This window comes from Leucopleurus acutus, assembly GCF_964270905.1.
Source record: "Leucopleurus acutus genome assembly, chromosome: 19".
Classification (NCBI taxonomy): Eukaryota; Metazoa; Chordata; class Mammalia; order Artiodactyla; family Delphinidae; genus Leucopleurus; species Leucopleurus acutus.
The window spans coordinates 8,163,043-8,305,580 of NC_139161.1; the positions used below are offsets into that span (position 1 = coordinate 8,163,043).

A 142,538-nucleotide genomic window follows, 5' to 3' on the forward strand; every position below is an offset into this window, starting at 1 on the left:
ACCCTGGGGAAAGGACCCCGCTGGCCCGGACCCACCGAAGAAGAGCTCAGGCCCGACCTTGGAGGTGGGCCAGCGCCAGTGAAACCTGTACCGAGAAGAAGAAGCAAGACGGCAAAGTGCCGCTCAGCACACCATCCAGGGAGTCAGCCCAGAGGTGGGACAGGGTGCCCCCGCCCCTTGCTGACTCCCGGCCTGCGCTCTGTCCTCTGGGCTCCACGTCTCAGGGACACCCTGGAGAAGGTGCAGCCAGGCAGCTCCGTGAGTGGCCGCCGATCATTACCAGTGGTGCCCAGGCCTGAAGGCCCCATCCCTCCTCCTTAATGAGGACATGGACCTGAGCATCCTTCCCGCCTCCTGGTATCACCCTTGAGCTTGTTGCCAAATCTGGCTCCCTGTGCGCCTATGCCGAATAACAATACGGAGACAGAGAACTGGAAGATAAGAAACAGAGAGGCTTTTTATTTTCTTTGCCAGGCAAAGGGAAGACACAGTAGGCTAACACCTCAAGAACTGTGCCCCATCCTTGGGGAACTGGGGAAGATTTTATATGTGGGGCTCGCAGTCCGGGGCATGTGATAAAGGATCAAAAGTAGTGAAGGTCTTGCATTTCTTTTCTTCTGTAAATTCATGGCCAAAGCTGGCATCAGGTGGCTCGTCAGCCGGGTCTGGTGTTCCTGAAGTTATCGGCCTGTGACCTTTCTGAAACGATGAGTGCCACAAGGGAGTGTAGGGGGAGAGAGGTGCCAGGTGCAAAGGGTAATTTGTATGGAGTCAGAGAGCAATCAGCTTTGTGAAGGACAAGTCTAGCCACAAGTGTTTCTTAGTAGTAACAACTAAAGAATAACCAAGATTGCTTAACTCTTTCAGGCCTGTTTATGCTGTTTCCTCAGCCTATTCATTGTTTCCTTATTTTTCCTGGTTATCAGGAGAGGAAAAAACCTCATTTCTTTTTTTTTTTTTTTGCGTTGGGTTTTTGTTGCTGCGTGCAGCCTATCTCTAGTTGCGGTGAGCAGGGTCTACTTTTTGTTGCGGTGCGCGGGCTTCTCATTGCGGTGGCTTCTCGTTGTGGAGCACGGGCTCTAGGCATGCGGGTTTCAGTAGCTGTGGCACATGGGCTTAGTTGCTCCGCAGCATGTGGGATTTTCCTGGACCAGGGCTTGAACCCATGTCCCCTGCATTGGCAGGGGGATTCTTAACCACTGCGCCACCAGGGAAGTCCCCATATAGTTTTTCTTTATCCTTCATCTGTCGATAGACACTTAGGTTGTTTCCATACCTTGGCTATTGCAAATAAGGCTGCAAGGGACATGGAAGTACAGATAATTCCTCAAGACAGTGACTTCGTTTCCTTCATGTATATACCCAAAAGTGGGATTGCTGGATCATATGGTAATCACATGGAAATTTTTAGTTTTTTAAGGAACCTCCATACTGTTTCCCATAGTGACTGCACCTGCTTACATTCCCACCAACAGTGCACAAAAACTCTCTTTCTCCACATCCTCACCAACACTATCTCTTGCCTTTTTTTTTTTTTTGTGGTACGCAGGCCTCTCACTGTTGTGGCCTCTCCCGTTGCGGAGCACAGGCTCCGGACGCGCAGGCTCAGCAGCCATGGCTCACGGGCCTAGCCGCTCCGCGGCACGTGGGATCTTCCCGGACCGGGGCACGAACCCATGTCCCCTGCATCGGCAGGCGGACTCTCAACCACTGCGCCACCAGGGAAGCCCTCTCTTGCCTTTGTGATGCTAGACATTCTAACAGGTGTGAGATGATATCTCATTGTGGTTTTGTTTTTCATTTCCCTGATGATTAGTGATGTTGAGCTTCTTTTCATGTACCTCTTGGCCATTTGTATGTCTTCTTTGGGAAAATGTCTATTTAGGTCCTTTGCCCATTTTTAAATTGGGTTATTTGGGGTTGCTTTTTTTTTTGCTATTTTTAAAAATATTTATTTATTTATTTAGGCTGTGCCGGGTCTTAGCTGCAGCACACAGCATCTTAGTTGCAGCATGTTGGATCTAGTTCCCTGACAAGGGACCGAACCCTGGCCCCCTGCATTGCGAGTGCAGAGTTTTAGCCACTGGACCACCAGGGAAGTCCCTTTTTTAGCTATTAAGTTGTATGCATTTCTTGGTTTTTTTTTGGTTATTAACTCCTTATTGGATACAGGGTTTGTAAATATGTTCTCCCAACTCATAGGTTGCCTTTTCATGCTATTTTTAAAAATATTTATTGATTTATTTGATGGTTGATGGTTTCCTTTGCTGCGTAGAAGCTTTCCTTTTTCTTTACGTAGAAGCTTTTTAGATTAATGTCACCCCACTGTTCACTTTCTCTTCCATCCCTTTTGCAGCATGCCATTTCTACAAGGTTGTCAGAGTATCAATCAGTGTCCGGTCAGGGCAGGAGCAGCCAAGCTTGGCTCCTGTTTCCTTGAATGTGGCTGTCCTGAGTCATCTGTTCTGTGATGAGAGAAACAGGAGGAGCGCTGGTGTGGAGCTGATGGATGGCTTCCAACACCCTCAGGCCAAGGCGCTTGCTGGGACTCTGAGTCATACTGTTGCCACTGCTCCGCTCCCTGTGTCCCAGTCATGCCTGCCGGCCACTCTCATTGTTGGAGACCTTCTGAAGGTCACTGCCAAATCCTGATGCCCTAACTGCATTGTGGGTCAAGGTGAGAAGCGAGGTGAGTCTTCCCCTTGGACAGTGCACGGCCCAGTAGACCCCCTCAGGAGGAATCATGGGTGCCTAAATGTATTACGGGGAGGAAGGATGGGGGATGGATGTGGAGACAAGTCACCAGGAAGACCTCCCTTGGGACAGATTGGAATCTACAGCCCTGGAAAAGGGTGTGACATGAGCTGGGAAAGCCTGGAGAGGGTGGGTGTGGTCAGGGCCCGAGGGCCTGGAGCTGCCCAGTTTACTACAGGCAAGGAGCAGGATTTCTGCCCTGGGGTCCCCCCATCCTAACCATTCTGGGTGGCCCATCACCAGCAGACTGTAGGCCGTGCCTGTCTCCTGGGATGTTGGGCAGTTCTCTGAGTGTTTGACTCCCTGCAACGCCTCTCCGGGATCCCATTCAGCACTGCAACCCTCACCCAGGCCAGCCCCTTCCTGTCTTCCATGACTGTTATGCTGAAGGGGTTCTAAGTTTTCAGATTACTTGTAGCCAAGGTAACCCATCAATATAGCACAAACTGATTCCTGTTTTGAATGGAGACAGTTTTTATTGGATTTCCACTTAGTCCCCATCTTTCTCTTTGGTTCCCCTGTGTCTGGGGTTTCCGAGGCTGCCGCCACATTTGGTGATTCACTAGAACTCACAGGTCTCAGCATAGAGTTGTACCTACGACTAAGGTATATTACAGCGAAAGGACACACAGTAGGATCACCAAGGGAAAAAGATGCAGGCGGAGTCAGGAGAAATCTGTCTAGGACAAAACTGAAAAATGTCACCATCTGAGTTCGTTGAGCTCCCCCCCTTTCCACCTGAGGACAAGTCTAAGATTGGGCGGGCCACACCTGTGGGACAGGTGCCGACAGGTGGGACTGAGTACAGCTCAGGAGCAGGGCAGGATACTCTTGAGACATCTGAGACATCTCAACGTGTTCCTGGAAAGTCACACAAAATACCTCTGACTTCCATGAAGTGAGAGAGTGGGACCAGGAGGGGGCGCACTTCTAGCCCCCCATCTCCCCACACCCCTCCACCCTCACCCTCTACACCCCACCCCACCCCGGCCCCCCAGCCGCCCTGGGCAGAAGCAAGAAGGAAGAGGCTGAGGGGATGGGGCCCCGTGGAGAGGTGGAGGCCTGGTCTCACAGGGGGTGGGAGGAAGTATGTGCCCTCTGGGGTCCTGTGAGAGATTTCATGCAGGGGTGACAAGTCCCTTTTTCCCCAGTGTCACCTCACTGGGCCACAGCTTTCTCGGATATTCCAAAGAAGACTTAATTCATTATCATCTTAAAAATGGATTTATTAAAAAAAGAAAGCCCTCAGAGAACTGCTGGGATTTGGGATGACTGATGGCTTTATTAGCTTGCCTCAATTTTATATTTATGGAATTAAACCAGCAGCCAAGGGGCACGTAATTAAGATTCTTTCTCATCAGTTGGAGAAGACAAGATGGCGGGGAGACAGGGCTTGTGACCCATATTCTAGGAGGAAAGTTTTAAGTACTTGCAATAACACGCTGGAGACCCTCGGTGGGGGGGCTTGGTGGGTCACAGGCCGGGAACAAGGGCTGTCTTCACGCTGGGAACCCAGGGGCCTGGTCCTGGTCCTTCACTTCTTAAGCATTTGCCAGTCAGAGCAGCATTTATTTGGTGTCTGATCCACAGCGCCCTCTGTGCTGTGTCTGCAGATATACAAGAGCACAGAGCAACCAGGGAGCTCGGGCTTGGAGACAGAATCTGGGTTCAAATCTCGGTTCTCCCCCTTACTAACTGTGTACTTGTGGGCAAGTTATTTCATTTATTAAAAATCGAGATATAATTCACATAAAATTCACCCCTTTTGAGTGTACAATTCAGTGGTTTAGTATATTCATAAGACTGTGCAAATATCACCACTATCCAGTCTTACATATTTTCATCACCCCAGAAAGAAACCCCCTACCCATAAGCAGCCACTCCCATTCCCCTCCCCCAAGCCCATAGTAATCATTAATCTACTTTCCATCTCTATAGATTTGCCTGTTCTGTACTTTTCTGATAAATGGGATAATACAATATGTGACTGGCTTGTTTTACTTAGCATAATGTTCTCAAGGTCCATCCATGTTGTAGTGTGTCAGAACTTCCTTCCTTTTCAAGGCTGAATAACGTTCCATTGTATGGATGGACCACATTTTATTTTTTCCTTCTTCTGTTAGTGGACACGTGGGATGCTTCCACCTCTTGGCAGTTGTGAATAACACTGCTCTTGAGACCCTGCTTTCAATTCTTTGGGGTATATACCCAGAGGTGGAATTGCCGGATCATATGGTGATTCTATTTTAATTTTTTGAGGATTATTCCTTCTTAAGGCTGAATAGATAGCATTCCATCATACAGACACACCCCAGTTTATGCATTCATCCATCAGTGAGCAGCCTGGGTTTTTTACACTCCTTGGCTATTCTGAATCATGCTGCTGTGGACGTTTGTGTACTGGCTTGTGTGTGGCTGTGTGCTCTCATTTCTCTTGGGAACTGACCTAGGAATGAAATTACTCCATCCTTTGAGTCTCAGTGTTTGTTCGTGAAATAGTAGCTGCGACCTTGCGGGCTTAGTGTAAATTGATGAGACGCGTACCTGGTGCAAGGTGGGTGCTCAAGAAATGGAAGCTAATAACAATGATTTTATCTTTCTCTGTGCCTGAATCTAGTCCTTGAGGAGCTTATAATTTAGTAGGAAAATAAGACAGACAAAAATCAGCACTTACTAGGTATCAGGCCCCGTGAGAAGTCCTTAGGTGCAATCCTCACTCTTTATTTATTTATTTAACCATTTAAAAAATTGAAGTATAGATAACTTACACTGTTGTGTTAATTTCAAGGTTATAGCAAAGATTCAGTTATACATACACACATACTGGGTTGGCCAAAAGTTCATTCGGGTTTTCAGTAGGATCATATATATATATTCTTTTTCAGATTCTTTTCTGTTATAGGTTATTACAAGATATTCGGTATATTTCCCTGTGCTATACAGTAGGTGCAATCCTTACTTTAGAGATGAGGAAACTGAGGCTCTGCGAGTAATTTGCCCAATTAAGGCAGGGATGCGGTGGCAGGATTGGAGCACAGGCCCCTGTAACTCCAGACTCCTGCAGTGAGTGAGGCAGTGGCTTGTAGGATCTTAGTTCCCCAGCCAGGGATTGAACCCGGGCCACTGAAGGGAAAGAGCTGAGTCCTAACCACTGGACCACCAGGGAATTCCCAGAATGAGGCAGCTTCCATCTGGGGCTGAGAAGACCACCCCACCCCCCATCCTGCAGACACTGCTGCCCTTCAGGTGCACAGGTGAGCATGCAGGGCAGGGGCCAGGCCATGCCCTGGGGGCTATGTGTATATACACCCTAAAAAGCCAGGAATAGCACAGGGAGGCTGACCTTGGGGGTGATACTCAGAGTAAATGGGGATTTGCACAAAGGAAACAGATTTGGTGACAGTGGAAAGTAGGGAAGGTTTGGGGCAGGAACTCTTTGGACGGCGTGGGAGTGAATACTTCATGAGGGGAGGGGGTTTGCGAAGTAGAAGTGGGGTGCAGAAGGGAAAGTGAGAAATGGCCCCCGCTGACGACAGGTCAGGCTGGGCTTAGAAACTGGGCTGCTTAGAACCAGCCCTTCGACTTTTCCCTGCCCAAACTTCTCTACTGGATGTAGCTTGTGTCAGATACTGTCCAGGGCATTTGGGGCACATTGGTAAACAAGAGATAAAAATCCTTCTCCTAGCTGGGGGAGCGCATCTTCACCCTCCCTCATCTGCCTCCTCCTCAAACCTCTCAAGGGACCTAGAAGGGATCACGGCTCTCCCACAACAAGCTGGGGCGTGGGAAGCAGAGGCAGAGTGGGATTGATGAAGGGGGAAGGGACGGCTTTCCACACCTGCCGGGTGTTAGGAGGTCCTTGCCTCTCAGTAGGGGACGGTCCCACATGGGGTTGGATGCCAGGAGATCTTGCTAAAAAGGGACAGATTCCAAGGTGATCTGAGACACAGCCCAGCGAAACTTGAAATCCTGCATCACCCTTGCCTGAATGGACACCAGAGAGGGGAGCCTTTGGGCAGTTGCTCTTTTGAGATGACCCAGGGGTATTCGGGGAGAAGAAGGGGGAAACCGAGGCAGCTGGGTGGCTTCCCATGTCCACCAGCAGCTCTTGGAGGGAGGGAGCTTTCCTCCTGGGGACTGAACTCTTTGGAGGATGCCTGCTCATGCCTGCCCCCCAGGACCCCTGGACCAGAGTTTTGAACACAATGAGTGACATAGGTTCTGAGGTCTGCTGGGCTTGAGATTGGAGGCTGGATCTGCAGTGACCCCTTGAGCAAGATACTTCACCTCTCTGAACCTCTGTTTCCTCATCTGTGAAGTGGAGATATGAGCTTGTGTGCGGGGAGCATCAGCCTTTGCAGTGCCTGGCAGTGGCGGCTCTAAAAGACGGTATGTCAGCTTTCTGTTACTGCTGTAACAAGTAACCACACACGTGGTGACTTAAAACCACACAAATGTACCAATCATTTTGCTGTTCTGGAGATCAGGAGTCCAAAATGCATCTCATGGGGCTAAAGTCAAGGCGACAGCAGGGCTGTTTTCTTCCTGGAGGCTCTGGGGAGAATCAGCTTCCGGAGCCCACATGCATTCCTTGGCTTGTGGCCTCTTTCTCCATCTTCAAAGTCAGAGGTGGCCGGTCGAGTCTTTTTCACGCTGCTTCCCTCTTCCATATTTAAGGACTTTTGTGATTACATTAGGCCAACCCAGATAATCCAGGATGATCTCCCTATTTTTTTTTTTTTTTTTGCGGTACGCGGGCCTCTCACTGTTGTGGCCTCTCCCGCTGTGGAGCACAGGCTCCAGACGCGCAGGCTCAGCGGCCATGGCTCACGGGCCCAGCCGCTCCGCGGCATGTGGGATCTTCCCGGACCGGGGCACGAACCCGTGACCCCTGCATCGGCAGGCGGACTCTCAACCACTGCGCCACCAGGGAAGCCCTGGTCTCCCTATTTTAAGGTCAGCAGATTTACAACCTTAATTCCAGTTGCAGCCTTACTCTCCTTTTGCAACGTTACATAACATATTCACAGATTATGGGGATTGGGACATGGTCATCTTTGGGAGACCACGATTCTGCTCACCCCAGATGGCTGCTCCCGTACTCCTGCAGTGACCTGTGATGCAACTGGGGAAACTGTCCAGAAAGAAAGGGGTCTTTTAAAAAAATTTTGGTTATTATAATTTTTTGGCCGTGCCACGTGGCGTGCAGGATCTTAGTTCCCCGACCAGGGATCGAACCCGTGCCCCCTGCCTTGGGAGCACGGAGTCTTAATCACTGGACCACCAGGGGAGTCCTGGGGGTCATGTTTTTCAAGTTGCCCTGCTAAAGAAAATTTAAATAAAATAGCCATATAGCTGTGGTGACATATTTAGAATCCCTGAGTCATTTCTGGGCACCTGGTAGGTGCTCAATAACATGTTAAATGAAGAGCTTGCCCTTGTCTCCAGCGCTGGGATGGGGTCCACTTGGGAGGGTCCCCTGTCTAGTCTGTCCTGGGCTTCCCTGCCCGTCCACACACACGCACAGACACAGACACAGACACAGCCGCTAACTTCCCTGTTGAACAGGGAAGTACGATGGCTGTGTTCCCTGCTCTCACAAGCTGTGCGGCAGAATGGCCTTCTGTCATAAATAAAAATAAACCCCAGACACTGCTTTTCAATCGGAAGATTAGGCTAAATGTGAAACAGAAAGCATGAAAGATGAATTGGAGCAGTAGCTCTCCCGCTTCTCAGCTGCCGTGCCCGGCGCTAGGCTGCGTGCGGCTCTTGTTCCCGCCCAGAGAGGCGGCTGATGATTTGTGCACAGTGTCAGCAAACGCTGTTATGACATTATTAATGCTCTGCTCTCTGGCAAAGGACAATGGCCTGTTGCCTCTTAATGTGCTGTCTACTGCGGCGGTCGGAGCACATTAAATGGGGATTTCAAACACCGTAAACCACATGTTTCTTTCTCTCCTCTTCCCACCCCAGGCCACTGTGAGCTCCAGAAGCAACCTTGAAGCCTTGGGCAGGTGGGTGTGTAGTCAAAGCCGTGATGCCCCAGGAGACTCCAGGGGGGCCCTCAAGGGGGCAGGGAGGTCCCCAGGGAGCCCCTAGAACCACTAGGAGTCTTGACCTTCCTGGGGGCAGCACTGTGTCTTTGCTGCGGGGAGGGGGACCTGGCCTCAGGGAAGCTGGACTTGCTGGGTGGGCAGGGCTGGTGGGCTCCCTGCTCTGCCCTTGGGTGACATCTGCAGGAGGACCCAGATGGCAGACCTCCAACGGATTTTATCGGTCTTGCACAATGTTCTAAAAATATTGAGTCTGCGTTTTAAAATTGTGTGGCCACACGTGAGAAGCCCAGGTTTCTGACTCCCTTAAAATAACTGGGTCCGGAGTCACACAAAGCAATGGCGGCACGTCCCCTCAGGGACCTCCAGTCTTTGGCGTTTTCTGATCACTCCAGCCCCTTTCTACCAGGTCCCTGAAGTAGGTTGAACAGTGCCCGCCCCCCCCCCCAGCCCATTCATGTCCATCTGGAACCTGAAAACATAACCTTATTTGGAAACAAAGTCTTTGCGGATGTAATTAGTTAAGATGAGGTCATTCGGGATTAGTGTGAACCCGAATCCAATGACTGGGGTCCTTATAAGAAGAGGAGAGGACACAGAGAGACACACACAGAGAAGCTCACACGGAGACAGGGGCAGAGACCGGAGAGATGCAGTTATAGGCCGAGGGTGCCAAGGAGTGCTGGGCCCCGCCTGAAGCCAGCAGAGGAGCACGTGACAGTCTCCCTCAGGGCTTCTAGAAGGAACTGACTCTACCAGCACCTTGATTTAGGACTTCTGGCTTCCAGAACTGTGAGAGAATAAATTTCTTTTTCTTTTTTTGCCATACTGCACAGCATACCAGATCTTAGCTCCCTAACCAGTGATCGATCCCAGGCCCCCTGCAGTGGAAGCACCAAGTCCTAACCACTGGACCGCCGGGAAGTCCCGATAATACATTTCTATGGTTTGAAGCCCCCCAGTCTGTGGCCGCTTGTTACAGCATACCTAGGAGACTAATATAACTCCCCTCCCTTCTTTTTTTTTTTTTTTTTGCGGTACGCGGGCCTCTCACTGTTGTGGCCTCTCCCGTTGCGGAGCACAGGCTCTGGACGCGCAGGCTCAGCGGCCATGGCTCACGGGCCCAGCCGCTCCGCGGCATGTAGGATCTTCCCGGACCGGGGCACGAACCCGTGTCCCCTGCGTCGGCAGGCGGACTCTCAACCACTGCGCCACCAGGGAAGCCCACCCCTCCCTTCTTTGCATGGCCCACCATCTAGGTATTTTGAGTACGACACCCCCGAACAGTAGTACATCACCCACTTTCCCCAAATTCCTTCCCTGGAGTCCTGCTCCCCTTTCGGACAGAGACCCTCCCCTGCCTGGCCAGGGCCTCTTGCTGGTGCTGAGCTCCTCCTGACCCCTCTAGCCAGACCATCGGGTCATGCAGAGGGCAGCGGGAGAGAGCCAGGAAGTGCCACGGTTAGAGCACCCGGGCCGATGCAGGGTCTGCACCTGACCCCCCACGTTGGGCTAGCTTGTGGTTCTGTTCATAGCCTCAAAAGAGTAAAACAGTAGAAAGGGGAGGGTTTTGGAATCTGGTGTGAGCCGGCATCCTGGGTCCTTGGATGTGCCCCCCAGCAGAAGTGTCCCCTACTCTCCTCCCATTTGTTTAGGGTCACTCTGATGCTTAGCTGAAGGCTGTGGGTATGTATCTAGAACGTGGGTGTTTCTCCAATGGTTCTCCACCCTGGCCAGCTATGTGGGCATAACCTGTGGCATTAAAAAACAAATGTGACATTGTAAAGCAATTATACTCCAATAAAGATGTTAAAAAACAAAACGAAACAACCCCCCCAAAAGAAACCCCCAAATATGCCGGGAATTCCCTGGCGGTCCAGTGGTTAGGACTCTGTGCTTTCACTGCCGAGGGCCCGGGTTCAATCCCTGGTCGGGGAACTAAGATTCTATAAGCCGTACAACATGGCCAAAAAAAAATGCCCAGGGCCCATCTTAGGTACCAAATCAAAATAAGGACTGCATTCTGCAGGTGATTCTGCTGTGAGTCAGAGCTGAGAACCACTGGCCTATAAGCCAGGGTCTTAGTTTGGGTTCCCCAGAAATAGATTCTGAGACAAGCGTTCAAGTGCCAGTAGTTTATTTGGGAGGTGGCCTCAGGAACATGGATGGAGGAGTGGGGGATGAGGCAGGGAAGGAAGGAAGCCAACATGGGGTACATGACCGAGCCGGTTACCACTGTGGGCAGAGGGAGCTCAGGGAACTCTGGGAACCGAGCAGCCCACCTGAGGGAGAGGGAGCCCTTGAGGGCTGCTTCCAGGGCATGAATTCCCTGATACTTCTATCTTGCCCCTGCATGTTCGAGCATATTCTCACAGCCAGGAAAAAAGCCTCAGGCAGCGTTGCATGTATCCTCCGTGGTCTGTCTTCTGGCATGTAGAGCTGGATGCCCGGTGGGTAGGACGAGGCGCCGGCAGCAGCTGCTACAGGTAGACAATAACAAGAAAAGTATAACCACCTGCTGGGAGGGCTCCGAGGTGCCCGGCAATTCACGACTGGCAATTCACAAGTTTTCCCCTAATGTCTGCAGCACAGCGGAGAGCAAGCAGGGCCACGTACACTGAATTTCGCCACAGACAAGAGGCCAACAAAGGGGAAATGGGCTCCGAAAGGAAGAAGCAGCAGGGTGGTCTGGTTCAGCATCTTTCGCTGTCTGCCCCAAGCCTCCCTGCCTGGCTCGAGCCTGCAATGGGGTACCCTCTCCCACCTCCTGAAATCTGGCTTCCGGCCAAGAGGAGAACACTTCCCCAGATGAGCCACACCAGACATGACTGTGCCTTGGGGGAGACCCCCATCTTCTCCCCTCCCTTTTGGCCTAAATGCCAACCAGGAGCAAATGTGACCCCCTGAACTTACGGGAGAGGTGCACACAATGGGAAGGGGCATTTCATGCCGAGTGTAGATGTGGCTTTTGCCCTGACATCCAAGGCTTCAGTCATTGCCTGAGTGTGTAGCAGATGTAGGTGCCCAGGGACAAGTGGGACCCCAGGAGAGACCACCCCCCCCCACCCTCAGAGATCTCCTTGGCCAGCCTGCCGTGATGCCCAAATTTCCCATCACCATTTGTCACTCTTCGGCACGAAGGCCTGGTCAGCGTGTCCTTGTTCAATGTAAACTGGCTACCTAGCAGGAGTTAACATATTAATCTGCCAACACCCATTCATCATTGGTTTTCATAGCAGCGGAGAGCAAGGCGATGAGGTAATGGAACGTGGGACAGGTGAATTTTGATGAGGAACGAGCAGGAAAAACTGAACAAGAGTCACAGCTGGTGAGAAATGGCTCAGAAGGGGCTGGGAGTTGGGCTAGGCGGGCAGCAAAGGGGCTGGGGGCCGGGGGCCTTGTTGGACCAGGCAGGGACTGGATGGACCAGAATAAAGGTTTTGTCTTGTGGAAAGACCCTCAGGGTCATCCATGTCATTTTACACGTGGCCTGACGCCTTGGGCTCTTCCCAGCCTGGGTCTTCCTTCTGTGCCTGGCCAAGCTGGCCTGGCAAGTGCCCTTCCTGACTGAGCAGCATCTTCAGATCCAGGCCTGGCTCTGGGAGCTGCCGTGCCTCGGGTGCTCACAGGGGCTGCTGACCCCTCTCTGCGGTGGCAAACACCTCTCCAGACTCAAGGAGTGGAGGGAGGGTGGGGTGGGGGTGAAGGGGGGCTGTGCACGCTTTACAGAGTTGGAAGGTGCATTAGTGAACCTCGGGTCACTCTCATTTCATAGCAGAGAGACCGAGGCCCGGGAGTCCCCCTGACTCTCAGGCATCACCCACTGGTCAATGGAGGGTCTGAAACTAGAACCCAGACCCACAGGGCGCGCCATTGCTTCTGGGATCAGTGGAAGAGCCTCAGTGTCACAGGCCGAGTTTGAAATCAGAAAGCAAAGGGGAGCTGCTGCAGTTTCTGTTCAGAGAGGGCCAGAGGATGGGCGAAGGTTGCAAAGCGAAATCACTGTGGGTGTGAAGGGGCCATTGCAGAAGCCCACTGTGGCGGCAGAGGCAGCGGCGGCGACCGGAGGGAGGGCCCTGGCACCGCGCGGAAGCGGGGATCGCCTCCCAGCGCCGACCTCCTCTGTGCTCTGCAGGAGCCGAAGCAGGCCTCGGCCCTCAGAGCTGGTGGCACCCGGGATGCTTCCGAAATCCAGCCCGCCGCCCGCCCCCCGCGCCCCGCCCCGGGCCGGGAGAACGCACTGCTGGGCCGCAGCCACGAGGTGGCGCCAGCGCGTCGAGGAAGCGCGGCGGCCGCTCCTGGGCCGCCCCAGCCGCTGCTTGGCCGCCTCCTCCAGGGAAACAATGCGGCGCCTCCGGGCGTAACGCAGCGCGGGGCCGGACGCCGGACACCCGAGCGCGGGCAGACGAACGAGCGGGAGGCAGGGCGGGCGCCGGGCGCCCTTGCCCGGAGCCATGGGCGCAGCGCGGCGCGGGGCCCGGGAGCGGCGCGGCCCGGAGGCGCGAGGGGCCGGGGCGCGGGCCCGGGGCCGCCTCTAGCCGGCACCGAGGGCGCGGGCCCGGGGATGAGGGCGACCGCGGCGGGGAGCCTGTCTGCGCGCCGCGGCGCCGTCCCGCCCAGAGAGCGAGCCCGAGCAGGCAGACGCGTGGCCGGCGGTCTGGGGGCGCGCCGCCTCCCGGCCCCCAGAATGTGAAGCGGGGAGGGCAGAGACGCAGAGACGGCCCGGCCGGGCGCCCTCGCCGCCCTCCGGCAGCCGCGCCGCGCTCCCCTTCCCCTGCCCGCCGAGGCTGCGCCGACTCCGCGGGCCACGGCCCGGGCAGCGAAGCCGCTGAGCCCCCGCGTCGCTCGGACCCGGCTTCGGCCCGCAGCGGGTTCGTGGCCCGGACGTGGTAGGAGCAGGGCCCGGGACGGTGCGTCCGGCTTCGCCCGCGGCTCCTCGCCCAGACAAGTTTGAACAATGATCACAGTCAACCCTGATGGGAAGATAATGGTCAGAAGATGCCTGGTCACCCTGAGACCCTTTCGGTAAAGTTGTTTCCCGGTTGGCGTGGGGAGGTGTTTTTCTCCAAGGGGGTGTGGGTTGGGGTGGGCGAGGTCAGCCCCTGCGAGTGTCTGTCCCAAGGCTGCCTGTCCCGTTAGCAGAGGGGGCGGTTTGCGCTTCGGCCCTCGGTGGTGGCTAGTGGGGCTGGGAAAGGGATGGAGCTGGGGTTCCGGTTCGGGTAGGGAGGATGTGTAACTCTGGGACGGGTACCGAGTTTGGTCTAGGTTGGAGAGGATTCGGGGTGTGAAGGTGGGAATGGGGGCATAAGTCACCGATGTTGTGGTCCTGGACCCTGGAAGTCGCCCCAGCCAGGGTGCCCCTTCCCTGCCCCTCCGGTCCTTCCCCACCTCGCGGACGGCCCAACCCCGCGGCAAAGTTAGCGCTCTGGGCGGGGCGGTACCCCCACCTGGCGGGCCAGTGGAGCCCTGAGTCGGCCCGCTCACCCCCTCTGCCTGTCCCACCCCCTCTGACCCCGCCTTCTGCGCGCACTCCTCTCCGCGGGGTGCGGGCCTCTGTCCGACGGGAGGGTCCCCGAGATTGCGGCAAGGACCCCCTCTGATGAGAATTCGATCCCCGATCGCGGACCTTGGAGAGGCTGGGGCAGGGGCGGCGCTGTGGGGCGGAAGGGCGACGAGAGCGTGGAGGCGGGATGGAAGCGGAGACCGACCCCCCCCCACCCCAACCTCGGCGGTCAAGGCCAGGCAGGGCTACGGCCGTCTGGGTCTGCCTGGGTTCTGCTAGTCCCACCCCAGGGGCCCCCAGAGCCCAGCGGTTCCGGGGCAGCTCTCGCTCCTCCCAAGCGCCATCGGAGCCGGGCCTGCAGCCGGGGCTGGGGAGGGGCGCTAAGCGATGGGTGCCCAGCGGAGTCAGGATGCCACCTCGCCCAGGGGCTGAGCCGCGGAGGGCGCCGAGGGGGCGGCGGGGCCCGGGGCGGGGGGCGGGGGTGGGCCGCACTCGGGATGCGGCCACAGGTGGGGTCCGGGCGCGGGAGGGAGCCCGCGAAGGCAGGAGCTGTACGGGCTCTGCCCGAAGTTTGGGGGGCGGGAGGGGCCAGATCTGAGGCCCTCCCCTCCAGACCTGAGGCGGAGACCCGGCCCCTCTCATGCCCCCCGCTGGTTTTCCTTCTAATGGAAAGACCGTGGTTCACGTGGCTCCCGCCCCGCCATTGCCTCCAGCTATTGGATCCTCCGGCGTAGGGTGCAGAGTTGAGGAGACAACCTTTAGGACAGCAGGGGTCAAGCTGGACCACCAATGTCCAGAGGATTCGGGACGACCGTAGAGCTGGGGGTCCCCAGAATAGAGCCTTGGGCAGGTGATTGGGGGTGTCAGGAGCCCCCACGCCCTAAAGTTCCCATGGGAAGCAGGTGGGAAGCTAGCATCTCTGGAAAGGGCCTTGTTCCTCCGGGGAAATCCTCAAATCCCTAGCCAACCCAGACCCTCCTCAGCCCTGTCTCTCCCACCCCCTCCCTCCAGGCCGTGGGAAGCCCAGCCTCTGACCCCAGCTTGGCTGGACATTTCCCGGCACAATAGGAGGTAGCGGCTGGCGCCAGCACCACGGACAGCGCCAGCTCCCTAGCGCTCCTTCCCTTTGGGTCCTGCCCCTGTGGCTCTTTCAGGCTCTTTTCTGAAAGCAGGATGCAGAGGTGGGGTTGCATAGGTTCCCCTCCCCACCCCCAGGTTATGTAACTTCCTCTCAGGGTATCCCTAGGCTTCCCACAGAGACCCACAGCCACCAGTGAAGCCTTCAAGTCCCCTTCAGATGCGGGGTGTGTGTGGGGGGGTTTACGACCTCCAACGTATCAGTCCTACTTGTTAATCCTCAAGGGCAGCTGGGAGCCCTATTCCCGATGGTTTTCGCAGAGCCTCCAGCAGGGTCCTTATTCTATAATTGCTTCTGGAATGTTGCTTGAATGGATACATGGGTGGACAAAACCATTTTAACTTGAATCTACTATAGCCCCAGGATTGGGTCTGGCAGAGAGAGATGCAGATGCGGTGTTTTGGGGCTTCAGGTTCTGGGCTAAAGGCCTAGATACCTTTCTTACAGCAGGTTTTTGGACGCTGGCAGCTCAGGTCCCCAGCTCTAAGTACAAGTACCCCATAGCTGGGGAAGGGGAGAGGGAGTGGGGGGCGAGAAACTTGGAGAGACCCATCCTCGTCCTCAGGCTGGGGGGACAAACCGCTGATTTCCCCCAGGATCTTCCTGAATGTGTGACCACCCTCCCCCTACACGGTCCTTCTGGCTGCTACCCTGAGACCAGCCTGACTTCATCTTGGGGATCCCAGGGCTAGAGTCCCACCCCCAGGCTTGGTAGAATTCAGTGAGGGGTCCCTGGGAGGTGAGGGAGCAGTGTTCCTTGTGCCATCTGCTGGGGGAAGCTCCCAGTGCCATATCTGCTTTTGGGTTCTGCGCCCCCCCCCCCCCCGCCACCGCTCTGACTTAATCTCTAACAGCTTCCTTTAAGTATGGGTTGGGAATTTTGTTGTGCTTTTATTTTCTGCTACAATTATGTGTTTTCTTTAATGAATCAAATTTTAATTAAATACTGCTCTGCCAGTTTCAAATAATGAAGATTAAAATGCATAAACAAGTCTTGCATAGAGATACAAACAAATGTGGGGTGTGAGGATGGAGGTGGAGGTGGGAAGGCTGGAGGTCTCCGGCATGATTTAGGGGGCCCCCCATGGTGAGCCTGGCTCCACCAGAGATGGGGTTCCTCACCCTGACCTGGGGGGGCTCCCCTTTCAGCTCTGCCAGTTGATCAAGTCCTCGGGTAGATTCAAAATCCCAGAACAGCCTCCACCTCTGCTTCCCTAAGGTTGTGCTGGCCCAGAATCTAGTATGGAAGCAGCAGGAGCCTGGGGCCAGACTTGAGGGTGGGTTCCCTGCTGTCCCCCTGGGGATACCTTAGTTCTTGGCACTTGGGATGTAATCAAAAACTATGTGTTGAAGTATAGACAGTCGTGTTTTGGCCAACTCCCCTGACCACTGGGACGGCACACACTTGTATGACACCCTGTGCACAGGTGTTGGCTTACTCTGAGCTGTGGTGTAATCTGCCGTGTGCCTGCCTGGTGAAGATGTGGATAGGGGGAGTCTGGACACAGAAGGCAGCCACAGGACCCTGCCCTTCTAGATCTTACCATCTGGTAGTGATGGGAGCCCTTCCCCACCCCCTGCCCTGAACATGACAAGGATGTGTTCAAGCTGGTTGCTGCAGCAGGCCTGTGTACACAAGTGCTGATCAGGGCCCAGGTGATTGATGGGCTCCAGGTGGGTTTTGTCTGGACCAATTACTTGCCCTCTGGCTGGCGTCAGGTCCTGCTGTTTCCATCTATACCAGTTGTTCTCAAACATGAGCGTGTATCAGGGTTACCTGGAGAGCTTGTTAGAATGCATTGCTTATCCCACCCCTAGAGTGTGTGATTCCGTAAGCCTGGGACTAGGGCCCAAGAATGAGCATTTCTGATATGTCCAAGGTGATGCTGATGCAGCTGGTCTGGGGACCACACGTTGAGGACCTCTGCTGTCAATGAGCCAGCTTCCGTCTGGAGACCAGAACCTGCCCAACCTTATACCTTAAGGATGCCTCCCTGTCCTGCATGGTTTTGCATGTGGCCACTTCCTTGTAGTCCAGCTCTCTTTATCCTGTGTGATGGGAGACCTACTGGTCTGGGAGCTCAACCCCCTGGTCTTTTATTCCTCCATCCATCCATCACTCATTCATGCGTAGGGAGCCCTTACAGGGTAGGGGTGCATGTGCTGACCTAACCCCGACCTGCCCTATTGTCTCCGCAGGCTTTTTGTCCTGGGTATTGGCTTCTTCTCACTCTGCTTCCTGATGACGTCTCTGGGAGGCCAGTTCTCAGCCCGGCGCCCGGGGGACTCCCCCTTCACTGTCCGCACAGAAGGTATGTTGGTGGGGAAAGGGGTGCAGGGGTTGGGGGGTCAGAGGAGAGGGAAGCCTTTGAGCCTAACGCTGCAAGAGGCTTTCTGGGGCTCTGTCTTGGGCGTCTGGCCGCCTCGTTGGTGGCTGTGTGAATGGTGGGGGCCTTGCACCCTGCTTTGGCTCTTGTCCTGACTGTGGTAATCAGGCTTCTGCTGGTCTAGCCTCTCAGGCCAGGAGGGGCCTTTGAGCCAGGGTCTCCCAGGCATCAGAAGAGGCTGCCTGTGTTGCTTCTCTAGTGGGGTGGTTTGAGGTTTCTGGATATGACACCTGTCTCTCTGAGATACACATATTCTGTACCTTCGGCCCAGGCACAGGGGAGAGGGCAGGACTGCCGTGGGCTCACGTGTCTTATCTCCAAGCTCTCTGGTCCTTCATTCTTGCCCACGTGATGCTTACAAGGCAGTGGAATGGAGGTTCAGAGCATGGGCTGTGGGGACCAGATGGACCTTGTTTGTACCCTGGTTCCTCATTTACTAGCTGTGTGCCATTGGCCACATCACTTAACTCACCTTCAGAGAAGGAAAGCAGTGACCGTTTTCAGGGGTTGGATTACATGGGCTCACGTGGCATGGGGGTGTGATGGACTGGTGGCCTGGGAGACCTCCTCCTGAAGGTGGGTCCCGCTCCCCCCTCATCCTGCTCAAGGAAGAATGGAGAACAGTTCAGAGCTGCTCAGTGTGTCATGGGGGCTCTCCCAGTAACCGTGGGGAAACTGGGGCAAAGGGGGTTTCTGGAACTGTTCAGGGGGCTGCTTTGTGGGCTCTCCTCTGCCCCTCTGGGAAAGTCCCCCCAGGCCTCATCCGACTCCCCTCTTCCCGGCAACGGATAAACCCTCCAGTAGGACGGGTTGTGATCTAGGGTCGGTGCCCCGAGGGGCACTTACTCTGCCATCTGGCGTCTCCTTAGATTCATGCCTTCGGTTTAACACGCACTTCTTTAACTCTGCAACAGCTCCCAGCAGGAATTTCACATTTATTAGACATTCTAGCCTGAATGTAAACGAATCTATCCCCTCTCTGACCCACAGAGATCCCTCGGTCTCTCGGAGCCTCCGTTTTCTCCTCTGGTAAACGGGGCTAACATACCCTCTTCCCCGGGATTGTCATGAGGGGGTGTGAAGATTACATATGTGAAGGGTCTCGAGCAGCTTCTGGCAAATACTGTGAGCTCTGTAAACATTTACTGGATGTGGTGAGTCTGAGACGGGGGCATTGCCGGAAAGAATGTTTAGGGAAAAGAGGACCAAGGAGATACTGAGGTCTCTACGTGGGAGACTCCTGAAGATGTGGCGGGGGGGCTGTGAAGGTGCACTTGAGGGGTAGCTTGGGGAGGTGGAGAGTAGGGGAAGGGGTATAGGGAGCGATGCTCAGGCTACCTGGGTGCCGTCCCTAGCAAGGGGGTGTGTCTGTCTGGGTGGGCTGCTGCAGGGGGCTTGGGCAAGCTGACCTTCAGCAAGGTCAGGGCCCCAGCAGGTGGGAGTCAGGGACTGGGGGAGGAGGGGTGTATGGCTGGGCTCTGGTTCTTCTGTTCATCTGCCTGGGGTGGGGGATGGGGGTCCCATCCTGGCAGGGGGTGGGCCCAGTGCCCAGAGGACTGGGGGCTTGTGGGCGTCCTGCCGTGCTCTGCACTGTGCAGTTTTGCCTGGCAGAGGGAGAAAGGGTCCAACTCCAATCTAGGTGTTGTGTCTAAGGGGTGGGCAGAGCCATAGAGGGCAGAGGACTTGCCCAGGGTCATGCAGTTAGACTAGAGGTGTGTGTGTGTGTGTGTGTGTGTGTGTGTGTGTGTGTGTGTGTGTGTGTGTGTGTGTGTGCATGCGCACGCATACACGTGGTTAAGCTTCCTATCGGAGTATAGTATCCAGAAACGGAACCCATGCATGCACCAGCAACCTGGATCAAGAAACGGAGTGTGATCCAACCCCAGAAATGCCCTCAGGCCTCCTTCCACTCACTCCTTCCCCAAGGACTCCAGGACCCTACTTCTCATAGCACAGAGGAGTGTCGCCTGGTTCTCTGCCTTTATGAGAATGGAACCATATGGCAGGTGTTCCATCGCGTGCCCCCCGTCTCTCGATAGCACATTTGTGAGATTCGTCCGTCTCGTGTGCGGTTGCAGACGTTTGTTTTCACTGCTGCACAGCATCCGTTGTGTGGATACATCACAATATATTTATCCACTCTACCCCGGGGCGGACGTTGGGCTGTTTCCAATTTGGGGCGTTTGTGCTGCTGTGAACATTCCAGCACATGTCTGCGGTGGACACATATGGCCATTTCTGTTGGGTGCACCTGGGGGTGGAGTTGCCGGGTCTCCTGTGTGTTGTGACATTAGTTCTCAGACCAAGTGTTTTCAAGTCTTTTCACACCTCCCAGGCCCCTGTGCTGGAAGCTTCGTGCCTGGAATATGGAAGTAAAGGCTGTGAGAAGGAACTAGACAGGGAGGGAGCCCTCTGAGAACCCCTGGGAACTGACCCCAATTCGGTTCACATCCCAGGTCCCATTGTCCCCTCAATTTTTTTCATGCCCTTGGATTAAGTGGATTTGCTTGGACAGACCCAAAGCAGAGACTTGGAAAAGCCCTAAGCTGACTTTGTGGGCTTAGAGTCCTGGTCCTGTAAGAGATGACCCCCCAAATGAGAACCCCACCCCGGACCTGGGGTGGCCCTGCAGACAACCTAGGAGTGCCAGCACTTCTACCCAGGAGCCGCCCAGGGAAGGATGGGGTTGGAAGTGGGGGGCGGTTGGGAAGGGGTCTGGGGAGCGATACTGGAGGTCACAGTGGGGGTTGGACGTTGGATAATGTTTGTTCCGGGGGTCTGTGAAGCCCCAAGGCAGAAGCAGAAGGAAACCCACTAAGGGTTAGAAAAACGATTTAGAAAGAAAAATCCTCCATTGGTCAATAAAACAGTCTGAGCACAAATAGGGAGATAACCTCTCCTCTCCTTGCCTGTCAAGCCTGTGAAGATGTGGACATGGCTGGGGGGGGAGGGGCAGGGTGAAGGGTTTTCTCTAAAAAGCGGAGCGCCTGCCACAGCCTCTTGCGGACTGTGGTCTCCCTGGGGAGGCTCTGGTTTCCCCTGTGGGCCAGTTCCTATTTCGTGATAAAGTTCTCTAGTTTGGGGATAAAAATGTGACAGACATCTCATTCTGTATTCTGCACACTCATCTTAAGATTCAGGGGAGCAGTAGCCCGAGCAGAGAATCGTAACTGGAAGGAGGGCTAAGCCTAATTCCCTCGTGCCGCAGTTGGGCCCAGCTTGGGCCTGGGGGAGGATTTTTTTTTATATGCTCCCTCTGCAGTCCTCCCTCCCCACCCCAGTCCCTCCTCCTTGCCTCCTGCCTCTGCTTTCCTGCTCTTGTCCTAAGAGGAACTTGCTTCGCTCCTAATGAGAGGGGACTTGAACTTATGTCTGACGCCTCCCTCCTGGGGTCGCCGCAGATCCCGCAGAGCCTGTGTGGCGGTTCCTGGCTCTCTGTCCTGTCTTGAAGTAGAGGTCAGAGGCCGTCTCCGGGGAGAGGGCTGCAGGCCACAGGTCCTTGCTTCAGCTGCTTGTGTCCGCCCTGAGGTTCCCCCGTGGACTGGCCCTGCCAGGCGTCCCGGACCCTGGCCAGCCTTGGAACCTGGGGAATATCAGAGACGTAGTTCCTTGCTCTGGCTCTGGCCCTGGATCTCGGTGCTAATGGGGCTTCTATTCTCAGAGGCTGGCAGTGGCGGGGTGAGCCAGGGCCCGCCCTCGTCTCCCATGCTGCCCAGAGGTCCCGTGGCCTCAGCTGGTTTCCGCGTTGGCCGTGTGCAGAGACAAGTGTGCACACTCCTTCAGCTGTGCAAACACCAACTCACAGCCCCCTCTCAAGTGCCTGGGAGGTCTCTTCTGTCTGGCAAGGTGGGGGATCCTTCAGTTTTCAGGAACCAGTGGGAACGGGTGGCGGGTGGGGACAAGAAAGGGGAAAGGGCAGAGAGGAGAGAGGAACAGAGAGCTTGTCTGGGGAGGGGATGGGGCCTCGGCGGGTGATAAAGCACCCCTGTCGATATATGTGAGGACCATTTGTCTCTCTCAGCATCCCAGCTTTCCTTATTTATATGGAAATATGGAGGGAACCTGTGTGACTCCTGAGATGTGTCACTGGGGCCTCACATTAAATACGTTTCAGTTTAGCCGCTGCTGAGAGCGGTGAGGTGACTCAGGGCAGGCACGTCAGGAACCCGCTCTGCTGATAGCCCTGGCTGGCGGTGGCATCCAGGGGGCACGTCATGTGGCCGAGCGGCTGGACTGGCTGTGTGTGGCCTGCTTCCCTCCCGGGACCCACCCCCTGCCTCGTCCAGGGCAGAAAATGTGCCTAGTGTCCTGGAGCTCCTCAGGAAGTGACGGGGGTGGGGGGTTGGTGGGGGGCTGTCTCCTGAGGTCTCAGGAGCTCCTGGAGTCCTGTACCATCTGCAGACAATGGGAGTGGCCCCCGAACCCCAGGGGCTGGGAGGGTGTCTTCGTCCAGTCTGATGGAGGTGGTCTTACAGACCCATGTGAGATCTGTCTCCTTAGCCCCGGCCTATAAGCCCTCTGGTCTTCTGGGGTCCCTCTTTCTGTTGACTTTTTTTTTTCTTTTTGGCCGCACCATGTGGCATGCGGGATCTTAATTCCACGACCAGAGATCAAACCCACGCCCCCTGCAGTGGAAGCTCAGAGTCCTAAACACTGGACCGCCAGGGAATTCCCTCTGTTGACACTCTTAAAGAATTGGCTTCGTCCCTTGTATGAAGGGCACTCCAGAACTCCCAGATACCTCCAAATACTCTAGGGGGCTTATGTTTCCCTGGTCACCTCTTGCTCTGATTCCCTGCTTCTACTGAATTATCCTACTGGATGTCTCCCCTCCTGCCTCCTCTGTGTCCCCTACACTGACCTAGTGGGAAGGACACACCTTCCTCCCTAAACCCTCCACAGGGGTGGGGGGATTTGGGGTGGGGTTCGGACCACTGCTCAGCACAGCAAACAGATGACAATTCTCTTTTATCCCTGCCTTTTGCAGCCCCCCCCCCCCCCCCCCCCCCCCCCCCCGCCCACGCTTCCCCACGGGTCATCCCTAAGGCAGCGGAGCTTCCCCCATCCTGTTAGCCCCTCTGGGTCGTTGTCCTGCCCCCTGCCCGTGTCCTCAGGCCTTGTCCTCTCTCCTAGTCTCCTAGGCTGGGCTGGGCAACTCCAGTCTTCCTGGCTGAATACGCAGGTCATTTAGGTTTCTCTCTGTCTCATTGCTCCTGGCATCTAGATGAAGCTCTGGCCCGCCCAGGGCTTTAGCAAAACAAAACAGAGCTCTCTCGCTAAGGAGATTCTGATGGCTTTTATAGGAACTCTTCTTTCCTTTTCTATTACCCTGATCTCTGGGGGCAATTAGGGGAAGAGCAGAAACAAGGGTCCCAGGCTGTAGACCATGGTGGGTGGGGGGCAGGGACAGACGCTGAGGCCCAGAGAAGGACAGTGACATGCTCCTTCCCCCATCTAGTTGGGGCAGAGCAGGTCTGGAGTCAAGGCTTCTTGGGCCACAGTGCTGCCCCCAGGCTCTGTCTGGCTCTTGGGGCCGCTGTAGCTCTAGGCCAGCTCTTGCAGTCATTGGCTCCATCAGCTATTTTGAAGTTTTTGAAATGGGATGGGGTTGGGAGTGGGGGTGGGGTATGGTTGTCAGTGAGATCTTGGGAGGGGCACAGACAGTGAGCTCAGAGGGGAAAAGGAAGCTTGGGATGAGCCCGGAGAGAGGGCAGCCGTGTGACAGGGCAGGTGCCAGGCCTGAGGCATTGTGGGAACTCAGCGCCACCCCAGGAGCAGTGGTGCCTCAGCACTGCTGGAGTGCTGTTTCAGGTTCCAGCTGCCGCCCAGGCTCTGTGGTCCAGTTGGGCCTGAGTGCATGGCTGGGGGGCCTCTCAGGCTCTGGCCTGAGAATGTTCCCAGCCATGGCCTCGCTCTCGTTTTTCATCCCACTCCTTTGGGCAAGGGGCCACCCCAGCCTGAGCTATGAGCGATCAGGGCAGCCCGGTGAGGCCGGCCAGGCTGTGCACTGCACAACTCCAGGACGTCCATCAGGTGGCCCACAACATGAGCGGCTCCCCTGGGGCTGTGCAAAGTGCTGTCAGGACAAATCATCTGCTGGGCTCGGATATCTCTAGCTGAAATGAAGGGAACTCCCTTCTTGTTTCACTCTGTGCTCCAAGCACTGGTGGAAAGCAAGGTATTGCGTTTGAATGATGGGCTTTGGGGGTTGTCCTCAAGATGAGAGTGATTTGAAAGAGTCATCTGTTGTCCCCAGCTCTGTGGAATTGAAAGAGAGAAGGAGCTATTTATATCTTGCTTTTTGAATGACTAACCGATTGAGGCCAAGTGAGTCGGGAGGGGCCGAGTGGGGGGAGAGACCTCAGTTTTGCTTCATTTAACACTATGGTGAAATTTCCTGATCCCAACTGAAAACCCATCCAGTTTTCTGAGGGGAAAGTCGGAAGACCATTAGCTCTTTCAGCTACTCGGGTGGGAGGGGTTGGAGACAGTTTCTTTCCTTCCTTCCTTCTGAAGCCCAGTTTCTCCAGTACCCAGTCCCACCCTGTGTCTGTCCTCCGCTTCCTCTGCTCTCCCCACCCTTGGCCCCCAGCCCCCCATTCATGCCCATCCTTTTCTTCAGAGCCAGGGATCCAGGCTCTCTGAGGAACCTGCAACTCCTCCCTGCTCTGGATTTGATGCTTGGCTGGGTCCCCCCGCTGAGCTCCCCATGGCCTCCCATCTGACCTCAGGTGGGCTCAGCTGGCAGGGGAACCCAGCCAGGAGGTGACTTGGTGTGAGAAAGCGGTGGCAGTCACTGGAACGGGCCTGGTGCCAGGGGATATGGGGACAAGCAAAGCAGAAATGTCACAAGCAGCCCTGGTGACGTGCAGCCTCTCTAGGCCCCCCTCCTTGGCTCAGTCCCAAGCATGGAGCGGAGGAGACCGGCCCCCTCCTGCCCCCCTCCCCACGTCTCCCCCGTCTCTGCCTCTGGTCCTCAGTGGCCAGCCGTGGTCTCTCCTGCCCCGCTCCTGGCACCTTGACATTGGGTTGCAGACCGGGCCTGGTGTTACTGCCTTGGGTTTGGGACACTGAGGCTTAGAGCAGTATGACAACTCCCTTGGTCATATGGCCATGCAGGGCGTGCCGGCAGAGGCAGGTGAGAGGCCAGGTGTCCACCGTAGCCCCTCTGAGTCCGCTGGGCCCTGACCCTTTCCTTTCCTGAGAAGCAGATGCTGTTGGTGCCCACGTCCTCAGCCCTCACGATTCCTGTCACACGCTGGAGACGGCTCTGCCACCCCACGGCAGGTGGAAAGTACCAGAACATGGCCGTCCTTGGGAGCAGCCCTTAAGCGGTGACTGGCGGGAGGTGGTGTGCACATGCCTGGCCCCCTCGCCCCCCGGGGGAGAACTCTGAGGCCGGTTCTACACCTGCTGGTTTCCCCAGGTTGATGACATGCCCTCTCTGGGCTGCCTCCTCGTCCCTGGGTCACTTCCCCACTTCCCTTCACCTCCCAAATAACGACTTGCCCTCAAACCCTTGTCTCAGGGTCTGATTCTGGGGGGCCCCACCCAAGGCAGCCCCTGACACCCCCGCCCCTCCAGCAGCCTGGGGAGTCCCTGGGAGCATCTGCGTCCCCATGGATTCAGCTCATTAATTAAGAGCGACTCAGAGCTTGGCCCCTGGGGTTTGCAGGCAGCCCGGTTGGGGATTGCAGCGTCTGGAACCGAGCACCTACGGATGGTTTGGAGGGGCTGCTTAAAACCTTCACAAAATTTAATTAAAAAGGAAGGCAAGGGCTGCTCTCCCACACTGGGCGATGCTAGTGATCGGGAGTGATTAGTAAGGAAATTGTGGAAAGTCTCGGGCCGGTTAATGGAATCTTGGTTGAAGCACCTCGTTTTCATTTAATTTTATTCTTCACAAGGTCTCCCGGCCCCTCAACCCTGGAATTGATCTCTGGGAACCCAAAGACCGGGTTGAGAGTCAGGACAAATTCACAGTGGTTTTTCTAGGGTGGTGTCTGGGGGAGTGGGTGGGGACGGGAGGTGGCTGGGGCCCCGAACCCCTTGAACACGGGCTCACAGCCTGTGCATCCGAGCCACGTGAAGAGCAAGCAGAATGCAGGGTCCTGGGCCCCATGCCCTAGAGATCTGCATTGGCAGATCTAGACAGCGAGGGCCCAGGAATCTGGACTTTAGCAGCCTGGCCGGGAGATTCAGGTGCGGGTGGATGGCTGACCACACTTTTAGAAATCCTGGTTTACAGGTTCTGTCTGGAACCTGCTGTTAGGGGGTTTTGGGGTTCCTGTCCCACTACTGGGCCTTCCCTGTCTTCTCACAGACCTGAGATTATGTCTAAAGCCAGATTTTGCTGGTGGCAAAAACTGAGGCCCAGAGAGGTTAATAGGTCATCCCAATGTCACACAGCTGGTAGGGAGCAGGGTGGGCCCAGGCCTCTCTGGATTCCTGTCCTGCAGGGGTAGGGGGTGGGGCAGGCTCACTCTCCTGACCCCTCCCCTTCCCGAGAAGATGGGGGTGGGGCTGGGGTCTGAGCCACCCCGCCAGACACCAGGTGGTCTCCGGTGGCCTCCGGGCTGCTTGGGCTGTGCCTGACTGCACCCACACTCTTCCTGCAGTGATGGGTGGGCCGGAGTCCCGCGGTGTCCTCCGCAAGATGAGTGACCTGCTGGAGCTGATGCTGAGGCGCATGGACACGCTGGCCAGGCTGGAGAACAGCAGTGAGCTACACCGGGCTGCCGGCGACAGGCGCTTCCCTGTGGACAGGTGAGGGGCCCGGGAGGGAGAGAGGCACCCCACTGTGTGCTGGGCTGGGGATTCGGCCTCGAAATGCATTTCATACACACACACACACACACACACACACACACACATACACACACACACACACACACAATGCATAGTGTGTGGTTTTTATAAATCTTCCCTAAGTGGCTTCCCATTGTACATATGTTGCCCCTGCTTTTCTCACTCACGGTGGTGATTTTGAGCTCTGTCCATGTCGATGGGCATGTGTGGATATGCACTTGGCTGTGATGGCCATAGTGATCACCTGTCCTCCTCCCATGGACATGGGCCGTCTTTTAATTTATTTATTAATTTTTGGCTGCATTGGGTCTTTGTTGCCGCGCGCAGGCTTTTTCTCTAGTTGCAGCGAGCAGGGGCTACTCTTTGTCGTGGTGCGCGGGCTTCTCATTGCAGTGGCTTCTCTTGTCGTGGAGCATGGGCTCTAGGCGCGTGGGCTTAGTAGTTGTGGCACATGGGCTTAGTTGCTCCGCAGCATGTGAGATCTTCCCAGGCCAGGGCTCGAACCCATGTCCCCTGCGTTGGCAGGCAGATTCTTAATCACTGCACCACCAGGGAAGCCCCGACATGGGGCCATCTTTGCAAGCAGGATTTCCTGGTTTATTCATTCTGAATATTACCCCCACTGAGGCCAGAATGTGCAAAGTTCCCCAAGGTTTTGTGCTGCAGCCCCACGTGCCTCTGTGTAGCCCCAGGAACCCAGGTGGTGCATTTAAGTGTCGGGTTCTCCTGAATCCCAGAGAATGAGGGGACGTGAGGTCAGGGCCGACCCAGCTGGGAGTCCTGGGCCCCAGACTTGGATGTGGAGGGAGGAGGCTTGGACCCCACCCATCCCAGGGAGGCACTCTGCACCTGACCTTTTAGATGTTGAGGTTCTTGATGAGATGGAATTGCTCAGTGTGTTCTAACTGCTGAAAAATTCGTTTGAAACCCACACTTTTACACAATTTGGGAAAAGCTATACCTCGGCCGGTGTGATTTGCTAAAAGTGTTCTACTGCTGAAAAATATGTTTGAAATCCACACTTTTAGACAATTTGTGGGAAAGCTATGCCTCAGCCAATGCGTGTGATGTAAAAGCCAAAGTTCCAGACATTTCTGAAGTTCGGTGTTGGGCAAAATCAAAGCAAGTGATGGTGGTGAGTCCTGGTCATTGAGGGGCCCTGGCTGGGCGGAGCCTGAAGCACAGCCCACCTCTTTGGTCTAGTGGGGGGATCCTTCGCCCCATAGGCTGCCTGGGCTGGACTACTGGCCGTGGGTCCCGACCCCAACAGGCCTTGCTGGTTGAATGTTCTGGGTGCCCAGTCAGGTCAGCCGATGTCAGCATCCCCGTCCTCATAAGGGGCGCCATGTACTGAAAGCTCGCTTTATTGAGTTACCGCCATGATCCTGCCAATCCCACAGCCACCTATGGGGGGCTTCAACCCCCGTTGCATAGAGGAGGCATCTGAGGCACAGAGATGTTCATGAGCCTGCTCAAAGTTGCACAGCTGCTGAGGCGCTGGGGCCCCGGTCAGATGGCCCCAGGGCCCCACCTTTCTAACCGGTGTGCTCTGGGTGGCCGTTCGCTACGTAGGGGTTCGTTTCTATCCCTTTGCAAGACTTTTCATATCAATTAATTCACAGCTCAGGGCAAACAAATCCTTTGTTAGACCTTTGCTCTGATTTTTTTGTTTTGGAAAATGTAGGCACTAAAATTACAGTCCTGGAGCCTGGGATGAAATGCAGTTGTGGGTGTGAGGAGCCCACCTCAGCGCCTGGCTCCGGGTGGGAGCTCTCCACCCGCGGGAAGTCGGGGCCCCTGGGTGGGCTATGCGGCTGTGTGCTGGGTCCCCGGTTAAATGCTCTCACCCTCCAGGGACTGAAGAAACTAAAGGGATCTGTCTGCTCATGAAATACGTCCTGGCACTTACTAAGCTCCAGGCACTGCTCCCGGTGCTGGGGACACAGTGATGGGCCTTGTGCTCATTCCTGCGGGGAAGACAGACAGTAACCGAGAAAAAGAAAGAAATGAGATAAAGTCAGATACTGATGAGGCAGTGGGTGACTGGGAAAGGGGCTATTCAAACAGGGCGGTCTGGCAAGGCCCTTGGGAATCGATGATATTTGAGCTCAATCCTGCATGATGGGAAGGAGCCAGCCACGTGAGGAGCTGGGGGGCAGAGAATTTGAGGTAGAGAGAGCAGCAAGTGCAAAGGCCCTGGGGTAGGAGCAAGCTTGGTGTGTTGGAGGAAAGGAACCAGTGTGAAGGTCACCCTGGCGGAGCGTGGTGGGGTCTGGGAGGGGTCAGCTGTGGTAAGTAGCATTGGGACTCTATTCTTAGAGCTGTGGGTTAGCGGGGTGGGAAGAGGGGAAGCAGAGGGGCCAGTGGCAGAGACAGGAGACGGAGGCAAAGCTGCTGGGCTCCCATGGACCCCCCCGGAGGCGTGAGACTGCTTCTTCTCCACGTGCACAGGGCGATTCTCTCCCATGCTGCTGTGTCCCCTCTGATTCAGCCCCTCGCCCCCCTCTCATCCTTTCCACTTTCCCGGCTGCCCCCAGCTGTGCTCCCACCTGTCTGGGCTGCGGATCCAGCCTCTGTCCACAGGTCTGTTCATCAGGGTGAGGGCAGCGGGTCCAGGTCTCCTCCTTGGCAGGCCTGACTCCTGAATGTGCTCCTGCCAGCACATTCAGTGTCTCTGGTTTCTTCCAGCCCTGGCCTTGCCTCCCTCCCATGCTCTGCCCTTCATCTCCACCCCCTCCAGCTCCATCCCCAGGAAATAGCAACAATCTACCATGACCAGCAGAGCCCATCAAACCCCAAGGGCAGAGCCGTAAATTTCAGGGACACTGTTGCTTCTGGTTTCCGGGCGAGAAGCAGTGGGTGTGTCCAGGGCACGCTGGGGCTGCTCGCCTCCACTCCCCCTGTGCACAAACACCGCAGCCCCCTCCGCACCTTATCCCCCTCGGGCTGTCAACATGGAGCTGGCGGGCGAGAACCCTGCAGACGCGAACCCTGCTGTGTTTCTAGCAAACTCTTCAGTGACCTGCACTTGGATTTCTCACTTTACAATTATCTGTGGCTTAAAAAAGAACAACCTCCACTGCCCTCCTTCTGCCCTTTGGAAGCTTCTGGGCTGTGCCTCCCGCTTATGGCTGGTTTATCCTCAGGGAAGACACATTTGCCTTTTTTAGCCTAGGAAAACAAAATTTGGGATTATTTGCAGACTTGTTGCAAATGGCATCATATTATGTATCCTAAAACCAAATAGTAGTGATCTCTGAATTTTCCATAAGGCTTCTCTGCAGTGGCAAATAAGGCCAGGGTTTGAGGCTGTCTGCGTTCATGCCGGTCCGTATTTGTTGAGTGCCTACTGTGTGCGGGGTCTGGGCTGGAGCGTCAGGGATGAGTGGAGAAGACCCAGGAGACAGAAGTCAGAGAGCTCTGTCCTCAAAGAGTGTCCGAGCCTCTTAGGGAGAGGGAGCCAGCACCCTGTCCCTGTGCAGAGGAGACGGCAGGAAGGAAGATACATCAAAATTCTTGTCTGTGGGTAAGGAGTTGAGGTTTTTTTCCCAATTTTTTTAAAGCTTTATTTAAAAACTCAAAAATGCTTCTAGACATTCCTGGCCATCTCTGTACTGGCAGGGCCAGGTGCCGGGGAACGTAGCTTCCCTGGGGTTCTATGTGTGAGGGTGGGGAGATGCTACCGGTTAAGATGACCTCAGCCTCAATTTTAAAAGATATGCCTCACTTTTCTCAGGCCCTGTGCTGGGCCCAGCCCCTGGATTTGCCCCTTCCTAACAGGACAGATCTGGGAGCGTGTCTGGCTCCTGGGCTGGGGCGAGGCCAGACTGGTGGATGTCAGGGGTAGTTGGCGGGTGGGTGAGAAGGTCACTCCAGGGCAGACACCTATCAAATGTGCCAGAAGTGTGAAGGGTTAAACATCCCTAATAAAGACAGAGGTTCTCAACATCCAATTATATGCCATTTGTAAGACAGGCGTAAAAACAAATGACTCAGAAATTAAGAATAAAAAGAAATGTATCCAGGACACACAGAGGGAAAGAAAGTTTAGAGAGCAGTGTTTATAGCAAAGAAAGCAGAATTTGAGGCAAAAAAACATTCAACAGGACAAAGACTTCAGCTTCGCTAATAATAAAAATCCCACCCTTAAGAAATGGTTTAATTATCAAACTGACAAGTATGTTTTAATTATAAGACTTTTATCCTTGAGGGTACAGCCAAATAGACACATGTACTTTGAAGATACTTAAAAGCACTACTATTAAGAAGACCCTAGGAAAAGGGCCAGTACAGTAGGGATATCTGTGATGGAATAAAATGTAACCACTAAAAAATATGTTTTAAAAGAGATTTACTGACTGGCAATGTATTTATTCATACAGTCTAAGTAAAAGAGGCAAGATACAAGGCGTATGTAGCAGGATCTCAATGTGTCTTAAATAGAATAAACATATGAGATGTTAAAAAGGAAAATACTCCAGGGGAAGTCTGGGCCCTGGGTTGTGAGTGGGGCCTCTATCCCCCGTAGTCTGGCTTTGCCCCGCCCATGGGGTACCACTCCCTTCCCCAAGTGATGAAACCACACGCACGCGGTCCAGCTCCAGCTCTCTTCCTATCAATAGTGAGAAGACATCTATCTATCCATCTAACAGAAATATATATGTGTACACGTACGTGTATATATATTTCTTGGCGCAGGAGAGAAGGAGGGTCTTACTTGGGGAGGGGCAGGCAGGTCCTTAGTCATCGCTTGGGGGGCACTCACAGCATCAGGACCTCTGATGGGAATGAGGCAGGGGCTGAAGCAGAGGAGGAGAGCAGTAAAAATGCAGGGAAGGCTGGACACCAGGCTGGGGGTTTCCTGTGTCCCGTGTGGTGTGCGTGAGAGGTAGACAGATAGACAGACAGACAGACAAACCCAGAAAGTACACACCTCCTGTCTGTGGTGCTTGTGTTTCTGGCTGTAGTGTTTGTCTACAGCACGTCTTGGTACGTGTGTCTGCGGGCCCCTGTGAGCTCGAGTCTGTGTTTTAAAAGGAAAGCGATCAGTTTCATAGTGAAATAACTCGCAGCAAGCATGCTGGCTGGGTGCGCAGAAATCAATATCTCATTAATTGAATGCAACCCTCATAAATCATGGGAGGAACTCGAGATTAACCCTCCTTCCCGTGGCTTCCTGGAGAGTTGGCGCTCAGGGCCAGGGGACTGAGGGCTGGAATCAGCAATGGCCTCGTGGGGCTGGGAGGAGGGGGCTGAGCCTCAAGGGGGCCTGGCCTGTTGGGAGGTGATGCCTGGAGCTGGTGTCCTGGGGGGAGCCAGAGTTCCCAGCTTGGCTCTGACCCCTGGCACCTGGCCCCGGGTGGTGGAGGGAGCAGGGTGTCCTGAGGCCAGTGGGTGGCCTGTGGTGTTGGTTGCTTCTTCAGGGGACCCTGGGCCGGTGCTCAGAGGCTGGCTGCACCTTGGAGGCTGGCTGGCTCTAGGAAGCCACTTACGCCTGAGCAGGAGGGGCTGGTGGCCCATCTGTCATTGCGAGTGAAGAACGCTCAGATAGGTGTTTGAGGATTTAGAGAACCATGAACGCTTCGAATACCCCAGGGAGGCTCCCTGGGGCTGAGGAGTGGGGTGGGCGGGTGACCAGGGGCCTGTCTTGGCCTTCTTTTACTTTCCAAGTAAGAATCGATCATTTTGGTGGAACGCCTGGAACTTAGTATGTGTGCGCAGAGGCCCGGGGCTCACAGTCCGAGCATGTTTAGTTATTTTGCAAATACAGTGGGAGGGAACAGGGCTGGTCCAGAGCACCAGTGTCTGAGTCTCGCCTGCAGTGCAACGTTGGGAAATCATTTTACCTTCTCTGGGCCAGTTTCAGAGCTAACTGAAGCAGCAGTAATAATGATTAATGATGAGAATAGTAAAAGCGGCTGCCCCCTACTGGGTACCTATTATGAACTTTGACCTTGGCCAGCGGCCCAATGAGAAAGATCCTATTCAGGTCTACATTTGACAGATCTGAGGGAACTGGGCTCAGACAGGAAAAGGACTGGCCCGGGTCTTAGGGATGGAGGGGGCCGAGCCTGCCTGCCCTGTCTGCACTGCCCCTTGGTGCTGAGAGCCGGGCAACCACGTGACTATCACATTGGTGGGGGAGGGGTGCGAGGTGGAATCTTCGCCAGGCTGAGAGGATGGCTGGACCCTTAGGGCTGGCGTGATAATGCAGAATGTCCCCAGCTTTTCTGCCCCGGCCTGGCACCTACAGATTATAGGTTGGGGCCAGAGAACCTCACTCCTCTTGCTGGGGTGCTTGTGGGGCCCCTCCCACACTGGTTCAGGAAGAACCTTTTGCTACTGGAGGAAGTGCAAGGCCTGGGCCAAACCTGCCTCAGCCTGGAGCCCAGGCACCTACAGAGTCCCGGGCCTGGAGGGGGACAGCGCAAGGCTGATGCCCTGGGCAAACTTGGGTGGGACCGGGGGGGACACAGTTTAACCGATAGCAAAATAATATTTTATGACTGCATTGGCAGAAAGATGAATATAGTGACATTACATATTAAAACCTTTTCTTTGACCTGCAATTGTTTCCCGATGTTTAAAGAAATGGAAACACTTTCGTGGACCCCTAAAAGCACTATGGGCCCTGGTACTGAACTGCCTGGGCCTGATGGGGAAGCCGGCCCCGCCACCACCCTGACCCCATGGTGACAACACTGTTAGCTGCAGGCAGCTGCACACCGTCTCCCCAATCCATCCCCCCTTTTTCTTTTCCACGGAAGCATTTCCCAAGTCATAGATGTGCTGCGGGACATCTTCTTTGATTGTCATTTTAAAAAAACCTTCCCAGGGAGAGAAGCCTAATCCTATATTATTTGAAAACAGAAAGTGCTGTGCAAATGCTAAGTCCAGTATAATAATAGTGACGCCAAGTAATTCTGTTTCGAGCAAGTTGAACTTGTTAAATCAGACAGATGCCGTCTGCACTGTTTTAAAGCCAGGGCTGGTGATACGTTTTATGCAAAAAATGCTTATCAGATGAAAATTGCTGAACCTCCCCAAAAGTAAATTGCTTTGCTCCGTAGTTAGACTTATGAGACTTCCTCTCAGGGGTGGGGTGACCACTATAGGTAGGGAGTAAAAGAAAAGCATCTCAAGCATTTTTGAGCATTTACTGTATGCTGAGCACCTGACAGTCAGCCTCATGTTTAATCCTTGCCGTTAATCACTCTGTGAGGTAGTTGAGATTATTCGGATTTTATATGAGCTAACCCTCATATAAAGGGTTATAAATCAAAGGGGTTCAGAGAGGTTAGATAACTTGCCCAAGGTCACACAGCTCTCCAGTGGAACCAGGACTTGAATCCAAGACCTCAGACTCTGGGGCCCTTTCTTTGTCCAATAAGTCTCCGAATAATGTGGAGAGTCATGGACCTAGAAGTGTGAGGAGTCAAGGGCTCCCCCGCCCCCTGTGGCTCTTCATCTCCCATGAAAGGAGCAGCAGGATGGAGGCTGGACTTCTGCAAGAGGAGGATGGGTGGGAGATAAGACGTTCCCGACAGCAGGGTGGCAGGAAAACCTGGGCTCTTTTTCTGTAGTGGATTAAAAGCCGTTTTCCCTCAATTCTGCAGATGGTGATTGTGTTTCGTTTCCTAGGGCTGCCGTAAAAACTGACCACAAACCAGGCGTCTTAAAACAACAGAGACTTATTTTCTCTCCATTCTGGAGGCTGGAAGTCCGCAATCTAGGTATCAGTAGGGCCTCACTCCTTCTGAAGTCTCCAGGGGAGGATCCTTCCTTGCCTCTTCCAGCTTCTGGTGGCTTCACGTGTCCCTGGCTTGTAGACACATCAGTCCAGTCTCTTGCTTCCATCGTCACATGGCTTCCTTCTCCCTGGGTGTCTCCACACGGCCTTCTTATAAGGGCACCAGTAACTGAACTTAGGGCCACCCTCCTCCAGTGTGACCTCATCTTAACTAATTACCTCTGCAGTGACCCTATTTCCAAATAAGGTCACATCCTGAGGTTCCAGGTAGATGTGAATTTTGGGGGGACACTATTCAACCCAGCACAGTGATGGAGCTCTGGGCATGTGGCCCGCGTGGGGCAGTACCAGGCTCCACTTATGAAAGCAAATCCCTGTTCTTGAAGGCGCAGGACTCCTTTGGGGGTTTTAAACCAGCCACTCATAGCCACCCCCAGGCATGGTGGTGCCCAGAGAGGTGGATGGAGCAGAGCCTGGACGGAGAGGTGACTTCAGGAAGGCTTGAAGTGAGGTGGGATCCCTTCCAAAGTTTCCAGGGACCTGGCAGGACCCCCACTGGTCCCACACAGGGGTAACTTGTGCCCTAAGGTCTCTGGTTAGAAGCTGGAGGGCACCCAGTCCTTCTCCACCTGGGAGCCCCTCCTGTTGGGCTTCAGCCGCCCGTGCTCTGGGCCAGCCCTGACCCAGCAGCTGTCAGGTCTGGCCTTCTACCCTGTGGCCGCCTCCCTCCATCACCAAAATGCTCCTTCCAGGCAGTGCACTGTCCATCCTGTCCCTGGAGGTCAGTGGGGAAAGCATTCCACAACCCTCATTCAGAATTTATTTCAGAGCCCAGTGGACACCAAGGTCATCACAGTCATCACGTTCCTTCTCTGCTGTAGCCCAGGCATTGTCAATGGGTGCGTATCACCCCCTAAAGGGTGAAAATTGGCTCTTGTAATTTTCGCTACTACAATGGTTTGTGGCCCTCCACAGGCTACAGTGTCTAAACAGATCTGCAGAATATCCCTGGAGTTGACATTTCAAGGGGGGAGGGTGAGAAGGGGAAACAATGTCTAAAAAGGCTCCTTAAGGGGGTGATAATGGGAAAAGGTTGAGAAACAATGGTCCAGCCCAAATCCCTTCTGCTGCAGCTCCAACCCCACCTGCACAATAATGATCACTAACACAGACAGGGCTGCTTTCACGCAGGCATTGCTGTCCCGTGTGCCTTACTCCTTTCCTCACTGAGTCCCCCCAGTGCTATGAGGGAGGTGCCACTATCTCCTCCATTTTATTTGATTTTTTATTTATTTTAAAATTTTTATTTATTTTTAATTTTGGCCGTGTACACAGCTTGCAGGATCTTAGTTCCCTGACCAGAGATCGAAGCCGGGCCCCCTGCAGTGAAAGTGCAGAGTCCTAACCACTGGACCACCAGGGAAGTGCCTTTCTCCTCCATTTTAAAAGATGAGAGCCGGAGGCACAGAGAGGCTAAGTGACTTGCCCAGGGTCACACAGCACATAAGAGGCAGAGCTTCAGCTCATCTCCTTGTGTGTCACTGTAAATTGGAGATGAACTGACTGTTCTCTTCCCTATAGCATTCCTTGACAATCTGAAGACCAAGGAGAAATATTGCTACTTCCTGCCTGAGGACTTTCTTGTGCAAAAGAAACATATCTTATATGTCTTTCCTCATTCTTATTTGTAATTTCATAGAAGGTTGTTGAAGGTTGAACTGTGTCTTCCAAAGGGCTATGTTGACCTTCTAACCCCCGGTACCTATGAATATGATCTTATTTTGAAATGGGGTCTTGGCAGATGTAATCAAATTAAGAGGAGGTCATACTGGATCAGGGTAGGCCCTGATCCAATGACTGGTGTCCCTATAAGAAGAGGAAATTCGGATACACACGGAAGAAGGCCAAGTGAAGACAGTGAAAACAGAGGCGGAGGAGACTGGAGTAATGCGTCTACTAGCCCAGGAACGTGGAGGACCGCTGGTCCCAGCCAGAAGCTGGGACAGATGCTCCCTCAGAGCCTCCGGGAGGAACCAACCCTGTCGACAGCTTGATTTCAGACTTCTGGCCTCCAGAAGTGTGAGAGAAGACGTTTGTGTTACTTTAAGCCCCCCCAGTACATGGTCATTTGTTACAGCAGGAAGTGAATAAAAGGCAATGCCATTTTCTATTAGAGTTTGGAGAGGGTGGACTGGACTGTGTGTGCACATGTGTGTATGTGTGTGTGTACATGTGTATATGTGTGTGGAGGGCTCGTCTGTCACCCCCTTCCTGTCACCTCTGCCTCTGTCCCCACCCCCACCTCCGTGTCTCCCATACCAGTTGCCTTTCTCTGTGGATGGGGCCATGCCCTTCCTCTCCTTACAGAAGGTAGAGGTAGGGGGGGCGGGGGGCGGCCCAAGGGGCCAGGTGGCCAAGGAGGGGCACCACTCTGCCTCCTCTGGTGAGAGGTGGGGTTTACAGACCCCAGAGGAGCCCAGGTTGGAAAAATCCTCCTTCGTATAATTCTCATTATGTGCGGCAATAAAGACCTTACAATAAAGTCCTTGTAAAGCGATAAATGGAGCTTAAACGGGGCCTGCGGAGCCAGAGGAGGTGGGGAAAATCAAAGGAATTGGAATTATCGTCTTCAGAAAAAGTGAGCAGCTTCTTAGAGAAGGGCCTCCAGAGCCTTCCTTGCTCCGAGACCCACGTGCCAGCCAAGTGGGATCTGTCTCAATAGAAGTTTCGGCAATGAGATAAATACTGCATCTGATGTCTAATAAACTTCTCTGAGAGGGGAGTAGTAATCAACACCAGGAAATAAATTCTCCAAAAATAAAGGCGGCACGAGTATTGATGAGGTGGAGGGCTGTGATGTTTATGGCAGTAAACTCATTTAAGATCCTGGGAAGAATTCATTCTTGGGAACCCAACAGTAATTTACTAGAGGTTTAATAGTTGGCAAGTCCCCAGGCTGCCCCAGGTGGAATTTACTTTGGCAAGATACAATTCCTCTGGGAGAAAATAGAGAAAACAGACTCAGGGCAGCCGGCTGTGCTCAGGAAAAGGGCCTCCACCACCTGGAGAACCCTAGACAGATCTCGTCCAGGCTCTTGAATGGAATTCCTCTGCCCATGTCAGCCTCAGGCACTGCCCTTCACACGTGTGCAGACACGCCTGGCACCGGCAGATGTGGGCTTTCCCAGATGCATGCCACGTGGGTCCGTTGATGGTTAGCAAGCCCCTCCAGCCCGGGCTGGGGCAGCAGCGGCTCCATTTCCTGGCCTGACTTTACCCATCGCTACCTTTCCGTTTGGGGCAGGGCGGTGTCTGGGTGCCGGGGGCCCTGCAGTCCTGCTGCCTTTGCTGGCAGGCTGAGGCCTGCCCTGCCCGGGAAGGAGACCGCGACAGGCTCACCCTGGCTTCTCCCACTTAGGCTACCCCCCGGGGCCGGCCTCATGGAGCGGATCCAGGCCATAGCCCAGAACGTCTCGGACATCGCCGTGAAGGTGGACCAGATCCTGCGCCACAGCCTGCTCCTGCACGGCAAGGGTGGGGGCCGGGGCACCCCTCTACTCCCAGGAGGCCAGAGTACAGGGTGGGACGTCCGGGGTGGGGCCCTGATTTCTCCCCACAGCAGCTGCCCAGGCTCCCGGGGGCCCTGTGTCTGGCTCTCAGCGGGGTGCCTCAGGGTTCACCCCACCGTCCCTGGGCGCCCCTTCCATTCCTCTTGATGTGGGGGCATCAGGCTGGGAGGCCCTACCTCTGCCCCCGTCAAAAAGTCAGGAGTACATTTGGGTGGATGCCCGAGGTCTGCCCGTCCAGAAAGCTGGCTCATAGCCATTCAGACCAGCTCCGCACTGGTTCTGAACCCCCTCAGGAGGGTGGGAGTGTTGGAAGAGGGGGAACCCCAGGCACAGGGACCCCCTGGCGGTGGCCTTTCAGGGGAGAAAACTCAGGCCAAGGGCAGAGTGGCCTCCTGCACTGCCCCACCCCAGACCAGCCCACCTGCCTCACGCTTTCGCTACCGCGCTCCTCCTTGGACCCAGGTCCTCAGCAAGGTGACCTTCTCTCCCTGCAGTGTCTGAAGGCCGGCGGGACCAGTGTGAGGCACCCAGCGACCCCAAGTTCCCTGACTGCTCAGGGAAGGTAGAGGTGAGGCCTGGGCCTGAGGCTGGGGATGACCGGGGGCGCCTCCTCCACGGGGGCCATACCCCAGATTAGCTCTGCGGTTCTGCTCCTGGCAGGGATATCCCCCATCAAGGGCCTCTCTGCCTGACCTCTGGACTCAGAACCTGGCACTAGCTGGCAGAGGCCCGCCTCGGGGAAACCACTTCTCTGCTTGGGCCATCTGCCTGGGGCACCAACCCAAATGTGCCAGGATGGCTCACGTTGCAGGGTTTTCAGTACTTTCTTACAGCAGGCGAACTATTGAGTATACATATGGTACCACCAGCAGCCCGATTCCCAACAAATTCAGACACGATGTGGACCTCATTCTCTCTCCCCCTCCCTCCCGGCCCAGCTGACCAGCTGGAGGGAGAGACCCCCTCCCTGTCCCCGCCTCCAGGGTCCCACCTCTGGCTGCATGAAGTCTGTCCATCCGGGGAGCCAGTCCACAGGCATAAAAGCCAGCCTCCTCACTGGTGCTGAAATCCCTAAGAGCGTGGGGTGTTGGCACTGCACACCCCTTCCTTGGGGACCAGGTGGGGGTCACTGTGGATGAGTCCTGCCCTGGCCGCAGCCCTGGCCCCCCTCAGAGGCTGCTCCCTGACCTTGGCTTCAGCTGAACCCTGCTCTTAGTTACGGGCGGAGGACAAAGGAAGAGGGACCAGCCAGGCCCTGAGCTGCTGCACCTCCACTGTTGCCCCTGGAACCTTGGCCGCATGTGTCCTGGACTGGCCTCATTCCCCCAGGGTCCTTCTCTTTCTGGGCCTGGGCGATGGTGGTTCTGTCTGGCCTTCCCTGAGGCTCTCAGCAGCCAGGACCCAGGGCTGGGTCCTAGGGCCCCGGTCTAGTCTCTCTTCTCTGCTTCTAGCCTTGCTGCGTCTTTAGGGTGGGCCCCGGAGACCCTGTCCTGGGGGACCTCGGGGTCCCCAGGGACGTGCATGCAGGGGCTCACCGAGGGTGCGCACGGGGCTGGCGCTGGCTCCTTGGCCCAGGCTGGCCCTCTCCACAGTGGATGCGTGCCCGCTGGACCTCTGACCCCTGCTATGCCTTCTTCGGGGTGGACGGCACCGAGTGCTCCTTCCTCGTCTACCTCAGTGAGGTCGAGTGGTTCTGTCCCCCGCTGCCCTGGAGGAACCGGACGGCCACCCAGAGAGCCCACAAGCCCCTCCCCAAAGTCCAGGTAGGTGTGGGAGGTGAGTGGGCCGGCATGGGGCTGCCAGCCAGCTCTGCCAGGTGGGTGGGCTGCTCCCAGCCGCCAGCCTGCGGGTGCCCGTCCCGACTTCTGCAGGATGCTGCAAGCTGAGGCTGCTTAAGGGGCCGGCTGGGGCCCTGGAGGTGCCCCCTTAATGGACTGGAATAATGGTAATAATAGCTGTCACTCATCGAGGACTTCCTGTGTGCCACTTTATTTGTCCTTATGCAATCGCATTTAATAGACGGATCTGAGGTCTGGAGAGCTGAGTTAACTTCTTCAAGGCATATAGTTACTCTGGCTCCACTGAAAGGCAGCCTGGCTTCCCTGCCCTTGGAGCCCCGGCTCCGACCACTACCTACTGCTTCCTTGTCGCGGCTGGGATCCTGGGAACTGTCATAGCCGACCCGCTCACGAAGGGCTCGGGACGGGTGGCTGATTGGAGCTGGGCTGGGACAGACCAGTGTGGCTGGGGAGTGAGTGTTGCGGGGAGGAGAGCTGGGCTCCCTGACTGTGGGGACTGGTGGGCCTCTCAGAAAAAGTGGGAGGGACTTCCCTGGCGGTCCAGTGGTTAAGACTCCGCGCTTCCAATGCAGGGGGTGCGGGTTTGATCCCTGGTCAGGGAACTAAGATCCCACAGGCCGGGTGGTCGCAGCCAAAAAATAAAAACAAAAAACAAGAAAACAGAAAAAGTTGGAGAAACTAGAAAAGGCCCAGCCTCACGGGGAAGGTGCCAGCCCCTGTGCCCAGGGCAGTGGGTAATGGCAGTGTCGTGGCTGCTGGGTGGAGGATTAGAGAACTGAGGTCTGGACCCTCCTCCAGGCAGTTTTCCGGAGCAATCTATCGCACCTCCTGGAGCTGATGGGCAGCGGGAAGGAGTCTCTGATCTTCATGAAGAAACGTACCAAGCGGCTCACGGCCCAGTGGGCACTGGCTGCCCAGCGCCTGGCGCAGAAGCTGGGGGGCGCCCGGCGGGACCAGAAGCAGGTACCTTATCCTCTATGTGCATTGAAGGAGCTGAGCTCAGAGAGCTTAGGAAGGGAGCTCAGGGCCTCAGGCTGCCAAGTAGACACGGGGTCTACCCTTACAAAAGTTTTATTGCATTTGTTGGAATTTGAGCCGCGGGCAGGGGGAGGCAGAGTCTGGATAGATGCATGCGGTAGCCCTGGCCCTTTTCATGTTTGGGGCGGAGTGACACCCCCTCCGCCTTAGGAGTCCTGCAGTCTGTAGACATCTTGTTCTTGTCAGGCAGAAGAGTCATGGCATTTGCCTGGAATGTTGGGAATAATGTAGCCTGTTTGGGGGAAGTTCCTTCATTCATTGGTTCGTCCATCTGTCTGTCCATCCATCCATCCATGCAATAAATATTTACCTGACTCTCTCATCACCCTGTTTATTTCTTTCAGAGTCCTTATCATTTCATGAAATTATCTCTTGTCTGTGTTTACTGTTGTCTACCTCTTCCATCTGGAATGTAAGCGCCTAGAGGGCAGGATGTGACTGTCTTATTCACCTGCGTCTCCAGCGAGGTCACTCTGCCCCTTGGCCCCTCCGCTGTGCTCTGGTGCCAGAAAGCGCCCTTCCAGGCACAGCCTGGACACAGTGTCTTCCGCTGGCCAGGTCCCCCTGGGGCGGCAGGGCTGAGGGCTGCTGCTTCTCTGTGCTGATCCTTTGTGCCCCCCTCCCCACAACCAGGTCCTTGTCCACATTGGCTTCCTGACGGAGGAGTCTGGGGACGTGTTCAGCCCGCGGGTGCTGAAGGGCGGGCCTCTGGGGGAGATGGTGCAGTGGGCAGACATCCTGGCTGCTCTCTACGTCCTGGGCCATGGCCTCCGGGTCACGGTGTCCCTGAAGGAGCTGCAGAGGTGAGTGCTGGGGGAGCGGAGGGGAGGAAGGGGAGGCCGTTGTCGCCCGGGAGCTCGTCAGATGGAGACATTCCTAATTCCCTCCTCCGGCTGCTCAGTTTGCCTCCTGCCCTTCCGTCCTCATCGCTGATGCCTAGTCATTTTGGGGATTGCACCAAGGGAGTGTATTTGCGTAGTGCTGTTCAAACAGGGTCCTGGTCTCCATCTCGGGGCTACTGTTTGTGCTCAGGGACTGACCAATACTGGCTTGTGGAGTTGAGCCACGTCACACAGATGTGGTCCCCTCTGCCTGCTGTCCTGGTGGACTTGGTGCAGCCTCAGGGGTCCTCTTCTGGAACGGGGCTCCTTCCTGGGCCTGTTCTGGGGGTTGGGGGCCAGGAAGACCTGGAGGGTGGTGAGGTGGGCCGGCGATGCCTACCCCTTCCAGTGCTTGCCTTTCCAGGGTCCCTCTGGTATTGTTGGAGGTGGGAGACTAGTGGTTAGAGTGGGTAGGATTGTGTGTGTGTGTGTGTGTGTGTGTGTGTGTGTGTGTGTGTGTGATGAGGTTTATTTTAACCACTGTATCTGTGGGATGTAGAAATATGTAAGATTTTTCTTCTTTTATTTAATAGTATTTATTATATGATATTTGATACATACAAAAATATATGTACCGTATGTCATGAAGTACAAGAATGGAGTGATCGCCCGTGGTCCTGCCATCCACCTTTAGAATGAGAATGTTACCAGGGCTCTCCTGTTCGCCTGGGACTCCTCTTGCCCATCCCTCTGTCCTGCCCGCCACCCCCCACCCCCACCCCCGCCCCGGCCCTGGAGGAAACCTGGAACTTGGATTTTGTGTTTATCATTCTTTTGCTTTTTATTATTTATTTATTTATTTATTTAGGCTGGCCGTGCGGCATGTGGGATCTTAGTTCCCTGACCAGGGATCAAACCCCTGCCCCTTGCAGTGGCAGCTCAGAGTCCTAACCACTGGACTGCCAGGGAAGTCCCTCTTTTGCTTTTTTAAAAAAAAATTAGTTGTTTTTTTTACAAATTCATGTATCAATAAATAATATATTGTTTAGTTTTCTTTTCTTTTTTCTTTTTTTGTGGTACACGGGCCTTTCACTGTTGTGACCTCTCGCACTGCGGAGCACAGCCTCCGGACGCGCAGGCTCAGCGGCCATGGCTCACGGGCCCAGCCGCTCCGCGGCATGTGGGATCTTCCCGGACCGGGGCACGAACCCGCGTCCCCTGCATCGGCAGTCGGACTCTCAACCACTGCGCCACCAGGGAAGCCCTTATTTTTGTTTGGTTTGAGCTCTGTAAAAATGACATCTGCTGTCTGTAGCCTCCAAGACTTTTTTTCTCCACCCATTATTAGGTTTTAAAGATTTCTCCACATTGCTGCCTGTAGCCCTATTTCATTCATGTTCAGTGCTGTATGATATTCCATTGTGCGAATGTACTATAATTATTTATCACTTTTTCCTGTCTGTGGACATTTTCCCCTGTTTTTACGAGTTATTATTTTTTTAATTTTATTTATTTTTTTGGCTGCATTGGGTCTTTCGTTGTGTGGTCTTTCTCTAGTTGTGGCGAGCGGGGGCTACTCTTCATTGTGGTGTGCGGGCTTCTCACTATGGTGGCTTCTCTTGTTGCGGAGCACAGGCTCTAGGCATGTGCGCTTCAGTAGCTGCAGCACGTGGGCTTCAGTAGCTGCAGCCCACAGGCTCAGTAGTTGCTCAGTAATTGTGGCATGCCGGCTCTAGAGCGCAGGCTCAGTAGTTGTGGCGCACGGGCTTAGTTGCTCCGCTTCATGTGGGATCTTCCCAGACCAGGGATCGAACCCGTGTCCTCTGCATTGGCAGGCAGATTCTTAACCACTGCGCCCCCAGGGGAGTTCTTAAAAAGTTATTTTGAATGATGCTGTGGTGGACATTTTGTACGTGTCACCTGGTGTCCCTGGGTCAGAGTTTCTCTTGGGTATAGACTGAGTTTTTTCTTTGGTATAGACTTTGGTGCACAGTTGCTGGGACTTAGGGTGTCTGAAAATTCAGCTTGACAAGAAAATGCCAACTGTTCTCCTAAGTGACTATACCAGTCCAGTCCTAGCGTGTGTAGGTTCCCAGTGGGATACGTTCTTACCCGCATTTAGTGTTATGGGACTTTCTCGTTAGGGGTGTGGAGTGGTGTTGTAGTATCTTGTTATGGTCTTAACTTGTATCCCTGACAGCTGATGAGGCTGAGCAGTGTGTTATATTTTTGGCCCTCCTTGTTTCCTCTTGATGAAATGCCACTTCACGTCATTTGCTCACTTTTCTGCCGTGTTTCTCTTTTCCATATTGAGTTGGAGGAGTTCTTTATATATTATGGGTATAAATCCTGTGCATAGGACATGTGTTTTAAAATCCTCGAAGGCTAATTTGTGGCTTGTCTTTGTAATTGCTTTATGGTCTTTTTGTTTTGTTTTAAGGAACAGAAGGTCTTAATTTTAATGTAATCAAAGTGATCAAATATTTTCTTTACGGCTTGGGATTTTGTGCTTGGTGAATTTCTGTTCCTTTCACTGGCCTTGGGATAAGATTGTCTTCACTTTGTGCCAGGGCATAACTAAGGAAGGCCTCTGAGTTGTTCGCCTGCAAATGAACTTTTCTCCATCAGCGCATCAACTTACTCTCAGGTGGTTTTCAAGCTAGAATGTGATTCCTCTCCAGAGCCCTCCCACCAGCCGGATGGTCTGTTGGTTCTAGAAGTCTTTCTCTTTTTCTGATTGGCATTTTGTCCCGACCACGAGTGCTGGTGCTGTGTAGCGTGGAAGTGTTGGAGAGAGGAGGATGCTGATGGGGACAGAGCCATCGACACTCCTAGGTCGACAGGGCCCAGGGGGCGCTGGTCTTGGGCAGCTAATCAGCCTCTGCAGTTCTCCCCTGAGGCTTAAAGTCTGCCAGTGACTCAGGTAGAACTTCTTGTGACCTCAGTCGGAGAGAGCGTAGGGGGAGAGGGAGGCTGAGACTGGGGTGTGCTTTGAAGGTTTACATCCCCATGGCTTGAAATTCACCCCTCTGGAGTCATCCTTTTAAGTTGATGCGCTTGTCTCCAGTAGGCCTAGTAAAGATGGAAAGTGTCTTCGGGGGGAACGGAACATGTAAGTGTGCATGTGGAAGAGGGTCCGCTTTGAAGGGGGCGAAGGCGTCAGGGACCGACGAAGGGGCTGCATGGTTGTGGCAGCGTTGCGAAGCCCATCCCAGGTCGGCGGGGGCGGGGGGGCAGCAGGTTCTGGGGAAGGAGGTGCTGCCTTGAAACGGCACCTCTGCCCCATCTGTTTGAATGTCACCGGAGTGGGAAGGAACTAGGCTGGGAGCTGTCCCCGTATGCCAGTGCTGAACCGTCAAACTAGCTACCCGGTGCCGGGAGAGGGAACCGGCACATCCCTGTGGCATTTCGTCGTCAGACAAGCTGTTGCCATCGTGCGGGCCATTTCAGAGCGGTGTGCCCTCTCGCTGCCCACCAGAGCGCACTGCTGCTCGCTGAGCTGTGCCCGGCCCTGCTCCCCCTGACCCGAGGGCTCAGGAGATGTGTCTACACTGTGTGTGGAGCAGAGCACTGCAGAGGCAGCTAACATTTGCAAATAATGAAAAGAGGCATCTCTCCCTGGCCTCAAAGCTTCCTACCGGGAAACTCAGATGGGGTGGGGTGGGGGGGAGGAGGAGGGAGGAGAAAAGGGACCCGAGGTGTGAGACACCAAAGAGGTCTTAGGCCACTGAGGATGGCACTGCTAGTGCCGTGGGAAGCCAGACCTGCCTCAGGCAGAACAGCAGGCAAGGGTCGGAGGACCCTTGTCCCCTGGGTCACCAGAGACCCCAAGATGCAGTGGGAAGAATTCTGGGGGTGGGGACTGTTCAGAGCCCTCATCCCAGACTCTGCCACATACAAGTCCTCTGTCAGTGTGAAGCATCCTTCTGTCAACACCACGGACCCAGCTCCACCTCAAGGGTTAGATGAATTCACGTTTATCAAACAGCGCTGAGCTGGATTCCTCCCTTCTGACCGTGCATCTTCTGGGGCCAGAGAGGTGAGAACTTCCTTCCTTTACTGCTCCCTCAGGGAATAGGAAGGCTCCCGTGCATTTGTGACAGCCCAACATCACACTTAGAGAACCGTCCTTCTGTCCTTCCGTGAGAGAGAGCAGGTTATGGCAAGACTCCCTAAGAGGCAGGAATTTAACTCAGCTGTTCTGCTTCTCAGCCCATGCTGGGGTGTCTCCTCTTGCAACCTGGACCCTGAGTCTTTACCTACCCAGAGCACTTCCTCTTCCTCTGGCCACCCTGGCCCGGCTGGAGCTGAGCCTGTGGTCAGTGGGGTTGCTTTTGCTCATCACAGGGTCCGAGCGGTGAAGATGGGGGTCACTGCACTTGGGAGGCCCTGAAAGTGAGGCCCTGGTGAAAAGTGCCAGAATCTGAAATATGCCCCTGCTGCCATTTCTTTCACTCCACACATGCACCCACGTGCATGCATGCACGCCCCTGTACACAACCACACATGCACACCCTGTATGTGCACACCCCACGCATGCACACCCCTGCACACCCCTGCACATGGGCGCATGCCTCCACACACACGCAAACACACACCCTTGCACATGGACACGCACATACCCCGTGCATGACATGCAGCCCATGGCACAGTCTTGCACACACGCACACAACACACCCACAGAGAATCCATATCTTTCCACCAGTGTGTCACTTCCCGCCAAGCCTGTACGGATCTGAAATTCCCAGAAGCAGGGGCTCTAGGGAGAGGTCGCCCCACCTCCGCTTGGCAGTGTGTTAAAGGGGCAGAGGCCCAAGGCTGTGCCCAGACAGCTCTGCCCTTGGCTCCCTGCGGGGTGTAGGTACAAGCAAAGACTCTTGCCCAAACAGGGCAGAACTGTGTAAACAGCTCAGTCACCTCAGGAAACAGTCTCAGGAAGACTCTTTCTAAATCTGTTAGCAGGTACAATTTAAAACAACTAAAGGAATAAAAATTAAAAAAAAGAAAACCACCTTCCCCAGGAGACAGCATGCTTGTATCTATAAAATTAGCCGCACCCGCTGTGCTGGAATTCGTTTCAGGTGCGATTCTTAACCCTGGCTGTAGCCAAGCTGCCTTAGAAATATACCGACCTTTGGGCCCACTCTTGGCGTCTCTGATTTAATTGATCTGGGCTGGCGCCGGGTATCAAGTCTTCAAAGCTCCCCTAGGCAATCTGCGATCTAATGAGCAGTGACGGTTGGGAATTAGGAAAGTTGAGGCTGTGGCTTTTCAATGCCCCCCCGCCCCCGCGCCCCAAGTCTGGGTAGCAGGATAGCTGTGGGGTTAGGACATTGCAGAATGTGTGCACGGTCCCGAGAAGCAGGATTAGGGCCTGGGGTAAGGGCTCAGCGCCTTAAAGATGTGTGGATTCCTCCCGAGCCTGCATCTGCACACTCAAAAGCACCAGTGTTGCCCTTGGTTGCAGGGTCGGGGTCAAGTGGAGGGGCAGGCCAGGCAGGTACTCCTTGCAGGTGGCCCAGGTAGCGGGGCCTCTCGCAGCCCACCCAGGACATCCGTGCGAACCTCTGCCCTGGAGTGTACTTCATGCCACGCCCTTTCCTGGTGACAGCTGTCAGCTGGGGCTATGAGCTCCTCAAACTGATTCTTTGCTGGGACCACCCGGACGCTGCGTACATGCAGGCCTTTCCTCGAGTGGAGATTAAAATACAGATGTGATTTAGTTTGCTAAAGTTGCCATAACAGAGTACCACAGACTGGGGGGGTTTAAACAACAGAAGTGTATTGTCTCCTAGTTCTGGAGGCCGGAAGTCCGAGATCAAGGTGTTGGCAGGGTTGCTTGGTTCTGAGGGTGTGAAGGAGGACCTGTCCCAGGCCTCTCCCATAGCTTCTGGCGGTTGTTGGTGATCTTTGGCGTTGGTTGGCCTGTGGAAACATCACCTCCATCTTCGCCTTTATCTGCACATGGCATTCTCTCTGTGTATGTGTCTGGGTCCAATTTTCCCCTTCTTATAAGGACACCAGTCATATCAGATCAGGACCTACACTAATGACCTTATTTCAACTTGGTCACCTCTGTAAAGGCTCTACCTCCAAATAAGGTCACATTCTGGGGTTTTGGGGGTTTGGCGAGGGGTGCACAGTGCAACCCATAACAGGACGGTGACCATTTGAACCTAGAAAGGGTTTGTGGGCAGAGATACCAATGAATACAGGCATGGCACTGCCATGGGTTCTGCGGGAGGCGGGATCATCTGGGGACCCCATCTCCCAGCCTTGTGGAGCTGTTGCATGCGGGTGGCACCAGGGTAACGTGAAAACAGGTCAACGGGATGTGAAGGTAATCCGAATTCTGAGAGTCGCAGCTTGGGTCCTGCCACAGAGCGTCTCCCTGGGCTGGCCAAATGCCCCTCGTGGGGAAGACCGCAGGACCCAGATGCCGCCTGTACATTAGTTGCAGTTTATTCGCAGATGTTCATGGCAGATGTCTTGGCCACTGACTCAACAACGAGGCCGGACGGAGGAGCCGCTTTTCTCTGCTCCTCGTGTTTTGGTGTTTTAATTAACCGACTCACTGGAGTGATGTTTGGGGCAATGCACAGAACCTACATCTGGCTTTGCTGCTGCTAGTTGTTTCCGGGGTGAGAGCGGTGGCGTGCAGGGACAATGGGCCCTGATCAGACTGCAGCTTGGGCATGTCAGACAGTCCCGCCCGTGCCTTGCGTGTGAGACGGGAGGAGAGATGAAGCCAGAGCTCCCGTCAGCTGCATCTGAGACATCCTCATGGATGCCCGGATCCGCAGTGGGCATTTTAACGTGAAGCCTTTCCCTTCCTGCCTGCCCAGAATCGGCTGTGCTCACCCATTTTATCTGCATAATTTCAAGCATCATTAATAGTACATTGGCATGAGGAAAAATTACCAAGCTCTTCCTCCCTCCATGAGTGAAATTGGGTTTAGTAGAAAATTAGTTGACTTAACTGGAAAATAATGAAAGTTTGAGAGGAGAATGTTTAAATAAGGAGGACGAGGACGGGAAGCTCGGCTGTGTAGCCCCGGCCCCTGTGGAAATCGGTCTCCTGGCATTTTTGTTTGTTCAATGTTTGTTCAAGGGAAATACTGGGGAGGGTCCCCGGAGAATGACAGAGGCAGGGACCACATCCTGTCCCTCGTGCTCAGCCCAGCTTGACCAAGCTGCAGCCAGTAAACCCTCTGAGGAGCCAGTCCAGGCAGGCCTCAGGGTTTGAACCCATTCAGATCTGTCTGTGACTGGCTCAAACTGGCCTGAACTAGCCAGCTTAAGGCAGCCACTGGGGGGATGGTGCTACCATTCTCTGGAGTGGGGGGAGGGGAGAGAAGAGAAGAGCACTGATTTTGGGGGGCACATGGGGAAGACCTTGAATCTGGGTTTAGACACGTCGAATTAGAGGTGCCCACGTGGAGGCAGCTGAGTGATGGGCCGCGGGGGCTCCGAATGGAGACCGCATCTCGGAAGCCGCTGGTAACTGAACACACGCGTGAATAAAATTGCCAAGTGATAGGGGAAGAGGCCTGAGAGCAAAGCCTTAAGAAACAGCAACACTGAAAGGCTTCTTGGGGAGAGAGGTGCTGGCAGAGGGACTGAGAAGGAGTGGGCACCCATGGAGAAGATGCTTCTAGAAGGAGGGTGTGGCCAATGATGTCACATGCTCACAAAAACTAAGAAGGAGACTGAAAAATGTCCCCGGCATTTGGTCACATGGGCGTCATTGTCGACCCTACAAAGAGCCATTTTGGTTGAGTTGTGGGGACAGAAGCCAGAAATTTGTGGGTTGTGGATCGAGGGGGCTGTTGAGGAAACCAGCAGCGAGTTAGCTTCTTCTCCAAGGAGTTGAGCTGTGAGCGGGAGGAGAGAGAAAGAGAAGTGGGGGGACAGTGGAGTCGTAGATGGTGTGTGAGTTTCTTGGGGCTGCTGAAACAAAGTACCACAAACTGGGGGATTATTGTCTTCCAGTTTTGGAGGCCAGAAGTCCGAAATCAAGGTGTCAGCAGGGTTGGTTCCTCCTGAGGCTGGTGGAAGACTGTTCCATGCCTCTTCTAGATGCTGGGAGCCTCAGGCTTTCCTCGGCTTCTAGATGTCTGTCTTCTCCCAGTGTCTTCACACCATCTTCCTTCTATCGTGTCTGTCTCTGTGTCCAATTTCCCCTTCTTGTGAGGGCACTAATGACCTCACCTTAACTTGACCATCTGCAAAGACCATTTCCAAATGAGTCACATCCCAGATACTGGGGTTAGGACTTCAACATCTTTTGGGGAGACTACAATTCAACCCATAACAGAGTTTTGCATGTTTATTTTTCAAGATGGGAGAGTTGTAAGCATGTTTAAATGCCGGTGTGAAGGAGGAGGAGAAGGAGGAGTTGAAGCCACAGGAGGGAAGATAGTATCATGCATGGTGGCCCAAGACGATGGCCCCCAGGAGGAAGAAGAGGCAGGATGTGGTGGGGGCACCGAGATGGGGCTACAGGGATGGAGGCAGGGGTTGCAGCGTGCCCACTGATGCTTTTTATTTTATCTTTGATGTAGGAGGGATGAACATCTGCTGGGAGTGAGGTGGAGGGGGCGGGAGGTGTGAGGAGAGTGGACGAGACCAGAACACCCTGAAGGCTGCCCCGGATTTGTGCTGTGTTAGCCCTTAACAAAGAGATTTCAACCAAATATGGCAAAATCTTATGACTTGACAAGGCTGGGAAGTGGGAGCACAGATACTCATTATTTTCTATAACTTTCTGGATGCTCAAAATATTTTGTTGTTCAATCCGAACAGGGGGGGAAGAGCTGCATCCAGCATCTGCTTGGCGCTTAGCAGACCCTGGACACACTGCTTCTTTCTCCCCCACCTATTCCCAGAGGAGGCATGAGAGGCAAATGACTAATTTACGCTAAAACACTGCATCCCCTCTCCCTTCTGGTTTGTTTGTTTATTTGTTTTTTTGGCTGTGCCACGTGGCTTCCAGGATCTTAGTTCCCCGGCCAGGGATCGAACCCGTGCCTCCTGCAATGGAAGCTTGAAGTCCTAACCACTGGACCGCCAGGGAAGTCCCGCCTCTCCCTTCTTTTGCCTTCTTCCTCCTTGGGTTCCAAGGAGGCATTTAAATCTGCGTAGCGGGATCATGTTCGGTGTAGCTGAACGCCGAGGAAGATGAGGGCCTCTGCTGCTGGGGGCCCAGAGCCTCGCTGGTCCCTGCCTTTCATCCTTCCCCGGGATCCAGGAGAGAAGATGATTCCCTGCACCTCCCCCTCCACGCTGCTCTGAGCCACAAAGAGTGGGAGTCTGTCTCTTGCAAATCAAGGCCCCTAAGCCTTGACCTTGGCCCGTAAGTGTGACCTCACGGATGTAGTGGCCGAGGCGCCTTTTCCAGCTCCGGCCTGGTCCACACTGGGGCTGGGAGGTTGTAAAGGAAGAGTGATTTAAAAGAAATCACAGGCCCTCAGGAAAGGTCCACGCAACCCAAGTGGGGTGGGGAGAACTTGGGGGGAGTCAGAGAAGAAATGAAGAGGAGGGGTGGCTTCTGAAGGCTTTTGAAGGAAGTTGCTAAGGAGGTGGGATTCCTTCCGGGGGGCGGCGGGAGGGAGGCATCAGTACATCTTCAAATCTGAAGAGCCATGGGTTCTTGTAAACAGAGGTGGGGTCCTGAGCAAGGGAAGGTCTTGTCCCATGGCGGCTGGAGAGGTGGAAGGCGGACAGTGGGATGAACTTCCTGGAGACTGAAGTACCCCCCACAGGAGGGATAAAACGCCACTGCTCTGCGCTCAGAGCAGGGGCAGGGCCGGCCTGGGACTCTTTTCATTCCTAATGAAGCTGGCAGAAGCACAGGATGGTACAAATAACCGCTAGCACTCCTTCTGACTTCCCCGAAATCATAAAAGGGCCCCTGGGCAAGAGAGGATTTATCTTGGGAGCCAGACTGTTCTGGAACGGACCCAGATTACCCTACGGTTCGTGGCGGCACTCCAGGGCTGTGTCTTTTCTTTAACCCGAGTCCCCCACAGGGCTTGTTCCAGTGGGACTGCGAGCAGAGTCTCACCCATCTTTGTTTCCTCCATGGGTTGGTTCCTCACAAAGGTGTGTGGAACTGGATAGAACAGCGAGGGCCCCTAGGACCTGAGAATCCCCGGAAGAACTGAAAACCAACATCCCAGTGGCAGGCCCCACCCCAGAGCGAAGAGGTGGCCCCTCTGGGACCGACCTGGCCATCAAGAGCCAACACGGGCTTCAGTGACCCTCACCTGCACCCGGGCCTGAGAGCCGCCTTCACTGAAATCCTGGCTTGGACGAGAGAAGCCTTGATTCACGCGCAGCGTTCACGTGCATTGTTACATAAATGGGGGGAGGAGGCAGGGGACAGCCAGAGGGACGTGTTCCCTGCCCGGCGGCCCCCAGCGAGCTGGAAGGATGAGTCTGTCATTTCACCCAGCTCTCCTGGGAGCAGCAGCCATGTTTTTAGCCCTGAGTTTGCTTACGAGGAGGGAACGCTGGGGAAGAAAGTGTCGGCTTTGGACCACAGGCCCAATGCGGGCCGCCCAGTGCCGGCTGCCCAGTTCCATTTCCGAATCCTCCTGCCTGTGTTTCCTCTGGGCTTTGGCTAAGGAGTGGCTTTTCCTTTGAACTCCCTTTTCCTCTGAGCCCTGACTCCACTGGGGACCTGACCGTTCTCTTTAGCTCTGATCCCTGACCCTCCGAGGGCACTGGGACACCTGCCTTTTCAGGAGACGGAAGCTGCGGGTGAGCCCATCGTGAGGGCTTCGCAAGGCTGCTTTCGTTGGCTCAGGAAGGTCAGCTCAGGCTGGGCAAGAGAAGAAAACCCTGCAGGAGAATTTAATTCCTTCCTTGTTAGTGATCCTACCTGCTAAAGCAGCTTGTTAGAAGGCCAGTTAACTTTCTGGGTTTGTTTCTCTGTGGTCCTCACGCCCTGGGGAAGGGGCGGCAGCCGCTCTAACAATGGCCGTGAGAGAGAGACGGGGTCAATGTCTTAGTGCTCAGGGGGTGGGCACCGGACGGGGTGAGAGGGCTAGCAGGCCCCAGAGGAGACAAAGGTCCTGGGCTGCCCAGGCGGGGTGCTCCCAGTAATGCGATGGACCCAGGGAAGCTGAAGTTCCCCATGGGCACTTAGCGCCTGGAGGCAAAGATCTTTGAGGCTTTGTAGGATTCTTTTTAATTAGGTCCATCCCACACAGAGAAGACAGAGAGGGAGAGAGAATAGTTTGTTCCAGAACTTGAGCACTGCCTGGAGAGATGATTTCTAGCCACAGACCAAAGGCACAGGGAGAAATAAAGCCGGAGAATTTTTAGCCTAGAAGGAGCCGTGGAGGTTTGTCCATGTGTCATGGAATGGGAGCGGAGGTGGACACCAGAGCGATTCTGTGTCTGCGCGAGGTCACCCAGCGAGCTCGTGCTGCAGCTTTACGCCCAGGGCTGCTCTTCACCGTGTGGAACTCAGCATTTTGATTCCTAGCTGAGGTTTGTTTTTTTTTTTCTTTTGGGCGTAGATTATATTTTTTTCTCTGCCTTGTCCCATTTACTCGTTCACCTTTTGATCTTTTAGCAAAGAGTAACAGTCACCCTGCTTCGGCTCTTTGCTGAGCCCCTACCTCGTGGGGGGCCCTGGAGAAATGGGGACACGGGTGCCTTTGGGAGACAGAGTGCTGGGCGTGCACTTGTGCGTCTGGGCACGGAACCGTGAGTGTGGACAGTTTGGTTCTGGCTCTTAAAAAAAAATTGTAGTAAAGTACGTACAACGTAAAATTTACCATCTTAACCGTGTGCGGTTCAGTGACGTTAGGTTCGTTCACGTGGTTGTACAGCCATCCCCACCATCCATCTCGAGCCTTTTCCCCTCCCCAGACTGAAACGGTCCCCCTTAAACCCTAAGTCCCCACCCCCCACTGCCCCTGACAGGTTGGCTTTCAAGGGTGGATTAATCTGGGTTGGGCACCGGGACCAGACGACCAGGTGACCTGCAGAAAGGCTCTTTTTCCCTAGATCACTCCTTCCCCCAGCCCCTTCATCTGTATTTAGACTCCCACTCAGGTGGCCTGGGGACCTTTGGAAATTCATTCCAACCACCCAATTTGGCAATTCCACGGAAACTTCCCAAGCATTGTGGGCGGTAGTGGGCGGGCAGGGGAGGCTAAGTGGGTGCATCTGAAGCCCCTTCGTGCTGCTTGACCCCCTCTCACCAGGGCCATGGGGGTGGGGAGGCTCTGTGAGCCCCTCCCGACACAGCCCTGGGCTAAGAGTCGGAAGAGAAGTGAACTTGACGTTGGAATTAGGAAAATGTCTGGACAGGGGCCTTTTGAGGAGTCAGCACGGAAGGTGGAATTGTACAGCTGAGCCTCCCTGGGCACCTTTGTCTGAAGGTTGTCAAGAGACAGCGTTTTTCAATTCATGTCACTGCTCCAACCAACCACTTAGAGTAAAATTGCCCATAAAAGTGAACTTAAATTACAAGTGATAAAACCACAGCCCCCTCTCCCCTCGGCTGACCCTCTGTGCTGTCCTCGGGACGAGCTCAGATTCCTTGTGACAAGAGTAATGAGGAAGCTTCAGACACATTTCCAGTGAAGTCACCGTGAATTGAAAATCTTTGTTTTCTAGGGCTGGGGGGACTGTGGGTCTCTTCGTTAACTCCTCCTGGGAAGAGGACCTGCTGTCTCTGGACCAATTTGTCTCTCCTCCTCTTCTTCCTGCTGTGATGTCCTTTTGGGACCCGTGGGGCCACTTGTGTCCAGTCCAGGCCAGGAGGCTACTCAGCTAATAACCCTCGGCAACGCCCATCAGCCCTGGGCCCCTCTCACTCACCCACCCCCTCTCTCCTAACATGCTTTTCTTGACCATATTTTCAGCCTTTAAACCAGTTCTTCCAGGTGTGGGGGGATGGCGGGTTCCCATGGTTCATTACCTTGTGAATTCGTTCACGAACACAACAGTACTTATTGGGTCAGATCCTGTCCCAGCTCTGGGCTTTCAAAGATAACCTGGCCCTGCCCTGGAGGGGCCCCGGTTGTGAGGAGGTGACTCAGGGCAGTGCAGAGGGATGGTGGGGAGGGGAGTGGGATGCTGGGGCAGGGGGATCGAGGGAGAAGGGCGTCTCACTCTGACCAGAGGTCGCAGGAGGGCTTCCTGGAGGAGGAGGCAAGGTTTGAGTCCAGGAACAGGAGGTGAGAAGTCTCTGGAAAGGATCAGATGGAGCTAGGGATGACTGACCAGGTTGACATCATGGAAAGATCTCTCTAGAAAAGAGTCAGGCAAGACAGGAGGGACGCAGAATGGAGAGGAAATTGTCTCAAGATTCCAGCTGAAAAATGACCGTGACCTTAAGTGAGGGGTGTGTGTGTTGGGCGTGGGGATGGGGTAAGGAGTTGCCAGATTTGGAAATTCAGAAGGTGAACCTGATGACTAAAGTAATAATAATCAACGGAACTTTCACTCTCCTTGCCCCACTTGATCCTACCAGGAACCCCGTGAGGTAGGCTTTTTTTTTTTGCGGTACACGGGCCTCTCACTGCTGTGGCCTCTCCTGTTGCGGAGCAGAGGCTCCGGACACGCAGACTCAGCGGCCATGGCTCACGGGCCCAGCCGCTCCGCGGCACGCGGGATCCCCCCGGTCCGGGGCACAAACCTGCGTCCCCTGCCTCGGCAGGCAGACTCTCAACCACTGCGCCACCAGGGAAGCCCAATGTAGGCATTTCTATTTGTCTTTTGCTGATGAGAAAAATGAAATCCCTAGAGGCTAGCGGCCCCTCCAAAGTTAGCAACAAAACTGGGACTGGGGCCCAATCTCTGCTGGCAGCCCGGGGCTCCAATTTCAGGATGTCACTGTGGTCCAGTGACCCACCATTGTGCTGTCTGATGCCCGGTGGCCCTGGGGAGGAAGGAGAGCTCAGTGGGGGGGAGTGTGGGCGCTGGGCTCCAATCCCAGCTCCACGCCTTCCTGGCTGTATGATCCTGGGTAAATGACTAAACCTCTCTGTTTCCTAATCTGTAAAGAGGGGAGCAGGATGGGAATGGGTCTGATCTCATAGGGTAGCTGCCCAGATGAAAGGAATTGAAGAATCGATGAGTTGAAAGCACGTAGAATGGTGCCTGCGTTCAAAATGGTAGCCATGAAGGTGAGGAAGACCACACAGGCTCTAGGAAGTCAGTGTGGGGTCATTTTCCCAGGAGAGGGCTGTGACTTGCTTATCTGGCCTCTCAGTGGCCCTGGTGTCTGGGGCTGGGGCCAGGGGTGCGGTCAGGGTTGAGGCAACCAGAGGAAGCGCCCATGACTCTGTTGGCACCACCCATGGCCACAGAGGGACAACACGTTGCCTGGTAACCAGCCAGAAAGGCAGTGTGGGAAAATCAAGCATGTGACTGGTGCAGGTAGCAGCAACTAGACCCACCTACGGTTTATATTTTCAGAATCGTCTTAATTTTCCCAGACCCAGATTCCATGAGGGAGGCGCAGCCACCCGCTTCCTCACTTCTGCAAGAGGAATCATCACCTTGTCTTTCTATTTGTGGTTCTCAATTGAGTGGAGGAAGTGGGGAGGGGGACCAGGGTCTGTCCTAAACCCAGAGCTTCTGTAGCCCAGGACGGAAATGATGCTCCGTCTGACTGGAGGGCTTTGGGGTGTGAGAGGCAGCCACACTGGAAAGAAAACAGGGATCCTACAGAGGAGAATGTAAAGCCTGCTCACCACTTAAAAATACCACCAAATAGTTCATGAAGTCTCCAGGCTGTGGGAACTGTTTCCTGTGATGGCCCCAGACCCCTGGGGTCCTGGGCTTATTCCCCTTTGCTTTCTGAGTAATTCAGCAGAAAAGCTGAATAAGCACGTCCTGCCTGAGAAGCCCTGGGTTTGAGAATCCTGTGTGGCCGTCTGGTTGCAAAGAGGGGCTCATTGGAGGGTTGGACGGGTGGAGACAGGGGTGGGGGGGTGCTTGGCCATTTTTAAGTTTATAGATAAGAAACGGGGAGAAAATGGTTATGAGATTTTTGCACTCCTCTCTCCCCACTTAGCAGCAAAGGTTCTACCACTGGGGGAGCCAGCGTGGGGGAGCTGCGTGAGGCTGGGTGTGCTGGCGGGGGGAGGGCATGCCCTTCTCTGCCGGCCACAGACCAACCCCTGATGCCTTGATCCCCGTCGCCCGAAGCTCCCCGTGACATCTTTCCATCATGGCCTTGTCATCAGGTTATCATCAACATCGCTGAGAAGGCCGCGTTAGGGCAGTTTGCTCAGCGGACAGTGTTTACCGAGCCTCTGTGGGTGTCTTGCTGAATGTGCGCTAGATGGTGCAGAGGCGTCCAGGTGCTGCTTTTCCACATGGCTTGAATTGTCTCAAGGAGCCGGAGATGCGACCCAGGGAACTGATGATAACTGTGGCCTTTTGCCATGTGGATCCCTGAAGGGGCTCACTGGGAGGTCTCACGGATGCCTTCCAGCATCTGGACCACGAATCCAAGGGAGGCGGGAATGGGGGAGGTGAGCAGCTGCTGGGGGGCTTCCCTGGGGGCCGACACTACTCTCTGCCTGCCTCAGTCGCTCAGTACAGACTGACTGAGTCATTCATCTAAAAGCCGCATCATCTCTGCAGGGGGTGTGTAGTCAGGCTTAGCAAAGGCTCCCGGATGGTGGGCAGGGACATCCAGGGCAAAGTTCACGCTGGCACTGTGGGGGGCCAGGCAGGGGGCTTTGAGCCTGTCTCCAGGGAGGTGGACTGGGCAGATGGGAGGCCGTGTCCTTCAGGCTCCAGTGAGATGATCCGAAGTCGCCCCCCTGGGTCACCAGTGGCAGCCCTGTTCCCGTACGAAAGCCTGCGACTAAGTGACCCAGCAGGCAGGGTCTGCCTGTGGGGCAGGGCTAGGCATCTCCGTGGGCCAGGAGCCGGTCAGCAGCGCGGGGCACAGGTTTGGGGACCCTTCAGCTGCTAACAGGTGCTGAAGCTGTGCTGAGGACCTCGGCAGGTGTTTATGGCACCTTGTGAACATTGGGTACAGGTGCCCCCTCTGGGTGGACACAGCCCTGCAGGGATCAAGTTTGTGCAAATTAACAGAAGGTGCTCCTTCCTTCTGGCAGGTAGCCCAGGCCAGGTACAGTCTTGGCAAGCTAGCCGGGGCTGGATCTCAGTCCCATTTGCCCCTCGTTGGAGTCTCTTGTGCGGTGAAAAACCTATACAACCGTACACGGCTGCCCTGTTTGCTTCCTCTCCTAGAGTTCGCCAGGATTCATGCACTGACCTCACTTTCCTTTACAGTGTTCTCCCCGCCACTTATTCTGGGCTATAGGAACAAGGGTGGGCTCCAGGTCCCCCCAAGGCAAGCCTGTTTGGGAAGAGGGGTTTTTGCTGTCTGTGGGTCCCTCTCGGGGCTCAGACTCTGAAGGGTTCTTCTCTCAGTAACTTAGGGGTGCCGCCAGGCCGGGGGAACTGCCCGCTCACCATGCCCCTGCCTTTCGACCTCATCTACACCGACTACCACGGCCTGCAGCAGATGAAGCAGCACATGGGACTCTCCTTCAAGAAGTACCGGTGAGAGGGCAGCGGGACGGCGGTGATGGCCCATGGCAGCCCCCGGGCTGGTCCCCAAGGTGGGGGATTGCACTTTCCCAGGTTCCACGGTGGAGAGAAGGCTCCCCTCCCCCACTGCCTTCCTTCTCTGACAGCTCTGCCTCCTGACTAAGGCTGACTCAGATGACAATTAATAAACCACAGCCAGGCGATCCAGGCCCCTGTGCTGCTGGACAGGCTGGGGGGCAGGGTCAGAGCTGATCCAGATGGAGGGGGCAGAGGAATTGCAGGGAGTGGTGGAGGGGAACAAGGCAGGTAACGGGGCGTGACCTCTGTGGGTGGGGACCCAGCAGCCCCCCACCCCGACTCCCTTCTCCACCCCACCCCCTCCAGGGCAGGAGGAAGGCCGATGCCATAGCTCTGTCTCTCTGCAGCCAGCCGGGTACGGGGTTTAATTTAGCACAGAGAGCCCTGCTGTTTATTACGTTTGCTCTAGTCTCATTGACTATCCCACATGATTTTATTAGGGGAAAAAAAAAGTGACAGGCAGCATTATTGCTTTTATTATTAATGCATGTTCTCCGTGCACTGGGGGCCTCTTCCTGCCATTCCCGCCTCTTCCGGGGGAGGAGTGCCGACCTCAGCAGTCTGGACAATTCTGGGTCACCGGCAAGGACTCTGGGTGAGGGAACTCCTTGTAGGGGCGTCTGAGTCTCAGCGGTTTTCTTCAGGTGCCCACTCCGGGGTGGCCCAGATGGAGGGAGAGGTTCTGGGCCTTGGTCCATTGACAGCAGCCTCAGTGGGCCAAAGGGTGGGACAGAACCTCCACCGGCTGGGAGGCCCACCTGAAGTGGCCACACTTGCAGGAGACTTTGAGGCACGATGGGCACGATGGGCCCGTGGCAGTGGCTGGTCCCTCTGAGGCCCTGATCTTCTGCATCTCAGCCCAGATAACCCTGGCACATCCTGCAGGTGTCAGGCTCCTGGGCAGAGGGACTGTGGACCCCCTGCCCAGGAAAGTAGAAATCGTACAAGTGATCCCTGGGGCAGTGGGGAGGGATCCCATTCCAGGCTGGGCCTCCCCTTCTAGGGTCCCTTGGGGCAGCTGTAAAAACTAACAGTTTCTGAGTTAGTGGTCCCTGGTTCAGGTGTATCACTGAGACCCTGAGACAGTTATCCCCATTTCACCAATGGGGAAGCTGACCCAGAGAGGTTAAGGCACTTGCCTGTGGTCACACAGCCAGCTAGTGTCCGAGCCCAAGCCCTGACCACACATCACACTATCCTGACCAGCCACCTTTGGGTTACAGAGCCCACGGCTGGCACAATCCTAGCCCAGGGAGACACAGGGAGGTTGGTGACCCTGGTTCCTGATCCCGGGGGGGTGGACAGGTGCCGCATCCGGGTCATCGACACCTTTGGGACCGAACCTGCATACAACCACGAGGAGTACGCCACCCTGCACGGCTACCGGACAAACTGGGGCTACTGGAACCTCAACCCTAAGCAGTTCATGACCATGTTCCGTGAGTGTCCGGCTCTGGGAAGCGGTGGGGGCCTCTCCGAGGTGGCCCGGGAGGAGGCAGGCCCCATTCCTTCCTCTCCTTCCTTTTGGGGCCTGTGCGGGGAGGGGGGGAACACACCCCCTTGGCGTGTCCCCTTGGACGGGAAAGCCTTGTTCCCCTCTCTGCAAATGTGTGAGCCACAGAGGAAGCCTCTGGGCTGTGTAGGGAGGGGGCAGCCTGGGTGCCGGGGGTGGGGGAAGCATGGTGACCTTTCCAACACCCAGAGGACGCAGCCTTTGTCCTCCTGGAGCACACGTTGCTGTCTTGCTCTGGAGAGCGGCTCAGCAGAGGGTTCCAGAACAAAGAGGGTTCCATGGCCTTTGAGAAAGAGAGACATTCCAACGTGGAGGGAGACTTAAGTGAGTGGCGAGGGGGCAGCAGAGGGAGGCTTTCTAAGCAGAGGGAACAGACGTAGTGAAGATGGATATGGAAAGAACGGAAGGTTCTGGAAATGCAAATGCTCCGGGAGGCTCCAGCGTTGGGGATAATGGGAAGTAAGGCTGGGGGGTGGGGTGGCTGGGGCCCCTGTGGGTGACGGACTTCGGGCAAGGGATGCCATTCGAGCTGAGCTTTCGTGATTTTTTAAAAAAATTATTTATTTATTTTTGGCTGCTTTGGGTCTTCGTTGCTGCGCGCGGGCTTTTCTCGAGTTGCGGTGAGCGGGGGCTACTCTCGTGTGCGGGCTTCTTATTGCGGTGGCTTCTCTTGTTGTGGAGCACGGGCTCTAGGCGCGTGGGCTTCAGTAGTTGTGGATTGCGGGCTCTAGAGTGCAGGCTCAGTAGTTGTGGCACACGGGCTTAGTTGCTCTGCCGCATGTGGGATCTTCCCAGACCAGGGCTCGAACCCGTGTGCCCTGCATTGGCAGGCGGATTCTTAACCACTGGGCCACCAGGGAAGCCCGCCTTCGTGATTTTTAATGAGACTTTAAAATATATACACACTGACCTTCCCTCTTACATGCAGCGCGCTGAAAATAATTTAACCTTTTCTTGACAACTCGGGGCCAATGCTCTCTCTCTCTGGTGTGGGGCCTGCCCTGCGGGGCCGGCAGAGGTGTGCGGAGCCACGTCCCCTGCTGAGTGGCCCCTTCTCCTGTCGCTGTTTGGTGTGGCGCCTTTTCTCCTACTTGGGAGACTGTCAGCTGTCACTTTTAATCGTCGTCAAGCTATCTGCATCCAGCAGCATCTTGGACGTCTTATTGGCGGCTCTTTGAAGGCTGTGGGTCAGAAAGCCGGATAAGCGCCCTCGTTAGGATTGTCTCTAAATTAAGAGTGAGCTTGGCTCCAAGCAGGGTCCCGAGGAACTTGCTCGTAAGTAAAGTAGCTGATCTCTGCTGAGCCTGTCAAATGAATGCCTCCCTTTTGGGTGCTTAGGGACTCCTTTTGTATTACTCTTCAGGTTCTAGGCTGTATTAGAGGCAGACAAGATTTCTGAATAATACAGGAGTAATGGCTTGATTGGATCCCAGAAGGTTGGGAAGGTGGGAAGTTTCCTTGGAGCCCAGATGAGGAAACTGAGGCCCAGAAAGGTGGAATGTCCTGTCTGAGGTCACATGGCTCTGTGGGGACCAGACTCCCTCCCCATAGCCCATTGCAAGGTTGTATGAGGCTTCTCCAAGAGAAGAGTGACTGTCCTAACAGGTCATCTGGTGGCATTGTGCTCCCAGCAGAGTGATTGAAGTGGGATGGGTCCTGAGGAGATTTCTGGAGGGAAAGGAAGTGGGGGTGGGTAGTGGAGGTGATGCTGTAGGCTGTGGAAAATACCATTGAGGATCTGGGAGCAGAGGGGTGGGGTCTTTTAGCAAAGATTCCAGAATTTACATTGGATATGGTAATTCGAGGTTCACTGTAGGTTCTTGAGCTAGGGAATATCATGGAGAAATTTTTTTTTTTTTTTGGTCACGCCGGGCAGTTTGCGGGATTTTAGTTCCATGACCAGAGATTGAACCCAGGCCCTTGGCAGTGAAAGCACGGAGTCCTAACCACTGGACCTCCAGGGAATTCCACCCCCCAAATTTTTTGAGCTACATTATTCTGGCAGACTGCAGATGGCCAAAGGGACAGTGGTAGAGGATGGGGAAGCAGGAGATGGGTTAAGAGCCCTCTGTGATAATCTACACTGAGAAAATGAGGACTTGCCCTGGGGTAAAACCCACTGGATCTAGAGTTCCAAAGCTGGCAAACTCCTACTCATCCTCCAAAACCCCATGTCAAATGTCTCTTCTTTTTACTGTCACTTTCACTGATCACCTTATCTATTCCAGGCAGAATGTTTTTATAACTCTTCAACCTAATTCTGTTAAAGCATATATTGAAATAGAGTTATTTGCTTATACATTTATTTCCACTGATAGATTATGTATGAATCACTCAAAAAGGAGCCACTGACTGATTTATCTTTATTTCCCTGGAGCCTATCAAGGTCCTCAGAAAAATGTTAATTGACTGAATCAATTAAAGAAAGAGAACAAAAAACAGACTTGCCTGTCTTAATGATATACCAAGTCCAGGAAGGAATTCATGAGCAGACCTCTTTCCCCATCTATTGATAGCTGGTTGATTTCCCCAAAGAGCTAACTGCCTTTGCTCTTTGCTCTGGCTGCCTCTCCCTGCCTTGCCCTGCCCCCAGGAGCTCTTTGCTTAATGGTCCCTGATATTTTAGTTGGTTGCAATACTTCGTTGTCCCACGCCCACTAGTTTAGCTAATTGTTCTAAACCTGTCCCTTCTGGTGGAGTTGGTGGAATGAGATTTTCTTCATCTCTGAGAATAGGGAGGAGATGGCAAACGGGAGAGAGACCTGGGTGCAGCCCCAGCTAGAGCCAGAGGGTAGGGACAGAGGCCAGGGTGGGGCTGGGCAGGCAAACTGGGTCAGGGAGGGTCTGGTCTGCCCTCCTGGGGCCTCTCCCTGGCCTGGCAGAGCCTCCTGAGACAGGAGAGCTGCCTGAGCTCTGACCATCACAGAAACAATTCCAGGCCTCCAGGGCCCCCCTTATGCCTCTGAAGCCCTAGAGGAGAGATCATTTTGTTCTGCAGCCCGTCCTTATAGTGGTCGGATTTTCAGACTCAAGAACCCGTGAGCTTTCTGGGGCATTTCGACAGAAAACCACCACCTCTTCTAAGGTACACCAGATACTGATTATAAACTTTGTGGGTATGGAGAGGGGTGGGTAGATATATTGTGTTAAATCTACACATTTGATTAAAGTATGCATCCCAATTTCAGAAATGCTAAAATGTGAAAAAACGTGCATCTGAAATGAAGAATAGGGTATTTGGCATCAGGGCTGTTCTGGGAAATCAAGGGTGTTTGGCTGTTACCAACCTACTCCCCGCAGCCTCTCCCACCTGGGAAGGTAGAGTAGGTTTAATTGGGTTCCATAAGCACTCTATTCAAGGTCCTCTACGTGGAACGGAGGGATCATGTGACTTGCAAATGGCTGGCACTTGTGCCTACATCTCTACCCTGCCATGACAGACAGGGCTAATCAGTGACATTCCTGCAGCATGGCCGAGGAATTGGAGCCCTAGCTGAAACGCATTCCTTGCCCCTGGTGTGCTCGGTTCTGGGAGGTGAGGCAGGGTGCGATCCGCGCTTTGCCGGAGACCTAACCACAGTGGATGGGGCCACAAGGGAGGGCACGTGGACCCCAGAGAAGGCTTCTGGGAGGAGAGGAGGTGATGTGTGAGTGGGGCCCTGAAGGGGAATAGGATTTTCTCATCCTGGAAAAGGGTGGTGGGCGCTCCAGGCAGAGGGAAGGGCAGGGCAGGAGCTGGCAGGTGTGATGTCCGTGCATTTGTGAGCCAGCCGGCCGGGCGCTCCCGTGTGCCGGGGGCACAGACAGACTTTTGCTCTCGTGGGGCTTAGATTCTGATGATAATACACAACCAAATCAATATATACTATCACATCTGGTCAGTGAGTGCTGGGACAAAAAATAAAGCAGGGAAAGGAGACAGAGTGGGATTGGGGTCGGGAGAGACCTCTCAGCAGGGACTTGTGAGCAACGGGCTGCGTGGAGAGAGGGCTGGGTAGGTGGTAAGAGATGCCATGGAAGGGGGCCAGGGCACTGATGCTCTCCCTGCCCCAAACAGGACCCCTTACCTCCCAGCCCCCTTCCCCATCCTTGCCAAACAGGGAGCCCTCTGATGGGGCTGGGCCGGGTAGACCCAGGGTGTGCCCTTGGCTGCCTGGTAACCCTCTTCCTGACCTCGTGGTCTGGCTGCAGCTCACACCCCGGACAACTCCTTCATGGGCTTCGTGTCCGAGGAGCTCAACGAGACGGAGAAGCAGCTCATCAAAGGCGGCAAGGCCAGCAACATGGCCGTGGTGTACGGCAAGGAGGCGAGTATCTGGAAGGTGAGCCCCGCTGAACGCAAGCACCAGCCCTCGGCCCCCAGGGGCTCCCGGCCCCAGGATTCGGCTCCCATCCGCCGCCCCCAGCACCGGACGACGGTGGAAAACAGCCCCCACCAATGGGTCAGAAAAGAGGCCTTGAACTGCCTTTGGAAATACCAGCCTGGGGACTCATGCCTCACCCCTCTCCCTGCTCCCACGCTTTGCAACAAATTCAAATGGCTTAACCTTCCACCCTCCCTCAGATGGATCAACAGACACTCTCACCCCGCAAAGGGGGTTTAGGCCAGACGTGGGGATTCTGTGGGATGGGAGGCCGTGGAGGAGCAGGAGAGGCCTAGGAACTGGAACCCCGTCTTCAGGGCGGGGTCCCCCAAGAAGCACCACCAGCATGAGAGGGTACACACTCACCCCGCCACTGACTTGTCCTCTCTCCTCTTTTCTCTCTGCCCCCCTGGCAACGAGGCAGCTCCAGGTATGCCACGTGTTCCCTTCGCCTCCCGCCCCCCTCTACTCTTACAGGGTCTCCCCTGGGGGTGCTCCCGAGGCGGGCTCTCCGGGGTTCGTGGCTCCTGTGGATGGACCAGACCAAGGTGGGAGGAGGGTGACGGGGACAGCGGGGTCTCAGGCTCTTCCCGGGGCCCTCTGAGGGGAGGCAGGCCCTGGAGGTCAGGGTCCAGCTCCGCGTGTCGCGGGGCAGCTCCTAGGATGGGCCATTGACCTAAGGCAGGTGGCATGAGGCTAAAGGTTAATTATAAAGATGCCGATCGTGGGGAACGTTGAGCAGCCCCCGTACCCCATGTCAAGCCTGTCACGTGACCATCTTAGTTAATGCTTCTCATGCTGTGTTGATTAGGGTTAAGTCCAGCTGTCACAGAAAAGCCCTGAATAATAGTGATGGAGGCAAGATGCAAGTATGTCTTCTTTTCTGTTGACAAACTCTGGAGGTGTCAGTCCTGGCCTGACCCCTGGGGCTCTTCTCCCCTGGTTGACCCGCCCTGTTTAGTTCCCACCGTGGTCTTGCCTCATCATTTAAGATGACCACAGACAGAGCACAGTCATTACATCTGCCCTCCAGCTGGGGGGTGGGGGGAGAGGAAGAGGAGGAAGGAGGAGGGGTGGGGGAAGGTCAGGTTTAGGGACATCGCCTGACCGTTACGCGCATCTCTTCCTCATATGGCCCTGTGGCTAGGTCTCCGTCCCGTGGCCATGCCCGGTCTCAGGGGTTGCTGGAAGTGGCTGTGCCCCCGGCAACCAGGTGCCCAGCTCAGCCCTGGAGTCCTGTGACTGAGGAAGGGGGAGGAAAGCGATATTATGGTTCATCTCATGGTCTGCCACAACAACCCTATGAGGCCACAGCCGTGGCTAATATTGGTCCATCCAGAGCTTACTGTTGCCAGGTGCTCGCATATATTTTCTCACTTGACCATCGACTACGAGGTTAGAGCGACAGGCTAGTTCAGTGGTGGGGCTGGGATTTGAAGCCACATCTGACTCTAAGAGCCAGAACACTTAACTCCGACTCTACTTAGCCTCCCCGTTATGACGCCTTGGATAGAGGCAGAGAGACGCTCTGGATTAAGCTGGACTACGGGTCCAAGCCCGGGCTGAGACACCAGTGCCCACTGCCAGGTGTGGGGAGAGGGGCGAGGACTCATCCTCATTTGAGGCCAAACGAGCTGGCTGCCAGCATGCCCGGGGTGCTGGGAGCGAGCACAGATGGTGTCTACTTGGACCAGAAAATACTGTTAAGAAACTGCTCCAAGAGAATGAGAGGTTATGAGGCCTGGGAAGAGAACAGTTTTCTCTCTAGCTCAGGAGCCTCTGGGTTAGCCAGGAGCAACGCTGTGCAGCAAGAGAGCTCAAAGCAGCTGCTTCCAAAAAAAGACATCTCTGCTCTGGTCTTTGTGACCCAAGGAAGGCAGAGGTGGCCGGCTGAAGAAAGGAATGACAGCAGTATCCTGGGACAAGTGCCACCTAGAGTTCAGGGGACCAGGTGGCGAGAAGCGGAGGAGGGAGGAAGGTATGAGGTCATGACATCCTTAGGGGAGCGGCAGCCGGGGTCAGGAAGAGGGCTTTGGAGGAGGCTTGTCTTATCCTGGGTCCCCAGAGCTGGAGGCTAAGGCTTAGATGCTGGTGTTTCAGGAGAGCCTGTCCCAGGGAGCAGGACTGAGGGATGGGAGAGAGGCTGCTCGTCCGGATGCAGGGCAAACCCAGCCTTGCTGTTGGAGGAAACATTCCAGACCTCAGAAGTGCTTCTGGGGGAGCTAAGGTGGACTTTTCACTTGATCTTAGCCAAAAGGCCGAGAAGCGATTAAGGTGGACTTTTCAAACTGCAACTTAGCTCTGGTTGTTTTCCTCCTCTGGTTTACTGAGGTATAATTGACAAAGAGAAATTGTATGTATTTCACGTGTACAACATGATGGCTTGATAAACATTTATATTGTGAAGCGAGTGCCACAATCAAGCTAATTAACACATCCACCACCTCAGTTATCATGTGTGTGTGGTGAGAACATTTAAGATTGACTCCCTTAGCAAATTTCAAGTATACAATATAGGTTTATTAACTATAATCACCATGCTGGACATTAAATCCCTGAATTTATTTATCTTAAAACTGAAAGTATGTCCCCTTGACTCATATGTCCCCATCCCCCCCCGCCCAGCGCTTGACACTCACCATTCTACTGTTTCTATGAGTTTAACTCTTTTCAATTCTGCATATTAGTGAGATCATGCAGTATTTGTTTTTTTTTTTTAACTCAGAGAGCCTTGATTAGCCTTTAAAATGAAGCAGAATAACTTAGAAACAATAGAATAAAAGGATATCAGAGGACTTTATATGTATTAAGAGTAATTATTGTTTTGTAAAACTTTAAGTTTTCATACATAAAAACACACACGTGTATGATTAGGTGAAAAAAAGTTGCTCAACAGTGCATGTAACGTGAACCCATTTGTGCATGTATGTGTGTGGGGGGGTTTTTTTTTGTTTATTTTTTTTTGCGGTACGCGGGCCTCTCACTGCTGTGGCCTCTCCCGTTGCGGAGCACAGGCTCCGGACACGCAGGCTCAGTGGCCATGGCTCACGGGCCCAGCCGCTCCGCTGGGATCTTCCCGGACTGGGGCACGAACCCGTGTCCCCCGCATCGGCAGGCAGACTCTCAACCCCTGCGCCACCAGGGAAGCCCGTATGTGTGTGTTTTAAAGGAAATGTACACCTGCTTATAATGCATAAAAGATCTGAGGAAGGCACACAAGAAACTGTTACTAATAGCTGCTCTGGTAATGGGATCAGGAAGTCGAATGGGGGCTTTGGAGACATTTTCTAAACACTTTATGTCCTTGATTTGATTTTTTTCTAGGGCCATAATTCAGTTTTTTTTTTTTTTTTTTGCGGTACGCGGGCCTCTCACCGTTGCGGCCTCTCCGGTCGCGGAGCACAGGCTCCGGACGCGCAGGCTCAGTGGCCATGGCTCACGGGTCCAGCCGCTCCGCGGCACGTGGGATCCCCCCGGACCGGGGCACGAACCCGTGTCCCCTGCATCGGCAGGCGGACTCTCAACCACTGCGCCACCAGGGAAGCCCCATAATTCAGTTTTATAATAAGTAATCCTTTTAAATTTTTGGTGTGATTACTGGTGTGATTTGGCTCTGAATCTACCATTTCATTAGTTGGTTTCTTTTTTTTTTTTACCTGTTCTACGTTCCTTTTCCATTCATTTCTCATCCTTTTACATTGATATATTTTAAAAAATCCACCTCCCTTTAGCTAATTGTACTCTCATATTCTTTTGGTCCCGATCTTCTTAATATTTTTATACCCTAAAGGTTATAACACGCACCTTTGACTTTATCAAAGTCTAAGCCAATACTTTTACGTTTCATTGGGTTATAAAAGAACTTTAAAATGTTTTATTTCTATCTGGCCCCAACTTATATGTTTCATGGTATTTTAATACTCTCCAAATATTTTATATCCCACGATATATTATTATCATTGTTGTTGTTATTGCTACTGTTGTTTTGCAACGTCAATATTCATTTACATTTACCCACATTTACCCTTTGTATTGTTCTCTGTTCCTTCTTACATCTCTGAGATTCCATCTGGAATCATTGTCCGTCTCCAGAAGAAACCAACTTAGTCTGGGACTGCTGTTTTTGATTTTCTAAGAATGTCTCGGAGGATATATTCATTATGTACAAATTCTAGCTTGTCCTCTGCCTTCTGTCATTTCTGTTGAGAAGTCAGTGTAGGTCTGATTGTTCCTTTAAAGGTAATTTCTTTTTTGTGTTTTCCTTTGCCTGGTTTGAAGGCTTCCGTTTGGTTTTCAGAAGTTTTACTATGAAAACCTGTGTGGTTTTTTGCTTGTTTGTTTGTTTTGTTTTGTTTTTATCCTACATGGAGTTTGTAGATCTCTTTGGATCTGTGGTTTGACCTTTCACTAATTTTAGGAAATTCTCAGCTACTCTCTCTTTAAATGTTGCTTCTGCCCCAATCTCTCTCCTATACTTCTGGGACTCCATTTACACAGACATTAAATCTTCATTATAAACCCTTGTCTCCAGCATTCTTTTCTGCAGTTTCCATCCTTTAGTTTCTCTATGCTTCATTCTGGATGTTTTCTTTTGTTCTTTCAGTAAGTGAAGTTTCTCTTCAGCTGTGTTTAATCTGCTGTTAAATCCATCCATTTAGTCTTTAGTTTCTGCCACTGTGGGGTTTTTTTTTCCATTTGGTTTCAAATTTTATGTTCTATTTCCTAGACTATATTCAGCATATTTATCTTAAAGTCTGTGCCTGGTAACTCCAGCATATAGATCTCCTATGAATCTGTTTTTATTGTCGTGTCTCTTGGGTGTTGATCATATAGTCTTGTCTCTTTATGTACGTGATTTTTTTTAAAAAATCAAGGTATTTAAATTTTTACATTTAAAAATCTATTTTAATAGCTTTATTGGGGAAAACTGACATGCAATACACTAAACTTTTTAAAGTGTATAATTTTATGGCTTCTGACTTACGTGAAACCATCACCACAATCATGAGAGAGAATAGAGTGCTAACTAATATTACTAAACACAAGTTTAGTAATATTTTTCTTTTCCTCTCTCCATCACCCCTGAAATTCCCTTCTTCCCTTTGGCATCTCTTCCTCCCATCTCTCCTCTCCTCATCTCCAGGCAACCAGTGGTCTGCTTTCTGTCGCTATGGATTAGTTCTCATCTTCTATTGATATAATTTTATATAAATGGAATCATATGGTATATATTCATTTTTGTCTGGATTTTCTCTCTGAGTATAATTATTTTGAGATTCCTTCATTCTGTTGCATGTAACGATAGTTCATTCCTTTTTATTGCTGAGTAGTATTCCATTGCGTGGATGGACTACACTTTATTTATCCATTCACCTGTTAGTGGACATTTGGGTTGTTTCCAGTATTTGGCTATTACAAATAAAGCTGTTATGAACATTCGCATACATATCTTTGTACACACATATGCTTTCATTCCTTGTGGGTAAATACCTAGGAGTGGAATGGCTGGGTCATATTGTAGAACAGTGTTTAACGTTTTAAGAAAAGTGGTTTTGCCATTTTACAATCCTGCCAGCAATGTATGAGAGTTCCAATTCCTTTACAAATTCATCAATACTTGGCATGGTCAGTCTTTCTAATTTTAGCCATTTTAACAGGTGTGCGGTATTATCTTATTGTGGGTTTAATTTGTAATTCTCTAATGACTAAGGATGTTGAAGATGTTTCTCTGTGCTTATTTGTCTTCCGTTTATCTTCTTTGGTGAAATGCCTTCAAAAAGGTTGCCCATTTAAAAGATTGGGTTGTTCATTTTCTTATTGTTGAGTGGTTAGAGTTCTTTACATATTCTGGATATAGGTTCTTTAACAAATAGATGCTTTGCAAAAATTTTCTCCCAGGCTGTGGCTTGTCTTTCTCTTAACAGCATCTTTCAAAGAGCAAAAGTTTTTAATTTTAATGAAGTCCAGTGTTTTCTTTTACGGATTGTGCTTTTGGTGTATCCAGGAAATCTTTGTCTAACCCCAGGTCACAAAGATTTTTCTCCTATGAGTTTTATAGTTTTAGGTTCACATTTAAGTCTGTGATCCATTTTGAATTAACTTTTATATATGATATGAAGTATGGGTTGAAGTCCTTTTTTCCCTTCCCTTTCTTTTTTTTTCTTTTTTTTTTTTTGCATATAGAGTGATCCATGACTGTATGTTGAAAAGATTATCCTTCCTCTACTGAAATGTCTTTGCATCTTTGCCAGGATTCAATTGACCCTACATGTGTAGGTCTATTTCTGGACTCTCTGTTCTGTTCTGTTGATCTGTCTCTCTCGATGCCAATATCACACTGTCTTGATTCCTGTAACTCTACAATAAGTCTTAAAATCAGGTAATATAACTCTGCCCAATTTCTTCTTCTTTTTCAAAGTTATTTTGTCTCTTCTAGGTCCTTGCATTTCCAAATGAGTTTTAGAATTAGCTTGTCAATTCCTATTTTAAAAAGCCTGCTGGGATTTTGATTGGGATTTTACTGGTTCCCTTTTCTTTTCTTTTCTTTTTTTTTTTCTTTTTGAGAAAAGCTACCTCTAGGTAGTTCTGGAAGATGAATATGAAAAACTGTAGAAATAATCTGAGGTCAAGGATGATACTCTCTTCTTCCAGAGAGGATTTACTTTTATCCTTGGATTACAGCTGGGGCCCTAGCGATCCCAGGTCACCTCAACCAATGATAGTGATTGAGACAATTTTAAAAGGATTCAGCCCCTGCCAGAGCTGCTCTAGTTCTGGTCCCTCCTTTCTTCCAGGCTGTAACTCCTCAGAGTTCCAGCCCAAAGTGTGGATTTCCATCAGGGCTCCCCATCTTTGGCAGGCCCCAAACTCTGCCTTTTGTCTCCCAGGTCTGCTTAGCTGCCTAGATGCTGCCCCTGGAGTCAGCAGGTGCCCCCAGGAGGAAAACCACCCCCAACGCTGGCCTCAGCAATCTCTTTTCCTCCTTCTCCCAGGTCTTGGCCTTGTAATTCTTCATTCTTTGTTAGATTTTCCAGGGCCTTCATAGATGTATTTTACATTTTCCCATTTTTCCTGGTCATTCTCAGAGGCAGGGCTGATCTGCATTACCCAAAGTGGAAGGCCTCCTTGTGAAAAATGTATACAGCTTGAGTTTCAAAATGTGAATTAACAATTATTAATTATTAACAATTAACAATTAACAATTATTCTGACGTCCATTGATAATATTCTACAAGAGCTGTGGTTAATAAAGTGAACCTGGGCTGGAGCTCATGGTGGTCTGATCTCACGCTGGCCGGCGGGACGTGGGGAACCATGAGCTCTTTTCCTCTGACCCATTGGCCTGTTGGGAACTAATCCTCCCTGAAGAGAGCCCCACGCCCCACCCTTCTCCGTGATCTCGAGGCTACTTCCCCTCCCTCTCTTCTGCGAGCCTCAGAAAATCTCTAAAAAATAGAACCCAGCAGCCGATCCCATGCTTGTTCCTGTCGAGGTCCTACACCGACCGCAGCTCGCTCCCAGCTCAGGGCCCTGGCCGTAGCGTCAGATGGGTGCCCGGACGCTGAGGTGTTATGTATTCACCTATGCTCCGTGCCTCCTCAGAGGTCCTTGGAGGTCATCAGGGATTCAGGGGAGGCCAAGTAGCCCCCGCTGGATACAATTAAATGTTGGTCTCTATGGGAGACCTTCAGAAAGAAAACAGGTCCGTGGCTAAAAATAGTCTGGAGGCGGCTGGTCTAATCCAACCTCCGTAACTCATAGATAAAGAAATTGAGGACCAGAGAGGGCAGGGGCCTCCTCGGGGTCACACAGCTGGTTAGGGGCCGACCTGAGACGGGCCCCGTGTTTTCCGACTTCCTGACCGGGGGTGTCTCTTCAGCTGGCTCTGCCGTCTGAGGTTGGAGCAAGGCTCCCATCCCCTCCATCTCCTCTTCCAGGGGAAGGAGAAGTTCCTGAGCATCCTGAACAAGTACATGGAGATCCACGGCACCGTGTACTACGAGAGCCAGCGGCCCCCCGAAGTCCCGGCCTTCGTGAAGAACCACGGCCTCTTGCCGCAGCCTGAGTTCCAGCAGCTGCTGCGCAAGGCCAAAGTGAGCCCCACCCCGTCCTCCGTCCTCACCCCAGCCCGGCCATAGATGTCCAGGAGGTGCCCATACGTGCCTGCCATGCCTGCCACCATCACTTGTGGCCCCCTCTACGTGTGGACATGCCCAGCACACTCTGCTGCCCTGAGCCTCGTGTCTGGGCCTCTTAGGGGCTGGTCAGAGCTGGGGGCAGAGATGGGGATGGCCATCAGGCAGGGGAGGCCCCACAGTGAAACGGACCTGAGTGAGGCTCAGTGATGGTGAAGAGGAGTTGGGCTGCCCACCTGCCCCCCCGCCCCAACGCCAGTCCAGCCCAGCTGACTCCTGGACCTGGCTTTCAGAGCCACTGAGAGGGTGGAAGGGCAGGCTGGGGGCAAAGGGACGGGGCGCAGCCTGGCTGGAGTTCCATCAGGCCAGTAGTTCTGACGAACTGCTTCTGGAATTCCCTGAGCTGTGTGCCTGAAGCGTGATCCTGCTGTTGGGCCCTGAAGTGTCAGCGAAGGCTGGAGAGTCTCTAGCCAGCTGCCAGGTCCTCTCCTGTTCTCACCATAACTTATTTCTTCAGGCCTCTTGTGTGTGTGTGTGTGTCGGGGTGGAGAGAGGGTATCTTTGTGCAGTGAGCAACCTGAACAACCCTACATGGCAACCCCAGATTCAGAATCACTTATTGATCACCTTCCAGGGGCCAACCCTATTAGCACTCCTAGTACAAGTCAGGTACTGAATGAATGTTTTTTGGGTGAATGAGTAAAGGTCCTTTGAGGTCAGCTGTAGGAGTGGCCTGAAGCCTTCTAAGCTTGGGAACCCTTGTTCTTTTCCCCTCCAGAATCATAGCCTTTAGAGCAGGAGGAGGCCATTGATATGACCTAAGTCGACGTCCTGATTTCACAATGGCTGAGGCACACAGCTGCTCTGGGCTCTCTGTTGCCCCAGCTGCCTCCTGTGAATGTCCCAACCCCAGCCTCACTCCCAGCTTCCTGGGGCTCCTGGGCTGTGATACCCAACCTTCCCTGACCATCGTGCCACCTCGGTTCTGCAGCTCTTCATAGGGTTTGGCTTCCCCTACGAGGGCCCTGCCCCGCTGGAGGCCATCGCCAACGGCTGTGTCTTCCTGCAGTCCCGCTTCAGCCCGCCCCACAGCTCGCTCAACCATGAGTTCTTCCGGGGCAAACCCACCTCCAGAGAGGTGAGTGGGAAGGGCCTGGTCCCACATCGGGAGGGTCCGAGATGGGACCCCTGCAGTTCCTGGAAGGGGGAGACTGAGACATGGGGTGAAGGGAGAGATGGGACAGATGGGTGGGGGGCTTTTGCTGTTCACGCAGCCCAGCTTGGCAGGCAGAGGGAGAAGCCTCCCGTCTCTGTGCCCTGGCTAGGTGTTCTCCCAGCATCCCTACGCAGAGAGCTTCATTGGCAAGCCCCACGTGTGGACTGTCGACTACAACAACTCAGAGGAGCTCGAAGCAGCCATCAAGACCATCGTGAGAACCCAGGTGAGGCTCGGATCCAGTCGGGACCACCAATATCCTAAACTTTGCGTCTTTGCTATAATTAGAAGAAGCTGCTCCTCTTGGTGAATTCAGACTTGCAGGCCTGGGTTGGCAGCTTGGATGCGTGTGTGTTTGTTGAGGGAGTGGGGGGAAACCTGCCTCTGTGCTGTGAGCAACTGCACAACTGTACAGGGCAGCCCTGGATCCAGAATCATTTATCGCGTGTCTCTGGGGGCCGCGTCCGGTGAGCACTCCCAGCACAGGTTAAGTGCTGAGTAAATGTTTTCAGGACGAATGCGTGAAGGTTCTTTGAACTCTGCTGTCTCTGTGGTCTTTCAGCAGCACATCTCAGACTATAATATGCATACAGATCACCTGGGGGTCTTGTTAAAGCGCAGGTTTGGAGTCAGCAAGTTGGGTGGGGCTGAAGCCCTGCATTTCAAACCAGGTCTGGGTGGTGCCGCCTTTGCACAGCAAGTGGGTAGAGCGTTCTGCGTTTCCTCCAGCAAGTAAGTGTTGGTGGGTGTGGGCGGAGGGCGAGGAGGGGCTCGTGCAGCTCCTCTCCCCGGTGGGCACCTCTGTGGCTTCTGATGGCTCCCTGTGCGTGTGCGCCCTCGCGGTCCCTTCATGTTGAGAAGCGGGCAGACTGTGTGAGCACGTGGGGGAGGGGCAGCCCTGCTCTCCGTGATCCCTCTGGACCCATTTCTTGCTGTAGCTCGGACACCAGGCTGAGCAAAAACCCCACTCCTGTCAGGTCCCCTTCTCTGCCCATCACCAAGGTCACCGAGCGTGCCCTCCCTGGCGGGGGGCTGGGGGTGGTTGTGCTGCTCTGGGCGGACCTGTGGCAGAATCAGAGAGCATTAGGCTGCTGGGGCAGGGACCACCACAAGGGAGAGCCCTGCCCGGGAGGACACACAGCTGTCTGGGGAGCTGGGGACACTGCCGGGCTTGGGGCAGAGGCCAGCGCGCATCGATGCCCCATACGGTCTTAAGAGCTTAACTTCGGGTCCAGAGCCCTGCTTGGTTGTCCTGACCGTGAGGCAGGGTTGCGTATTTTTTAAAATTTTCTTTTGGCCGTGCCATGCAACTTGCAGGATCTTAGTTTCCTGATCAGGGATTGAATCCAGGCCCTGGCAGTGAAAGTGCCAAGTCCTAACCACTGGACTGCCAGGTTTTTTTTTTTTTTTGCGGTACGCGGGCCTCTCACTGTTGTGGCCTCTCCCGCTGCGGAGCACAGGCTCCGGACGCGCAGGCCCAGCGGCCATGGCTCACGGGCCCAGCCGCTCCGTGGCATGTGGGATCTTCCCGGACTGGGGCACGAACCCGCGTCCCCTGCATCGGCAGGCGGACTCTCAACCACTGCGCCACCAGGGAAACCCTTTTTTAAAAAATTTTATTTATTTATTTGGTTGCACCAGGTCTTAGTTGCAGCAGGTGGGGTCCTTAGTTGAGGCTCGCCGACTCCTTAGTTGTGGCATGCGAACTCTTAGTTGAGGCATGTGGGACCTAGTTCCCTGACCAGGGACTGAGCCCGGGCCCCCTGCACTGGGAGCTCAGAGTCTTAACCACTGCGCCACCAGGGAAGTCCCTGCATTGTTTTTTCTTTTTAACACCCTCCTGCATCCCGTGGATCAGGCCCTCCCATTCGGCACTCTCGGTCTTAGCCCACCCCCTCAGCAAATGGCCCCAGAAAATCCATGCCCACCCTGCCCACCCCCTTCTTCTACCCACCCCACTCTCGTCCTTCCCTCCTGTCTGGGTGTGAGTGTTTCTCTAGTGAAAGTACCAAGGAAACTGCTGTGTCACAGCCTAGGTGCAGCTCTGGTCGTGGCAGATGTGGCCAGGTTGACCCGCTGGACTGAACCCCTGGACCTCCACCAGTGGTGCAGGGAGAGCCCTCCGCCCCCGCTTAGACAAATCCTCCTCTGCTGGAAGTTCCTCCAGGTCCTGGACTGAGGTTGGGCTTTTCCCGGAGCTGACCCCAGGCAGGGATTTGAGCACAAGTAGTTTATCTGGGAGTGCCTGGAGTGCACCGGCACCTGGAGTGCCAGTGAGTCAGGGTGTGTCATCAAGAAGGTTACCCCTGCCTCCAGCCACCTGGTGCTCAGTGCCGGCGGGGACCTCTGAGAGGTGGGGTACTCGCATCCCGGATTGTCCTGAGAAATGAGGAAACCGGGGTGTTTTCCCACAGCTGCATCCGCTGCTGGCTGAGACTGAACTGGGAGGGCAGCTGCCAGCTCTCAACACTGGACTGAGCAAAGCTAGAGAAAGCCGCCCACCCCCCGACAGGCGGTGGGGGAGGGCGCTGTGAGAACCTGCCCTGCAGGGGCCCCCATCCTGCACTCTGTCCCTCTCTGCACCCCTTGCAAAAGCAACCCTCTGGGACTCCCACCCTAGGGGCGCAGGGGCGGGGTGGGAAGGGGACCAGGAAGGCTTTTGTCCAGCCCAGGCCTCAGGTCGGGCTCCACCTCCAAGGTCCCTGGTGACTGAGTGAGCGAGATCCCAGCCCTGTGGAGAGCCATGTTCCCAGCCGCAGACCTAAACAGGGGTGTATGTTGGGGGGCGTCTGTGCGTGTGAGCATGCTCATCTATTCACGCGTTATTTCTGGCTGGACACACAAGAAATTGATAACAGTGCCTGCCCTGGGGGAGGGGCTGGGCATCTGGGGTCGGAGGAGAACTTGCTTTGCCTTGTTTTCTCTTGATTTTTTAAAACATGAACATCTGTTTAATTGTTAGTTAATTAAAAATCAGGGCTTCCCTGGTGGCGCAGTGGTTGGGAGTCCGGCTGCCAGTGCAGGGGATGCGGGTTCGTGCTGCGGAGCGGCTGCGCCCGTGAGCCATGGCCGCTGAGCCTGCGCGTCCGGAGCCTGTGCTCCGCAGTGGGCGGGGCCCCGACAGTGAGAGGCCCGCTTACCGCAAAAAAAAAAAAAAAAAAAAAAATCAGTAACAAAAGGGTCCAGGAACCAAGGTACTGCAAATTCGTCAGGCTGACTTGCAGCTGGACCCCAAACCAGCCCGTGGCCCCCCTGCCTTTAGCCATCCCACCCCCACCCTGACACTTGGGCAGTTAACCCTTTACCCAAGAATTGCCTGAGAGGTGTTTAAAATGCAGATTCCTGGGCCTATCCCCAGCTTCTGATTTAAAAGGACCGGTGCAGCCTTGGAGTTTGCGGGTTTTTTAAATTTTTTATTGAAATCTTGCTGGTTTGCTCCCGCCCCCTTCCCCCCTCATCATCACAGGCCAGCAATCCCGGCAGGACCAGCACCTGCCGTTCTGTCCAGACGGATCACCGTGCACACCTGTAATTAGACCTAATGGGGGTAATTTCCAGGCAGGCTGGCTCCTCCGGTGGGAGATTCACGGCAGGCGGGACGTGGCTGCTGCGAATGGTCCCCTCCCTCGCGCGGGTGGAGGGGGGCTTAGAATCACCACGTGACGGGCTTCAAACCACCCCGGGGGATGAGTCGGTGGCTGCCGCCAGGAGCAGGCAGGGTGATATTTGGAGGGGAAATCTCTTCTCTGGTGGGTTTATTTATAACCAGGACTTGAAGTCTTGGATCCGAGGCGACTGGGGATCCCCTGGGGCAGCAGCTGGTGGCCGGGGCCTCGGTGGCCATCAGCTGGGGTTGGGATTGGCTGTGTGGAGCTCAGGGCTGGAAAGGCTGTGCTGGTTGATGGGCTGTGAAGTGGTGGCTGGATGTGGACCTGGGGATTCTCTGGGATCCCGGATCTGCCCCCGGATTAAGGACACCGACTCACAGGGCGGGTGAAGTCAGAACCGCGGCGCGGTCAGAGGGGTGGGGCCTGGTCCCGAGAATCAGTCCTGGTGGTAGCTGCTGCTTCCCTGAGACCTCCTCAGCTTGAAGGCGGGGATGTCCCCTGGGCCAGAGGGCCCATGATGGGCCTCCAGCCCTTCGACGCGGGGTCTACAGGAGGCAGGACCCAGCGCAGCCTGATTGGGTTCTGACACACACATCTCTGATGCGGAGAAAGGACTTGGGCAGACTAGCAACATTTCACTACCTGGGCTGAAACTGCCTGATTTCTGGAGCTGCTGGCAGGGAAACGGCATCATCAGGAGGCGGCTGGGCTGGGTGTGGTGCCAACACACGTGGTGGGGAGTGGGGGGTGGGGCCAAAGGCTAAAAGAGACCTTCCGCTGAGTCTGAGACGAACATCTCCCAGGTCACCGCGATCTCGCCTCCCGCCCACCTGGCAGACAGTCTCCTCCAAGGAGGTTGTGTGTGCTGGGCCACCGAGGGTTGCTGTAAACGGGGAGGGGGTGGCCAGGTAAGAAGACTGGAGAGGAGGTGGGGGTACCCGCGCTGGGGAGGCGGCCTCATCACCTCTTCCGTTCCCCTTGCTCCTTGCGCCCCAGCTACCAAATCCACCTGGTCCCGTCGGCCCCAGCGTGTGCTGTTCTGTAACTCTGATATTTAGACTGACGGTATGTGGCCTCCCTTTGGGGGCACCTAGTTCATGTAGCTCCCGGGTGCCTGGTCTGGGCAGGAAGCTTTACAAATGTCATCTCATTCCACCAGGCTGGGAGATGCCCTGTGTTGCTTTGCGCGAAACTTCCACATGTTGGGCAGAACACAGGCAGAGCTGGGGATGCTTTTTCATTCCATGACTAGTTCCTCAGGGACTCCTGTGTACCAGGCATCGTGCCAGGCCCCAGGGATTCAATGGTGAACAGGTTGTGGTCCCACAGCCCATGGGGCTTATGACCTGAGGGAGACAAGGGATAAATCAGAGATGATGACACAGGCACTAATTCTCTACTGGGAAAGTCTGGAGTGTGTGCAAAGGAAAGTGGTCCTTTAACAGGAGGGGGGCAGTGGAGCTCTGGGTCTGCTTCCTGGAGGAGGTAACGTCTAAGAGGGGAGGGTGCATCTGGTGGTTGGCTGGGGAAGAGCAGGCATCACAGCCGAGGAGGGGATGGAATGCTGAGTTTTAGGGAAAGAGGAGAAGCTCAGTGGAAGTGGGAGGGGGTCAGGGAGGGATGAGCTGTCGTGAGGCCCCCGAGGGCCACTGAAGGGTGCACCGGGGAGCGGGGCATCTGCGTGGATAGGGTGGTCGGCTCCCTGGGTGCAGGCCGTGAGAGCCCCCAGATCTGGCTGCTCCCAGGGCCGAGCAGCCAGGTCTGGGGAGGCCCAGGGCTTCTCCTGCCCCATGTGTCTGCCTGTCTCTGGCACAGGTGGACCCCTACCTGCCCTACGAGTACACGTGTGAGGGGATGCTGGAGCGGGTCCATGCCTACATCCAGCACCAGGTAGGTGGGTCCCCCACTCTCTGTCTCCAGGGGCCGAGCTGGCGCCAGTGTCTGAGGCCCCACCTCTGCCCAGGGTGCAGCGTGCTTTAACCTCCAGGTCCTTCTCCAATCTGTTTCCTTCCGCGCGGGGGTTGGAGATGGGGGGGGCCGAGCAGTACTGCTCAGAGACCAGGCCTGGGGCACCCCTGCCCTGGGCCCCCAGCTCGAGTCTCAACCCCCATATCACAGCACAGAAATGCAAAGACTCATTTTTCATTTTTATTACACAGTTGTTTAGAAGTTTAGTGAGTGAGTGGGGAGTAGGGAAGACCCTCCGCCTGCACCCCCTACCCACAGGATGAGTTGGGAGTGAGGTGTTCCATTTTCCCTCTTGACAATGCTTTCCTCTGGGCAGGACTTCTGTGCGGCCCCAGGCCCTGCCCCCGCAGGGGCCCGAGCCCCCGCAGGGGCCCGAGCCCCGGAGAGCCCCTTCATCCTGGCCCCCAACGCCACTCACCTCAAGTGGGCCCGCAACGCCAGCTTGGCCCCTGGGGCCTGGCCCCCAGCGCACTCCCTCCGGGCCTGGCTGGCCGCCGCTGGGAGGGCCTGCACGGACGCCTGCCTGGACCACGGGCTGATCTGCGAGCCCTCCTTCTTCCCCTTCCTCAACAGCCAGGACGCCTTCCAGACGTGAGTGAGCCCCGGCCCGACCCGGCCCAGCTGACCTCACCTGTAGCTCCTTTGCTCCCGTGGCCGCCTTGCCCCCGGCCCTGCCAGCAGTGGGGGCATGCGGTGCTTTCCAGTCAGTCAGGAAGGATCCAGAAGGGACCTTCCGGGCAGGTATCCACAGCACAGCTGCCCACTCTTGGCAAAGCCTCTGCCCCAAACCACCAGGGGAAGCTCCCTGCTCAGTCCCTGACCTCCTCATCCCTCCCTCAGCCCCTGCCCAGCCTGTCTGGGCACCTTCTAGGTCCAGGCCACAGAAGCTGCCCCAGGTTCCCCCTGATGGGTGAGCCTGGGCCCCCGCCCTCCTGCCCACTCTCCTCTCTCACAGCAGGGGCGAGAAGGAGCTGCAGCCCAGCGTTTGTCCTGGCGCCTCCTAGAGACATCTCCCTGGGTCTGGAATGGGATGGGCCAGGGAGAGGGAGCGGGCAGTGCCAGGCTGGGGCAGCCCCCGCCCCGCACGCTGAGTGACCACCTCCGTTGGTGCCCACCCAGGCTGCAGGTGCCCTGTGATGGCACTGAATCGGAGATGAACCACCTGTACCCGGCCTTTGCCCAGCCGGGCCAGGAGTGCTTCCTGCAGAAGGAGCCTCTGCTCTTCAGCTGCGCCGGCTCCAGCAGCAAGTACCGCCGGCTCTGCCCCTGCCGAGACTTCCGCAAGGGCCAGGTGGCCTTGTGCCAGGACTGTCTGTGAGGGCGCCCACCCGGCTGGCCCTCCCCGCCGCAGGAGAAAGCACCAGCAGATTCTGAGCTCCAGCGACCCGCCCTACCCACGCCCCCCCCAACGCCCCCAGGCTGGAGCCTCCTTTCTCGGCCGGGACGTGGGCCGAGCCGATAGGTGCGCAGGTCTGGGGAGGGAGGCAAGTCTGCCGAGTGCCTGGTGCCCGCCCTAGGCAGGCTCCTTGCTGTCACCCCAAGGGCTCGTGGCAGCGTTGTGGCCAAGCAGCTGGGGGTTGGTCAGAGGGTCCCACTGGCCCAGGAGCAGATGGTCGGAGGCCCCTTGCTTTGTGCAAGACCAGATCTGGACCAGGTGGAGTGAGGGCCTTTGTCCTTCTTGGGCCCAAGGATGGGGCCTCTGGGCATACGATAGAGGAAGCGGGGTGATGCTTGCCCAGTGGCCCACTGGAGGGTCCACAGAGTGGGGAGTGATGTGTGAGGGGTCAGCCTTGGCCCTGTGGAGTTGTTTGGGGTGTGGACAGAAAGGGCCAGGGACTGGGGGAAGGCCAGGCTGGGGGACCCTGTTCATGCCTCCTCAGCCCCCCCACCCCTCCTGTTTTCCCAGATTCCCCTCCTTTCCACACTTGGGCACCACAGTTAGGGTTGCAGGGACCACTTAGACCCTGGGTTGAATTGTTTCCCTCTTGCTTATTCCAACTTTCTTCACTTTGGGCATTTCCTGAAACCTATCCCAGCATGACTGCGATTCCAGACCGTGGATTTGTTTCCAAAGCCTCAGTCCCCACCCCAGCCTCTGAGAACAGGCTCTAGAATCTACCCTGCCCCCACCTCCTAAGCATCTTTTGCAGGCTTGGGATGAAGCTTCAGCCCCATGGCACACGTGGCCCAGTTCCTGGATGCCCAGGCCTGCTACCCCCACGTAGCCACCCCTGCCCCATCAATGCTGTGTCCGTGTCCCTAACCTCCAGCTTCCTCCAGCCTCCAATCACCTCTGGATCCAGCCGTCCATCCGTGTGGCATGCCTTCCCCTTCACCTGAGGAAACAGATCGGGCCATCAGAAACACTGCCACCCCAACCCCGTTTTTAATCCCACTCCCTTCCAGGCAACCCGCCCCACCCGCCTAGGCCTGCCCCTCCTCCCTTCCAGGGAGGCAGCCCCAGGGCCCTGAGTCCAGAGGGCGGGGCCTGAAGGTGGATACCTCCCATCAGAGAGCCCTCTCGGCCTGGGCAGCTCCTGTGGCCACAGAAACTCAACAGTCACCAAGGACCTGACCTTTCGGGGGAAAGCAATAGAGATACTCTTTTCTCTTCTTTTTTTTTAAAGATTTCTTGAAATAATAAATATTTTATTGGGATGTGAGGTGCAGAGGAGGAGCTGTGCTATTTCTCATCTTTTCCTGGGATGCCCAGGCCTGGAGGAGTGAGGGGGTGTGAACACCCTGGGTGGGGGGGGGGTGAATATCTGGGGCCCCCGGGCCCCTCCTCCACATCATCACTCCATCTACAAAGTTGGCACTGTGTCAGGCTGCCTAAAGGAAGTCCCTGCGCGTGCCAGAAGTCCACGGCCCCTCCCACCACTCCAGCACTGTGACTCCAGGGACCCCGCTTGACCAGCAGGGCTGGATCCAGTTCTGTTCACCTGGGGCTGGCCTCTGCTGGCTGTGGTTGCTGTGAGGTCAGAGAACATAAATGCATTTTTTTTTTTTTTTTTTTTTTGCGGTACGCGGGCCTCTAACTGTTGTGGCCTCTCCCATTGCGGAGCACAGGCTCCGGACGCGCAGGCTCAGCGGCCATGGCTCACAGGCCCAGCCCCTCCACGGCATGTGGGATCTTCCCGGACCGGGGCACGAACCCGTGTCCCCTGCATCGGCAGGCGGACTCTCAATCACTGCGCCACCAGGGAAGCCCCATAAATGCATTTTGATGAGAGCCTGAGCCAGGTCGTGATAAGAAGACTAACTAGGGGAGGGAGATCAAGATGGCAGAGTAGGGACTTCCCTGGTGGCACAGTGGTTAAGAATCCGCCTGCCAATGCAGGGAACACGGGTTTGAGCCCTGGTCTGGGAAGATTCCCACATGCCGCGGAGCAACTAAGCCCGTGCGCCACAGCTACTGAGCTTGTGCTCTAGAGCCTGTGAGCCACGACTACTGAGCCCACGCACCTACAGCCCGTGCTCTGCAACAAGGGAAGTCACCGCAACGAGAAGCCCGCGCACCGCAACGAAGAGTAGCCCCCGCTCGCCACAACTAGAGAAAGCCCACGCACAGCAACGAAGACCCAATGCAGCCAAAAATTAAAAAAAAAAAAAAAAAGATGGAGTAGAAGGACACAGAGCTCACCTCCCCCCACAAACATCAAAAATACATCTATAGGGCTTCCCTGGTGGCGCAGTGGTTGAGAGTCCGCCTGCAGGTGCAGGGGACGCGGGTTCGTGCCCCGGCCCGGGAAGATCCCACATGCTGCGGAGTGGCTGGGCCTGTGAGCCATGGCCGCTGAGCCTGCGCGTCCGGAGCCTGTGCTACAGAAGAAGCCACAACAGTGAGAGGCCCGCGTACTGCAACAACAACAACAACAAAAAATACATCTATAGGGTTTCCCTGGTGGCGCAGTGGTTGAGAATCTGCCTGCCAATGCAGGGGACATGGGTTCAAGCCCTGGTCTGGGAAATCCCACATGCCGCTGAGCAACTAGGCCCGTGAGCCACAACTACTGAGCCTGCGCGTCTGGAGCCTGCGCTCTGCAACAAGAGAAGCCACGACAGTGAGAGGCCCACGCACCGCGATGAAGAGTGGCCCCCGCTCGCCGCAACTAGAGAAAGCCCTCAAACAGAAACGAAGACCCAACACAGCCAAAAATAAATAAATTAAAAAAAAAATACATCTATAGGTGGAAGAGTTCTCCCAGAAAGCCAACTGAAAGCTGGCAGAAGATCTTTCACAACCAAAGCTGTAAGGAAGATCTCTTTGTAACCAGGTAGGACAGAAGAAAAAAAACAAAGCAGGATGGAAACTGGGCCCCTGGGAGGGAGCTCTGAAAGAGGAAAGGTTCCCTCATCTTGGGAGCCCTCTGTACCATTTGGGAGCCCCGCTGGGGCAGACAGGGAGCTGGAGTGGCCTGGACTTTGCTCGGGAGGTGTGTGTGGGTGCTGACTTGCTGCTAGGCAGGGTAGAGAGAGACCAGCACCGACAGTGGCCACGTCTCCACACTTCTCAGCCCAAAACATGCTACTGCTAGTATGCACAGTGGCTGGGGCTTCAGCAGACAGACCCAGGGAGAAGACTTGATTTAGCTGTGTGGAAACAGCCCAAAGGGCCTGGAGTATGGTCTGGGCACCATTGTTAACACGTGCAAGACGGGGCGCGAGTCTGCCATATAAGACCCCTGCTGTCAGCATGCTCAGGTGGGGCGTGGCTACAGTGGCCATGGGCTCTGTGAGTGCATACACTGCGGGGGCAGGGCTGACATCTGAGCCTATTATCAGCACTCCCTCAGCAGGGGCAGGTCCAGCAGCAGCTGACTTTGTTGGTAGGCACACTGAGTGTCAGGCAGCATCACAGAATTGCATGTCCCCAGTGGGCAACCCCTGGGGAGGAATACACAAGGGTTGTTTTCCCAGCGGAAGTGCTCCAGTCCCACCTACGTCACACTGCAGCTTAGAGCCAGATCTGGGAGCTTCTACTCCAACAGCTGGGGAGCAGACCCTGCCCCCAACATAGCTGTGACAACCACAGAGCAAAGAGGAGGACCCACCCAACATCCAGTGCAGGCTCTGGTCACCACAACACCAAACACGCCCCCTATCAAAGGGACAACAGCCAGCACACCCTGAGGAAAGATGTGGCAGACATCCATACCTAAAACAGCCCTCACACCAAAAATATTGGATGCACACAGTCTATACCGGGTCACTCCCACGTAAAAGCAGCCCTTTGAGACCACAGTAGAAAACTGTTTCTCCTAAATTCAGAGACAGAGAATTTAAGTAAAATGAAAAAGTGGAAGAACTACTCCCAATTAAAAGAACAAGAGAAATCCCCTGAAAAAACGATGAAACAGACCTCTTCAGTTGACCAGACCCCAAATTCCAAAAGGAGGTAATAAAAATGTTAAAGGAATGAAGAAAGATTGATAGAAATATAGATCACTGTAACAAGGGACTAGAAACTATAAAGAGGAACCAGTCAAAATTAGACAACTCAATTGCCAAGATAAAAACAGCTAAAGGCAATGAATAGCAGACTAAATAATGCAGAAGAACAAATAAGTGATCTGGAAGATAGAATAATGGAAATCACCCAAGCAGAACAGCCGATGGAAAGACAAATTAAAAAAAAATGAAGGCAATATACGAGATCTATGGAATAATATAAAATGTGCCAACCTACACATAATAGGGGTTCCAGAAGGAGAAGAAAAGGGGATTTAAAATGTATTTGAAGAACTTATGGCTGAAAACTTCCCAAACCTAGAGAAAGAAACAGTTATCCAGGTACAGGAAGCACAGAGGGTCCCAAACAGATGAACCCAAACAGACCCACACCAAGACATGTCATAATTCAAATGGTAAAAGTTAAAGATAGGATTCTAAAGCCAGCAAGAGAAAAAGTGTCAGTTACAAACAAACCCTCATAAGGCTATCAGCTGATTTCTCTACAGAAACTTTGCAGGCCAGCGGGGATAATATATTCAAAGTACTGAAAAGGAAAAATCTGCAACCTAGGATACTCTACCCAGCAAGATTATCATTTAGAATAGAAGGAGACACCAAGAATTTCTCAGACAAGCAAAAACTAAAAGCATACAGCAATACTAAACCTAACCTAAAAGAAATATTGAAAGACCTTCTCTAAGTAGAAAAGAAGAATCAATAGGAAAGGGAAAAACACAATAGGAAAGGCAAATATATCAAAGGACTGAAGATCACTTAAATAAGCCAGTACATAGATTAAAAAATAATCAAAATATTTTTGTAAAAGTGATTATAACTATAATTAATAGCAAAGGATAAACATGTGGATGTAAAATAGGACATCAAAATCACAAAATGTGGGGGAGAGAAGTAAAAAAATGTAGATCTTGTAGAATGTATTTGAACTAATACGACTATAAGTCTACAGCAAGCATATATAGTTATGGGTTAACATACTTGAAAACCAGGGTAACCACGGACCAAAATCACACAATAGAATCACAAAAAACCAAAAAGAAAGGAACTCAAGCACAATACAAAAGAAAACCATCAGAACACTAAAGGAAAAACAAAAGAAGAAAAGAACAAAGAAGAACTGCAAAGTCAAATGGAAAACCAGGTTTAAAATGGCAATAAATACATACTTATCAATAATTACTTTAAATATCAATGGACTAAATGCTCTGATCAAAAGACATGGAGTGGCAGATTGAATAAAAAAACAAGAACCTACAATATGCTGCCTACAAGAGATTCACTTTAGGGTGAAAGATGTAGACAGAAAGTGAGGGGATGGAAAAAGATATTTCATGCAAATGGAAATGACAAGAAACCAGGGATAACAATAATCATATCAGATAAAATAGACTTTAAAATGAAGTCCATAAAGAAAGACAAAGAAGGACACTATTTAATGATAAAGGGATCAATACAAGAAGAGGATATTGCACTCGTTAACATAGGCAGCCAATATAGGAGCACCTAAATATATGAGACAAATACTAACAGACATAAAGGGAGAAATTTACAGGAATACAACAATATTAGGAGACCTTAATACCCCACTGACATTAATGGACATATCTTCCAGACAGAAAATCAATAAGGTAACAGAGGTCCTAAATTACACAATACAACAGTTGGACTTAATTGATATCTACAGGATACTATATATTAAAAAAAATACACATTTTTTTCAAGTGCACATGGAACATTCTCTAGGATAGACCACAAAGTAGGATAAAAAATAAGCCGCAACAAATTTAAGAGGATAGAAATTATTTCAAGCATCTTTTCTGACCACAGCACTATGATTATAGGCCAATATCTTTGATGAATATAGATGCAAACAAAACTCAACAAAATATTAGCAAACCAATCCAACAGTATATAAAAAGGATCATACACCATGATCAAGTTGGATTCATTCCAGAGTCACCAGGATGATTCAACGTATGCAAATCAATGTGATATGCCCCATCAACAAAATACACAAACCACATTATCTCAATAGAGGCAGAAAAAGCATTTGATAAAATTCAACATCCATTCATGATAAAAGCTCTTATCAAAGTGGGTATAGAGGGAACATACCTCAACATAATAAAAGCCATTAATGACAAACCCACAACCAACATAATACTCAACAGTGAAAAGCTGAAAGCCTTCCCACTAAATTCTGGAACAAGACAAGGATGCCCACACTCACCACTTTTATTCAACATGATATCCAAAGTCCTAGCCTCAGCAATCAGACAAGAAAAAGAAATAAAACATATCCAGATTGGAAGGGAATAGGTAAAATTGTCATTATATGCAGATGGCCTGATATACTCTATATAGAAAACCCTAGAGACTCTACACAAAAACTATTAGACCTAATAAATTAATTCGGCAAGGTAGCAGGATACAAGATTAATATATAGAAATCTGTTGCATTTCTTTTATCTTAAACATTTATTTATTTATTTATTTGGCTGCATTGGGTCTTCGTTGCAGCATGCGGGATCTTCATTGCAGCACTCGTTGCAGCACACAGGCTCTTTGCTGTGGTTCACGGGCTTCTCTCTAGTTGTGGCATGCAGGTTTTCTCTTCTCTAGTTGTGGCGCGGGCTCCAGAGCACACAGGCTCTGTAGTTTGTGGCACACGGGTTCTCTAGTTGAGACACGTGAGCTCAGGAGTTGTGGCACATGGGCTTAGTTGCCCTGTGGCATGTGGGATATTAGTTCCCTGATCAGGGATCAAATCCACATCTCCTACATTGGAAGGCAGATTATTTTTTTAAATTAATTAATTTATTTTATATTTTGGCTGCACTGTTAGTTGTGGCACGAGGGATCTTTGTTGTGGCATGCAGGATCTTTCGTTGCAGCACGTGGGCTCTTCATTGCGACATGTGGGCTTCTCTCTAGTTGTCGCATGTGGGCTTCTCTCTAGTGGCACACGGGCTCCAGGGCACATGGGCTCTGTAGTCGTGGTGTGCAGGCTCCAGAGTGCATGGGCTCTGTAGTTTGCAGCATGTGGGCTCTCTAGTTGAGGCACGTGAGCCCAGTAGTCATGGCCTGCGGGGTTAGTTGCCCCGCAGCATGTGGGATCTTAGTTCCCTGACTAGGGATGAAACCCGCATCCCCTGCATTTGAAGGCAGATTCTTTACCACTGGACCACCAAGGAAGTCCCAGTTGCATTTCTTTACACTAAAAATGAAATATGAGAAACTTAAAAAAAAAAAATCCCATTTAAAATCACATAAAAAAGAAAAAAAAGTACCCAGGAATAAACCTAACCAAGGAGGTGAAAGATCTATGTGCTGAGAACTATAAAACATTGATACAGGAAATTGAAGATGATTCAAAGAAATGGAATGTTAGCCCATGCTTTTGGATTGGAAGAATTAATATTGTTAAAATGGCCTTACTACCCAAAGCAATCTACAGATTTAATGCGATCCTATCAAATCACCCATGACATTTTTCAAAGAACTAGAACAAATAATCCTAAAATTTGTACAGAACCACAAAAGACCCAAAGCTGCTGAGCAATCCTGAGGAAGAAGAACAAAGCTGGAGACATGACCCTCCCAGATTTCAGACAATACTACAAAGCTACAGTAATCAAAATAGCATGGTATTGGCATCAAAACAGACATATGGATCAATGGAACAGAACAGAGAGCCCAGAAATAAACTCACACACCTACAGTCAATCTTTGACAAAGGAGGAAAAACTATACAATGGAGAAAAGATAGTCTCTTTGGCAAATGGTGTTGGGAAAGCTGACAGCCTCACGTAAATCAATGAAGTTAGAAGACTCCCTCACACCATACACAAACTGAAAATGGTTTGACCTAAATATAATACATGATACCATAAAAGTCCTAGAAGAGAAAATAGCAAAACGTTCTGACATAAATCGTAGCAATATTTCTTAGATCAGTTTCCCAAGGCAAAATAAATAAAAGCAAAAATAAACAAATGGGACCTAATCAAACTTAAAAGATTTTGCACAGCAAAGGAAACCATAAACAAAATGAAAAAACCTATGGACTGGGAGAAAAAATTTGCAAACAAGGCAACCGACAGGGGGTTAATTTCCAAAATATACAAACAGCTCATACAACTCTATATCAAAGAAACAACCCAGTCAAAAAATGGGTAGTAGACCTACATAGACATTTCTGCAAAGAAGACATACAGATGGCCGACAGGCACATGAAAAGATGCTCAACATTGCTAATTATTAGAGAAATGCAAGTTAAAACTACAATGATATTGGCTCGGTGCTTTGTGACAGCCTGGAGGGGTGGGATAGGGAGGGTGGGAGGGAGGGAGACGCAAGAGGGAAGACATATGGGAACATATGTTTATGTATGACCGATTCACTTCGTTATAAAGTAGAAACTAACACACCATTGTAAAGCGATTATACCCCAATAAAGATGTTAAAAAAAAAAAAAAACTACAATGAGGTACCAGCTCATACCAGTCAGAATGGCCATCATCAAAAAGTCTACAAATAATAAATGCTGGAGAGGGTGTGGAGAGAAGGGAACCCTCCTACACTGCTGGTGAGAATGTAAATTGGTGCAGCCACTGTGGAAAACAGCATGGAGGTTCCTTAAAAAAGTAAAAATAGAGTTTCCGTATGATCCAGCAATCCCACTCTGGGCATATATCCAGAAAAGATGAAAACTCTAATTCGAAATGACACATGCACCGCAATGTTCATAGCAGCATTATTTACAACAGTCAAGATATGGGAACAACCCAAGTACCCATCAACAGACAATTGGCTTAAGAAGAGGTATATTGGAATAATACCTTGCCATTTGGAGCAACATGGATGGACGTAGAAATTATCATACTAAATGAAGTAAGTCAGACAAAGAAAGACAAATATTATATCACTTATATGTGGAATCTAAAAAATAACAAATGAATTTATTTACAAAACAGAACCAGACTCACAGACGTAGAAAACGAACTTACGGTTACCAAGGGGAAAGGTGGAGGAGGGAAAATTAGGAGTATGGGATTAACAGATACACACTACTATACATAAAATAGATAAGCAATAAGGATTTACTGTGTAGCACAGAGAATTATATTTAATATCTGTAATAACCTATAATGGAAAAGAATCTGAAAAATATGTATACATATATATAACTGAATCACTTTTCTGCACACCTGAAACTAATATTGTAAATCAACTATACTTCAATTTAAAAAAAAGACGTATTTCCTGAGCATTTACTGTACTTCAGACACCATGCTGAGAGTTTGATATACCACGATTTGTCATTTTATGTGCTTAGCCATCCTACCAGGTAGGTACTATTCTATCCCCATTTTACAGTTGAGAAAACTGAGGCACAAAGTTTAAGTAACTTGCCCAAGGTCACACAGCTTCTACGCAGTGACACGGGATTTGCTATAAAGTGAGGATCAAATGACCCAATAGAGGGACAGCCCAGCATGGTGCCCAAGCCACAGTATATGTTCATGGTTTTACATAATCCTGTGTTTGAGATGCTCCCCTAGCCAGGGGTTCTCAACAGGGGCAGTTAGCTCCCCAGAGGACAACTGGCACGATCTGGAGATGTTTGACTGTCATGATAGGGGCAGGGGAGTAGCCTACTTCTGGCACTCGGTGGGTAGAGGCCAGGGATGTGGGTCAACCTCCCCACAGTGCACAGGATGGCCGGCACCAACACGAACTATCTGGCCCAAAGCATCAGCAGTGCCGAGGGGGAGAAACCCTGTTCTAGGCCAGCTGTTCTCAAACTTTGGCGGACATCAAATCACCTGAGTCTGAGCTTATTAAAACCCAGGCTGCTCTCACCCCCAGAGTTTCTGATTCAGTCGGTCTGGGGTGGGCGCTGGGAATTTGAGTTCTTACCAAGGCAGCGCTGCTGCTGCAGGGCCAAGCCCCACACGTTGCACACCACTGGTCTAGATCAAGTGGGTACCAGTAGCTAGTTTACTTATTTTTAATAGAATTTTAGTTTGCAACTCCCTGATGACATAGGATGTGGAGCATCTTTTCATATGCCCACTGGACAGCTGTGTATCTTCTTGGTGAGAAGCTGTGTATCTTCAGGTCTTTTGCCCACTTTTTAATTGAGTTGTTTGCTTTCTTATTGTTGAGTTTTGAGGCTTTTTGTATAGGAGACTACATTTGAATTCTCTTAAAATGTTAATGAGGTGGATGAGTGGGTGGGGGGCCGGTGAAGCTGGAGGGGCAGGTGAAAAGAGAAAAGTCAGGCGCTGGGAAGAAACTGCAGCCCGGATACAAGACCAGATGCTGGTGCCAGGAGGCCCTTCCTCTCTAAAACCGAAGCTGGCCACCCCCTGCTTCACCCCAACCACTGCTGAAATAGGCATGGACCGACCTCATCCCCACCCTGCAAGGCGACTCCATTCTCTCCACTTACAGGTGAGGAAGCAGGTGTGATGAGGCCCCGCCCTAGCCTTTGCAGTCACCTGGGAAGCGTTAGTCATTCCCCATGTCCAAGGCTGCATGCAGGCCAATTAAACTGAAATCTCTGGGCGGGGGCTAGGCAACAGAATTTTAAAAAACAACAACAAAAAAACAACACTCCGGTGTTTCTAATGTGCGTCCAGCGTGAACCACCGGTTTCCAGGTCGTGCCTGGATGGCTCCTCCCTGCTCCCTCACCTCCCGGCTTTGGTCTCACAGACTGTGATCAGGTTGAGGGCGCTGGAGGAGGCCTCCTTTGAAGGCTTAGCCCCCCCAGTCCCCACCTGCAGCACTCAGGCCAAAAGCAGCTCCTCCCTACAGCCCAGGGCTCGGGAGGCTGCCAAGCCTGGGAATGAAGAGGGAAGAGGCTGCGTCCGGCCTGGGCCTGGAGCCAAGAGCGCACACAGGCTCCAGACAGAATCCTGAGATCAAGGGCCGGAGAGAGAGCGCAGGGAGGCTGCGGACCAGCTTTGCTTGCCCAGAACCAGGGAGGGGGAGGGCTGCCGAGGGGCAGGGTCTCCTCCAGTCTCTGCAGAGCGCTGAAACGCATTCCCAACTCCAGTTTCTTCTCCCGGTCACCAAGGACCCTCTTAGCCGGGGCTGGACCTGGCAGATATGCCTCCCCCATGTCCTGGCACCGCAGCTGCAGCCCCTCCCTTTAGCTGACTCAAAGTCCCCTGAAACCCCATGTGTTCCTCCTGCCATGTCTGGGGGAATGAGCCCAGGGCAGGGGTGAGGTCTCAAGAAAAAAGGCCCACCCACGCCCCCTGCGTTGGGAGCACAGAGTCTTAACCACTGGACTGCCAGGGAAGTCCCGGTGGCCCACCGGGGTCACGCTGGTTCCTCCAGTATCTTATCCTAGTAACCTTTAAAGTGGTCACAACATTTCCTTAATTGGGGGGGTCTTTTCAGGACGGTGCTAGGGAGAGGTTCCCCCTGTTCCCCATGGCCTCTGCTTGTGCAGCCCTGCCCCCAGCTCGGAAGGGAAGACAGGTGTGGAAGCCCCTGTTCTAGCTCTTACAAGAGCTGAGTCAGGCCCAAGCTGGCATCCGGGCACCCAACCTGCTGCCGTGGGGCTCACCTTATTTTGCCCTTTTTTTCCTCCTGTGTGAAACGAGGAAAATGATCCCAGCACACACGGGGGTTGAAGATGAAACAAGGCCAGGCAGGTACGAGCCGGGTTGCGATGTGCGGGATGAGGCGGGTGTTGAGCAAGTGGGCTGTGAAGGCCCAGAGCCACCCCAGGTGCTTCCAGGTAAGAGGGGCTGACCACCCCTTCCTGGTAGGTGAGACCAGTAAGGCTTGCGGGAAATGCTGCTCCCAGCCTGCTGCTGCACCAGATATTCTGAACCCCCAACCTGGAGGGCCTTCTTCTAGCCACAGCTGCTGGGGGTGGGGGATGGCTGTCCTTGGGTAGAACGAGATGCAAGGTGTCGTGATTGAATTGAGCACCGCCCCCCATCCCCCCCAAAGCTGTGTTGAAGTCCTAACCCCAGCGCCTGTGAATGTGACTTATTTGGAAAGAGTCTGCATAGGCGTAGTTAAGACGAGGTCATACTGGATTAGGATGGGCCCTGAGTCCTTATAACAGAGGGAAATTTGGACACATACATACACAGGGGAGAAGGCGATTTGGAGACGGAGCAGAGATTAGAGCGATGTAGCTACAAACCAAGGAACGCCAAGGACTGCCTGCGGCACCAGAAGCTGGAAGAGGCGAGGGAAGATCCTTCCCTCGAGGCTTCAGAGCGAAGGCGGCCCTGCCAACACCTTGATCTCAGACTTCTAACCTCCAGAACTATGAGAGAATACATTTCTGTTGTTAAAGCCATGCAGTTTGTGGTAACTGATTACAGCAGCCATAGGAAACTAATACAGACGGGGGTCAGATTTCTGCTGCTTTTAAGGATAATAGCAGGAGAGAGGTAACCAGACTGAGTGCCCTCAGTCATGAGCCCAGTGGCCCCCCGGCCAGGCTGTCGGCCCCAGCACACAGCCCAGTCCATCTTTTCTCATAAAAGCGTGGTGCTGGCTCAATAAAAGCCCCCAAAGGAAAAACAACGCTTGTGCCCAGGGCTCTAGGCAGGCTGTGGACCATGCCCGTTCTCCTCGCCGCCAAAACCCCCAAATACAGGCTCTCAGGGCACCTGGGAGGAGCATCCGGGCACTTCCAGCAGGAGGGGGGCGGCCCCTCCAGCCTGACTTCCCAGGTTGGCTCTGTTCAATCAGCCTTAGATCATCTCCCCCTGACTCTGCTAAATATAGCCCAGCCTCGACTTCTGCATATATTTGAATACTGGGCTCCAGAGACGCGTGATTCTGGAGAAACGGCGCAGCTGAATCCCCTGAGCTGGGTAATTCAACTCTCAGCTACCTCCTCTGTCCCTGGCTTCCCAGCCTTGACCATCGGCCACCTCTTCCTATCAAGACCCTTTCGGGGGCGTCTTCTCCAGCGGGGATCCCCAGGGCTTGGGTGGGGTTGGGCATTTGGCTTTTGGAGTTTCAGGCTGGGGGCTAGGTCATGTGAGGGCATCTTGGACCCATGTGAGATATCCCTGGACACTTGATACCCTTTCCCTAGCCCCCCCCTCGGTCCCCCAGAACCCCTCTCTGTCCACCCCATTCTGGGGTCCTAAGAACGTGGGGATGGAGGGGTGGGTAGAGATTGTGAATTCCCAGCCTTGTCTAAAGCTGGCATCCTCATTTCCCGTCACTCATTCATCCAGCAAACACTGGCCCAGCACAGGTGCTTGTTACAGCGTTTGGCCCAGAAGATACAAAGTCTCCCATCTATAGTGCCCGTGTCTTGGGCACCAGCATCCGGGGCCTGGGGGAGTGGGACTCACCGGGCTTCCTGAATCTGCTGACGCTTGGTTTTCATCCATTCTGGAAAGTGCTCAGCCAGCATCTCCTCGTATTTCGCCTCTTCCACGAAAACAGAACAGCCTCCTTGTCTCCCTGCACCGGGACAGGTATTTTCCGCTCTACCCTTTCACTGAAGCTGTGGTCCTTAAGAGGTTGCTTTTCCCCACCTCAATCCCCGGCCCCGTCTCCCACCTCCAGGGAGAGGCTGACATCCAAGCCCCTTGGTGCAGGGTTTGGAATCGCCTCTCGGCCTCATAAGCTTAAAGGCCAGGCTCATACACTGACCACCTGGTAGTTTTCATCTCCAGCTTCATTTGGGCCACACCTACCCCGCGGAGGGGGCGGGGTCCCTCCTCCAGCAAGCTCAGCTGAGCCTTCACCTAGACGTGGCTCTTAAAGAAAACTTTCCAGTTACCTAGGCTGAAATAGGACCAAGTTGGTAACCTTCCTAAGGGCGTTTACATTTAAAGAATGGCTTTTCTCATGAGACAGAACAAAGAACTTGGCCCTTGGAATCAGACAGCCCTAGGCTCAAACCCCATTGACCCTCATCGCTATGGCAACCTGGGCAGCCTGCTTCTCTGTTTTAGGCTCATCTAGTTAACTGCGGACAATACGTATCGGTATTAGTTTCCTATGGCTGCTGTAACAGATGACCACAAACGTAGTGGCATAAAACAATACAAATGTATTAGTTGACAGTTCTGGAGGTCAAAGTCCGAGATGGGTCTCATAGCTAAAATCAAGGTGTCAGCAAAGCTGTGTTCCTTCTAGAGGCTCTGGGGAAGAATCTGTGTCCTTGCCTTTTCCTCCTTCTAAAGGCTGCCCACATTCCTTGCTTTGTGGCCCCATTACATGGCTGGCCAAGTCTGTCACATCTCATCGCTTGGACACCGACCCTCCTGCCCCGCTCTTGTGATTCCACAGCGCCCTTGAGGATTATCCAGGACAGTCTCCCTATTTCCAAGTCAGCTGATGAACAACCTTAATTCCATCTGCAACCTTAATTCTTCCCTGTTTTCTCCCTTGCCATGTGTATTAGTCAGGGTCCTCCAGAGAAACAGATGTGTATGTATGTGTATATACAGGATATGTACATATATGGGGAGAGATTTAGTTTAAGAAATTGGCTCATGTGATTATGGAGCTGGGATAGTACAAAATCTGAAGAGTGGACCATCTGGCTGGAGACCCAGGGAAGAGCTGACGCCGCAGTTCATGTCTGAAGGCAGAATTTTCTCTTAGGGGAGCTCAGTCTTTTGTTCCATTCAGGCCTTCAACTGATTGAATAAGGCCCCCCACATTAGGGAGGGCAATCTGCTTTACTCAAAGTCCAGCTACTTAAATGGTAAGCGCATCCAAAAATAACGTTTGACCGCATATGGGCACTGTGGCCCCGTGAAGTTGATGCATAAGACTAATCAGCACATGATGTAACATAACCTATTCATAGGTTCTGGGGATTAGAACATGGACATCTTTGTGTAGGTGGGGGGTATTATTCTGGTGACCACCACTACCCCTGTATTAGGGTTCTCCAGAGAAACAGAACCAACAGGAGATTATCTATCTATCTATCTATCTATATGTAAAATGGAGGCTGGCAACTCTCACCATCTTCATCTGGCAAGCTGGAGACCCAGGGGGGCTAACAGTGTAATTCTAGTCTGAGTCCAAAGCCTAAGGATCTGGTGAGCCAATAGAGTATGTTCCAGTGCAAAAATCAGAGGCTCAAGACCCAGAAGAACCAGTGTTTCAGTTTGAGTCCAAAGGCAGGAAAAAAAATCAGTTTCCCAGCTCAAGACAGTCAGGCCTTACTCAGGGAAGCATCAGTCTTTTTGTCCTATTCTGGTCCTCAACTGATTAGACAAGGCCCATCCACTCTGGGGAGGGCAATCTGTTTTATTCAGTCTACTCACTCAAAAGTTAATGTCATCCAAAACACCCTCAAAGACACACCCAGGTTAATGTTTGACCAAATATCTGGGTACACATGGCCTAGTCAAGCTGGCACATGAAATTAACTAACCATGACACCTTCTTGCAGGGAAGTTTTGAACACCATCACACACGCTGTGGTGCTGGGGCTGGCTCCCACTAACGTGCAGAAATGGTTGTTAAATTTTCAGGAATTTTACAAGCCAACTGTTAACTTGTTGGTGTCTTGAAACTGGCCGTGGTGGGAGTGTTTACACCTTGGAAATTGGCATGTGCTGCAGATCAGGGCTTGGAAGGTCTTGTTTGCATTTTGTTTTCAGAAAATAGGTTTATCCCATGTGTAAGGTGCCTCAGTCATCGTTTGGTAAGTGGTGATTCTCTTCTCTTTCCTGCTCTGCTGAAGACAAAAGTCCTCACTACCCCATGGAGGGGATCTCCAGAGGCGAGGTGTCTCCCGGGTAGAAGGGGTGTTTTCGCCAGTACAGCCCTCTCCCTCTCCCCTGCCTTCTTTCCTCCCAGAGTTTGGAGCTCCCAGCTCTGGCTCTGGCGCTACTCAGGCTGCTCCCTTGCCCACCCTGGGCCCAGGCGAGCCTGATGGAGCCGACAGGGCAGCTGCTCAGAGCCCCACTCATCCGAGGGTTTGACAGCTGACATGTGGCTGTGGGCTGAGCAGGGTCCTGCCTCCCCCTTGCCACTGCTCAATAATGAATAATAATTAACAAAGAAACTGTTTATTGAGAGCCATTTACCACAAAAGCCTCAGGGTACGTTGCAGTCAAACATAATTAAAAGTGGCATCTTTTAAACTTTGATTTGCAACGGAAAGCTTGGCTCTGTTGCCCAGCATGAGTGCCGCCACACCTCTCTGTGATCCCAACTTTGCAGATGGGGCCTGAGAAGGCGGGAGTGAGGGGTCTGGTCATGGGTATAAAGGTGCAGCCAGAAAGCATGGGAAGGGCCCTGGGGAGTGGGGCCCCAAAGATCAGGGTGTGCCCTCAAGTCTATGAGGGCTGGTGCAGCTGTGGCCACCAGTGGGGAGGGAAGCAGATGGCCTAGAAGCAGGTGGCCGCCCTCCATGAAAGGGCAAGACACAGCCTGTGTGCCAAGCTTGGACCACATGGCCTCTGTGCCAGCTGAGCCCAAAGTTAAGACTTTGTCTTTTTAGACCCAACACCCTGTGCTCCTTCCCTAGACAGCAACTGTGATTCACTCATTCAGTCAGCAAGTGTTTATTGAGACCCTACTATGTGGTAAGTACTATTCAGGAGATCTGTGCACAAAAGACGCCTGTTCTCATCGAGCATATATTGCAGCTGGTGGAAGATAGACAATAAACAAAAATGAGAAAATTACAGGAAGAAGGAGACGGAGTATGGAAGGTGGCTATTGGTTTATAAGAAGACACTTGCTGAGATGGCATTTGGCCAGGAAGCTGGAGGAAGTGAGTCAAAAGGAAGAGCATCCCAGGCAGAGGGAACAGCCTGTGCAAAGGCCCTGAGGCAGGTACAAGGTGGAAAAAAGGCTAGTGTGGGTGGAACAAACACAGAGATGGGGAGAGTGGTGATCAGACTCCATGCTCTTTACAGAGAGTCGTAAACTCCAGTTCTGTGCCTGGCCCTGGGCTAGACCCTCAGGGTACTGTGGTTGAACCCCCAAATGGAGAGGCATTTAGATGGCAGTGAAAAATATAGCAATAGAACCCTAACCTGCCAGGGCTTGTGATGACCAGCCAGGTGGGGGACCCCACCCTAAGAGCCCGGGCATCCCAGCCTTGAACAAGGATGGGTGGATCCTGGGAGGTAGCTTCCCCTGGGGATTGCCTCCCACTCAGCTTTCCATCTCGCTCCAGCCGGGTCCTCTCCTGGCTTCCCTGGCCGCATCAGCCTTATTCTTTACCTGTTGAGATCCCCTTGGGAACACCGCCTCCGGGAGGCCATGAGTCACTGCTGACTCTGGATGCTGACTTCCCCTTCTCCCGGGGAAAGAACGGAATTAACAGGACGCATCAGGGCGCCAGGGCCCCTCCCAGAGATCAGCGGTCACATGAACGTGGACCATCTGCGGTTGCCCTGCTCACTTGCTCTTTACGTTTCTCTAAAATCAGAGATGCTTCTCCCTTTGTATCCCAAGTAAGGCTAATGGGAACTGCACTGAGGTGACCCCGAGGACCCCCGATTCCTGCCAGGAGTGGGAGAAGAGTAGAAGGTATTAGGAGGGTGTCCCTGCCTGCTAGAGTGGTCACCTGGCTGTCCCCAAAGGGGGCCATGCTGAGGGCTGCAGACCAAAGCTCTCTGCTCCCCTCTCATCAGTAAGCATACTCCAGGCCCAGGATGGTGCCAATGCTTTAGAAATCCTGCCTCTAGGAGAAGGCTGGAAGCAGGTCACATCTAGAATGTGAGGTGGGCTGGCATCGGATAGGGCAGAAAGGAAAAGCAGAATTTTTTGGCCAGGTTCTCAGCCCCTTGGTGTCCTGCAATTTCCATTTCATTTTTTAAAAAATATTTATTTATTTATTTATTCGGCTGCACCGGGTCTTAGTTGCGGCACACAGGGTCTTCGTTGCCGCGTATGGGATTTTTAGTTGCGGCGTATGGAATCTAGTACCCTGACCAGGGATTGAACCTGGGCCCCCTGCATTGGGAGTGTGGAGTCTTAGCCACTGGACCACCAGGGGAGTCCCTCCATTTCATTTTGGTAAAAGAAACAAAATTGGTTTTAGCTCAGAAAGTAAGGAGAACCATCCCTAATTTTGGAAGCTTCTATACAGCTGGCTTGATGATTGACCTTTGGGGTCCTTGTTTCCATCCATCCATCCATTAATTAAAAAGCAATGTCCAGGGCTTCCCTGGTGGCGCAGTGGTTGGGAATCCGCCTGCCAATGCAGGGGACACGGGTTTGTGCCCCGGTCCGGGAAGATGCCACATGCCGCGGAGCAGCTGGACCCGTGGGCCACGGCTGCTGAGCCTGCGCGTCTGGAGCCTGTGCTCCGCAGTGGGAGAGGCCGCGATGGTGACAGGCCCGCGCGCAAAAAAAAAAAAAAGCAATGTCCAGGTGCGCTGTCTGAGCCAAGCACTGTGTTTTAAGCTCTCCAGACTCAGATTTGTTCCATCCATCCCTGGAGAAGGTGGGCTCACTCAAATGTTTCAGACTGCAGTGGAATTATAATTATAAAAAGCACACACACTGCAATTCAGGTTTAGGTTGAAAGTACTAATTTTCTGGTTTCAATTATTCAGCAGAAATTAATGAAAATGCAAAAGGAATCTCAAAGGAGCCGCTCTCACCAGCTGTGGTGGGTGTGGGCGAGGAAAGTTGCATAAAGAGGAGTCTAGGGCTTCCCTGGTGGCGCAGTGGTTGAGGGTCCGCCTGCCGATGCAGGGGACGCGAGTTCGTGACCCGGTCCGGGAGGATCCCACGTGCCACGGAGCGGCTGGGCCTGTGAGCCGTGGCCGCTGGGCCTGCGCGTCCGGAGCCTGTGCTCCACAGCGGGAGAGGCCACAACAGTGAGAGGCCCGCGTACTGCAAAAAAAAAAAAAAAAAAAAAGAGGAGTCTAGGAAAGTAGGGTGAACCCAAAGGCCAAGGACTCCAGCATCTACCCCCAACCCCATCAGCCTAGGAGCTTCCCGAGGGTGGGGCGCCTCCTGCACCCAAGACTTGGCGTTCGCACCTTCATTTGGGGGCGGGCATGGGGAATGTGTTGGCGCCATCTGTGCCAGATTCTGGGGAGACAAATAAGACAGCCCTGCCCTCAGGGACCTCACAGCCCATCAGGAAGATGGTGTTATGGCAACACAGAGGATGCGGCTCAGCCGGCAAGGGATGGCTGGGAGGAGGGGAAAGGAAGGGCTTCCCGGAGGCGGTAACTCCTGGCAGAATTCCAGAACTCAGAAAACCCCCCTTTGAACAAAGGCACCATTCTGGGCTCCTGGTGACCACTTGAGGCGGGATAATTTCCCATGTGGCATGTCTAATTTGTCCTTCCTGTAAAAGAATCCGACTTCAGAGAGCTCTTTTTTCTTGTCCACCCCAAAAAGCACAAGATGGGGTGGGCTTTGAGTCCAGATGACTGAATTACTGGGGGCGGACAGTTCCGGGGCTTTCAGAATGGGGGCACTGGCTGGGAGGTGGCTTCCCCAGGAAGGAAGATCAGAGCTTTGAGGGTGGATGATTCTGAGGGTGGAGAAACCTGTGTCCCAGGCCCATGAGGATCCTTACCAGGAGACAGGTCTTCAGAAGGGATGACGCACAGATGTAGACAGACCCCGAGAGCTCTGGGCTCGGCAGCCCTGGCAAAGGAGTCCGCAAACCCAAGCTTGCCCCGGGGATGGAGCTGCCCATCTTTGAATGGACGCCAGCATCTGGATGAAGAGCATCGCCACGGGGACCATGCAGGGATAAAGATGGGGGCTTCCCCATTCTTGTATGACCTTTGAGAGGGTGGGGTGGGGGGCGGAAAACATGGCTGACTCCAAACTTCTTGCCTCTCTCAGTAGCAGGATTTGGAGTAAGATTTAACTGGAGTTAGCCAAGTGTTATCTATGTCAAGAGAATGAGAAGACAAGCCACAGACTGGGAGAAAATATTTGCAAAAGGCACATCTGATAAAGGACTGTTACCCAAAATGTACAAGAAATTCTTAAAACTCAACAGTAAGAAAATGAACAACTCCAGATAGCTGGCTCACTCTCCTCTGCTCTGATGGTTCCTCTCTCAGAGACCCTTGGATTTCAAGATTTCCTTTTAAAGTTTTTTCTGTGTTTACAGACAGGTGACCTCCAGGATCTTGTCCCCCGCTGGGGAAGGAGGCCACACACACAGCAATTAGTGATGTGAATGGGCCAAAGGGCGCTCATGCAGAGAAGGACCCAAGTTCAGAGGAGGGAGAGGGCTCCGTGCACTGTGCTAGGCAGGGCAGGTGGGAGCTCAGATGTACCTGAGGGTCAGGGGACACCAAGTTCACCACACACCAAGGCAAAGGGACACAGAGGGAAGAGCCTGGGCTTTGAAGAGAGCAGACCCTGAGTTTGAATCCCACAAATGACTGACCTGTGTGCCTCAGTATCCCCAGCTTGGAAACGTGGATGTTTCCATGGCCATCCATGGCACCCCTGTCTTGGGGTTGTTGATTGGATGCTGGTGTTTTTCTGGTGATCCGGTAACCAAGCTTTGTTTTGTTTTTTTAATTAATTAATTAATTTTTGGCTGCGCTGGGTCTTCGTTGCTGCACGCGGGCTTCCTCTAGTTGCGGCGAGCGGGGTCTACTCTTTGTTGTGGTGCGCGGGCTTCTCTTGTTGCGGAGCGCAGGCTCTAGGCGCGCAGGCTTCAGTAGTTGTGGCTCGCGGAATCTAGAGCGCAGGTTAAGTACTTGTGGTGCACAGGTTTAGTTGCTCCGCGGCATGTGGGATCTTCCTGGACCAGGGCTCGAACTCATGTCCCCTGCATTGGCAGGCCGATTCTTAACCACTGCGCCACAAGGGAAGTCCCCCAAGCATCGTTTTTATGGTAGCAGCACCCCGGTTTTCCTTGAGGGAATAGTCACCTCTCTCCCTTGGTGGCACATGACCCAAGGCGGATCAACAGGACCCCACCCTCCCCCAGGACCTTATCTCCAAGAGTGACTCAGGGCAGAAACCGGTTGCATCAGGCATGGGGCTGGAGCCACTCTGGCTCCTGTCCTCCCTGGCCTGGCTCTCCCCATATGTTCTGAGCTCCCAAGGCAATAAACTCCTGATTCTGCTTAAACCAGTCAGAATTGGCTATCTTGTGTAATCAGTGAGTATCAGCTGATGTTAATTGCAATTGTTGGAGGGTCCAAGGTGTCAGGCACTGGGGTTATTGAGAGACTCAATATACAAATGGATAACGGCCAGACTGTATATAAAAATAGAATGCTGACCCACAACCTGCAGCAACCAGCCCAGGAAACAAACCCATTACCTACAGTAACCAGTCCAGGAAGCCGGCCTGCTGGCTGTAAGTCAGACTTGGAGGAATTCAGACCACTATCTCTAGCAAACATCCTGGAAGCCTAACAACCAGCCCTGTAACAACTGGCCCCAAACAGCTAGGACTTGATTCATAACCGGCAGCATCCCTAATTTCTGTCCCCACTTCCAAATCAGGACCAACCAGAGAGTGCCAAACATGCAGCCCTAACCAATGGGATGCCCTGCTGCTAGCAGACCCCCACCGGCTTGCACGGGCTGCCAGCCACCAATCGGCGCACACCTGAGGTCTCCTCTTCGCACCCCTAGAAAGCCTTCCCACTCCCTTGCCTGCCTTTGAGTTTCTGCTGAAAGAAAAGTGATGGGGGCTACAGCAACCTTGAATAAATGGTCTTTGCCTATTCTCATCTGGTTGGGCTTCATTTATGTACAATATTTCCATATTATTTTTTACAGAAACTTGTATAGCACTTACTATATACTGGGCAGTGTGTAGTGATGCATTTATGCTGAAAAAGACCCTGACATGGGCAAAAAACCCAAACCTCTTACTGTGTATCCTGTCTCACACACCTTTGGGGTTATCTCCACTTTTTGTTGTCTTTGAGCTACAACTTTAAGTTGTAGAAAACTGATAATAATGCACGTAATTTTTGTCCATAGGAGCTGAGTTGATGGAATGCAATTGATTATCGTCCTGGGGCCAGGTTTGCATCGCTGCGTAAATTTATTTCAGCATTCCCAGCTACCCACATGTGTGTGTTCTTTGAATTCTCCTTTGAACTGGTTGTGACACCTTGGTTCCCTCAGGAATTAATGAGTTCAAGAAAATCTTTGAAACATGTTCATTTTCCATTTGAGCCATGATTTTACCCTCATAAGAAATATCCCTCAGCTATGTCTCACGGTCCTTGACATGGGTACTGTTGTCATCCCCCATGTTACAGAGGAAGACCTCGAGGCACAGAGAGGTAAAGTAGTTTGCCCAAGGTCACACAGCTAAGTGGAGCTGGGATTTGGACCCAGGAATCTGGCTCTAGAGTCTGCGTGCCTCTGAGAGTCCTCGAGCTTTTTTATCTGAGTAAATCCCTCATTAACCCCACAAAAATAGGTACATTATTTGTGGAATGAGAACAGGAAAGCACAGAGAGGTTAAGTAACATATCCAAGCTCCCCCTCCTTTAGTGAATGGCTGATTCTATCAATACAATATGGCAGCTGTCCACAGTAGGGGTGGTCTGATGTTGGTGCTGATAGAATACTGCATCGATACAAATCGTGGCTAACATTTATGAAATGCTTTCTAAGTTCCAGACACTGTGCCATGGGCTATACCCAGGCCATCTCATTTACTCCTCACAGCAGCCCTACGAGGCAGATAATCGTATTATCGCATTTTGCAGATAGGGGGACTCCAGGCACCCAGAGAGTGAGCGATGAGTCTTCATCTCTTGGTTTATCTGGGGCTAAGCGCTGCAAGCTGAGGTCCCTCCACCAGAGCCCCATCGGGGGTCTCCCTTAAGATCTGGTGTGTGTGTCCCTGGGCTCCCCGACCCCACCTCCCCACCTCCACCTCGAAGTCTAAATCCTCGGACTTCCGAGAGGCATGGTGACAGGTCCAGCCTGACCTGCGCAGCAGAGCTCTCCAGCTGGGCCTGGCTTTGTGGCACCAGCCTTGAGAATCCACTAATTACCACTGAAGGCGGGAGCCCCAGCTCCCTGGGCTTCAGCCAGGGCTGGGGTTGGGGGGTGGTGATGGTCAGGGATCGAAGGTGCCCCGTATGCTTAATAGGGACGCGTCAAGCTAATTGAAATGTGCCAGCTACCTGCCTGGGGACCGGTGAGCTGAGCAGCCCTGGGCCCCTGGGTCGACCGCTGAGTTGATGAGGTTTTAGAGGAAAAGACACGGGAGCAGTGGCTTCATTTGCAAGGGAAATGACAGGGGCCCTTCATTTGCAATCTCTGCCCAGAGGTTTTGATTAACTGCGGAGGAAAAGGTTCCTCCTGTTTTATGTACGAGGAGCTGTGCCTGGGGATGCGGAGACCCCAGCGGCCGGCAGCTCCCTCACCCTTTCTTTCTCTGCCTCCCGGATGGGGAAGGAGGAGAGGGGTCGGGGCGAGGGTTCCTGGAGGGCAGGATCGATTGCCAAAGCCCGAGGCCAGCCCTTGAGGGTGAGAATGGAAATTTCCCGAGGGAAGCTTCTCCCTCCTCTTCTGTGAGACCTCGTCCTGAGGCTGGCGGGTGGGGGGTGGGGGTGAGGGAGGGCGAGGGGGAATTTAAGGAGCTCAGCATGCGGGCGCCTGGCACGAAGCAGGAGCTCCTTTCTGTCCTGCCACCCCACCTGCCAGGGGGCTCAGTGCGAGCCCGCCCCGCCCAGAATGCTGCTGCCCCCAGGGCCCCTCCATTCCCGCCAGCCCCTCCGAAGCCTACTCTGAGCCAAGACACCAGCCCCCCACCGCGGGCCCTGGTACCTACTGCTGGGAAGTGGAGGGGGCGGGGACTGCACCAGATGCTTTTGAAAAGGTTTCTCTCCAGCTACCAATTTGGGGGACAGTTCCCCTTTAAAAGTTTGATTTCACTTCCGATTCTCCTTTCCTTTCCTTCCCATCACACCCCCTTCACCGCGTGCTTCCTTGGGTTTTTTCCACCTTCTGTAAGGGCTGCCACCTCCTGCTCTGCACAGGTGATGAAAGGCGGAATCAAGTTCTGCAAGGCTTGAGGGCTGTGGGCGGCCGAGCAGGGTCGGGTGGCCGGCAAGGCCACGCAGGCGAGGGAGGACTGATCCAGAATCTTGACCAACAACAACGTGGCTGTTTCTCCAGGACCATGGGGAGGGGGGCGTGCAGGATTCAACCTCCAAAATTCCCAACCCAGTGGCCTTGGGGACACCCAGGCCAGGGGCCTCTTGGGGTCAGCCTCTGGGACTGACTGCTCCTTCGGGCCACTCCAGGCTGTGGCAGAGGTGGGAATCCTGTCACCATGTACGGGGCACACGGCCGTGAGTAACTTTCAGACATAGGTTAATGTCTATGTCACTTACCAGCTGCTGCTCTTCGACAAGTTTCTTAACCTCTGAGCCTCAGCTTCCTCATCAGAAGAATGGGGATGGTCGTCCCTACCTGAAAGGGTTAGCAGAAAATTAGAGATGATGTACTAACGCATGTGACTGTGGGAGGCCTTCAATAGATGGTAGCTATTACTCTGAAACTCCTCAGGTGGTGTTACCTGCAGACCAGGTGGGGGATGATGGGGAACAGCTCTGCCTTAGGCTCAGGTATCCCCGCCCCATCAGGCATCTCATCTCCTTCCTCGGACAGCTGCCGTCAGAACAGGAGGTGGGCCCAGGTGAGGCTCTCATCGAGGTGCATTAATAACCTGGAAGAGAGAAAGAAGCCGCAAGGGGCAGCAAGGGCCCTGGAGAAAGCTAGTGTTGGCAGTGCTCCTGGAATACAAGTGTGGGTGAGGATACCGGATGCGAGGGCCTGGGTGTGCGGGAACATCTCCCCCAATGCTTGGCGTGGACTTTGCTGATTCCTGAAGGCTGGAGCTGTCTTGCCCATAGACGATGGTCCAGTGGGTAAACAGGGAGGCTGCAGAGCCATCTGGACCTTCACGGCAAATGCGCTGGGGTTGGAATTCTGGTTCCCCCAATTTGGAGTGAGTTAATTTCTCTGTCTCAGTTTTAAACTGTAAAACGGGGAAAGAATAATAACAAGAAATAAATGAGAGAAGCACGTGAAGCGCTGTGCCTGGTGTGTTACAAGTGCGGATCAATGTCCAATTTCATTCGTGTTGTGAGAACTTCTATTTCCTACTGAGCCCCAATTCAATCTTGGGGTGAGGCTTCCATTTTGGGTGCTGTGCACATGAGCATCTTCCAAGTCCCCAGTGAAAGGCAAGTGTACAAGCAGGAAAGGAACGGCCACAACAGCAAAGATAGCCCTGGGTGGGGGGTTCACCGATCCCTGGAACAGACAGTGCTAAGAGGGTATTGTGGGGCTACATAGGGGGAGCATACTTCAGCCCAGAATAGGCTGTGACAGAGCTGCAGAGAGAGGGCAAGGCCATGCAGGTGAGGGAGGACTGTTCCAGTCCTGAGGCTCTGCGCTCAGGTCAAGAGACACTGCAGAACCCAAGTGCGAAGAGGGGTTGCTGAGGACAGGGGAGGGATGGAGGGTCTGTTTATAAGACAACGGCACCAGGGGCAGCTCACCCCTCCCAGTCCCTGTGCTTCTCACCCAACCAAACTCCAGCAGGCTCCCTTGCTAAAGAGGCTGAAACAACTGTTAGGGAGAGCTAAGGCCACTGAGCTACAAGGCCACCAAGTAGGACTGTGGTACCCAGGAGGACACTATAAAGCCCTACCCCTCCGGCAATGGGAGGTGGTTGGGGAGCTGGGGTAGCTCTCTCTGAAATAAGGCCTGCCCTTACCAGGCTCATATAGAATTCTCACTCCAGAGAGGATGGAGGGGCCTAATGACACAATGGCAGAGGAAACACCAACCTGTCACCCAGTCCTTGTCTCTTATACGTGAATGAGCCACAAAGGGTCCCCAGGCATTTGAGGAAGGTCACTAGTGTGAAGGAGAAGATTCAGGAAAACAACAGAAACACTGGCCCTGAGGAAGCAGAGATGAGTCATGAACAGAAGATAGCATTTAAAACCTCTGCTGAGCACAGGGAACGCTACTCAATACTCTGTAATGACCTATATGGGGAAAGAATCTAAAAAAAGAGTGGATATATGTATATGTATAACCGATTCACTTTTCTGTACAGCAAAAACTAACACAACATTGTAAATCAACTATACTCCAATAAAAATTTTAAAAATAATTTTTAAAAACCTCTGCTGAATATATTCAGAGATTAGAGATGATGTTCCGTCTGTAAAACAAGAACTCAGTTTGGTCGGGGGAGTAAAATCAGAACAACTAAAGAGCTCTTAACTTTAAAAACATGCTTGCCACGATTAAAAGTCCAATAGACACACCAAAAAACAAGTGAACTAAAGGAAACAGAGATGGGAAACATAGGAGAAAAGAGAAGCAGGCTCAATAAAGAAAGGAGAGTCAGGCTAGCACCACACTACCTATCAGTAAAACTGGATGCTTGAAGAAAATGAAACATTCCTTCCAAGTTACAAGGAAAAATTATTTCCAACCTAGAATTCTATATCTAGCTAAACTATCCATCAATAAACCTCAGGGAAGAATTAAAGACATTTCAGACATGGAAGGACACAGTTTATCTTTAACACACCCTTTCTCTAAAAATTGCTGGAAGATATCAGAGAAGTCAGGAAATAAAGAAAGAGGATGATAGAGTATCCAGAAAGCTGGATTCAACCTAGGAGTCAACGGAAGTTTCAGGATCGAGTGACCCACTCATTCCAGGATGTTTTCTTTTTTAGCACTAATAGGCTTATTTACGTGCTGGGAAACCAGGATGGTTGTTCACCCCAGGCCTCGAGACCAGGCAGTCAAGAGTGGAGCAGGAGGGATAAAGATTCTAAGAGCAAGGTTGGCTGGGGGCGGGGGTATCCATAGAATTTACAGTATGGTAGACATATGATTAAAGTCAAACTGTGGATAAAGCAGACAAGACTTGGTTGTAGTTCAGAGACAGATTATAGATGTGAAGAACTTTGACGACGTAAGGATTCAAATGTGGTTGTCAGAAGGAGTGGAAAAGATTGTTAGGGAAGAGGGTGGGCGTGCATATATCCTTGTTACAAAGTCGGAGTCAGGAGATACTGTCAGAAGTTGATGGCAGGGCTTCCCTGGTGGCGCAGTGGTTGAGAGTCCGCCTGTCGATGCAGGGGACGCGGGTTCGTGCCCCGGTCCGGGAGGATCCCACATGCCGCGGAGTGGCTGGGCCCGTGAGCCATGGCCGCTGAGCCTGTGCGTCCGGAGCCTGTGCTCTGCAACGGGAGAGGCCACAACGGTGAGAGGCCCGCATACCGAAAAAAAAAAAAGAAAAAGTTGATGGCAACATGAAATAGAGGTTCATATGTTAGAGTTAAAAGTTACTCAAGAGAACAAAATAACAACAACAACTTTCAAACTTTGAGAGGCAGAGAGGGGAAGAGAAAGAAGTGAGCTAAACCCTCATGCTTACAGCAGGAAGCCAATAACGTTTTTAAAAAGTCATGATACAGACTTGGAGAAAACATTTGTGAAGCACATAGCTGATAAAGTACTTGTATCCAGAATATACGTGAAGAACTCTCATAACTTAATATGAAAACAAACAATTGGCCAATCAAAAACGGGCAAAACATTTGAACAGACACTTCACCGGAGAAGAGAGGCAGATGGCCAATAAGTACATGGAAAGATGTTCAACGTCATAAGTCTTCACAGAAATTCAAAAGCCACAACTAGATACCATTACACACCTATTAGAATGGCTAAAGCTCAGGGGAAAAAATCCTGACCATACCCAGTTTGGGCGAGGATACAGAGCAACAGGAACTTTCGTACACTGTTGTTAGGAAGCAAAATGGGACAGCAGCTCTGGAAAATATCTGGCAGTTTCTTACAAAGTTAAGCAAACCCAGCATCCCACTCCTAGAGTAACCAAGCAGGACCCTATGAGGCCTTCCCAGGACAGAACACCCCTTCCTGTGTCCTCTGCCTGCGCTGGGCTACTCTTCATTGCGGTGCGCGGGCCTCTCATTGTGGTGGCTTCTCTTTGCGGAGCACGGGCTCTAGGCACACGGGTTTCAGTAGTTGTGGTGCACAGGCTCAGTAGTTGTGGCTCACAGGCTCTAGAGCACAGGCTCAATAGTTGTGGTGCACGGGCTAGGTTGCTCCGCAGCATGTGGGATCTTCCTGGACCAGGGCTAGAACCCGTGTCCCCTGCATTGGCAGGCGGATTCTTAACCACTGCGCCACCAGGGAAGCCCCTACCTTGCTTTTTTTTTTTTTTTTTTGCAGTACGCGGGCCTCTCACTGTTGTGGCCTCTCCCGTTGCGGAGCACAGGCTCCGGACGCGCAGGCTCAGCGGCCATGGCTCACGGGCCCAGCCGCTCCGCAGCATGTGGGATCTTCCCGGGCCGGGGCACGAACCCGTGTCCCCTGCATCGGCAGGCGGACTCTCAACCACTGCGCCACCAGGGAAGCCCCTACCTTGCTATTTTTTAATTTAACGTTAAATCTCAGAGATTCTTCCATATAAATACATCCACAGTTGCCTCATCCTTTGTACGAGCTGTACAATATGCCTTTGTGTCTATGCACCATAATTAACTTAACCTGTTCCTTACTGATTGACATTAGTTTCCAATACTTTTCTCTTACAAGAAACAATGCCACAAATGCTTTTATCTGTATATGTGCCAGGGGTCAAAGTTTTATTTCCAAGAAGTGAAAAGCATGATTCTTGCACCACTATAAAGTGACTGTGTGTCAAAGACCTTGAACCCATTAAGGGAGGAACCAGCAGGATGGCAAAATTGGTTCAAAGAGAACTCAAGAGGCTGGATACATAGAGGCACTGAAAGAAATCTGGAATCAGGCAGCTGTGTTACATAGAAAACTGGTTCATGTATAAACTCCAGGGCAGTGAAACTGTCACCTTCGGGCTTAGTGCTTCTACAGGATAGAAATTATTTGCATCTCTTCCAGACAAAATTCATTTGAATTGTTATTAGACAAGCACCATTTGCATAGCTAACAGTTTTCTACAAGCTGACATCTGCCCTTCAGCGTTGTAAAATACCCTAACCCAGAGCAAAAAGTAGGTCGAACCAAGGTGCAAATGTCTATAAAATTAGATGATCCTCGTGCGGGTCTGGTAGACAATACCCTCAAGGACACTGAAAGGACAAGCAGCCACCAGTTTAGGATTATTTTTCTTAACATGGGGCAGCTGTGGGATACATTCCCGGTAGACTTGTTGGGTCCAAGGGTACATGCATTTGTAATTTCCATAGATATGGTCATGGAGACCCCATGGAGTGGTACCTATATGGTGGCTTCCAATCCTGCTGTTCATTGTGATAACTGCGTCCATTGGGGTGCTGATGGTCAGGTGTCGCCACGTGGCCTCTGTTGTTTCGGGGAGGGGAGGAGGTAGAGAGCGGGGTGGGGTCCTCTTCCTCCCACTGCTCTCAGCTCTGCCCTTTGGGCAACTGTACCTCCCACCATCAGCCTGGGCTTACAGGGGAGGCACCAGTGCACCTTCTAGCGATGCTGGCGCCCTCTCCCCAGCACGTTCCATACGCTTTGGTGAATGGTGTGTCCTCTGGGACTTCCCGTGGTACCTGCTCATCTGGTGGCTTTCTGGTCTTCCCTGGTAGATCTCCTTGAACCCACCCACTTCTCTGGCCTTTTGACCCCATGGAACTCGGGCATTTCGACCTCTCTTGGTGGGGGCCATCACCTTCCTATGCTGCTGGGGGCTGTCCTAGCGGGGTGTTCGCATCACCTCCGGGGGTCCCTGCCCAGAAGACCGTTCCCCCGGCCGGCCCCGTGTTCCACCTACTTGGTCAAGCGCGTCCGGCGCCGGTTCCGTGCGGACTCGTCTGCCTTCTGCAGGAACCAGCGGGCTGCTTCCCAAGCTACTCTGCAGTGTGGTCTTCCTCTTCCAACAGGCCCAGAGTGTCCCCAGCTGAGCTATGTTGCCAACTTGCCCTGGCCGCTGGGGTGGGGGCGGGGGAGGGAGCAGTTTCTGAAAAGGATGCGTGTTGTTTTGCAGGGGAGGGGCCTCCAGGTTGGTCACCAAGCAGGAGGGTGCTACATGTAGTCGTGGGCCTCTCTGCAGATAATGTAAAGCTGAGAGTTGGAGAAATCTTGAGATTCAAGATTTGGGGAGTATCGTCCCGTAAGTTCCTATCCCACGTATCAGGGTCCCATTCTTCCCAACCAGGACTCTGCCCTTGACTTTGCAGACCTTCCTGGATTAGGAGTTTAGCCTTCTATGGAGTTCTGCTACTCTTGGGGTCAGGTCTTGGGCCAAAACTGGGGTCTCACCCCAAGACGTGAGAGCCTCTTATGTTTTTCCCAGGAAGGCCCTCCATCCTTCACACCTGGCCTTTAATTGCCCGCTAATCACTCTCAGCTTTACATTATCTTCTCCCAAACATCGCGGTTCTCATTTGATAAGTGTTTCCTCTGTATTTATCGAACGCCAGATATACCACGCCAGCTGGTGCATTCTCCTCCCCCAAAATGCCAGGTCACCATGGGGAAAATTTTCACAACGTTGGCTACCTGTGTGAAGATCCATGCTCCCCTGACCACTGCTGGGGTCCTCGTTGCCAACCAGATGGCAGATGACCCAGCTCCAAAATCCAACTCCATGTGGGTGTTTTGGACCCTCTGACACCCCAGGCTGGATTCTCCAGGGGGGCAGACGCTGAGTCAGAGATTAGCATCACAAGGTTGATCGTGGTGCTCTTAGAATCATGCCTGTGGAAAGGAAGGGAAGAGAAGGGAAGGGAAGGAAACAGATTGGGCCGGGGGAAGAGCTGGGATGTGATGTAGTCTCAACAGAAGCCCCGGCTGACCCCACAGGGATCTGCAAAGATGGGTGACCCCCAGAGCCATCCCAAGGTGGGAGGAGAGGCCCGGACTTTAAATCCCTGTGTTGATTAGTCCTTTGACACGGGTCACCCTGAGAAGGGGGTGTCATCCAAGCAAGGCTGCTGTCTTCAGCTGAGGCAGTCCCCAAAAGGAGCTGCCAGCTGAGGGCTGAGTGTCGGTGACTCAGGCCCTCAGTCCTTCCTTGCTGACTAGGGATCTGGGCAGCTCCAGCACCCACCACACAGGTGCTCAGTATATACTTGTCAAGCAAGCAAAACACAGAAGAGGCCCAGAGGGAGGAGTGAGGATGGGACAGGTCATCAGGGGCAGTCACAGTGACAGCTGCCAGGTATTGACACTGGACAGTCCATTTGTACCCATTGTCTCATTGGATCCTCCGAGACACAGCAGGTTCTCTCATCTGCCCCATTTTACAGATGCAGACATAGTGGTTCAGAGAGGTTAAGTAACTTGCCTGAGGTCACCCAGCTAGGAGGCACCCATGTGGTGAGCCCCCTCGTGAGCTGGGTAGCAGCCCCCCTCTAGAGGGGTCACACGCTCTCCAGTTTTCCACAGGTTGCACCATGCCCTACAGTGTTCCCTGACCATTTCCATCACCTGACTGGCTCTGTAGCCGTATGAGTCTGTGAACTCAGATCTGGTGGTTTCTTCGGGCCTTTCTGGTACTAATGTTTTCTATGGCTAATCGTGCCACTTGGGAGGGATTAAAAGATAGCCCTACGAGACTAGTGTCATTCACATTTATAATAATGTTCTGGGTGGCTTACTCCCAAGGTCTGTCCCCAACCTGTGCAGCGTCTGCCCCTTGGCCTGCTGGGAGCCTGGACTCCCTGACGTTAGAGCCACTCCTCAGATCTGGGGTGAAAACACATGCTACACAGATTCCAGCCTGCTGTCCCCTGGGAAAGGCAAGATGTCATCTAAGGGACACCCTGGCAGGGACCTCGCTGCCTTGACTAATCCCCACGTGCACTTTCTCCAGCTGAAAGCAGGCCCTAGAGGAACGCAACCTTGGGCACTTTTGTCATGATGGGAGTAGAAAGAGCATAAAATATCTCTGGGGAATTGGGCTGCCAAGGCTGAGATTGGGACAAGAAAGTGTCGTTGAGTGAGGACCCTACAAGCTGGGAGTTTGGGACGGGATATGGAAAGAGTCAGGGTGAACTGTCCATAACCAACGTCCTTCGCACTGGTTCTGAGCCCCTGACGCTCAGTGGTGCCCCCACGGCCTGCCCAGACATCCCCTCCCTGATGCCATGCCAGGGCTCTTGGTGACATCTACTGGCTCCTGCTGTGTGCAAGGCCCATGCTGGGCACCTCACATCTGCTGACCCAGTGGCAATTCTAGGGTTGGGGCACTGAGGGTCAGGGAAGGTAAGAAGGTGACACATTTGGAAGAAGAATCTAGGTGCATCAATGCCTCAGTGATTTCTACCTCACGATGTGGTCCCACCCCAAGGGCCCCACCCACCCCCAATTCATACACCCCCTCACCAGGAGGGCGGGAGGCAGCCCCCTTGTACCAAGTCCTGCAGCATCAAATCTCTGATCCTGTTGCCATAGAAACAGCTTTAGATCTCACCAGTGTCTCCTAGGCTGACTAGGGAGGTACTGGAGGGTGTCATGTACCATTTGCTGGCAAAGTAAGGGAACTGGGGGATCGTGCTAGGTAGAAAGGCAGTGATGGGGGGCGGGGAGGCAGCCTGGTATCATTTCAGCCTCTCTCCCTGTTCAGAATGGGGAGATACAGCAGCTTCGCCCCCCTTAGAGACCCCTCCCTGTCGGGGAGGCTGGGCATCAGGAGGGAGAGGCCCCGAGGCTGAACCCCAAGGAGTTCGGCCTCCTGGGATCATCCTCCCTCAACCAATAGTCATTCTGCTGCTTCTTTTCACCAGGCGCTCTTCTGGAGATGTGGGGATGGACATGTATGACAAGGATTCCTGCCCTGGAGGCGCTTACATCCTCGTGGGGGAACCAGACAAGCTACCACGGACACAGCACATGCATAATAAATAGTGCTGGAAGATGTTATGGAAAAAAGAAACAGTAGCTCTGTGTACTGGCAACTGGGAGAAGCACGAGTTTGCTCTGAAATAATAACGCAGCTCCATCTTGGAGGTGGGCATCAAGGTGCCCACAAACAGGATCCTACCTGCTCATTTCCGGGCTGACAGGGGACCCAGAAAGGTGCTTGTTTTGTGCAAAGGCAAGAATTACAGGATTCCAGATGAATCATAGGGTCCAAGAGTGGGTCAGCAGGTCCCCCACCCCAGCCCGGCCCCAAATTTCACAGCCCAGAATTCCTAAGTTTGAACATTAAAAGCTTCCTGTGTTGAAACCGCTCCTGTTATCAACTGGACATGTGGGGAGGTTCTGCTCATAGAGCACGTCGTGGGGTACTTAGCGGCTCTCGGGAAGCAGGCGTAGACCCTGGGTGGGGCAAAGACAAAATTGCTTGGAAATGAGCCATCCAGCTGACCCTGGGAAGAGGCACTGCCACCCTCACCAGGCCATCGAGATGGAGGGAAGGCAGCAGGATAGAGCAGAAGAGCAGAGGTGAGTCTGCTTCTGATTGGCAAGGACCTGGGATTTTGAATTTCAAAAGTCAGCTTTGAAGGACGTAGGACATAAAGTTGATGGATTGGTGTGAAAAGATGAAGAGCCAGCCACCGTGTCCCACCCACTCCCAAGACAAAATGTATAAAGTACTGTTGCCATGAGATAATAAGGCAAATAACCCAATTTTTTTTTTTTTTTTTTTGCGGTACGCGGGCCTCTCACTGTTGTGGCCTCTCCCGTTGCGGAGCACAGGCTCCGGACGCGCAGGCTCAGCGGCCATGGCTCACGGGCCCAGCTGCTCCGTGGCATGTGGGATCTTCCCGGACCGGGGCACGAACCCGCGTCCCCTGCATCGGCAGGCGGACTCCCAACCACTGCGCCACCAGGGAAGCCCCCAATTTTTTTTAATGGACAAAAGATTTGAACACACACGTCACTGAAGAAGATACGCAGATGCCAAAGAAGCTCGTGCAGAGATGCTCACCATCGTCAGCCATCAGGGAAATGCAAGTAAATTAAACCATCTTGAGAGAGCACCGCCTGCCTTTCAAGATAACTGTTGGAGAGGATGTGAGGGAACCAGAACGCTCAGATGCTGCTGGTGGGAATGAAAAATGGAACAACCACTTCGGAGAACACCTGGTTCGTTTCTTAAAAAGTGAAACGTACTCCTACCATGTGACCCATCATTCCATTCCCCAGTGAAAATGTGTTTACTCAAGAAAGACTTGCACAGAAATAGTCATAGCAGCTTCATCTGTAATAGCCCTGACACTGAGAATAGAGATGAGGGAATGCCAAGGGGAGCACCAGGGCTCTGCTAAACTATCACATGGGGTCACCTGGGGTCACAGGCAAAAGGCCACTTCCAGGGCTTCCCTGGTGGCGCAGTGGTTGAGAGTCCGCCTGCCGATGCAGGGGACGCGGGTTCGTGCCCCGGTCCGGGAAGATCCCACATGCCGCGGAGCGGCTGGGCCCGGGAGCCATGGCCGCTGAGCCTGTGCGTCCAGAGCCTGTGCTCCGCAACGGGAGAGGCCACAACAGTGAGGGGCCCGCGTACCGAAAAAACAAAAAAAGGCCACTTCCACAGAGTAGCCAGCTGGTTCCCTTGACCTGAGGCTTTAGGGCTCAAAGTCCTTGCAGCTCCTTCCCCACGGAAGTGCAAAAAGAGCCAAGTTCTCACTACATCCATGCCCTGAGAACCGCCTGTTGCCCTAGAATTTCAGCTGGACCATTACTGACAAGCTCCTGTAGCCACCCAGTCCTTTCCCTCACTGACACTCTTCCCAGATCTAAACACGGAAGTCAAAAATCAGTTTTACCAAAAAAGGATAGAATAGATAGGGCTGATGTGCCTTATAATAATTTTTTTCTTTTTTTTACTCTGCCTAAAGTTTCCCTTTCAGATAGCAAGCACACCTGGGGCACTGGAAATAGAATTCAACTCACAAAATCCTGACTCACTCCCAGGTTTCAGGGACCCCACCTACTGGCCTGGCGAAGTGGAGCTGGACTCCAAAGATGATTTCTGGTGAGTGGGGGTGACGGCGGAAGATGTTTGCGTCTTACCCATGAGACAGCACCCTGGGGCAGGGTCCCCAAGATGACAGACGTCATTCTTCCCCGGTTTCCAAAAACCCTTGCAATTTCACTATATTAACGGGTATATAATTTTGCAGGATTTTCTGTTTCTGCTCACAAGATTTTATTGTTTTCCGTAAAAGAGAGTTGCTCAATGTATAACAGAACGTGACTTCATGTTTATGGCTGTTTTGTCGATGCTCCAGATGCACTGTGGTTACCTGGAGTCATGGAGTTATTGGAAGGAATGACATGCAGGGGAACCAGGAATAGCTGAAGCTCCGGGCTGGGCAGGGCTGGACTAGGGCTGCCCACAGGGAATAGAACTGGCTATCGTCATCTTTTTTTTTTTTTTCTTTTTTTTGCGGTACGCGGGCCTCTCACTGTTGTGGCCTCTCCCGTTCCGGAGCACAGGCTCCGGACGCGCAGGCTCAGCGGCCATGGCTCACGGGTCCAGCCGCTCTGCGGCATGTGGGATCTTCCCGGACCGGGGCACGAACCCGTGTCCCCTGCATCGGCAGGCGGACTCTCAACCACTGCGCCACCAGGGAAGCCCTCGTCATCTTTTTTATTGAAACACATTCTCGAGGTGAAGGGGGGGAATCCAGGCATCATTTTTGGCTCAGAAAATATAGCAGTTCTTTAGTTTATTTTTCCGGCCTGTTCTCTGCCTTCCCGAGATGGACTCGCCTTCTCTTTGTAGCCGCCCCAGCAGGGAACGAATCAGTCCTGCCCGTCTGGGCCCCAAGGTACTATTGCCCCTGAGGGCTCTGACTCTCACTGCAGGGCGGGCCGTCTTTCCCTGCCTCCTCAGGAAGGTCTTGGCTGTTCACGAAAGCCTGCCTGGTGCTTCTTTAACATGAGCTGTTCAAGAAAACAACCTTTTCTGACCGCTTGGCTGTGAGCACACGTCAAGTTTACGTGCGTAAGGGCTCTTCCCTCCCCGACCCAAGTTGAGAATCACCCTCTGAAGGGGGTCTGGCTTCCCCTGCTGCCCTCTGAGCAGTGACTTCTCTCTCAGCTCGGGCTGGCTTCTCCCCAGTGGACATGGGTGGGTGTTTGCTCCAGCCCCTGCACCCCACCCAGCCCGTGTGTGTGAACACATTCCTTGCTCACCGGGAACACACACCCGTGTATACCACGTGACACGCGTTCTGGGGACCCAGACGGTCTGCTCAGAGGGAGTCCCACCTGCTGTGTGCTCTCAGGCAGCCTCTGCGTGTCTGGGATTCTTTGCACGGGATGGAGGCCAAACCCTCCTCCCGGGAACCTTCTTTCCTTTCATCCGCCTTCATCCTGAGAGTGGCCCCCCTCCCACTCCTGTGGGCTGATGCTGTCTCTTAGTTCAGGCTGCTGTAACCAATTACCATAGACTGAGGGGATTATCAACAACAGACATGCATTTCTCATGGTTCTGGAGGCTGGAACTCAGAGAGCATGTGCCCGCCTACTCTCCTACGAACTGTGGCTCGGTTCTTTCCTTGTCTTACTTCTCTTTCTTTGAAGGGACTGGAGCTTCAGTTGAGATCCTCAAAGCCTCCAGAAGTGTGCCCTGTGTCTGAGTTTCCTACTGTCACTGTAACAAATGACCACAGACTGAGTGGGTTAACACAGCAGGTGTTTATCCTCTGACGGTTCTATGGGTAGAAGTCCAACATGGGTCTTGCTGGACTCGATCAGGTGTCAGCGGGGCTGAGTTCCTTCTGGAGGCTCTGGGGTGGGGGGCAGTCTGTGTCTTTCCCTTTTCCAGCTTCTAGAGGCCACTCGCGTCCCTTGGCTCGCGGCCCCCCTCCTCCACCACCAAAGCCAGCAATGGCCAGTCAAGTCCTTCTCTCTGCTTCCAATTTCAGCCTCCCTCTTCCCAGAAACCATTTTAGGAGCCCTGTGGGGGACTTCCCTGGTGGCGCAGTGGTTAAGAATCTGCCTGCCAATGCAGGGGACACGGGTTCGAGCCCTGGTCCGGGAAGATCCCACATGCCACGGAGCAACTAAGACCGTGCACCACAACTACTGAGCCTGTGCTCTAGAGCCCGCGAGCCACAACTACTGAGCCCGCGAGCCACAAGTACTGAAGCCCGCGCGCCTACAGCCCATGCTCCGCAACAAGAGAAGCCACCGCAATGAGAAGCCAGCGCACCGCAACGAAGAGTAGACCCTGCTCGCCGCAACTAGAGAAAGCCCGCGCGCAGCAATGAAGACCTAACACAGACAAAAATAAATAAATTAAATAAATAAATTAAAAAAAAAAAAGCAGGAAAAGAGCCCTGTGATTAGGTTAGGCCCACCTGCATAATCCCCGATAATCTCCCCATCTCGAGGTCTTCAATCACATCTGCAAAGTCTTTTTTGTCATGTGAAGGGAAAACTTTTTTTCTCTTCTCTCTCAATACTTCGGATACCAGATGTGCGTGTGTGGAGCGGGGAGGTGTTTTCCACATCAAGAAATTCTCCAGTTCTCAGCAGACACCAGCTGGCTGTCCTATAACTCAACTCGGTTCTGACGCCATCTATCTGGAGATAGCCTCCGACCCCACGGGTTAAGGGCTCAGTCCCACCGGACTCCCCGCAACACACAGAGATTGTCACCAGGACTTCTGACCTACTGGTTATAACTCAGGACTCTCACCACCACCTCCTGAGGTTTGATCATTTGCTAGAATGGCTCACAAAGCTCAGGGAAGCATTTACTGACGTTTACCAGGTGGTTATAAAGGATACAGACGAATGGCCAGATGAGGAAGTCCCCGCAGGGCCAGGGCCAGAAGTGCCCTGAGAGCAGGATCTTCTGTCCGTGTGGGATGAGCCAACCTCACCAGCCGGAAGCCCATCAAATCTTCAAGAGTCTTCACTGAGCTGAATCTCCGGGCACTCTCCTTCCCTGGAGGCCGGTGGGTGGGGCTAAAAGTTCCAACTCTCCAATCGCTTGGTCTTTCTGGAGACCAGTCCCATGCAGAGGCCATCTTGGAGGGGGCACCCTAAGTCACCTCATCAGGATAAACTCAGGTGAGATCAAAAAGTGCTTCTTATGGGGGGGAGGGATAAATTAGGAATTTGGGGTTAACAGATACCTACTATACATAAAATAGATAAACAGCAAGGACCTACTGTATAGCACAGGGAACTATATTCAAGATCTTGTAATAACCTATAATGGAAAAGAATTTGAAAAAGAATATATATATATATATATATATATATATATATGTATATCTGAATCTGCTGTACACCGGAAACATTGTAAATCAGCTGTATTTCAATTTTCAAAAAGGGAGGGCTCCTTCTGAATGACAGAGGACACGCCTGACACTCAGGAAATTCCAAGGGTCTTAGGAGCTCTGTGCCTAGGACCTGGGACAAAAACGAAATATGTATTTTATTATTCCACACCATGTAAGGTGTGGAGGTAAGATTCACAGGTTCCCTGGATTAGGATGCGGACGACTCTGCGAGCCATTATTCTGCCGAGGACACTCTGTGACTGGCTCTCAGGCCTTTCCTGAATTGGGAGTGAAATCTGATTCCAATTCTGAGTGCAGTGTTGCTGGTATAGTGGTGTGCATAGCTGCCTTCCAAATGTTGTGGGCTCTGTGGATGGAGGGCATGCCCATGCACCCCCAGTCCTGCTGGAAGGCTGAGCCCCGAGCTCCAGGACCTAGGATGGGGAGGGCTAGAGAGGTGAAGGCCATTTGGGTACGATGACCACAGTCCTACATCAGGACCAGCGGAGGTGGGGTCCTTCCCAGTCTTCCTCAGCAGTTTCCCTTTCTGCTTTGCCTCATCCTCAGATAAAAGGAAACTCAGCACAAGTTCTGCCTGACTGTGAAGGCAGCTCATGATGCCAGGAAATCCCTCCCATCCCACCCTCCTCCCAGCCCTTGCCCTGAGAAGCTGTTTCTCCCAATTTGTTCTTTGGGGTGGTGGATGTTTATCTGTTCAAATGCACAGCCTACACTTGTGCACCACCTCCCAGGAGAGCTGCACGGGGATGCATCATGCAAAACATATCAGGAAAGAACTGGGAGCGGAGACATCGCCATCCAGGGCCCCCAGACATCTCAGGCAATTTTCTTATCCTGCACTTGCGCTAACCCTGTGGGTCCACTTCTCCCAATGAGACAATGGTCATTTCAAGCTCAGACTTCCTGCTGAGGGTCAGCGACTTCCTCATGGTTCCTCTGCAGATTAATAGAGTGGCCCACCCCCAGTCACTATAGCAACCGCCCTCCCCCACCCCAGGGCTTTTGTCACCAGGAAATGGAATTCATCGGACCTGCCATTCAGTGCACTCTTCTCCAGACAAAGAGATGGAAGAAAGAAATTACCGGAAAGTCCAGCACCTCCAAACAGGTCTTTGTTTCCAGGAGAACAGTTCAATTGGCTGATGAGAGACCCAGAAACCACTGCAGAAAAGGACATCTATTAATTAAGGAGTGTTGGGGAAGTTGCCCTGGCCATGGTGGAGAAGCGTCTTTGCAGATCCCCTGGCACCGCAATTAACATCTCCTAAGCCCTCTCCCGGCTCTGCCATCTGAACAGCTGAAGCCCATTTCCCTGTTGTGTTGACTCTGGGGGTGCAGACCCCATCCCTATTCATGCAAGCTTCTTCAGGCTGGGCTGGGTGTCTGTCCTTTGCATCTCTCAACTATAAGGGACACATTTCAAGGCTCTCTTAGGGGCTGTAGCAGAGACCATGCAGCCCACAGTCTAAAATATTTACTACGAGGCCCTTCATAGAAGAAGTTTGTCAGCCTCTGCGATGGAGGATTAGATCCCCCTGCTTTTTGAACTCAGGGGTGTCCAGGTGATCCTCTCCAACCAATGAAATGTCAGCAGAGTGACTGGGTCACTTTTGTGCAGAAGCTTTGAGAACCAGCTCATACTCTGTGCCTTGCTTTATTTTGCTTCCAGGAAAAACTCCAGTGGTCTGGGTAGAAGCTGCTCGGTCAGCCTGGGTCCCGGAGTGAAGATATAACTTGTATCAGTTTCTTATGGTTGCTGTAACAAAGTACCACGAACTTGAAACAACAGAAAAGGATTCTCTCAGGGTTCTGGAGGGCAAAGGTCAGAAATCATGGTATCATAGGACTGTGCTCCCTCCCAAGCCTGTAGGGGAGAATTTGCCCTTGCCCCCTCCAGCTTCTGGTGGCCCCCAGTGTTCCTGGACTTGTGGCCATATCACTCCAACCTCTGCCTCTGTCATCACTGGGGGCAGGGCCATAGATGACCCACAATGGACACTATTCACAGGGAGCCCCTGAGACTCGGGGCTTGTTTGCCTTTGCACCACGGCACCACGTGGCCTGTGCTGAGTGATGCTAAACATTAGGTAACACCAGGTGAGGAGGTCATGAGCCTCGAAGCATGGAAGGCAGGTGTGGCCAGTGACCAGGCCGACTTGGACAGTGACGGGAGGCACAGCCTGCCGCGTGTCATGCTTTTAGAAAGCTTTGCTTCGTGATATCTGAAACGACTTAATTTTCTTCCACCTGTGTTCTTCTATTTTTTTCAAGTGCATCAGTTACAATGTTAAGAATTGAAAGTAAGCTATCGGTTGGGGCTCTCTGGGACAAAGCAGAGAACTTTTGACATGGTTTTGGGACATGGACACCCCCTCCCTTGGTCCCTGCCCAAACAGTAACCCCTCATCCTGGCAGTTCCAACTCTGACCAGAAATCTGCTGCCAGCCTGTTTTATCTTTGCTCGCGACCTGGCTGGAGACCAAAAGTGTTGCACCAGGAAGACTGCAGACTGTCTGAATTTCCATATAGATTTCCCTGGGCAGGTAGGTTCCAGCATTTTCCCCGGGAGGGGAGTTTGTTCTCCATTTTCTGATTACTCAGAGGTCGGGTTGACGGTGCAGCCTTTTGCGGAAAGGTTTTGGGAGTGGCGTGGGGTGGGAATTTAACAGTAGAAGTTGGTGATCTTGGAGGGGGGCTGGCCAGTCAGATGCACGGCCTGGGGATTCTTTTCAGAAGTCTGTGCCGCAGAGTCACAACATTCCTTGCAAGGAGCAGGGAAGAAAACAAACCTCCACCTCCCTCCCTTTCATGTTCCAGAGTCACCACCTGGAAGACCAGCTTCCTCTACACGACTTCCCTCAGTGTCTTTCTTACCTCTTCCATCCTCCCGCTAATTTTACATCCCTCTTCCAAGGCTGGGCTGGTCAGCTTAATGAACCTCACTGATTTGCCCCCAGATGAATAATGGACCATTAGCTGTCATTTAACGACCATATTTCTTCCTCCCGGTGAGGGCTTAGTATCTCTCCCATGAAATATGGCTTGAAGAGCCTCCAACCCAGACTTGAATTTCCAAGCAATTACTCAGCAGTGATTCTGGAGCTGCGGCCGCTCGATGACAGCTGCCCCTTCTGTCTCCTCTGCTTGATTGGAGATCAGAAATGAGCAGGCTTCTATTTTACGAGAGATTGATGCCTCTTCCCCAGCGTTTTTTTGGCTCTCTGTGAAGCTTTCCCTCCAGTGTCCTCTTTCCGTCCTGCATTCTAGAGCCACGGGTCTCAGGGCGCTCAAGGGCTGAGACGGTCTGCAGGCTGGACCTCTGCTAGAGGGAAGTGGCTGACCTGGCCGGACCACGGCCCTGACCTAGGGCAACCATGGGGTTAATGCCCACGAGGTCATGTTACCATTGCAAAGATAATAGAGTGAGACACAGGACATCTACTCTGGAGGACTCTTTCCAACCACCCTACCGAGTTGACTATTTAAATAGGCCCATCCCTGACCCCAAACCAGGTCTCCCCAAATCCATCCTTGTAGAGACTGGCCCTGTGGTCACTCAGGTCATGCATCCCTCCATTATTATTTATCCTCCTCTCCCTTGCTGGTCCATGTCCCTCCCCCCTACCTCCTCTATCTAAGGGCCTTTGGAAACATGCCTGTGTCTATGTTAAAAGCAGGTGGAGGGCAGGTGAATGGAAGGCGAGAAGGGCTTCTAGCAACATGGCAGACCAAGTGGATGGGGGCTTTTCTCTCTTCTCCTCTAGCACAAGGATAAGCAGAACAGAATATAATTCCACTACCAAAAGGTTTTTTAAATGAGTATTCATACTCAAAAGAGAGAGAGAAAAATTCCCAGGGTGGAAAATAGATCATTAAAGGCTGGGGCAGGATATCAGAGGCTGACCCCAACACCCCCCAGGTTTGGGGATGGGGGCTGAGGTTCTAATGTGTCAAGAAGAGGTGACGTTTGGAGCTTACTTGAGGTGATGTAGCGGGAATGGAAGCCCACTTTGAAGCCTAGAGTCTTTAAGAGCTGCCCATTACTGCCCTGAAGCTGGTGCGAAGGGGGCTAGAAAACTCCACCTATTGGGCCAGTTACTTAGGGACCTGGATAGAAAAAAAAAAATCCACCTGTCAGAAATCAAAACCCCAGGCCTCTGCCAAAAACGGGGGAAAGTTATAATTTTATGAAATCCAAGACGTGGAGGAAACCTAAGTCACGAGAATAACATAAAAACTGGTCTAGAACCATTTAAACACTTGCACTCTGGCAGAAGCAAATATGAAACTTCTCTGCTAGGACAATTCACAACCCAGAGCACACTGGACTCCCATGGGGCAGGGGCGAACACTCTTAATATGGACCCACAATAGAAAAATTACAAAACTTGTATGAAAACAAACCACCATAAAAAAGAGACATTAGAAATAATAAAAGGAGGGCTTCCCTAGTGGCACAGAGGTTAAGAATCTGCCTGCCAATGCAGGAGACACGGGTTCGATCCCTGGTCCGGGCAAATCCCACATGCCGTGGAGCAACTAAGCCCACGAGCCACAACTACTGAGCCTGTGTGCGACAACTACTGAAGCCTGCATGCCTAGAGCCTGTGCTCTGCAACAAAAGAAGTCACCGCAATGAGAAGTCCGCACACCGAAACAAAGAGTAGCCCCCCCCACTCCTAGCAACTAGAGAAAGCCTGCATGCAGCAACGAAGACCTAACGCAGCCAAAAACTGAAAAATAAAATAAAGTAAAAAAGAAAAGGAAATAATAAAAGGAGAATTAGCTCCCCTATAACTAAACTTAATAGAACATCTGAAATACATTTAAAGTATATTTTAAATGACATGGGAAGTAAAAGAAGGAATCAGAGTCATAAAGAAAGAATAGGACATTTTGAAAAGAGAATAAGCAGACATGAAAAAAATCAAACAGACCTAAATTTTAAAAAAAATTCATTGAAAGTATAAATTAAATTTGTGAGATTAATAGCAAAGTTTACCATGCTAAAGAAAGAATTAGAGAAGTAGAAGATAAATAGAAAGAAATCATCCCAAATGCAATATGAAATATAAAGAGATCAAAAATATGAAAACACAATACATAAATGTGGAAGATGGAATGAGTAGGTTGAAGACACATCTTATAGATGGTCTAGAATAAGAGAATAAAGACAATGGGGGGAAGGAAATTTAAAATGAAAAAATTATACGGTTTTTCCATAATTGAAAGAATGAGTCATCAGAGTGAAGAGTCACATTATTCAAACAGGACAAATAAAAATAAATAGGCATCTAGACACATGGTGGAGAAACGAGAGAGCATCAAAGACATAGCGATCTTAAAAGCAACCAAAGAGATAAGACTCACTACCTAGAAAGAAATGACAATTTGATCAACAGAATTCTCAACATCAACAATAGATGCCAGAAGACAAAGCTGTGTTTGCAAAGCAAGAGAATGTATCTGTTAACTAGAATTATATGCCCAGCTAAACTATCATCCAAAAGTAAGGGTTGTAATAGAGACATTTTCAGAAAGAGACAAAAAGAGTTTGCTATTCATGGATCCTCACTGAATGAACTACTAAGAGGTTTGGAGTGGAAGTTAAATCCAGAATGATTTAAATGATAATCAACCCAATACACACTGACTATAATTAACCATAATATTAATAAAAATAATGATGAATCAAGGGGGTTAAAAACAAACTGAAACTACAATGCTGGCCGAGAATAACATGCAAGATAGGAGGGAAAAATTAGGGTAGAGACATGATAAATAAGATAACAGATGTAAATCCAAATATATCCATAATTACAATAGTAGTAAATGTATTGCACTTACCTGTTAATTGACTCAGACTAACCGGATGAAAAAAATCCAGACTAACTGGATTGGATGAAAAAAAATCTACCTGTACAACATGTTTTAAGATACAACTGACCCCAAACAGCACAGAAAGGTTGAAAACAAATAAAGATTGAAAAAAATATAAGTTGGTATAGCAGTACTACTGCCACACAAAGGAGTCATTAAGACAGAAAGCAAGTCTTTACTCAATAATGAAAGACATAATTCTTCAAGAAAATATGCCACACCTGAGCCTCTGTGTCTCTAACTATTTAGCGTCAAATATAGAAAGGAAACCTGGGAATTCCCTGGCGGTCCAGTGGTTAGGACATGGCACTTTCACTGTCGTGGCCCCGGGTTCAATCCCTGGTCAGGGAACTAAGATCCTGCAAGCCACTCGGCGTGGCAAAAAACCCCCAAAACTTCAGGAGAAACCCATCACAGTGGAAAATTTTAACGTATCTCTGTCAGAAAAATTATAGCTTAATTAGTAAGACTATAGAAGATCTGAACCACATAATTAATAAAAGCTTGATCTAGACATACACAGGAACTCAATATTCTTTTCAAACATGCATCTGACACTTAACAAATTTAATCAGATATTAGGCTCAAAAAGGAAGTTTCAACAAATACCAGAGAATTGATATCATCTAGATCACTTCCTGACACTAAATAAAGAAATGAGAAATCACAAGTGTTTGGAAACTGAAAAGCATACTTCTAAATCATTCAAAAGATAAAGCATAATAAAAAGTATCAAATATTTAGAACTGAGTGTCAATGAAAGGACTACATTTCCAAACAGGGGAGATAGCTGAAGCAGTAATGAGTAATTTTAAAAATTCGTTAATGAGTAAGAGTGAAAATTAATTAAGCATTCAACAGAAGAAGTTAAAATACCAGGGAAACTTTTAAAAGAATGGAAGGAAATAATAAAGTTAACTACAGAAATTAGTGAAATAGAATCTGCAAAAGAAATAATTAACCAATGCGAAATTGATTCTTCAAGAAGACAAAGTAGATAACCTCTTAGAAGTAAAGATCATGAAAGAAAAAAAGGGAAATCATGAATGAATATTATCAGGAATGCAAAGGAAGATATAACTACACAGTAGAGTTCTTTAGAAAAATAAAGAGAGCATTCCCTAGTGTAACTTTATGTCAAAATGTTTAAAAACAGATGAAACAGACAAATGCATAGAAAAAGTAGAAATAATCAAGACTATCTCAAAAAGTAATAGAAACCCTGTAAGCATTGACTATTAAACCAATAGTCACAAATCTATTTGCAAAAATATTAAAGCACCAAACTGGACAGTAGTACCAAGTAAGTTTTATACTTGTAAGTTTTGTATAATAACACCAAGACAAGTTTTATCAAACCTTCAAGGAGCATTTAACCCTTATCAGATACAAATTGTTCCCTAGAAATTTCCTGGGATGGGGGCAGGAGGAACAGACCCCACCACGACTCCTTTTATAAGGGTAGCAGAACTTTGATCCCAAAAGTAGACAAGAACAGTACCTACAAGAAACATAGGAACACAGATGCACAAATCCTGTATCAAAATTAGCAAAACAAATCCAGCAATCTATATATAAATACTTTATCACGAGCACAGAGTCTTTAACTCGGGAATATAAAGACAACTTAACACTAAAATATCTGTTAAAGTCATTTACCACATTAAAAGATTAAAGGAGGGCCTCCCTGGTGGTGCAGTGGTTAAGAATCCGCCTGCCAATGCAGGGGACACAGGTTTGAACCCTGGTCCAGGAAGATCTCACATGCCGCGGAGCAACTAAGCCTGTGTGACACAACTACTGACACTGCGCTCCAGAGCCCGTGAGCCACAACTACTGAGCCTGTGCTCTAGAGTCCGCGAGCCACAACTACTGAAGCCCGTGCGCCTAGAGCCCATGCTCCGCAACAAGAGAAGCCACCGCAATGAGAAGCCCGTGCGCTGCAGGGAAGAGTAGCCCCCACTCGTCACAACTAGAGAAAGCCTGTGCACAGCAACGAAGACCCAAAGCGGCCCAAAATAAATAAATTTATTTATTTAAAAAAAAGATTAAAGGAGAAAGTCCATATATAATCATATTCTTAGACGCAGGGAAGGCATTCGGTAAAATGTAATATACACTCATAATTCTTTAAAGAAAATTCTCAGCAAACAGAATAGATGGAAGTTTTCTTTTTTTTTTTTTTAAGATGTTGGGGGTGGGAGTTTATTAATTAATTTGTTTACTTTTGCTGTGTTGGGTCTTTGTTTCTGTGCAAGGGCTTTTTCTAGTTGTGGCAAGCGGGGGCCACTCTTCATAGCGGTGCACGGGCCTCTCACTATCGCGGCCTCTCGTTGTGGAGCACAGGCTCCAGACGCGCAGGCTCAGTAGTTGTGGCTCACGGGCCTAGTTGCTCCGCGGCATGTGGGATCCTCCCAGACCAGGGCTCGAACCTGTGTCCCCTGCATTAGCAAGCAGATTCTCAACCACTGCGCCACCAGGGAAGCCCCGGAAGTTTTCTTAAACCAATAAGAAACATCTACCAAAAAAACATCATACTCAATGGTAAAACATTAGAATTATTTTCCCTAAAGCCAAGAACAAGGTAAGGCTGCCTGCTCCACCATTTCGATTCAGTATTTTACCAGGATCTTCAGCTAAGTTAATAAATAAGAAAAATATTATTACTTAAGATAAATATTTGCCTGCACTTAATTGATATCCATGCAAATTGATAGTGACTTAAGCAAAATGGGTGTTTCTTCCTCACATGAGTATCTGGATGTGGTCCAGGGCTGATGTTTGTGGTTCATGAGGTTGTCCAGGAACCCAGACTCCATCTATCTTGTTGGTTTACCATCCCTAGCATAGTGTCTTCATCCCAAGGTCCACCACACCTGCCACCATGTCCACGTGTAAAAGTCCAACAATCACCAAGACAATTTTGAAGCAGAAGGATAAGAGATTTGTCCTTCCAGATGTAAATACTATAAAGTGATATGTAGAAATAAAACAGCGTAGGGAGGGTGGGAGGGAGACGCAAGAGGGAGGGGATATGGGGATATAGGTATACGTATAGCTGATTCACTTTGTTATACAGCAGCAACTAACACAACAACGTAAAGCAATTATACTCCAATAAAGATGTTAAAATAAAAAAGAAATAAAACAGTGTGGTTTGGATCTAAGACAAATAAACCAATGAGATAAAATAGGGAAACCAGAAACTGATGATCAGTTTGTGGAAATTTGGCAAATGTCAAAGGTATCAGTACCAGTCAGTGGTGGGAAGACTGAGTTATGTAATAAATGGTATTAGTATACCTGGCTATCCGTAAAGGAAAACATAAAATTTGTGATTACCATATGCTATGCATGAAAATCAATTCCAGATGAATTAAAGTCCTAGATGTGAAAAAGAAAACTTTAAATCTTTTAGGAGAAAATATAGAACATCTTTTCTTTTTTAACATAGAGAAGAGCTTCTTAGGATCCAAAAAGCACAAGTTATACAGAATAAGATAATTATATTTGACTGCAGTAAAAATGAAAGCTCTTAAACTAAAAAGATGATGTAACAAAGTAAAAACACAAGTTCCATTCTGGGAGATGTTTTAAAACCACCATGTTGCTCAATAAATACTGGATGGATGGATGGATGGATGGATGGACGGATGGATGAAAGGATGAGTGGGTGAAAAGAGAAGCAATCGTTTATTAATTCTTCTGCCTATTCTGGAAATGGGTAAGAAGGCTGAATGTTTGTTACTGTTTAAAATAGAGTGTAGGGCTTCCCAGGTGGCACAGCGGTTAAGAATCCGCCTGCCAGTGCAGGGGACACGGGTTCAAGCCCTGGTCCGGGAAGATCCCATATGCCGCAGAGCAACTAAGCCCGTGCACCACAACTACTGAGCCTGTGTGCCACAACTACTGAAGACCGCGCACCTAGAGCCTGTGCTCCGCAACAGGAGAAGCCACCGCCCGTGCACCGCAACGAAGAGTAGCCCCCAATCGCCGCAACCAGAGAAAGCCCACGTGCAGCAACGAAGACCCAATGCAGCCAAAAATAAATAAAAATAAAATAGAGTGTAATTTCATTGCAGCACTATTTACAATAGCCAGAACATGGAAGCAACCTAAATGTCCATCAACAGAGGAATGGATAAAGAAGATGTGGTACATATATGCAGTGGAATATTACCCATAAAAAAGAACAAAATAATGCCATTTGCAGCAACATGAATGGACTTAGAGATTGTCATACTGAGTGAAGTAAGTCTGAGAAAGACAAATGCCATATGATATCGCTTATATGTGGAATCTAAAAAGGGGTACAAATGAACTTATTTACAAAGAGGAAACAGAGTCACAGATGTAGAAAACAAACTTATGGTTACTGGGGGTAAGAGGGGGAGGGATAAATTGGGAGATTGGGATTGACATATACACACTACTGTATAGAAAATAGATAATTAATAAGGACCTACTGTATAGCACAGGGAACTCTCAGTACTCTGTAATGGCCTATACAGGAAAAGAATCTAAAAAGGAGTGGATATATGTATATGTATAACTGACTCACTTTGCTGTACACCTGAAACCAACACAACATTGTAAATAAACTATACTCCAATAAAAATTTTAAAAAAAGAAATAATAATCATCCTTCAAGTAAACCTCTGAGGGCTGATCTTGGACTGTGAAAAAACAAAAATAAAATTAAAAAATTAAACAAATAAAAGAGTGTATTAATAGAAAATCTGAGGTATGGTAAGGACAAGAGATCAGGAGATGACTGACACTGAAAAGATAGTTAATTACTCACGGGTCCCAAGAGAGCGGTACACAGCATTCCCCAGGGGTCACGTGGGACAGAACCACAGTCAGTCAGGAGGCAGATCCAGAGGAGGGAACTGTGAACGAGAGTCTTTATTGTGGTTTCCACGGAGAGGAGGGGGCAAGGCAGGGTGAGCAGGCTCAGGATTGGCTACTTTGAGTAATTTCAGCTGGGCCTGGGGCATAGGGGCTGGCGATGGGGTAATTAAGCTGGGAGTGTTGAGCGCCTGTTAAGGAAGGTGTTTGCGCTGTGGACTCTTGGACTGGTTGGTTTGCATTGCAAAAGCGTGGCCCTCAGGGCGGAGGACTCCCTGTGATGTGGGAGGAGGTGCAGGGTGGAGAGTAAGAAGGGGGGTGGGGTGGAAGCCGGTGAGGGAGAAGGAGGCCAAGGTAACGTGACCCGGGCATATTGTTGAGTTATCCGGAACAAGATGGGACCAGCATATGCGTGTGAAGTCACCGAAATTTACAGAAACTAGAAACATGGTTAATACAGTTACACGCTGGTAGCTGCTCCCGTCCCCGAATCTTCTTTATTACCCTGCTCTGAATTTTCTTTCCTGCTAAACAGCTGCTCGGTCTGGAGCTTCGGGAGGAAAGGATGAAATTAAAGTGCCAAAATTAAAAATTTATTCTTGTGTGTACCTTATTGTTGGCACCTGGCACACAAGGCCCAGCAGCGTACAGCTTTATTACCTTCACCTGCTTTGAAAAGAAAAGACCTTCCCATCTGCCAAAGGAAGGGACACACAGCAGCCCCTTCTATTTGGATCTGCTCCACTGCTTGCCCACACGCCCGCCCCAGTTTGCTCCCCAAATATTTTCCTGCCAAGCTCTCTACATAAGCAAAGACACATTTCATTTGCATGCATGAAAATCTACCCTAGGCTCAACTCCTAGCAGTGATTTTAGGTTATTTAAATGCCACCCCAGCTGTTAAGTTCTTCCCCAGGAGTGAACTTCAGAAGCAGAGACTCACTCGCAGCCCATGAAATGCAGCCCACGTAGATCAGCTAATGGGTTGTGCTGCCCGCCAGCAGCCACTGGGAGAGGGGCTGACCTGCAGCTAGAATTGGGGTTCTTCTCGGGCCCCGAATGCGGGGAGACCACTGGCTTTGGGCCCACCTGACCAGTCCTCTGGTCACACTCTGCTGCTTAGAAACCTTATGCATCCAACCGCACTTATAGGTCCCTCTTATAGAGCAGGTCCTTTCTGGGGACGCGGGTGTCAATAAAACAGACTGAGGGATATGTGTCTGTAGTCCAGAAGAAGAGACAGACAAGACAGCAGAAATTTCCGATATAGAAGGAGCAGGGCCAGCTACATAATTTCTGGACCCCCGTGCAAAATCAAAACGTGGGGCTCCTTGTTCAAAAATTATTAAGTATTGGACTTCCCTGGTGGCGCAGTGGCTGAGAGTCCGCCTGCCGATGCAGGGGACCCGGGTTCGTGCCCTGGTCCGGGAGGATCCCACATGCCGCGGAGCGGCTGGGCCCGTGAGCCATGACCGCTGAGCCTGCGCGTCCGGAGCCTGTGCTCCGCAACGGGAGAGGCCACAACAGTGAGAGGCCCGCGTACCGCAAAAAAAAAAAAAAAAAAAAAATTAAGTATTTCAAGTTGGTGACCGTAGAGCATCCAACCCAGCACAGGGTCCCCCCGTGAAGCTGGCCTGGGAAGGAGGCCGGGTTGGGTGCCGTTGGCCGGCTGGACTAAGGGGAGATGGAACCATCCAGAAGCCAGGTAGCTGATGTTTATAGCAAGGGGTCCATGTCACCAGATTCACCAGGCCTGGTCTATTCTAGCAACTGGGTTATCGGGTTGCTCAGAGAACCCCCAAAGACCTTTTCTGACCTTCATATTGTTCCTCCTGGCCCCAGGCTCCCTCCCTGGGACCATACTTCCCTACCCCACCAACAGTGGCATTTAGGTACTTTATCGGGGTCTGTCCTGTCCTAGCTAGTGGTCTTTATTCCTTGATGGGGGGAGGGGGACCCTCAGGTGTTCTGATGGCAGAGGCCCCAGCCAGCTGCTTAGTCCCCATTAATTATTTCCTGCCCATCACTGACCGCTTGTCATCAAGCGCCCATATGCAAGGTGATGGGCTGGAGTAGGCTATGTCCAAAGAAGCTGAGGTGACGTACTGGGCAGAAGTAACTGTGAAAACGTACGCTGATTAAATCAGAGCGCTTTGTATTATGAAGCTATTGTATGCCAACGTTTGTCCGGAAATCTGGTTTGCCATTTCTCATCGGAACTGTTTTCTGGGCACTAACTGGTTAACACAGACCCAGGCCAGTCTTTGCCTGGGGCGTTGCATGTCCTACTGTCATTGGGTGTATTCTTCCAGAATCAATGTTCTGAGCAGTGGCCTCAGAAAGGCCCCTGAATAAAAGCATTCACCCAAACTTGGGCTACAGCTCAACAAATTCTGGAATTTTAGCATCTTGGAAGGAGGTACAGAGATCAAAAATCAAAATATGCAGACCGAGTCCACAAACAGAAATTTAGATAAAATAATGTATATTCTGCTTTTATTTACACGCCAGGAATGTGCAACGACTGATCTCGCTGATTTTTAACATGTACAAATGCACATCAATCAAAATTGCAAGAATCTGGGGCGCTTTAAACCATGTTGAAATCAGTGCTGATTAAGTTCCTACATTTCTTAATGAAAATGTACGGAAACATGTACCCAGGGCTAGGAGCGTCACAGGCCAAAAAACATCTGAGATGGCTCTCATTTTTACTGGATCTCAAAACAGAAATCCTTTCCCCAGGAATTGAGGCCCTGTAGGGGGACAGAATCCTACATTCTGCCTGTATGTGGGTGGCTCCCAGATCTACAGCTCCCGCTGACCCCTCTTCCAGAATCAACAGTCTCATCTCCAGTGGCTCTCAAGACTGGTACCTGAGCTTAGGAGAGCAATGTTCAGAGGGCAGAGACTCTGCATGGCCAGGGGAACAAGCCGTCTCTGCCAGCACCCAGGGGAGGCCTCCTGTCCCCACCCCAGTGCACCCCACTCCACCCCACAGATGCCCTGTACTCTGAGCTGCGAGTCCAGTTTGCCCTGGATGGGCTCATTCTTCAGAGCAGAGTGTCCATGGGACAAACAGACCCCTCTTTTAGCCAACACTGCTGGCAAAAGCTTCATGCTGTGACATACAATACGGATAAGGAGGCTGTATTCATTTCCTGGGGCTGCCGTTACAGAGCGCCATGAACTGGGGGACTTAACACAGTAGAAATCTACACTCTCACAGTTCTGGAGGCCAGAGGTCTGACTTCAAGGCGTCATCAGAGTTGGTTCCTTTCGGGGCTGGTGGAGAATCTGCCCCGTTCCTCTCTAGCTTCTGGTGGCGGCCAGCACTTCTTGGCATCCTTAGCTTGCATCACTCCAATCTCTGCCTCTGTTGTCACGTGACCTTCTACCTCTGTCCGTCTGTGCCCTCTCCTCTTGTTATAAAGACATCAGTCATATTGGATTAGGGCCCACTTTAATCCAGGTGAGCCTCATCTGAAACTTAATTACATCTGCAAAGACTCTGTTTCCAAATAAGATCACTGTACTAGTCAGCTCGGGGTGCCATAACAGAATACCAGAGGCTGGGTGGCTGAAAGCACAGAAATTTATATTCTCACACTTCTGGAGGATGGAAGTCTGAGATCAAGGTGCCACCAGGGTTGGTTTCTGGTGAGACCTGTCTTCCTGGCCCATAGACGGCTGCCTTCTAGCTGTGTCCTGACGTGACTTTTCCTCTGTGCGTGCAGAGAGAGAACTCTGATGTATCCTCCTCTTCTTAAAGGACGCTAACTCTAATAGATCAGGCCCCACCTTAATGACCTCATTTAACCTTAATTACCTGCCTAAATGCCCCATCTCCAAAACAGTCACATTGGGGGTTATGGCCCCAACATAGGAATTTCGAGGGGATGCAATTCATTTCATACCAGTCACTTTCTGAGGTTCCGAGTGAACACAAATTTTAGGGGGACATTCACTATTCAACCCTCTACAGGGGTGAAGGGGACCGAGGACCCTGTCTTCCACCCCCTCCCCGTTCCCGAGTCCAGCCTCTGCCTGAGGCCCCCAGCTCTGCCTGACCAGGGCCCAGGCTTGAAATCTGGATATAATTGTCCCAGCGAGTCCCCAGGGCACCCCTCTGACTTTATGTCCCTTTGTCCCCCTCAGCTCCCAGATCTGAACCCTTTATTCTTCAAATGGCCCCTCAACACTCCACGTCCTTCTAGTTCTGTCTTCCTGACCTCTGCCCAGCCTTCAAGGCCAACTCAAACTCCCCCTTCCTGGGAGCTGCCCTCCTCTGAGCTTCTACAGGAAACGTAATGCTTGTCCCAAGCTGAACACATGAGCGGAAGCTTCTGGGGAGCGAAGAACACTCCCTGTTTCTTCTGAGCCCCTGTGGGCCCAGCACAGCCCATTGACAGGGCGTTGGGGGTGAGGGAGCAGAGCACGGGTCCAGCCCTGCCCCTGCTGCATTCCAGCTGTGTCACCTTGGGATGACTGCTTCCTTTCTAAGCCTCGTTTTCCCCATCTGTAAAATGGGATCATTAGATTGTCTGCCTCCCCAGGTCAGTACGGAGAGAAGTAAGTTAGTGCTCAAACCCTTGACATTCCAGGTGATGGGTGTTCCTCAGGCCCCCAAAATGCAGCCAAGACCCAGAGGCTCCCACACTAAGGACAGGCCAGGGCCAGCAGGCCTGACCACCAGGCCCACGGTCTCCAACCTTGACCTTTTCACCCTTCTACTTCTGAGTCCCAGGGCCTGCGGGCTCTCCCCTCCTTGCCCTCAAACTGGACTCCCAGGAAGGGCCTGAACACGCTCCCCACCCACACGCCTCAGAGCCCGAGCAGCTCCGCCTGCCCAGAGCGTTCCCATCCACCCAGGACGAGGGTCTGCAGGAAACCTGGGGCTTCAGCGAGCTCGGCGGGGGAGGGATTTGGGAGCGAGGGACCCCATGAGGACTGCCACTTGTTGGGGATTTGGGGGATTCTGATGGATGTTGGCTCCCCTGCTCTCCATGGAGGGAAGATTCTGCAAGGCAGTTACAGTGCTGAATACCAAAGGGAGGGTGGCTAATCTTCCCGACACCGTCAAGTGTTTCTGCCATCAACGCCAGCCCAGCAGGGCTGCTCCAGAAGTGTGCCTGTGGATAACTTTCCCAGCTGCATCTCTGGAATCAGGAGCTGGGCCGGGCCAGCCTCCCTGTGACCGTGTTCCTTCCCAGGGTTTCATGCCCCATAAGCAGCCCAGATGGGGCCTAGGACATCTCGGAGTCCCACAGGTGGGCTGGGAGGCGCCCAGGCACTGGGCTGCATGCCATCTGTCAGAGGGCAGCTCCCTCCTGCTGCCACTTGCCAGGAATGTGTCAGATGCACTCAGAGGCCTCCTGCCAAAACCCAGGAGGTGCTGGGTGTGCGGCTGCAGGGGTCTGGGGGCCTAACAGGGTGGGCACACCAAGGATCAGATCCTCCCCTGCCATCTGCCGGCTGTGAAACCTGGGCTGTCACTTAACCTCAGCCAGGCCTGTCATTCCCCAGGGTTCAGGAAGGGGCAGATGGAAAGGGTCTGGAGTGGCCTCTATCATGCTCCCAGACAGGAGCCACATCCACCCTGTTCATCCTCATGTCCCCAGTATTGAAGTCAGGGCCTGGGCTTTGGCAAGCGCTCAGGGCCTGTGGGCTGAATGAAGAAGAATAACTGAATGAATAATAGAAAAAGTAATAATGAAAGAATGGGGTCGACAAAGGATTAATTTCCAAAATTTACAAGCAGCTCATGCAGCTCAATAACAAAAAAACAAACAACCCAATCCAAAAATGGGCAGAAGGCCTAAATAGACATTTCTCCAAAGAAGACATACAGATTGCCAACAAACACATGAAAGAATGCTCAACATCATTAATCATTAGAGAATGCAAATCAAAACTACAATGAGATATCATCTCACACCAGTCAGAACGGCCATCATCAAAAAATCTACAAACAATAAATGCTGGAGAGGGTGTGGAGAAAAGGGAACCCTCTTGCAGTGCTGGTGGGAATGTGAATTGGTACAGCCACTATGGAGAACAGTATGGAGGTTCCTTAAAAAACTAAAAATAGGATTACCTTATGACCCAGCAATCCCACTACTGGGCATATACCCAGAGAAAACCTTAATTCAAAAAGACACATGCACCCCAATGTTCATTGCAGCTCTATTTACAATAGCCCGGAGATGGAAACAACCTAAGTGCCCATCATCGGATGAATGGATAAAGAAGATGTGGCACATATATACAATGGAATATTACTCAGCCATAAAAAGAAATGAAATTGAGCTATTTGTAATGAGGTGGATAGACCTAGAGTCTGTCATACAGAGTGAAGTAAGTCAGAAAGAGAAAGACAAATACCGTATGCTAACACATATATATGGAATTTAAGGGAAAAAAATGTCATGAAGAACCTAGGGGTAAGACAGGAATAAAGACACAGACCTACTAGAGAACGGACTTGAGGATATGGGGAGGGGTAAGTGTGAGCTGTGACAAAGCGAGAGAGAGGCGTGGACATATATACACTACCAAATGTAAGGTAGATAGCTAGTGGGAAGCAGCCGCATAGCACAGGGAGATCAGCTCCGTGCCTTGTGACCGCCGGGAGGGGTGGGATAGGGAGGGTGGGAGGGAGGGAGACGCAAGAGGGAAGAGATATGGGAACAATATGTATATGTATAACTGATTCACTTTGTTATAAAGCAGAAACTAACACACCATTGTAAAGCAATTATACCCCAATAAAGATGATTAAAAAAAAAAGAAAAAAAAAAGAATGGGGTCATAATAGATAAATGATGACTGAATGAATATAATTTTGAAAACATTTAGGGAGAGCTTCCTCTGGGCAGGACACAGCTCTTAGAACTTTATAATTTTTAATTCATGAAATGCTCACAACTACCTTGTCTCCATTTTACAGATGGGGAAACTGAGGCACGGGGCAGAGGCCAGGACTAGAAGCAGGCTGCTGATTGGTGCTCTCAAGCACCACTTTCCTCTGCCCAATGAGCCCCAGGATTGCTGCAGCTTCCCACCCCCTGGAGTGGGGGTAGGAAATGCAGGGGTAGGCAGTAGGCAGGAGGGGTGGAGGGGGAAGGATGCTCAGACTGGGGACTGATCCAGTCACAGACCACCAACGCAGGAAGCAAGGTCCAAACCGCCAACACCTTTACATCCCTGTACCTGGTAATCGTGGCTGGCAGAAATTTGTAAAAGGAATGAAAACAATTCATTAAGCCTTAGGAACAGCCATTTATCTGGAGAAACTGGTGCTTTGCACGGAGTCGTAGCATCCACACTTGGAGGGAGGTTGACATCACCCCACGTGTTCCCCAGATAATCTCCGAGGACAGAACAGGGACAGCAGGTGGTCCCTATAGGTGGCTGCTGGCTTCTGTCCTCCAAAACCAGCTCTAATTTAGACTAACTGGGGTCAAGCTCTGTCTTATCATGGGAAAAGACTGAGTTATAGATTTTTGGATGATTTTTCAGGAGCTTCTAAAATACACACAGCAACATAACTCACAAAATAGAATTTGCCTAGTCAAATTTCTTGCTGGAGTGAACGGGAAGAGACAATTTGCAATCAGCATTTCCATCATGTATGAGAGAAGGATGGAAAGTTAATTCTGCTTCCACTCGGTGGTACCCTATGCACCAGCCCAGACCCTGCAGAGCGCTTTCACAGGAAACAGCCTTGCGGTTTCCACCAGGCACCTTCCAGACCCAAACCTCTGTTCCCATATCTTCCTATCCCTCTGTTGGAGGCTATTTCTCCCTCCTGCGAACTCCCTCATAACTCATTTATTTCACTTTTTTGCCAATGACTTCTTGCTGTCTTGTAGGATTAATAACAACTCCTGTTTACTGAGCACTTACTAAGTACCAGGCACTCTGAACACTTTATCCCTTTTAATCCTCACACCACCTCTGTGCAGAGGGTTATGACCCTGATTTTACACATGGAGATTAGAAAGGTTAAGTCATTTATTATGGACAGTGCTAAAGGAGGCTGTCTAGCCTTCTCCTATTTCCTCCAAATTCCAAATGAGTTGAATGAATCAAAGAGGGCACATTTATTTGGGAAAGGGGAAGAGCAGATTATTTGCCTACTGCAGGCTGTATTATGTTAATTTTCTATACAACCAACTCTATACGTTTATAACATTTATTCTGTAGGTGTTGGACGGTGTGCCCACAGAGGAGTCATGGGAGTAACCAACACTATTTGGGGGGGATCATCAGTCATATGTGAGCTGGGTTTTGAAGGATGAGTAGGAGTTTTCTGGTAGGCAAGGGGAAAAGGTAAGGGGAAAATGGAGTGAGTGAGTCAAGGGGTGAGGGTGGTGGAATGTGAGTTGAGTTTCTTGGGCATCATGCCCACAGAGGGAGAGGGTGTGCTGGTAGGTAGATGGGCACCTGGACCCACAATGAGGGATAGTAGAAATGAACTATTGACTACCAATGCCCCATGAAGCAGGTAACTTCCAACTGTATTGAAATCTACTTATCAAAATATTAAAAAAACAGTAGAAAGCTATGTACTTTTTTTTACTAGCACATTGAAGCATGAGCCAGTGAAAGTCCTAATAACCACTGTAATTTTTTTTTTTTTTTTTTTTTTTTTTTGCATTACGTGGGCCTCTCACTGTTGTGGCCTCTCCCGTTGCGGAGCACAGGCTCCGGACGCGCAGGCTCAGCGGCCATGGCTCACGGGCCCAGCCGCTCCGCGGCACGCGGGATCTTCCCAGACCGGGGCACGAACCCGCGTCCCCCGCATCGGCAGGCGGACTCCCAACCACTGCGCCACCAGGGAAGCCCCACTGTAATTTTTAATAGTGATAAGTGTAAGTGATATTTCAAGATCTCTGCAATAGCCGTGATGGGATAGGAAAATATTGGTAAACATTTGTCCAAACCCATAGAATATACAATACCAAAAGTGAACCGTAATGTGAACGATGGACTCTGGGTGATTACGGTGTGTCAGTGGAAGTTCATTCATTGTCATAAATGTGCCACTCTGATGGGGGAGGTTGATAATGGGGGAGGCTGTGTGTGAGTCAAGGCAGAGCGTTTATGGGAAATATCTGGACCTTCTGCTCTATTTTGCTGTGAACCTAAAACTACCCTAAAAAATAAAGTATTTTTTTTAACGATTAATTTCTTTTTGGTCGTGCCGTGTGGCTTGCGGGATCCTAGTTCCCCGACCAGGGATCGAACCTGTGCCCCCTACAGTGGAAGCGTGGAGTCCTAACCACTGGACAACCAGGGAGTCCCTTTAATGGTTAATTTTATGTTATGTGAATTTTACCTCAATTGTGTTAAAAAAAAAAAAAAAGCTACACCAGGATACTATTTTGTACCCATCAGACTGGCAAGAGGAACAGGGTTGATGGCAGCCGTGTCGGTCAGCCAGGCTTTGGGCAATCAGGCCCCCTTGTACATTGTTCACAGGAGTATAAATGGGAACAGCTCCAAGAGAGCGACTCGGTGATCAGACAACATCTATCACAGGCTCGTGGCCTTTGACCCAGCGATTCCACAACAGGCATTTATCCTATAAACACACTGGCACACACCAGGAACGACACAAGTCCATGAATATTTGTTGCAGCATCATGTGCTGTGGCAAAATACTGGAAACAACATAAACATCCAGGGGACTGGTTAAATAAGTGGCAGCAGTTCACACAGTGAACTGTAGCGAATATAGCTACAGTTCTGTAGGAACTGTACTGTAGGAACTGAACTGTAGGAATATAGCGAGGAATCAGGCAGCTCCCCGCGGACTGGCGAAGTGAAGAAAGCGGGCAGCAGGGCAACAGGTTCATGCGCTTCATTTGTTTATATACATATATGTGTACATATGTGTGTGTCCATATGTATACATATATATTTATATATATAAACACTTGTGTGTTTATATGTATATGTACATATATATACACACACACAGCTATACATATGTAGGGTATCCCTAGAGACACATACAAGAACAAATAAGGGGACTTCCCTGGTGGTCCAGTAGGTAAGACTCTGCTCCCAATGCGGGGCCCCGGGTTCGATCCCTGGTCGGGGAGCTAAATCCCACACGCATGCCGTAACTGGGGGTTTGCATGCCACAACTGAGAAGCCCGCGTGCAGCAACTAAACATGACTCAGCAAAGATCCTGCATACCTCAACTAAGACCCAGTGCAGCCTAAATAAATAAATAAATAAATAACAAGAATTCCCCTTGGAGTGAAGGGAGAGGCCTCCAAGACAGCCCCCAATGAGCCCCACCTCCTAGTGTTTCCCACCTCCCTCACTGTAGCAGGATTGTCTGTGTGACCAAGAGGATACAGCAGAAGTATATCACTTCTGAGGCTGTGCTGTGGGCTGAATTGTGTCCCCTCTCAAATGCATATGTTGAAGTCCAAAGTGTCTCAGAATGTGACTGTATTTGGAGTGAGAGTCTTTAAAGTGGCAATTAAGGTCCTATGAGGCCACATGGGTGGGCCCTGATCCAATAGGACTGGCATCCTTATAAGAAGAGGAAATCTGGACACAGACATGCACAGAAGATGGCTGTTGGCCACCCAAGGAGAGAAGCCTCATGAGGAACTAACCCTGCTGATACGCTCCCCTCAGATATCTAGCCTCCAGAATTGTGAAAAGAATATTTCTGTGGTTCACTGCACCCAATCTGTGGTGCTTTGTCATGGCAACCCTGGCAAACTGATACAGGCTAGGTCATGAAGGCATCTTGGTGTCCAGCCCATTTTCTCACTCAGAACACTCAGTCTGGGGAAGCCAGCCAGCCGCCATGTTGTGAGGACACTCAAGCAGCCTTATGCTGAGGCCAGCATGGTGAGGACCTGAGGTCTCCTGCCAAAAGCCACACGAGTGAGCCACCCTGGAGTGGATTCTCCAGCCGGGTGAAGCCTTCAGATGGCTGCAGCCCTGGCTGAAAGCTTGACCACAACTTCACGAGAGACCCTGAGCCAGAGGCACCCAGCTAAGCTACTCCAAAATATCTGACCCACAGAAATCGTGTGAGGGAATAAATGTTCGTTGTTTTGAACTGCTGAATTTGGACATAATTTGTTACACAGAAACAGATAAGTATTGTGGAGGCTGTACAATTTTGTACCTGTGAAAGGCTGAATAATGGCCCCCAAAGATGTCCTGCTCCTCTTTCCTGGATCCTACGGATGTGACCTTACATAGCAAAGGCTATTTGGCTGCTGTGATTAAGTTAAGGGTCTTACGAAGGGAAGATTATCCTGGATTCTCTCGTTGGGACTTAAATGTAATCATAAGCATCCTTATAAGAGGCAGGCAGAGGGAGATTTGACCATAAGGAAAAGAGAAGGTGATGTGAGAACCTCAGCAGAGAAAAATTTGAAGATGCTACTCTGCTGGCTTTAAAGATGGAGAAGATGCAAGCCAAGGGATGCGGCTCTAGAAGCCAGCAAAGCCAAGGAAACAGTCTCCTCTAGAGGCTCCGGAGGGAGTGCAGCCCTGCCAGCTCCCTGATTCCAGCTCAGTGAAACCGATCTTGGATTTCTGATCTCCGGAACTCTGTGTTGAGTTAAGCCACCAGGTTTGTGTAATTCGTTACAACAGCCAAAGGAAACTATCCTTGTACTGATAGCTTTTGAGTTTTGTCCTGAGTATGTATGTATGACCTGGTCAGTCTTGGACCTGTGTGCACTCAGATCCATTCCTCGCCTTCTGTGGCTGAGGTCCGGGGGTCTGAGCCCTGCAGGCTGTTTCCTGGGCTTCCATGTCCGTGGGCTTCTGACTGGTTTCAGGCCATGGGGGACACTGGAGGGAAACAGGAGGACGGGAATACCTGAGGGTTCCTCCCTCTTCCTCTGCCCTGGGTGGCGCCTCCACAGGGGCTGTGTCTTCTCCCAGTGGCCCCACCAGTGATCCCAGTCCTGAGGTCCCGTAGCTCCACGTCTGCCCTTCGTCCCTGCAGCCCTAAGGGTGGTAGCAGCTTCCTATCAATGCCAACTTCTAGGTCGCCTCACTGCCCGGTTAGATCCTCAGATCTTCTGACATCTGTGCAAATATTGACTCTGGAGCACGTGGCGCCTGTTGCACTTGCAGGGGAGGGAGCTCACTGCTGGGGGATCTGCCGCCAAGAGCAGCAGCCCCAGGGTTTGCAGCTCGCAGGGTCGCCAAGAAAGGCACGACTTTCGCGGGCACCAGGTGCACGGAGATGAGAAGGCAAGATCAGCTTCAAGTGTGTCGGTCCCCCATGGCCAGTGTGTCTCGCCCCACAGCCGGCGCACGGCGATGGTCTGCAAGCACCCCTCTCGTGCTGCAGGTGAGGGACCAAACCCTCCCCGCCAGGAGCAGATCTAACAGTGGGGTTGGCCACGTGCCATATGGCAGACCCGCTTAAGCAGAACAAAGAAGTACAACCAGAGAAGAGAAAGATATTCCCAAAGGGAGCTGCCCTCACAGGCTCTTCATCTCTCTGTGAGGACACGTTCCAGGCTCAAGTCCTGTCCGTATGCGACGGTGCAGGGGGAAAGACGGCAAACTGTGACTGCCTTTCCCAACCTTCCCTACATTAAATGCACTCCAGTTTTAATACCTGGAGTGTTATCTATTTCCTGTTTGGGCCCTCACTGATATTCAGATAATATAATAAGAAAAAGGAAAAGCTCATGGAAGTGAAAAAACTATCAAAGAGTATTTGGTCCAACCCAAGCTCCATCCTTGAGTCTCCTCTCCTGTGTTCTCAACTGAGGGGCCGTCTTTGTATGTTTTCATACCTCCATACCCACCCCATCTCTCTCGCATCCCTCAATATCTTTCAGTCCTGAGCTGCCTCAGCTTCCCTAAAGGATGCCTAGCTGCTGCATCTGATTTCACGAGGGATAGGCAGGTGGGGAGGTGGGGTGCCCCGAAGGCAGCCCGGCTTGGGCACAGTGAAAGCCACAGAGATGTAGAAAATAAAACAGGAGAACACTGGTAAAGCTGTGATGCCCCTCTCAGTGTGGTCGGACTGAGGCCCCAGAGGCAGATGTGGGGCTGCTCACCTCCCCTCCTCCAAAAGAGCCCCAGTCCCTCCCCCAGCGG

The 142,538-nt window shown here is 52.0% G+C and overlaps 1 protein-coding gene across 2 annotated transcripts; it reads left to right on the forward strand.

The window, feature by feature from the left end:
- Positions 1-13,764: 13,764 nt before the first annotated feature.
- On the forward strand, positions 13,765-80,359 carry MGAT5B (alpha-1,6-mannosylglycoprotein 6-beta-N-acetylglucosaminyltransferase B; the record flags this gene model as incomplete). 2 transcript variants are annotated; one of them, XM_082860216.1, is made up of 18 exons in its annotated part: positions 13,765-13,832; positions 17,648-17,760; positions 26,454-26,601; positions 37,812-37,927; positions 38,457-38,530; positions 39,555-39,725; positions 40,560-40,724; positions 41,433-41,602; positions 58,040-58,171; positions 59,543-59,676; positions 63,942-64,072; positions 64,460-64,544; positions 71,948-72,207; positions 73,241-73,387; positions 73,575-73,691; positions 78,889-78,963; positions 79,358-79,632; positions 80,161-80,359. In XM_082860216.1, 18 exons carry the CDS (start codon positions 13,765-13,767, stop codon positions 80,357-80,359), a joined length of 2,580 nt encoding a protein of 859 aa, XP_082716342.1. The 2 variants fall into 2 exon arrangements, with proteins under 2 accessions (XP_082716342.1, XP_082716343.1); XM_082860217.1 differs by lacking the exon at positions 64,460-64,544 and having other exon boundaries at positions 72,052-72,207.
- Between the last annotated feature and the right edge of the window lie 62,179 nt (positions 80,360-142,538).